The sequence below is a fragment of the Bos grunniens genome, chromosome 7, assembly GCF_055505025.1.
Source record: "Bos grunniens cultivar Pamir isolate PY7600 chromosome 7, Bosgru_T2T1.0, whole genome shotgun sequence".
NCBI lineage: Eukaryota > Metazoa > Chordata > Mammalia > Artiodactyla > Bovidae > Bos > Bos grunniens.
Genome location: NC_141171.1, coordinates 43,173,240 through 43,309,057, shown reverse-complemented (window position 1 = coordinate 43,309,057; position 135,818 = coordinate 43,173,240). Strand labels below are relative to the sequence as shown.

Here is a 135,818-nt window from a genome sequence, read left to right as displayed (position 1 = left end):
CACTGTAGAGACAGAGCTGGGAGCTTCCCAAGGCAGCTGAGCCCCCTTAGGGGCCCACCTACACTCTGGTCCCAGAGGTGGCCCCAGTGGATATGTCAGGTTGAGACCCCTGGACCAGAAAGGGAGGCAGAGGACACTGGGAGGGTTTGCCTCCGTTGGAATCTGCTCAGTCAGTGCTTTGCAGTACGAGTAGCTGAGTGAGTGGTGGTGTACAGCCTGCCCCGCTGCCCTCCTCGAGCACACTGTTGGTGACTCGGTCAGGTGCAGCTCAGCTTTCCCGAACCTCAACCTCCCACCTGTTCCTCATAACTGCTCTGAGCAAGAAAAAACGTCACGTGTGCCCTCTGCCTATCACCTGGGGGCACATGATCAGGTTGTGCAGAAGGACAGTTGTATGAATGAGCAACTCAAAAGAATTCATTTATAAATAAAAATTCATTTATTCAGGCCCAACACCCATGTTCCTGGGGCTTAGTGTGAAGCTGGCATGTAGGGGTATGGGGTGCAGAGGAGAAATAGCAGCAGAAGAGATGAACAGGCTGGAGCCAGGAAGGGTGTCTCCAAGGAGGGCAGGACCCCAGAGGCAGGTCTAAGTGCATCCATCCATCCATCCCTGAGAGAAGAGGCCAAGAGGCAGGAACCTGTCTGCCCTTCCCAGATTGTTCAAGGCAGCAAAGGTGCCTTGGAGAGAAATGAATGAAGTGATTAGTGGGTGGATGGATGGATGGAAGGATGGGTGAGTGGGTAAGTGGATGGGTAGAAGGAATGAAAAAAGAAGCAAGCAAATGTGAGTGGATGGATGGAAGGTAGATTGATCGGTGAATGATGGAGAATGGTTGCTTGGATGGATGGGAAAAAGGGAGGATGGATGGTGGACTGGATGGATGACACTTGACTGGGGGGAATAAATGAGTTGATGGATGGGTGGGTGGGTGGGTGCATGATGGGTGAGTGGGTCAATGGATGGGTAGATAGATGGGTGAGCAAGTAGGTGTATATATGGGTGGATGAAAGGAAACAGCCAAACAGGCATAAGTGGATGGATGAATGAATGGTGGATTGATGGATGGAGTTGAGAGATGGATAGATGGATGATAGGTGGGTGGAATAGTCAGGGCATGGATAGATGGGTGGTACATGGGAGCATGGGTGGTCAGATGGATGGATAATGAATAAATGGATGGAAAATTGTTGTAAGTTTATGGATGATGTTTTTGAATAAATGAATGATAGATGGATGGGTTAATGGAGGGACGGGTCAATGGGTGAGTGGATGGGTGGGTAAGTTGATGGGTGGAAGGAAGGATGGAGGATGATGGATGGCAGGGTAATGTGGCTGGCTGGGTGGGCTGATGGATGGGAAATGAATAAATGGATAGAAAGAATTGGAAGTTGATGGATAGAGGGATGGGTGTTTGGACAAATTGATGATTCAATGTGTGGGTTGATGGATAGATGGTAAGTGGATGGATAGTTGGTTCATGGATGGATGTGCGGATGGGTGGATGGAAGGAAGGAAGGGTGGGTGGGTAGATGAGTGGTGGGCAGAAGGATGAATGGAAGCATGGGCAGGTGAGTAGGTGGGTGGATGGAAGGATGGATGAGTGAGTGGAGGGAAGGAAGGAATGAATCATGGGTGAATGGATAGGTAGGTGGATAGATAGATGGAGGTAGATGGCTGATGGAAATTTATGGAAGGATGGATGGGAGAATGGGTAGATGGACGAACAGATGGGTGGATGGGTGAGTGGTTTGATGGTTAGAAAATGGATAAATGAATAGATGGGGGTTAATGGATGGAGGGATGATTGAATGGATGGGTAATGGATGTATGGTGGATTTATTTTGGGAGGGGGGATGGCAGGTGGGTAGATGGATGGATGGGAGAGTGAGTGGATGGATGGATGGGTGGCCAGATGGAAGGGAGCAGGTGTGGGTGGATGAAAGGATGGTGGATGGATGGGTGAATACATGAAGGAAGGAAGGAGGGGTGGATGGACGGTAGATTGCATGGATGATGGAAGGACAGCAGAAGGGATGTGTATATGGATGGATGGATAGAAGGGAGGGTGGGTGGATGGATGGATGTTGGAATTTGGGGGTGGAGGATAGGTGTTTAGATGAAAGGATAATTGGATGAGTGGATGAATGGAATGATGGATGGATGATAGGTGGATGGATGGGAGGATAGGTGGGTAGATAGGATGAATGTAAGGAAGAAAGGAAGGAAAAGATGAGTGGATGGATGGATGGATGATAGATGGGAGGAAGGATGAGTTAGTAGGTGAGTGTCAGATAATGAATAAATGGATGGACAGATGTTGCAAGTTGATGGACAGAGGGGTGGGTGTTTGGATGAAAGGATAAATGGTTTAATTGGTGGTGGCTGGATGGATGGGCTGATGGAGGAAGGAAGCAAGCATGAGTAAATGGATGAATGGATTGTGGATTGATGGATGGATGATGGAAGACAATGGCTAGATGGGTGGGTGGGTGGATGGATAGAAGGAATGAAAGATGAGGGGATAGATGGATAGAGGTGGGTGAGTGGATGATGGAAGGATGGATGAATTGATGGTGATGATGGTGAATGCATAATGGAAGATGATGGATGAATGCTGGATGGGGCAGTGGGTGGATTGATGGATGGATGGACAGAAGGAAGGGAAGATCAGCAGATAGATGGGTGAGGGTCAGATGGATGGAAAATGACTAAATGAATAGATGGATGTTGGAAGTTGATAGGGTGATTAGTGGATTGACGAATTAATCTTGGGTGCACGAATGGCTCTGTTAGATGCACAGATGGGTGGTGGGTGACTCAGTTGATGAATGAGCTGATCAGTGGGTGAACAGCACGGATGGGTGGACAAGTCAGTGACGGGACTGAATTTGTGGGCGGATGACTCACTCAGTGAATGAGTGTGGTGTGACCCTGGCCAGCGTTCTTCCTGCAGCTGCCCATAGTGGCATCCTCCATCGTGTCCCTCTACTTCCTGGAGCTGACCGACCTCTTCAAGCCAGCTAAGGTGGGCTTCCAGTGCTACGACCGCACGCTGTCCATGCCCTACGTGGAAACAAGTGAAGAGCTCATCCCACTGCTCATGCTCCTCAGCTTGGCCTTTGCTGCACCTGCAGCCTCGGTGAGTCCCAGGGCAGGGCGGGGCTGGCTGTGGGCCCCCGGCTGGAGCCTTGCTGAGCACCTCCATGTCCACAGATCATGGTGGGTGAGGGCATGCTGTACTGTCTACAGTCCCGGCTGTGGGGCCGCAGCGGGGGCCCAGGTGGGCCCGAGGGCAGCATCCATGCCGGCGGCTGCAACTTCAACTCCTTCCTTCGGCGGACGGTGCGCTTTGTAGGTGAGTCCCCCATGGCATCTGCACACTGAGGGTGGTGGGTCTGGCCCCAGCTCCCGTGTCTGGCCCTTGCACTCCCACCCCACAGGTGTCCACGTATTTGGCCTGTGTGCCACGGCCCTGGTGACTGACGTGATCCAGCTGGCCACGGGCTACCACGCACCCTTCTTCCTGACTGTCTGCAAACCCAACTACACCCTGTTGGGCACATCGTGTGAGGCCAATCCCTACATCACACAGGATATATGCTCTGGCCACGACACCCATGCCATCCTGTCTGCCCGGTGAGCATGCCTGGCCCTGTCCCAACAAGCATGTAGGGAAACTAAGGCAGGTCCCAGAGCCTTAGGGCTCACATGGGTGTTTCTTACAGGAAGACGTTTCCGTCCCAGCATGCCACTCTGTCTGCCTTTGCTGCTGTCTACGTGTCGGTGAGTGCTGCCCCACACCCCAGATGCCCCACAGGGACCAACTGCCCTGACCACCCACCTGTCCCCCGGCAGATGTACTTCAACTCGGTCATCTCGGACACCACCAAGCTGCTGAAGCCCATCCTGGTGTTCTCCTTCGCCATTGCAGCGGGCGTCTGCGGCCTCACCCAGATCACGCAGTACCGCAGCCACCCGGTGGACGTCTACGCAGGCTTCCTCATTGGGGCTGGCATAGCGGCCTACCTGGTGAGGGGCCGAATAGGGAGGCCCAGGGGGAAGGCCAGCCACCCCTCCCCACCCCCGCCCAGGGGGATGCTGCCATCTTCTCCCTTGGGAGCTGGAGGCAGACTCTCATGAGCCCAGACTTGCCAAATGTGCAAAGTAACCAGAAGCCAGAATTTGTCCTGTGGGGAAAAAGGTGGACTTCCCCCTCTCTGACCCCCAAGGCATGTCTGTGGCCCGGTGGGGACCCTAGTCTCCAGCCACAGGCCTCACACCCAGTCCCCATCTCATCTCTAGGCCTGCCATGCAGTGGGCAACTTCCAGGCCCCACCAGCAGAGAGACCAGTGGCCGTGGTGCCAACTAAGGACGCGCTAAGGGCTCTGACCCAGCGGGGCCATGACTCGGTGTACCAGCAGAACAAGTCCGTGAGCACCGATGAGCTAGGTCCACCCAGCCGGTTGGAGGGTGTGCCCCGGCCCGTGGCCCGCGACAAGACCTCGCTGGGCAGCCTAAAGCGGGCCAGTGTGGATGTGGACCTGCTGGCCCCGCGCAGCCCCATGGGCAAGGAGAACATGGTGACCTTCAGCCACACACTGCCCCGTGTCAGCACGCCCTCGCTAGACGACCCCGCCCGCCGCCACATGACCATCCATGTTCCACTGGACGCCTCCCGCTCCAAGCAGCTCATTAGTGAATGGAAGCAGAAGTCACTGGAGGGCCGAGGCCTGGGGCTACCGGATGAGGGCAGCCCTGCACACCTGCGGGCACCCGCAGAGCCCATGGCTGAGGAGGAAGAGGAGGAGGAGGAGGAAGAAGAGGAGGAGGAGGAGGAGGGGGAGGAAGGGGGTCCAGCACCTCCCTCACTGTACCCCACAGTCCAGGCTCGGCCAGGGCTCGGGCCACGCGTTATCCTGCCGCCTCGGCCTGGACCGCAACCTCTGGTTCATATCCCTGAGGAGGGGGCCCAGGCAGCAGCTGGCCTGTCCCCCAACAGCAGCGCAGCTGTGCGGGCCAAGTGGCTCATGATGGCTGAGAAGAGTGGAGCAGCAGTGGCCATAGCCTCGGCCCAGCCCCGCATGGCCAACCCGCCCCGGCTGCTGCAGGTCATTGCCATGTCCAAAGCTCCAGGTGCACCCGGCCCCAAGGCAGCCGAGACGGCTTCCTCATCTAGTGCCAGCTCTGACTCCTCCCAGTACAGGTCACCGTCTGACCGCGATTCTGCCAGCATTGTCACCATTGATGCACACGCACCCCACCACCCTGTGGTCCACCTGTCTGCGGGTAATGGGCCCTGGGAGTGGAAGGCAGCGGGAGTCGGGGCCAAGGTCGTGGAGGGAGAGGGTGGCTATGAGCTCGGGGACCTGGCCCGCAGCTTCCGCGGTGGGGCCAAGCCCCCAGGCATCTCCCCAGGCTCATCAGTCAGTGACGTGGACCAGGAGGAGCCACGGTTTGGGGCCGTGGCCACTGTCAACCTGGCCACGGGTGAGGGGCTGCCCCCACTGGGCGCAGTCGATGGTGTGCTGGGACCAGGCAGCCGGGAGTCGACGCTGCGTCGAAAAGCAGGCCCAGCGCTTGGTGATCGGGAAGCAGCGGAAGCCGAGGCCGAGAGCTACTACCGGAAGATGCAGGCTGCGCGCAGGTTCAAGGACTGAGGGTGGGGGTGGGGGTGGGGCAGGGGGGTCTTGGTAGACAATAAAAGGTGATCCTGGAGAAGAGCTCACAGTCTGAGTCTTTCTGGAGTACTGGGTGTAGGGGTGGGGCCGAAACCCCCACACATGAAGGGTAACATGGCTGAGTTTACAGAAAGGAAACAGCAGTGAAATCAACAGGCCCAATAAAGAGGGGAATCAAGTGCAGGATACAGAGAGTTTATTCAGAGTCCAGTACAGACTGGCCAGACCGCCTTCTACATGTGGACAGGAAAAAAGAGCCTACAGAAAAGGTAGGAGTTGTTATAAAATCGCTTTAATTCAGTTCTCTCTGCATTACAAGCCGGCAGTGGGCGGGGCCTGCCGTGCTCCTTACAATACTGAGCCTGTAATTGCTGTTATCAAAATATACATCTGTGTCACCATAAAAAACCGCATTTGCTGCCCCTCACGTCTTACAACAGGTATAAAAAATTATAAATATTTACACCCTTGTTCCACCCCGACATGGAAACTTGAGGCCCAGGCCCCGAAGTGAGGGCCGGCCAGCAGAGGCCTGCGTGCAGGGCACCCCTTGGACCCGTGAGTGCAGGACGAGGCGTCAAGACCGGAGGGGAGGGCTGTTGCCCCACCTCCTGGGGTCCCAGCATTAGAGGCAGGAGAAAAACAGAAACAAAACTTTGGTCCAAAATTTGCAGGAAAAAAAGAAACCCTGAAAGTTGAAGAGCACTTGTCCTCAGAGAAAGGACAGTCAGGTGTGAGTAAGGCATCGGGCGGCAGATGCCGGCCCCGCTGTGTCTGCCCTGGAAACTAGATCCTGCCCTGCGACTCAACGACAAGGAATAAAATAAAAGTACAGTATACAAGGTCATACCACAAGGAGAAAGTTTAGGTTACACTCATACCATTTTTATCATCTTGCTATATAAAAAGTTACTTAAAACTATTTCTTTTGCATATAAATGAAAAAGATTAGAATATTTGGTCAACTGGAAATATTGCTAGGCACAGGTGTCTGCAGCTGCATCGAAGCATAATACAGAGATTACAGTGAAAACAAAGCTGAAGAAGCAACAGGGAAGGGTCCGGGGAGGCCCCAAGGCTGGGGGAGAATCACACACTTGATTAAAGGATTGGGTGGCGGCCACAGCCCCCCACCACACCAGGCACATGATCCCAGGGGAGGCTGACCCCGCAAGCCCTGCCAGGGCAGCGGGTTTAAGGCACAAGAAAGCCAAGTGGGGGTTTAGGAGCGCCCGCCCTGCAGGCGGCAAAGGCACAGGCAGGGGCCGGGCGGGTGGTGCCATCCACCGTCACCAAGAGCTTGAGGCTGGCACCCCACCTCCCCAAGGTGAGCAAGTGAATTAGATTTAATTTCTTTTAAAAACAGGTAAACTGATTTCTCTTTTAAAAAAATAAAATCTCTGGTCTTTTAAGGTCACTTCAGCTGCTTTTTAAAGTGGCTTTTTATCTGGAATGATGGAAGTTGTTGCCGGGTGCCCGGCAGGCTGGTCCTGGGTGGCGGCCTAGATGGTGGACTTGGAGAAGGACACCCGCAGGTGGTGGTTCTCACCCAGGTCATGGTTGTGCAGGTCGATGAGTGCCTGGATGGCCTCCTCCACTGAGCCCATCTGGATCAGCGCCATCTTGCGGTCCTTCCTGCAAGGAGTGGGAGAACACAAGCATGAGGAGCCGCAAGGGGCCAGGGAGCCTAGGGGCAGTGGGGGAGGGGACTCTGCTTACTGGAAGAACTTGAACCCTTTGACGATCCCGCCGTTACTGGAGAAAAGAATCTTGAGGTCATCCTCAGAGATGGAGGGCCTGTAAGTGGAGAGAGATGTAAGCCTGTCTGTGCAAGGTCAAGGTCATTCCCTCAGGACAGGAATGTCCAGGGATTCGGGGGTGGGGGGGTGCCCAGAAATGAGGGATAAGATGATGGAAGCATCTGAGAGGCAGAGGCACTCACGGGATGTTGGAGAGGTGCAGAGTGGCCGAGGGTGGGAAGATGTTCTGGAAGTTCTTGGAGCCAGGCTTCTTGAAGCGGTGCAGGGGCGAGTTTCCATAGTCCTTGGTCAGGCCCTGGTCCTCCTGGCCCTCGCGGGGCAGCTGCACACTCTGGTGCTTAGAGAGTGTGATGCGCACTGGCTTTCCGTGCAGCTTGTGCCCATTGAGGTGACTCATGGCTGGGGGCGGGGCAGAGGGAGAGACAGCATACGTGACCTGAGGGCCCTGGGTACCACCAACAGCCCTGCCCTCCCTGGCCACCCCTTACCCAGCTGTGCCTGGCTCCCATCGGCCATCTGCACCAGGGCGTTCTCCTTCTTGTTGAACAGGACCTTCACACGCTGCACATCTCCATACACGCCTTCAAAAGCACAGGGACAGGGGGCTGAGCCCCAGGCCCCAGCCACCCACCCACCGTCCCCACGACCCACACTCCCACACAGGGCTGGCTCTCCCCAGTTTGCTTATTCTGCCTCTGAGAACCTGTCTAGACACAGGGAGCATGACTGGGAGGGCTGCCTTCCGCAAAGAAGCCATAAAATCCAGGAAAGGTCAATTGCCAAGGAACCATCCTGTAGCATGCTACCGACACATTTACGCTGCCAACAGCATGCGGGTAGGGAACCATGCTCTATAGAATCCAAATAAATACGCAAACCGCAGCCCAGACCGCACGCATCGGAATCTCAGGGCGTAACAACCACCTCAATTACATGAAAACAAGGTAATAAAAGTGTGAACGATAACATACCGAAAAGAATAAAGAGGCTTTGGGGTGTGACTCTCTTTAGAGGACAGCAGAGCAAGGCAGCGAGGGACAGGGAAAGGGAGAGGTCAGGGGGCGAGTTGCCAATCGTCCACCACGAGGAGGCAGCCCCGCAGGCGTGCAGGTTGATGGATGATGAAGTTGTCAGGATGTTAATATTCAAGGGCAGGTTGGTTTCCGGAGAGCAGGGTTTGAGGGGGAATTTTGTTTTTTTTTTTTATTTATTTATGGTTTTGTTTTGTTTCAAGCAACAACAGGAAGCAGAAGTACCGTGCAGTCAGTTGGCAAAGAAATTCCGGATCAGGGCAAGAAAAAAAATTGGGAAAGGGGAAGGGGAGAAAAGAAAAAAAGTAGCAAAAACACAGGTCAGTAAATACATAAGAAAACACGCGGTGCCCCATCAGTCAAGACCACACACATTACAGGCCACACGCCGGGCAGACAGCCGGAGCACCCTCCGCGGGGAGGAGGCGGCGCCTGCTGGCCCCCCACTCGCTCCCCCAACCAGGCCCTCCAGGAACCGTCTCCTCAGCCCGCACCGGAGCCTCCAGTCAGGCTCGCCGGGCGCTGCGAGCGGACAGCTTGGCCAGAGGAACTGGGACAGGACTGGGGAGACTGAGAGTCACACGAGGTCAGACAGGCAGGAGAGCAGCTCATTAAACAAGAACCCCGTCTCTCGAGAAGCAAATACTGAGCCTCGCTCACTGGACCCCAGCTCCCTGAGCTAATCCAGCCCCAAGACAAGCCAGGCCTGGCTGCCACCTCAGGGACTGCCGGGTGGCCTCAGCTTGCACCCTCCCCTCAAGGCGCCCCTCTGCAGGCCAAGGTTCGCTGGGCTGGAAATTTCAAGTTTGTTCTCATGTACCAAATACTTCAACTCTCAACATCGTGAAATTAGGAACGTAAATTAAGATGTTAAGGAAACAAGAGAACTCCAAGCACTGCGGGAAAGGAGGCAGCAGTGAGTGACATCAGCGCAGAGAGGAGGATGGGGACGCCCACGGGCACTGGCTGGGCCTGGCCCAGCTCCAGAGCCCAGTGCCCGGTCAGAGGCTCCATCTGCACTAGGACTAGGGGCACTCCCAATTCCTAATTCCCGGAGGCGCCACGTACCTCAGGGTTGAGATTGCTGACCAGCAGGACAGAGTTGCCTGCCCCCGCCAGGCCTGGGATGGCGATCCGGCCCGCTGCCGCTGCTGCTGCCGCTGCCGACGGAATAGCCAGAGGGGCCAAAGCCCCATGCACATTAGGAACAGAGAGACCTGCAGGGTGAATGGGGTTAGCTGAGTGTGGTGCCCACAGTCTCCACAAGGAAATCGGTCTTGCCCATCCTCATGCAAACAGAGATGCAGGGGGTGGGTGGGGGCATCAGCCTGGCCCCCAGCCCTGCAACCCTCCATGCTCCTCAGAGCACACCACCGTACTGGCCTGACCACCTATATGTGCCAACAACACAGAAGACTCAGGCTTCTCAGACACAAGATCGAGCCCGGTGGCCTCGGCTGTGCGTGCACGCAGGTGCCCGTCACCATGCAAACAGCATGCCGGGCATAACAGGCTCAAGACTATTCCGCGTGTGGGCGCCTGGCCCCCGGGAGGGATGCTCAGGTGTGCTCACCCAGCGCATGCCGCTCCGCTTACCAGGCCGCTCAAAATGCACTACTAGGGGCGCATCCCTCCAACCACAGGCGCTGGTCCTCAGCGGCTCAGCAGCCCGGCCACGCCTGCCCTGTCCAGACTCCGCGCCCAGAAGGCTAGACCCCCGTACTGCGCCACGTTGGCCGCCGGGGAAGCAGAGCTACTGGCGAGATGTGGACATGCAGAGGCGGCGCTGGGGCGAGTATGTGAGTACCTGCGGCTTGAGGAATTGCAAAGGTGGGAGGGAAACCAGCTCCTGCATACGGAGAGGCTGACATTATACCAGGCGCACCTAGAAACAAACGAGACACTAATCATCGCACCCACGGGTGCGAGCCGGCTGCCAGGGCCCCACCCGCAAGTGCGGGGTGGGCTGTGCGGGCGCCTAGCCTGAACTACGAGTCCTGCCTGGGTGGCCTGCCCCCCGGCGTCTCACCAAAGGCAGCAGCCATGGTCTGGTCCAGCGAGGGCTGGCTGTCACCGGACGGCAGGTCAGGGCGCGTGTAGTCGCGGCTCTTGTCGTTGTTATACTTGACGTTTAGGCTGGTGAGCTTGGAGAAGTCGATGCGCAGTGTGCAGCATGCGTTGTAGATGTTCTGGCCGTCCAATGACTGTGAGGACAGTGAGGAGGCTGTCAGCAGGTGCCTGGCGGCCAGGGGCACGGCTGCCCTGGGGACCACTCACCAGCTTGGCGTGCTGGGCGCTCACGGGGTCCGCGTATTGCAGCAATGCCTGGAACTGGTTGTTCTTGGTGAAAGTGATGATCTTAAGAACAGTGCCAAACTTGGAGAAGATCTGTGGGAGAAGCTGGTGGGTCAGCCTGGGCCCAGGCACCAGCCCCACTGCCCACAGCTGAAGCCCAGTGCCCTTACCTGGTGCAGCACGTCCAGGGTCACTGGGTAGAAGAGGTTCTCCACGATGATCCTAAGCACTGGGCTCTGGCCAGCCATGGCCATGCCCGCATCCACCGCCGCGGCCGAGGCTGCCAGGGCCAGGTTTCCTGACTGGACTGAGTTCACAGCCTGCAAGGCCGCCTGGGCCCGCTGTGAGGACAGTACTGTGAGTCCCCCAGCCCCAACCCCGCCTGCCCCACCCTGCCCCCACCCACCCACACCTGAGGGTGCCGCACCGCCTGGTTAGGGGAGCTGTCTGTCTTGAGCTCCTTGTGGTTGGAGAACTGGATGTAGATGGGCTGGCCGCGCAGCACAGGCGTCACCGACGTGTAGTAGTTCACCATGGTGTTGGCAGCCTCTTCTGTGTGCATCTCGATGAAGGCCTGGGCATGGGAACAAGGTGAGCTGACTCATACCAGGGATGCCTCTGGGACCCACCCCAACTGGCCCAGGCCTCGTACCTGATTCTTCCCTTTCAGCATCAGGAGATTGGTGACCTTTCCGAAGGGCAGCCCCAGGGAAATGACCTCCCCCTCGGTGACATCGCCGGGCAGCTTGCGGATGTGGATCACCCTGGAGGGCACACCCGCACTCCTGCTGTCCCCCTTGAACTTCTTGCTGTCGTTTCCATTTGCTGCAAAAAAGCACTGAGTCACATAGGGCACCCCAGGCTCCCTCAGAGCGGGGCGCTCCCTGGCACCGGGAGGTTTCCGGGCTGAAGTAGTCCCCACACTTGGCTCCCAGAACTGTGCAGTAGGCAGGTGCAGGGACCAGGCAGGGCAGTGGGCGGGTGGGGTTACCTGTGGACGCCGAGGTGCCGCTCATGATAAAGGGTCCGTTAGTGACGCAGGCAGAGAAGAGTTCGTCAGATCCCCGCTGCAAGAGAAGCAAGGTGAACCCAGTGTCCTCGCTGAGGCCCCTGATCCTCCCTACCAGGGCCCACATAGTTCCTTTCCCGCCGGTGGAGCCCTTGGGGCTCTCCCCAGGCAGGGACAGAGGCTGTCCCCTCCTAGGCCTCTGCGTGTCATGGCCACCTCCACCTTCCATCTCCCCACCCCCCTCACCAGTGTCTGGGGTCTGCATGGCTCAGGCTCACAGACCGTGAGGACAAAGCCCCCTTGTCCCCCTGTGGCCACCCGCAGGAGTATGTCCTACTTTCCAGTCTGAGGAAACCGGAGCCCAGCGACCAGAAACACCACCTCTTCAGGCGGCAGGTACCTTGGTGACCAACAGGCTTCCCAACTGCCCCTGTGGGTGGGCTCCCAGCCCATGTTATGTCCAGAAATTCCCTCGTTAGTCTCAATCTAATAGAATCAACTTCCAGAACCCCTTGAGAAGCAGCTTAAACAAGGAGAAAGGCAAACAGCCTCCTGCCGGCTGGGCGATGAGACCCCAGAGGGCCATCCACCTGTGATTTCCTCGATACATGAAACCAGCGCCTGGCAGCAACAGGAGACCAGCCTCCCAGCCTTGACCCTTCTCCCTCAACCCGCCTTTCCGCCAGCTCGCCCTCCTCACATCAAGGACACCTTATCTCTGCCCTTCCCCTAAACTGCCAGCCAGTTCAGCCACTTACAAACAAGTAGGCTCCACATACAGGACACCTCCCCACCTTCCGTGGTCCAGCATTGAAGTGCCCCAGAGCCCCTTCAGGTGCTGACCCCCTCCCCAGCCCTCAGGACAGAAAAGTGGGCACAGCCAGGCCAAGGCTATGAGGCTAAGAGAATGTTCTGGGCCTCCTCACTGCCAGACCGCCAGCTATAGGCACGCCGACGAACCCAGATCCCAAACTCCCCAGCACCAGAGGCTCTCAGAGCACTGCTTGGTTTTAATGCGTACAGGTTGAAGTTGGATGTAAATGAAGCAAAGTGTTAGCCCCACCAGCAGGCAGACCTGCCCCATCATGCCTTTCCTCACTGCCCTGGCGTGGGGCGGGGGGGACCTGGACTCATCCAGGCTAAACAAACCAGAAACCAGGTGGAACACACCTGAGCCCCATTCCCACCTAAGCTGCAGGGAAGTCGACTTGGAGGCCTACCAACCCCTCCCCTCAGGTCACAAAAGCCCCCTGGCCAGAGCTAGACAAGAATAGACAGGGCACCCAAGTGGCTCCCACACAGACGCCAGCTGCACAACCTTAAAAAGGGCATCTCAGCTCCTGTCAACAGGTGATGGACGGGGGAAGAACTCCCTCCAGAGGGGGTCGTTCTTAGCTCCAACTCCCTTTTCACAGCAGATTGCCTGGCATGAATACCTATGTGGTCTGCCCACTTGGCAACCCCCCTCCCCCCAGCATAAGGAAGTGCAGGTAGTGACCTGAGGCTCACCAGGGACTGCCCACTGGGGGCGCAGAGAGCGCACACAGACAGAACCCTGGGGGGACAAAGGGCAGGCCAAGCTGCACTAGAGCCCCTGCTCTAAAATCAACTCAGCACCACCAGGAAGCCCCCGAAGCGTGCCCGGAGCCAGGGACAGCAGCAGCTAAGCACCACTACATCCCAACACCTGTCACTCGGGGCACAGCTCGTGCTTATCCTGAGAGGGGGGACCCAGGATGCCCTCCCGGAGGCACCCACGCTGGTGCACCCTCAGCCTCTGGAAGCGGCCTGGCTGGATGGGCCCCCACGGAAACAGGGGGGTGGGGGGTGTCACCGTGCCAGTTACAAGCACACCTGGATGAGATCCCCTCCCTCCCTCCTCTCGCCACCAAACAGGTTTTATCTGCAGGAAGATCAGGAAGGCTTGCGTGTGAAGAGTCCACCTGGGAAAACCGAAACCAGCCCAGGCCCCACAGCCAGAAACTAGCTGCTGCCTGCTCCCAGGGATAATGGGCTACCCCCAGGGCTGAGGTGGACACCCGGTCTCTGCCAGCGAGGCCCCCTTCTCGGAGCAAAAGTGAGCTCGACGAGAACATCCTCAGAAGCACCTCCATCCGCCCCAGAATCCCCAGGGATCCTCCCAACCCATGCCCACCCCTTAAACGGCCTGGGGAAGAAACTTCCACTTTTTCCACTTGAAACTGTCAAGAGTCCCATCAGCCCGCGGGCATCCCAGCTCCAACCAGATGCAGTTCTGGACTTCAGGGGAAAGGTCCTGAAGTCAGGGCGGGTGCCCCTCACCTCAGAGGAGCCACCCACCCCGTACTCCTACTACAGAGCAGGCTGTGGCATACCACCCCCCACCCCCAGCCCGGCAATGGGAGCACACAGGCCGCAGAGTGAACGGGCGGAAGGAGAAAGCGACGTCCCCAGTGCCTACCTTTGTACCAACTGCTATGTCTGGGACGATGCTGCAGAGAGAGAGAGAAAAAGGAGACATCAGCAAGGAGCACCCACCACATGCCAGCAGCATGGGCTCCAGGGGCGGCAGGAGCCCCTGCTCCAGGACTTCAGCAATGAGGCGGCTTGGGGAAGGGAAGGGAGGTGTCCTCTCTCTAATCGCCACTTGAAAAGGAGCCATCATTGTCCTCGGGCTCCTTTCCCCTCCCTCCCTCCCGGCAAGACCCCGGCCCCGCCTCCGATGCATCCAAAGACAAAGACACCCCCTCTGCAGGCCCTCAGAAAGACACTAGATGCTAATTAGGATTGAAATGCCGTTGCTTGCTTTCTAGAAACACGCAGTGCTTGGGAGAGGTTTCCAGCAGAAGGCAGGCTGTGAAAAGGCAACTCAGGGGCCCAAGGTTAGAGCTGCCGCCCCAGGGGACTGAAAAGGGGTCGACCCAGTGAAAAGGATCAGATAAAAGGGGACACCAGTTACTCATCAACTAGGGTCCATGTGACCTGCTAGGGAAGGCAGGGTGTGTGACTGCCCCAGGCTCCAGGGTCCTGCAGGCCAAGCCCTCGGGACAGTAGAGCCCTTGAAGGGTGCCACCTAAAGACTCAGGAAGGGTCTGCTCAGGAGAACTTGGCCAGCTACACCCCACCAGGTCACCTGGCCACCAGCCTGCCATCACAGGAGACCAGAGCCTCCGGTGATGTCACATGTCCCCTGGCCAAGCCCCTGGCTGACAGAGGCCCTGGGGCCACTGCCTGCAGCATCGGGCTCAGGGTTCACCACAACCTGGGATCCGACCCTCCCACAGCCTCACCAGCCTATGCCGTGGGACTGCCACTTCTTCCCCACAAAAACCTTAAGGGTTAATGTCAACGATTTTTAAAAATCTTACTGAGCCAAGAAACAACTTCCCAGAAAAACAAAGAATGAAAAGCACGCAGTTTCCCAACTGCTAACCCAGGACGGCTGGCGGCTTCCTACTCAGGGAGGACCGCAGACGCAGGAAGTGTTTCAAAAAAGATGGCCTTTCTGCAAAAGGTCCCCCGACTTTCAAAAAGGCAGGCCAAACTGCAGCTGCACCAGCAGGCCAGGCCAGGCCCGGCTGCCTAGACAACCACACAACCGACCAGAGGCCGCAGACGCGCCCCAAACTACGTTTCCGTGACGAGGAAGGGAAACTCCGAAATTTGACCAGGGGGCCAGGAGAGCTCTTCCCACCGGGCTTGACCGGCGGGCTTCCCGGCTCCCAGCTCAGGAAGGGGCTTCTCTGGGAAGGTACGTCCCAGCCTAAGCGGACGACAGACCACGAGATCAAGTTCCTCTTGTTGCAGCAATTTTTCTAAAAGGCTAACCTTAATTCAGCCTGCAACCTATCATTTCAAACCCGAGGCACCGAAGGCACGTGACCCTCCAGGCACTGGTAACTGCCCGCCCCACCGGGTAGGGCCGACAGAGGAAACAGGGCTGGCTTGAAGCTCCCCATCACAAGACATCCGCAACTGCCCCCAGACGCTTCCAGCGGGGCCCAGACTCGAGAACGCAGCTCCACCGGGTTCTACTAGCTTCCCAAGGCTGAGCCCCGCCGCCGCGGTGCCTACACCGACACCTCCGCACGCGGGGAGCGGGCTCAGGTCCGGAGCCGCCCCGCCCCCAAGGCGCCCGGGGCACCACCCCGGGACGCCGGGCGGGAACAAAGGGGGCGGCGGAGGGCCCGCGCCCTTCCGGGCGGGAGGGCGGCGTCTCCAGCCGCGCCCCGGCCCGCGGCGGGCGGGGGAAGCCGGAGTAGAGTCCGCGCGGCGGGAAAGGCCGCGCACGCGCGACAGAGCTGCCGAGAGCGCGCGGAGCCGCGCACGCGCGCGGGGGCCTCAGGGGGCGCGCGGAAACTGTACGGGGCGCCGCAAGGGCCACACGGCGGGCCGAAGGCGGCGCGTGCGTTTGGGGCCCAGACGGGAAGCGGGAAGGGCGGCGCAGCCGCCGCGTGCTCTCGGGACGGGCCGCGTGGGCACCGGAAGCGGACAAGGCTCGGCCCGGCCGCCCCCAGCCCCCGATCCCTACAGCCTCTCGTCCGGCTACTCATCCCGGGCCGCAACCGCGCCAGAACTTGGGGGAAGGGAGAGAAACCCCGGCGGCGCCCGAGGGCCTGGAGTGGAGGCGGAGCGGCGCCCCGAATGTACCGCCCCGAAGAGGCCGGGGCGGCGGCGAGGCAAAGGCTGGATCGCGATATAGGCGCCGGGAAGCGCGAACCAGCACTACTCACCCGTCCATTGCACACACAGGAGACCCGCGGGGGACGGAGTGGAGGCGCCGGAATAGCAGGAACCGACCCAACGGCTCCGAGTTATAGACTCACAAAATGGCGGAGACGCCCGGACACGTCCCCCGCGCGCTCTGCCCATTGGCTCCCGCCGCGCAGATGGGCGGGGCGAGCCCCCTTGGACCCCGCCAGCGCCTCCCAATGGCTAGGAGGTCGCTCGAGGGGTGGGCCCAAGAACAGTGGCAAGCGGGCATTGGATAAGGCGGCCGTCCGTCAGACCTCGAGGCGGAAATGGCCCGTTGAGTCGGAGGAGGTGCGAAGAGGTGAGACCATGTGATGGCGCCAGAGCCAGTTAGCGGAGCTGACCTCGTTTGTGGGGCTTTGCGGGAGAAGCCATCTTGGGAGTGGGTACGTGGCGGATCAGGCGGTGGGAAGCGTGCTTTCCCCAGCCTCCCGCCATCTTGCAAACGGGCAGAGACCACCTCGACCTCGGGCGTGATGTCAAAGGGAGGCTCACTGCCATCTTGAAGTCGGGCAGAAACCTACAGGGCTCCATGTTGTTTGTGGGCACCTGGCCGAAGTCCCTTTCGAATTCAGACGTTACTCAGGTTAGCGAGCGGAGCAATGGCAGCGGCTTAAGGCTTTCTGGAGACGCCGGGGTTCTTTCCACTGCTGGCCACAACGCCTGCGGCACGACGAGGCCACGAGTGGCCTCTGACTGTCTTTTGTCCGCCCCAGAGCAGCGAACCCTGACCACGATCCCCTCGCGTGACTGCAAGGGTGGGGAAACTGAGGTCCGGGGCGCACGGCGAACCCCTCCCTGCCTGTCTGTAATGGAGGGAAACGAGGCCCGGGGTTCAGGGTGGACCCGGCCTGCCTGCTGCAATGGGGAGAAACTGAAGCCCTGGGGTGCAGGGTGGACGCTACCCACCCGTCCAGCACGCAGGGGACTTGAGACCCGGGGCGCGTAGAGCCGACTTCGCCGTCCCAGGATGTTCGGGACGGGACGGGTCTCCATCTCGGGAGAGGAACACTGCAAACTTATCCCGGAGAACGCCGATACCAAGAGTGGAACAGGGCTGTGGGTGATAAGGGAGCCTTCAGGATAGGAGACGGAAACCAGGCGGCTGCGGGGGACGAGGGGGAGAGGCGCAGACGGAGTCAGGGAGGGCCCGCGGCGGTCCGGTCCGGTCCTCCAGACTTCTGGAAGCATCTGGGAGATGACGGGCATCCAGGGCTGGCGCAGTTGCAGCGTGGCTTAGACGTTCAATAAATAGAGGACATTGGCCTCAATACCGTTTGCTGTAAGTCGTGCTAAAAAAGGGAAATTTAACTGGTACCAGCCTAGAGAGAGAGAAAAAATGATCCTTCTGGCTTCCCTAAGACCAGTTGCTTAGGGGCCCTTGCTCCCGCCTCTCAGGTCGGTTTAGCTTGGGCGAAGTCATGGCAACAGTTCCCATCTCAGGGCCGCGCGGGCCTGGACGGGGCCCAGGAGCGTTGAAACCCGGCTCGAAGCCAAAGGGCTTTCTCGCATTGGGGGCGGCTGCCGATTTCCACGGAGACCTCCGCCCTGCGGTCCTTGGCCGGCTGTGTCGCCGAAGGCCAACTGAAGCCCAGGAATGGCTAATCAGGAATGTCCCGGTGGATTTGGGCGAATCCCCGGCGCATTCCTGCGGATTGGCTGTCCCCAGGCCTCCCATTGCCCTCCGCTCTGGGCACCACCAAGGGCAGCTGCTTATCTTTGTTGCCATAGTGACTGGTGCCAGGGATGCGCCCCCCCCCCCCCCACGCCGTGACAGCAGGGAGGATGGTTGGAGACGCGGGAGTGTCCGTGGACCAGAAGGAAAGGAGGGGGCAGCCACGTTCATGGACCCTCCACCAGATTCCCAGCATGGATCTAAGCGGTTGGAATCTATTCAAAACCACTTGTGATCACCACCGTCCAGGCTCAAGAAAGCGCAAGCCGACGTTGTGGCCCCACAGAACCCCACACTGCCAGCACCTTTTGGTTTCTGGCCTCATTTACATAGGTCTTCTGTGCAAGGCTTTCCCCTTAAGGAAGGTTCCTTCACTCCTTCCTTCACTGCCTGCTGTAAGGCAGGCCCTCTCATCAGAATAGCCTCCCAGCCTTTCAAAACGGTTGAGGATTTCTGTCTTGCCTGCCACCAGAACATAATAGGGAGAAGACAGCCCCTGCTCAAATGGGAAAAGTGCCACAAACTAGGTGACATAAAACAACACAGGTTTATTCTCACTCTGGAACTGAAGTGTCCACAAGGCCAAGCTCCCTCCAGAGACTCCAGCGGAGGATCCTTCCTGCTTCATGAAGCTCTGAGGGCTCAGGTGTCCTTGGCTTGTGACATCCCTCCAGTCCCTGCCTCTGTTGTCACATGGTCCTGTTTTCCCTCTCTGTCCTTCCTCTGTGTGTCTCTAAAAAGGACCCTTGTCCTTGGATTTAGAGACTGCGGGATGATCTCACGTCACTCACCACCCTTCATCTCACCTGCAAACCATCCTGAAGGGGGGGTTATGTTGGGGGATGGAGAATGTGGACACACCATTTTGGGAGCCACCCATTAGCCCAGGACCCCCTATGGAACCTGGATCAGACATGAAAGTTTGCTGGCAGGCCTTCCACATTTGCACTGAGCAGAGGTGTCCGGGGAGCCCCTGGGCCCCACGTTTCAGCTGGATCAGTGCCCTGGTTCATGGGAGCTGGCTGGCCTCCCTGTCTGCCTGCTCCCTGCTCAGCTCGCCTGCCAGCTGCCTGCCTCATCAATGATTTAGGCTGAATGTGGATGTGTGATCACCTTGCAATTGTCTGAGAATTCTGAAAATGATACTTTCCAGGGCCGGAGCAAGGGAGGTGGGCGGGAGCCAGATGGGGGTCAGTGTCCCATGCGCTGGCAGGGACCGCTGGGTCTTATCAAAATTTCTCTTTTCAGATCTGCTGGGGCTGCCTCAGTTTACTCCTTTGTCAACACAAGCGGCAGGCCTGGGCCACTGCCCCCTTCCTCCCCATGGGCTTTCCCCAGTGTTTCAAATGGAAATGGCTGGGTAGTTCGGGAGTATTTGGTCCTGTGTTTATTCACTGCCTTGATCACAGCAGCGATAGCCACCCCTACCAACCCCCTCGCCGCCAGCGCCCCCCCAGCCCCGTGGTCTCCTCAGTTCAGTTCAGTTTAGTCACTCAGTCGTGTCCGACTTTGCAACCCCATGAATCAAAGCACACCAGGCCTCCCTGTCCATCACCAACTCCCGGAGTTCACTCAGACTCAACGTCCATCGAGTCAGTGATGCCATCCAGCCATCTCATCCTCTGTCGTCCCCTTCTCCTCCTGCCCCCAATCCCTCCCAGCATCAGAGTCTTTTCCAATGAGTCAACTCTTCTCATGAGGGGGCCAAAGTACTGGAGTTTCAGCTTTAGCATCATTCCTTCCAAAGAAATCCCAGGGTTGATCTCCTTCAGAATGGACTGGTTGGATCTCCTTGCAGTCCAAGGGACTCTCAAGAGTCTTTTCCAGCACCACAGTTCAAAGGCATCAATTCTTTGGTGCTCAGCTTTCTTCACAGTGCAACTCTCAGATCCATACATGACCACAGGAAAAACCATAGCCTTGACTAGACGGACCTTTGTTGGCAAAGTAATGTCTCTGCTTTTCAATATGCTATTTAGGTTGGTCATAACTTTTCTTCCAAGGAGTAAGCGAGGTCTCCTAGCCTCTTGCTAAGTTGCTTCAGCCCTGTCTGACCTGTGACCCTATGGCTGGTAGCCCACCAGGCTCCTCTGTCCATGGGATTCTACAGGCAAGAATACTGGAGTGAGTTGCCGTGCCCTCCTCCAGGGGATCTTCCCGACCCAGGAATCAAACCCACATCTCATTATGTCTCCATTAGCAGGTTGGGTTCTTTACCTGGGAAGACCAGCCTCTCTGACTCATTTTCAGATTTCTGTGGGACGGAGCCTTGAGTGTGCTGACCTGAGAGGCTATCTTCAGCCCCTCCAGGCTGGAGCCCCACCCCTACCCCAGCCTCCAAAACTCAGGGGTAGAACAGACACTTAATGTTCACTCAGGCCTGAGTAAAATCTGCCTCCTGCCCCCTGACAGGGTTCCTCAGGAACAGCAGGTTCCCCGGCCCCAGGTTCTGAGATCAACGTGCAAACCTTATCTGCCCAAACCAGCAGGCCAGCCGCTCCCTCCAGGAAGGACCCACAGTGTCCCCAGACCCTGCCTAGGACAGGAGCAACGCCGCCTCCTGACCCCCGCCTGCCCATCCACACCCTTGGGAGCTCAACCTGTGCTGGCGCCTCCCTACAGGCTCTGTTTTAACTCTAATCCTCTGAGTCAGAAACAGTCTCCTTTTCCCAAGCCCAGAGCGGCTGAGTGAGCTGCCTGGGGCCTGTCAGCCTGGAACCCCCACTCCCATCCCTGCCTGAGCTTTACCCAGGCTGCTCTGCCTTTATGGGAGCACCAAGGAGGGAGGGCAACAGTCTAGCCAGTCCTCAGATGGTCAAAGTAGAGTTATCACCTGACCCAAAAGTTATGGTATGTGCCCAAAAGAAACAAAAACAGATGTCCACACAAACCCTGAACACGCATGTCCACAGCAGCGTGATTCACAACAGTCCCAAAGTGAAAACAACCCAGGTGACCACTGACAGATAAACACAACGTGGTCCCTCCACACACAGGAACATCTCTCAGCCATGAAAAGGAGAGATGCCCTATGGACGGACCCTGAGAACACGATGCTTAGTGAAAAAAGCAGACACAGGAGGACACACAGGGTGTGATTCCGCTGATGGGAAACGTCCAGAACAGACAGATTCATAGACGGTGGGTTCCTGGCTGTCAGCGGCTGGGAAGTGGCTGTCAGGGTCTGGCATTTCTTCCCCAGTGATGAATTGTTCTAAAATTGATCACTGCATAGCTATGTGAATAGACTGAAAACAATTCAAGTGGCTAGGCAGTATGGTATGTGAATTGTATCTAATAAACCTGTTTTTAAGAAATTATTAGGATGAAGACCAGAAATGACAGCACTGGCGAGGATGGGGCAGGTGAACGCTAAATGCTGCTGGGGAGCGGGCAGTGCAGCCACTTTGCAAAACAGCTTGGCAGTTTCTTAAAAAGTTGCCTGTATGCCTTCCCTAAGGTCAGGCACTTGTGCTCCTTCGTGCTTACACAACAGTCAACAAAAACCTGGGCAAGAAACTCTGTAGCAGCTTTGACAAAAGGACATAACAGACAAACACTGGAAAGAAAGGAGGTGAGCAACTGCCCAAAGGATGCAGATAGGCCATGTGGTGCCTCCACTCAGGAGCCCACGTGGCAGCGGAGAAGCACAGAGACCAGCCAGGTAAACCTTCATTCCAAGTGTACAAATGGAAGGTCAGCATCAGGCAAAACGCACCCACGGTGCCAGAAATCGGGATTGGACGCTCTTGGGGAGTCAGTGGCTAAGCATGGCAGCTTGAAGGGGTGTTTTGCTGCATGTAAGTTGCAGCTCAGTAAAAATTCTGCTTAGAAAATCCAGGTGATGGGACTTCCCTGGTAGTCAGGAATCCACTGTGCAGTGCAAGGGATGCAATCAATCAATCCCTGGTTGGAGAACAAAGATGGCACATGCCACAGGGCAGCTAAGCCCACTCACAACTAATAGGGCCAAACACAGCCAAATAAATATTTTAAAAAAGAAAATCCTAGTGATTGTCATCTTTCTCACATCCAGGGTCTGTAAAGTTGCAGCAAGTCCTGGCTTGGGGAACACAGATCCCCAGTCCTGGGGGCAATGCAGGGTGAGTGAGGGTCCTTTGAGCCTCTCTGCTCAAAACACCATCACCAACTAGTCAACACACATCTTGTTTCGTGCAAGTTTCTGTTTGAAGACCCCTTATTCAACATATATTGATTCAGTGGCTAGCAGGGCCATAGAAAAACTTAGGTCAAATACTTTTATTCAAAACCACCCACAAAAAGCCCTAATGTGAAAAACCAGGCACTAAACAAGCAAGGAAAAGACCCTGGCTTCCATCCTGGATTAGACCCAGAGGCAGAGTCCTGGTTCCACATCTCCTGGGCTTGGATGCCATAGTGTGTTCAAGAGTGACCACAGGAGCACCGGGCACATTGACAATAAAACAATACATTTTACAGATAAATACAAATCAACTTCAGCGAGAAGCTGAATTCACAGATACAGAATTTGTGAAAAACCAGAACTTACTATTGTTTGAATCTGTGCCACCTGGTGAGGTGGCCACTGGTCCCATGTGGATTTTTTGTTTTAAATTTGTATTTATTTGGCCACCCACTGTGGCTTGTGGGATCTTATTTTCCAGACCAGGGATCAAATCCAGGCCTTCTAATGGGGGAGCACTTGGAGTTTGGGCTCGTGTGCAGGAGGGACCCACAGAGACCCCACCAGGGGTTGGTTGGGTCCTCAAGGGATGCCCACGTCCTGACCACCGGCACCAGAACACAACCTTGTTTGGAACCAGGGTCTTCAGGGATGTCAGGAGCTGAGTCACCCCAAGTGGGTGGCCCTCATGCCAAGGGTGGTGTCCTTCTGAGAAGAGAAGACACAGAGACATGGGGAGGGGCCATGTGATGTGGGCTCCCCTTCCCAGAGCGGTGATGTGGCCCCAAGGTGGCCAGCTGCCCCAGGAAGCTGGCTCTGCAGGGCCTGCAGGAGGGGCCAGTCCCTCAAGACCTTGACCTCAGGCTTCCGGCCCTCACTGCAAGAGGAGAGCCCTGTGCCCTTTTAGGTGCCCACCCCAACCCCGCCCCTGGGGCTCTCAGCAGCCAGGGCCACAGGAAACCACTCTGCCCCCCAGGAAAAGGGGAGGAGGGGCCAGCCAGGCGGGGAGGGCAGCTGCTTCCACGAGCTTGCAAAATTCATGACAAGGACAACATCTCGATAAGGAACATGAGCCCAGCTGTAAGCGATCTGAGGCCACCTGCTCACCTGCCCCCCAACCCCCACTGCCTGTCTGCAGGGTCATGGGGCAACACATGGCTGCCTTCGGGATCCAGGCTGGACATGGGCCCGGGTGAGGGGAGTGGAGACCCCAGACTTTCCCTGGCCACCCCCTGGGCTGCCTCGTCTGGAACTTGCTCTGGGAAAGTCGGTCAATGCCTTGTCCAAATCTTGGCTTGTGACCCCGGATGTGTGTGAGACCGGCTTGAAAAGGCCAGACCAAATCCAAGACCAAAATTAACCACAGTAAAGCAGCGGTTCTCACCTGGGGAGATTCTGCCCCCGGGCACACCGGGGTGCATGTGGGGACATCTGTGCTTCTCTTGGGGCAGAGGGAGGCTCCTGACATTGAGTGGGTGGGGACAGGGAGGCCTCCCCACACCCCACAGCTCCTAGGACAGCCCCACAGAGGATGCTGTGAGCCAAAGAGATTCAGCCCAGACACTCTGGTATTTCTGAATGTTTTCTGGGGCCATAGGGGCCTGCAGGGAGATAGCCCAGTTCAACGAAACCCTCCTGGGCCTCTGCAGTCCTGCTTCCTGGAGGTCAGGACTCCTTGGGAGTGGGAGCCTTCCTGGTAAGAAGCTAATTCTGGAACGATCCAGGAAGGGGAAGAACTGTGCCTCCCAGGTGGGCTGTGGGACTCCAGGACAGAGCAGCAGCAGCCCTCCGGTTTCTCCGCCAGTAACACCTGAGACTCACAGACCTCGAGCGGCTGACATCACTGGCATCAATAGTTTATAGCAGGGAATGGACACCTGATCCCACATCGCGGGCTGCTGGCTAGGGCGCCTCAGGGCCACCTGTGCAGGAGGCTCCTGATGACTGCCCCCCAGGGAACAGGATGGGCCCCTCTCAGTCTGAACACACCAGCAGGCATGCGTGTGGTGCCATGGTTTTCACAGAAGTGTCTCCTTCCTGGGGTGGAGATGGTCTGTCACCAATTCACTCTCATTTCGATGGGCCAAGGGGTGGCGGCTACTTGACATTCACCCAGAGGGGTGGGGGCAAAGGCAAAGACTCCAAATTCCTCTCCATTTCTGCAAAAATAGATGATCAGCCAACCAACATGCCCATGAAAAGATGCTCAGCATCACAAAGGGAACGAAAGTCAGACCACAGCAACACTGCACATCCCGACTGCAAGGGTGGATGGTGTCCATACAGCAGTCACCAAGTGTGGACCAGGGTGTGGGGAGGCTAGAATCCTTGTCCACGGACGGTGGGAGATGAAACTGTGCAGCTGCCATAGACGACAGTGGCTATTCCTCCAAAGGGTAAAAGTAGAGTTACTGTATGGCCAGCAATTCCATCCTGTGAATTCCACCCTAGGAAAATGAAAACATGTCAGATAAGTACTTTTACATGAAAGTTCACGGTAAAGGGATGAACAGCAGATAGAATGTGGACACAACCTGAGTGTCCATCAGCAGACAGACACATGGGTCTGCTCCCTCCACACACAGGAGCATCCCTCAGCCAGGAAAAGAGGAGAAGCCCTGACACTTGGTACCATGTGGACAGACCCTGAGAACACGATGCTCAGTGAGAGGAGCAGACACAGAAGGACACGAAGGGTGTGATTCCACTGATGGGAAACGTCCAGAACAGGCTGATCCACAGATACAGAGAGTGGGTTCCTGGTCAGGGGAGGAGCAAGTGACTGCTCAAGGGGTGAGGCTTCTCTTTGCTCCTGAGCCTTTTAGATGTGTTTTTTCTTACCAACTTTAACATTTATATATATTAAATACACATTCTGCACAATTAGACAATGAAATAGAAGAAAACTAAAAATCATCTGTAACACCTGGCCCCCCCCCCAAGTCAGCAGTAACTACCTTTAACATCAGAGGTTTTGCCTTCAGTATACTTCCTGAATCTATGTAGGTTGTATGGGAAGCGTGTATATATGTAAACATAGATGTGCACATGTGAACATATGTATACACATGTATGCATATATATAATACTTACACACCATAGATTGTTGTTGCTGTTTAGTCACTAAGTCGTGTCTGATTCTTTGCGACCCCATGGACTGCAGCACCCCAGGCTTCCCTGTCCTTTACCATCTCCCAGAGTTTGCTCAAACTCATGTCCATTGAGTCAGTGATGCCATCCAACCATCTCATCTTCTGCTGCCCCCTTCTCTTTGTGCCTTCAATCTTTCCCAGCATCAGGGTCTTTTCCATGAGTCGGCTCTTAGCATTAGGTGGCCAAAGTATTGGAGCTTCAGCTTCAGTTTCAGTCCTTCCAATGAATAGTCAGGGTTGATTTCCTTTAGGACTGACTGGTTTGATCTCCTTGCAGTCCAAGGGACTCTCAAGAGTCTTCTCCAGCACTATCGTTCGAGGCATCAATTCTTCAGCACTCAGCCTTCTTTATGGTCCAACTCTAACATCTGTACTTGACTACAGGAAAAACCATAGCTTTGACCATATAGACATCTGTCAGCAAGGTAATGTCTCTGCTTTTTAATACACTGTCTAGGTTTGTCATAGTTTTCTTCCAAGGAGCAAGCATTTATTGATTTCATGGCTGTAGTCATTGTCTGCAGTGATTCTGGAGCCCAAGAAAATAAAATTTTTCACTGCTGCCATCAATTGATACATACACAAAATTGGGATCACACTGATATCTTCCAAACCTTGCCTAAAAATTACTGTCATTGTAGCAAGTTTGCACAACTATGAAAAAATATAAAATAAGCGTGCAAAGCTCTTCTCTCCTGGTCCTGTCACATTCCTGTTGCTCCAAGCTCACGCTCTTTACTTGCAGGCATTTTCCACACCCCAGCATCTGTGGGGATCTGGGATTGTAAAGGTGGCACCTCACTCCCAGGTGTTACACAGGTTCCCTCCTGTGGTTTGTAAACAGTCCTCAAGCCTTTTGTATCCATTTTTCCTTGATACAGTTAACAACCAGCTCTGGCATCTCCAAAGCTTAGGCAGGAAAAACATTTTTTAAAAGTCCATGCAGAAAGGGAAACAAACATTCCAGGAATCCAAAGGTAAAACATGCAGCAGGTCTTTAAGTCTTGAATTTGTTACATGGTTGCTTCTGTTGTGTTTTAAATCCTAAAGTTTATATTGAAGGATTTGGAAACTGATTTCAGATGGAAGCTCCACAACGATTGGAAGAATGAGGATCCAAGAAGGGAATGCATGTGTAGATAGACAAAACTGCTCATGATCTATATTAAAGTGAATGATGTTTCCTTGTGAAGTTAGAATGATGGTGATGGAATTAATATACAAAGTCTCAGTCCCACAGACTGAAGTAGGATTTACTGGTTAATGTTCCAAGTGCCTTACATAGAAAGCAAAAAGAAAAAGTATTTATAATTCTGTGTTCTGCTGCTTTTAATAAGTGCTTATAAATCTGTGTGCATACTAAGTTGCTGCAATCACGTCAAACTCTTTGTGACCCCATGGACTGTACTCCACCAGTCTCCTCCGTCCATGGGATTCTTCGGGCAAGAATACTGGAGTGAGTTGCCATGCCCTCCTCCAGGGGATCTTCCTGATCCAGAAATCAAACCTGTGTCTCTTAAGTCTCCTGCATTGGCAGGCGGGTTTTTAACACTCGTGCCACCTGGGAAGCCCTTCATAAATCTTAGCTTATGTTCTATTTTTGGCAGCAAGGGATCTTAGCCCCGTGACCAGGGACAGAACCTACACCCCCCAAATTGAAAGAGGAAGTTTTAACCCCTGGGCCTCTGGGAAGCTCCCTGGAACAGGTTTTTAAATTCTTACTTTGTAGTTTTATTCTGTTAACCAAGGGGAGAGATCTGTCTCCTTGTTAAGATGGTTTCCTCGTTTTCCTTTCCACTTATTTGATATTTTGAAACTTTCTGGATGATACTAATATTTCTTCTGAATCATCCTTTTTCTTGTTTTAATGGTGGTAAAGAGACAGAACATACAATTCACCATCTTCTCCATTTCTAGCACAAAACACATTCACACTGTCATGCAGCCGTCCCCACCATCCATCCACAGGACTTTCCAGAAACATCGATTCTTTTTTTTCCCCACTCCCAAGACTTCCAGGGCTTCCCTGATAGCTCAATTGGTAAAGAATCTGCCTGTAATGCAGGAAACCGTGGTTTGATTCCTGGGTCAGGAAGATCCGCTAGAGAAGGCATAGGCTGCTGCTGCTGCTGCTGCATCGCTTCAGTCGTGTCTGACTCTGTGCGACCCCATGGACTGCAGCCCACCAGGCTTCTCCGTCCATGGGATTGTCCAGGCAAGAACACTGGAGTGGGTTGCCATTTCCTTCTCCAATGCATGAAAAAGTGGAAAGTGAAAGTGAAGTCGCTCAGTCGTGTCCGACTCTTAGCGACCCCATGGACTGCAGCCTACCAGGCTCCTCCGTCCATGGGATTTTCCAGGCAAGAGTACTGGAGTGGGGTGCCATTCACTCCAGTATTCTTGGGCTTCTTCCCTTGTGGCTCAACTGGTAAAGAATCTGCGTGCAATGCAGCAGATCTGAGTTTGATCCCTGGGTTGGGAAGATCCCCTGGAGAAGGGAAGGCTACCCACTCCAGTATTCTGGCCTGGCAGATTCTATGCACTGTATAGTCCATGCGGTTGCAGATAGTCAGACAGGACTGAGTGACTTTCACTTTCAGGACTTGCAGGATCTCAGTTCTCTGACCAGGGACCGAACCCTAACCCCTGGAAACAATCACCTTTAACTCTAACTGGATCAAGGTTGAAACACTGCACGTCCTTGGCTAGCTGTCCAAGTGGGAGCCCCTGGCTGAGGCCACGGCCCTCACACCGCTCCCTGGGCCCTCATGCGGGCCACTGCCCTGCCAACTCTGAACTCAGGATTCACCCTGGGCCCAGGTGCATGCACACTGGCCCCTAGTCCCATGTCTGGGAGCCCCCTCCCCAGCCCCGCTGACCTAGAACCTGTGGTCTCCCCAGGGCGTCCAACACCAGAACCCTGCCCCTGGGCCTTCCTATCAGAGCATCAGAGCTGGACAAACAACCAGAAAAAAACCTGAAAGCCTGGGGCGATCACCTTTCCTTCCCTGTGATCCAACTTTTTTTTTAAGAAATTCACATTTTACACCCCCTGCCCCCACCCCAAGCTTCTCTGTGGAGCCAACAGGGTTTTAAATTCCCACCCATCACCCTGAAGGAACATTCTAGAAGCAGCTGGGCAAAGGAAGGCCCCACCAGCTTCCATTAGCCTGTTTTCTTGGCGACTTCCTTTCTGCTTAAGATAAAATAGGTCCCATAATAAAAAAAAAAACAAACGTACTGAGAGTCTTGTATTTATCTCCAGAGAGCGGCCTCTGGACTCCGGAATGTTCTGTGTCATTTCCAGATATTGTCTGGGGTTCCGGCAAAGCCACGGGGACATACAGGGACAGACCAGGCCAAGGTTTTAGAAACACAGTTTTAAATTCCGGTGGGCCACTGACACCCTGAAGAGTTCATGGTTATTCCTGCCTATGAAACCCTTGTCTCTGGAACCTTCCACGGGGTTTCTCTTCCATCCCAGAGCTTGAAGAATTCAAACTACCAGGGACTCCCCGGCCAGACCCCTAGGTCCCCTTACTTGAGGGCCGGCAGGGCAGCCGAGATCACGACCCCAGACAAGGAAGGAAAATTCCTTTGGTTCCTAGGCACCGCTTTTGATATTAATAATTTTTCCCTTTTACTTCCGCCTGAGGGATGACGAGCAAAACCAAAAAGTGAAAGAAAACCAGAGAGAGGGTTTGAAGCAATTTTAATGGCTCTGCTTCTTCCAAGCTTGTTAATAATTGTCTTTGTCGCTTGGTGGAGCACAGAGGCTGGGGGTGGTCTGGGTGGGCCTCTGGGTGGGACTGGAGGCTATCGGCCAGGGCCCCACCCGCGTGGGGAACTGGCCGCATTCCTGGCATTCCTCCGCTCCTTCCCACTTTTGTTTGTTTGTTTGTTTTAAGTCAGAGGCCGCCAGGAACTGCTTTTTCCTTTCTGATTCTGCTGAGTTCCGCCTGGCCAAGCCTTAGGCACCCTCCCAGAGGCCCCCTCCTGCCCCGCCCCCCACTACCACACTGTGGGCTATTTTGCATCTCAGCGGGCCCAGCATCTACTGGACCCCAGGCCCACGACGCAGGCTGCTTCTCCCCCATCCCCCGACTCCCGCCCTCCAGCCGGTGCCGCTGGGCCGCCCCCACGTGGCCGCTGTAGGGAGGAGGGTGGGCAGGAGATTCTGCCACTGGCAGGCCAGGCTGGATCAGGGAGGGAACAGAATTTTAGACGCCAAGTGGACAGCTGACATCCAGCTTGCCGACGACGAAACTGAGGCAGAGGCTACCACCCCGAGGCTTGCAGGCTGGGCAGCTCCTCGACTGTTGTGATCCAGTTCGGGTTTCTGTACACAGCACAGAGTTAGTGAGGCTGACCACCCTGGAGCCGTCCCTGTGCCCTGTGCGTAAAAGGGCTCACTTCTAAAACAAGGGCAAGATTTGCCCCTTGCAGAGCCTGGTCAATGCAGTGAGAAGCCCTTTGTGTGGTCTTGACCTCCACACAGAAAGACAGGTAAGACCAAACTGGAGAATATCCGTCAGGCTTCAGGGGGCTTCGGCACTCAAGTGGGACACCAACAGAGTCAGCGATACTGCTGTTGTTGAAATGGAATATTTTTTTCCGGGAAATTGGAGGCTGGAGGCCAGGTTCAGACGTTCGACGCATACTCAAGATGGTGGCCTTTATGATTAACCTGGGCCCGTAATCTCTGCCCAGCATAGGGCAGGCACCCAGCCAGTAGAATTCTGACACTGAACAAAGGAAACCTCACTTAAAATGGAGTCAAAAGGAACTTCTGGAGTGATCCAGTGGTTAGGACTCCACACTTCCACTGCAGGGGGCATGGGTTCCATTCTGCATGTCCCCCACCCCCAGTAGCAAGGCCAAAAAATGAAAAAAAATACATCACTTGAATTAAATAAATAAATAAAGTGGAGCTGGAGGTGGAAGGGGACACCCTCACCCCCACTACTGCAGAGCCCAAATAGGAAGACTTACTTTTTCATCCCACCAGGAAGGTTACTACTTCTCACCCGCTGAGAAGGAAGCGTTTCTCCTTGCCCAGCAACAGACCAGCCAATGAGGGACCACCACAGCCCACCCAATGAAGGATCATCTCAGCCGAGCCAATGAGGGGGATCACAGCTGCCCAGCCAATGAGAGACCACCCCAGCCCATCAATGAGAGACCATCACAACCCAGCCAATGAGAGACCACCACAGCCCAGCCAATGAAAAACTGTCACACTCCTAGCTCCCAGTTTCCTCCAATGGGCTCTTTGCTTACAACAACCCTCCTGACTTTTATTCTCTATAAAAGATTCCTGGCTTTGTCTTCCATACTGGCCTATGGCTCCCAGGAGTGTGTGTTCCAGATTGTAACTCTTCTGCTGTTCCACACTAAACCCATTTTGCTGGTAAGATGACCGGCTCTTTTAGATTTACAGTCAATTTCATGATCAATGAAGTCTCATAGGGAGTAACATTGTTTTGAACATGATCCTAATCCCCCAACCAAGGATCTAACCTGGGTCTGGGCAGTGAAAGTGCTGAGTCCTAACCACTGGACCAGCAGGGAATTCCCAGAGTTGACCATTTTCAAGTGAACAATTCAGTAGCAGTACATTTGCAATGCTGTGGAACCATCACCTCTATTTAATTTCAGAACATTCCATCACCCTAGAAGGAATGTGGTCCCTGTTAGCAGTCACCCCCACCCCCTCGGCAGCCTCTGACAACCACTAATCCAGTCTCTGTCTCTACACTGACCTCTTCTGATAGTTTCCCATTAATGGAATCACACAGTGTGTCCTTCTGTGTCTGTCTCTCCCACTGAGCATCACACCCTCAGGGTCCATCCGCATGGTAGCTCGTGTCCGGGCTTCTCTCCTTTTCATGATGAGTGGTGTTTCCGTGTGTGGAGGGACCATATTTGTGTATACAGTCACCCATCAATGGACACTTGGGTTGTCTCCACTTTGGGGCTGCTATGAACAGTTGTGAGCACATCTTTGTATGAATACCTATTTTCAGTTATTCCAGTTTCCAGGCTTCCCTGGTGATTCAGTCAATAAAGAGTCTGCCTGCAATGTGGGAGACCCAGGTTCAATTCCTGGGTCAGGAAGATTCCCTGAAGAAGGGAATGGCAACCCACTCAATTATTCTTGCCTGGAGAATTGCCATGGACAGAAGAGCCTGGTGGGCTACAGTCCATGGGGTCACAAAGAGTCAGACACACCTGAGTGACTTAACACTTTTCAGTTACTGGGGGTGGGGGGGGTACAGTCCTAGGACTGGCATTACTGGGATGGATGGTACCTAGGTCTGACTTTTGGAGGAACTGCTGTTTTCACAGCAGCTGCCCCGTTTTACTTCATTCCACCTGTGAGCAGGATTCTTTGTCTGGTGAACAGAACATGAGTCCCCAGGTTCAAACCAGCGGACTCCGGCTTTTCCCAGCGGCCCTTGAGGCTGTGGTGGGGTGGGGTCAGGACATGGGAAGTACCTGTCAGACCACATGGGAGTTTCCCTCATTTGAGATCTGTGTGCACAGGAGGGAAATTGGGAAACTTGGACAAGTTCAGGCAGCCCAACGGTGAGTTACCACCTCGGACTCCGTGGGCCAGAAAAACCTGCTGAGGACATTTTCTGCCCCACTTTTCCGTGTCTGGAGGCTCTTGTCCCTGACAAGCAAGGATTCAAGGGTGATGGCTGTCCACCTGTGGCTGCCCCACTGGCTGCTCACGAACATCGTCCACCTGAAGCAGGGGAAAATGAAGGGGAGAAGGGAGAAGATGGAAGATGGGGAGGCCTGTGCCAGCAGCCCTCTTCCCACTGCTCCTCTGGGCCTCATGAAGCTGCGCACACTGAGGTTCAGCTCACAGCTCTAAGTGGCACTTGGAGCAGGGTCTGTCCAACCCAGCCTCTAGCTGCCCCCAGGCTCAGCTCCATAGGTCCCACCCTCACGCTGTCACTGGTGGTGGTGGACATTGGCCCAGGGCTCCAGGATTCAGCAAGACCTTTGCGGCGAGTGGCCTGAGCTCTGAAGAAGTAAGAGCAGGTGACACATCCACACAGAAACCTGCACCTGGGCATTTACAGCAGCTTCTAACTCTTAACTGCCCTAACTGCCTTGCCAGGAAGCAACCAAGGTGCCTTCCAGCAGGTGGATGGATAGACACACGCTGGACCTGCAGACAGTAGAATGTGATTCAGGGCTAGGAAGAAATGAGCTACGGCAGACTTCCCTGGTGGCCCAGTGGCTAAGACTCCAGTGCTCCCCATGCTGGGGGTCCGAGTTTCAGCCTTGATCAGGGAATTAGATCCCACGTGCCACAGCTAAGAGTTCAAATGCTATGACTAAAGATCCCACACGCCACAAGATCAAAGATCCTGCGTGCTGCAACTAAGACCTGGCACAGCCAAATAAATAAAAATAAATATTAAAAAGTTACTAAAAAAAAAAAAAAGTTACTAAAGAAGCATAACCTGTGTCACTACCACCTTTGTGAATAGTAGAGTATCACAGTTGATCGTGGGCTGTAACTCTGTAGCACAGCAACGCCAGACATTCATGACCAAGGAAGAAACAGCAGGGAAATGAGTGTGAGGGTGTCTAAGTGGGAACTCTGCCATTTCTGCTCAATTTTTCTGCCTAAAACTGCTCAAAAATGGAAAGCTATTTTTAAAGGAGGGAGCACACTGATAAGAGCAGGGCAAGGGAGGTCCATATGTGACAACAAAATAACAAACAGCTAGATTTTGTGAAGAAAAAGAAAAGCAGAGGGGACTTCCCTAGTGGTCTAGTGGCTAAAACTCTGAGCACCCAATGCAGGGGCCTGGGTTGGATCCCTTGTCAGGGAACTAGATCCCACATGCCACAACTAAGACTCAGTGCACACAAATAAATATATACTTTTCACTTGGGCAGAGGATCTGAATAAATACTTTTCCAACAGGTACGTGAAAAGATGCTCAACATCACTAGTCATCAGTTCAGTTCAGTTCAGTCACTCAGTCATGTCCAACTCTTTGCGATGCCATTGACTGCAGTATGCCAGGCTTCCCTGACCAACTTCCAGAGCTTGCTCAAACTCATCCAGGCAGTTGGTGATGCCATCTAACCATCTCATCCTCTGTCAGCCCCTTCTCCTCCTGACTTCAATCTTTCCCATCATCAGGGTCTTTTCCAGTGAGTGGGTTCTTTGCATCAGGTGGCCGAAGTATTAGAGCTTCGCTTCAGTCTTTCCAATGAGGATTCAGGACTGATTTTTTTTACCATTGACTGGTAAAGTCTAAGGGACTCTTAAGAGTCTTTTCCAACACCACAACACAACACCACAACTCTTCAGCGCTCAGCTTACTTTATGGTCCAAATCTCACATCCATACATGACTACCAGAAAAACCATAGCTTTGCTTTCATCAGGGAAATGCAAATCAAAACCACAATTCGATACCACCTAACACCACTCAGAATGGAAGTAAGGAAGTAATAGTGCTCAGTCGTGTCTGACTCTGTGACTCCATGGACTGTAGCTCGCCCGGCTCCTCTGCCCATGGAATTTTCTAGGCAAGAATACTGGAGTGGGTTGCCATTTCCTTCTCCAGTGGATCATCCTGACTCAGGGATCAAACCCTTGTCTCCTGCGTCTCCTGCATCGGCAGGCGGATTCTTTACCACTGCACTACCTGGGAAGCCCGCTTAGAATGCCGATCATCAAAAAGAACACAAACAATAACTGTTGGTGAGGATTCAGAAAAAGAGGGAACCCATGTGCCCTGTCAGTGGGAATGTAAACTGATGCAGCTACTGTGGAAAACAGCATGGAGGTTCCTCAAAAAATTAAAAATAGAATTACCATATCATCGTGCAATTCCACTGCTGGGTATTTCTCTGAAGAAAATCAAAAAACACTAAGCAGAAAAGATATCTGCACCCCCATGTTCACTGCATCACTATTTACAATGGCCAAGATATGGAAACAACCTGTGTCCATTGATGGATGAATATATTTTTTAAATGTGATATATATATATATGATGAAATGTTATTCTATCTTAAAAAAGAAGGCAGTCCTGCCATTTGTTACAACATAGATGGACACAGAGGACATTATATATCAGATGGAGAAATGCAGGAACTTCCCTGGTGGTCCTGTGCTTAGGACTCTGCACTTCCACTTCAGAGGGCACAGGTTCAATCCCTGGTAGGAGAACTAAGATACTGCATGCCGGGTCTGCATGCTGTGCAACCAAAAAAAAAAAAAAAATCAAGCTCAAAGAAGCAGAATGGTGGTTACCAGGGACTGGAGGGTATTGAGTTATGAGATGAATAAGTCCTGGGGATCTAATCACAGTGATTACAGTTAATAATATTGCTCAGCGTCTTTGACAGTCGCTTAGAAAGTAGATTGTAAATGTTTTCATCACAAGAGCAGAGGTAACTACATCAGGTGATGTCTGTATTAATTAGCTTGATTGGGTCATCACTTCACAATGTAAACATGTGTCAAACCATCACATTCTGCACACTAAATATATACAATTTTTATTTGCCAATCATACTCAATAAAGCTGGGAAATAAAAGTGTTTGCTCCTATAGAGACAGCTTGATGGAATTATGGGAAATGATGAATTGGGACAGGCTTTTAAGAAGAAATTATACCCTGCTGTATTGTATACCTTAATTTGTGCAAAAAACTAGTAAACATTTTTTAAATTATACAAAAAAAATTTAATTATACAATTTAGTGGTTTCTTATATATTCAGTTATGTGACCATCAGCTCTATCCTATACCTAAACATTCCATCACCTCAAAAGGAAACCCCACCCCATGAGCAGTCACCCCCCTCCCCTGACAACCAGGAACCCACTCCTGTGTCTGTGGACCAGCCTGTTCTGGACATTTCCCATCAGTGGAATCACAACCTGTGTGTCCTTCTGTGTCTGCTTCTATCACTGAACATCTTGTTCTTGGGGTCCACTCATTTTGGAGGGAATGTCAGGGCTTCTCTTCGTGGCCTAGTGATGCTCTTGTGTGGGAAGGGACCACACTGCGATCACCCGCCCTCCACAGATGTGTGTCTGGGCATGTCCACCTCTTGCTGCTGTGGACGTGGATGAACAGATTTGTGTGGACTCCTGTTTTCACCTTATTTCCACCCAGGAGGGAGACTGCCAGGTCACACAGAAACTCTACGTTTGACCTTCCGAGTAACAGCCCTACTGGCCGTTTTAATATCCTGCCAAGGCAGGCTTGCAGAAGGTAATGCAGCGCCTCCTGGCTGCCCCTGGGGTGGAATATTCATCCTGCCAATGACTTATTGATGAGAGCAGCTTGGTGCAGCCAGGAGAACTTTCCATGGGTTCCTGGTATAAATAGGGCTGGTGTGCCTGCGGCCACCCTCTTGGCAGTGGCATCCTGCTCAGACCAGCCGCTGGGGTGTGATCAGGCTCACCTTGGTCCTCAGGCCCAGCATCTCCAGCACCAAGTCTGTGGGCCACAACTACTTTGGAAATGGTGAGCCACCGAAGTGATAAGCCTGCACACCCACAACTAGAGAAAGCCCACGCAGAGCAACCCAAGACCCCAGCACAGCCGAGAATAAATAAATAGTAAATTTTTAAAAATCCCAATTCTAAGTACAAAGACCTACATTTGATACTTTGTAATAACCTATAACAAAATCATCTGAAAAGGTATATATATATATATATATATAAAAAACTGAATCACTTTACTGAACACTTGAAACTAACAGATATTGTCAATCTGCTAAATTTCAAAAACAATTTAAAAAATCCCATGTCTGCTCTGTCCCTGTGGCCACGATGTGACGGGCAGGCCCACCACCACTAATCACCAGGATACTTCCAACATGGGGTCCATCCACGTGGTAGCAAGTGTCAGGGCTTTCTTCTTTTCCACTGCTGAGGGATGCTCCATGAGTGGAGGGACCACATGATGTTTCACCATCATCTGTGGGTGGATATTTGGGTAATCTCCACTTTTGGTTGCTGTGAATGTGTATGTACAAGTTTTTCTTTGAATACCTATTTTCAGTTATTTTGGGTATATATACATCCAGGATCAGACTTTCCAAACACCAAATAGTCTGCTTAGTGCTTGCTCTTGGATGAACTGTGTGGCATGTGGGATCTTACTTCCACAACCAGGGACTGAACCCACAACCCCTGTATTGGAAGCACAGAGTTTTAACCACTGGACTGCCAGGGAAGTCCCGACCACCAAATATCTAATGCCCAGAAAGGCGGGGCATGCATCACTCAAGTGGCTCCTGGTTGCCCACTCTGGCTCCTCCCAACACCCACTGCCCCCAGGGGAAGAGCAAAGAGGACACAGAGGTGGACCTGGGGGCCCCCATGTGGGGGATGGGCCCCAGCAGCAGTGTCCAGCTCAAGCCAGCTGACCCCGGTCTTCCGGAGCCCCTAAGGGTTGCTGTGTCCTCACCCCACATCATTCGGTTACATGACTGACTATGCCAGTGGCCGGCCAGAGTGGACAAGACATAAACAGTGGTCTCCCTGTCCCCAGCCTTTTCCATTTGTCTTGACGGGAAATGAGGTTTTATAACTTGAAATGAAGGGTTTCATGCCAAACCTCCAGATCTGCTCAGAAACTCCTTTCTGTGGGCCAGGATGTGTGTCTTCTGGAAACATCCCTCCCAAAGCAGGGGCAGGAGAGCAGAGCTCGGGGCTGCTGCTCCAGGTGACCCAGGACAAGTCAGGGTGCTTCTGGGAACCTTGGTCTCTTTATCTGTGAATGAAACCAGTCTTATCCCTTCTGCCCTCTGCATGGAAAAGCTGATGCTACTGTTGGCAAACCTTCTCCCTGGTGACTCACATGCTGAGCCTCTTTGCTTATAAAATTTATTTATAATTAAAACATTTAGTCTTTTATTTTAAACAAGTGAGTTTGTCCAAATACACCATTAGGAGAGTCAAAAGGCAAAGGGCAGAGTAGGGGAAGATACTTACAGCATATAATCTGGCAAAGGACTGGGGTCTACGATATATAAAGAACTCTCACAAATCAATGACAAAAAAAAAAACAACTAAATATCCCAATTGAAGAAAATGGGCCAAAGACCTGAATGGGAAGGTCCTAAAGAAGGACACCCCAAATGGCCAAAGAGCTTGAACCCCGTGTGGCCCCTGTGCAGAGTAAGACCCCAGTGAGGGGCCAGCCATTGAAACCAAATATATCGACAACGCCAAGTGTCAGCCAGGGCCCGTAGCAATGGGAACTTCCTCATGTCACTGATAGGAAGGTGACAGGAGGGGCAGCTGCTTTTGAAAAAGCTCTAGAAGCATCTTCTTTTAACTGAGATGTAACCACCGACCACAAAATCCATTATTTTAAAATGAACCATCCAGGGGTTGGTAGTACATTCAGAGTTGTGCAAATGCCACCACGGTCTGACTCCAGAGCACTTTCACCACCTCAGTAGGAAGCCCTGCCCCCACTAGCAAGCCTTCCCATACCCGCTCCAGCAGCTCCTGGTGACCACTATTGACTGTCTTCCTCTGTGAACCCACCTGTTTCAGGGTTTTCAAATAAATGAATGGCTTCCCAGGTGGCAGAGTGGTAAAGAATCCGCCTGCCAATGTAGGAGACGCAAGAGATGCAGGTTCGATCCCTGGGTCAGGAAGATCCCCTGGAGTAGGAAATGGCAACCCACTCCAGTACTCTTGCCTGGGAGAATCCCATGGACAGGAGCCTAGTGGGCTACAGTTCATGGGGTCACAGAGTCAGACATGACTGAACAACTGAGCGCACGCATGCACACACACACACACACACACACACACACAAGCAGACTCGTAATATTTGTCCTTCTGTGTCTGGTTTCCTTCAATCAACATTATGTTTTCAGGGTTCATCCACATTGTAGCAAGAATCAGTGTTTCACTTTTTAATGGCTGAATGATATTCCATGGTGCAGCAGGATCACATGGTGTGTAACACGCATCCACTGACGGACCTCTGTGTTGTGTGCATTCTGGATACCGTGAACGTACATGTACAAGGAGTTGCCTGAGTATCTGTCCCAGTTCTCTGGGGCACATACCCACACGTGGAAGTGCTGAGTCACATGATAATTCGTTTAAGCTATTTTTTTATATTATTTATTTTTTGCTGTGCTGGGTCTTCATTGCTGTGCTCAGGCTTTCTCTAGTTGTTGGGAGCAGGGGCTATTCTCTAGCTGTGGTGCTCAGGCTTCTTCTGTTGTAGCTTGCAGGCTGTAGGCGCATGGGCTTAGTTGCCCCTTGGCATGTGGGATCCTAGTTCTCAGATCAGAGATTGAACCCATATCCCCTGCGGATTCTTCTTTTTTTTTTTTAATATATTTTATTAATTAATTATTTATTTATTTGACTGAACTGGGTCTTAGTTGTGGCATGTGGGATCTAGTTCCCTGACCAGGAATCGAACCCCAGGTCCTCTGCATTGGGAGCTCAGAGTCTTGGCCACTGGACCACCAGGTAAGTCCCACACATGATAACGTATACATTTCACAGATGAGGAAACTGCAGCTCAGAATAGCTGTAAACCACACAGCTAGGGCAACCCCAGACCCCCAGGCCTCTCCCTCTCCATGGCTGTGTTAATTCCTGCCTCGTCCACTAGACCCTGGATACAGGGCTGGAGGGATGGTGTGGCCCGTATGAGGAGCCTGCGGGTGAGAGAAGAGACCAGGCCGGGGGACCCACAGTCAGTCAGGGGCAGGAAGAGTCTTCACCAGCTCAAAGCCACCTCCTGAGCCATTTGCCTCCCTTGGTGGGCGCTTTGTTTTATAAGAAGCTCCCAGTGGAGAAATCAAACACTTGTCCATGGCAGGTGGGATGTAAAACAGTGTAGCTGCAGTGGAAGATAGTCCATAGTTCCTCAAAAAGTTAAAAAAAAAATTACTTTATGATTTAGCAATTCCACTCCTAGGTATATGTCTAAAGGAAACGAAACACACACACATACACACTCACAACTACTTACGTGTTCACAGCAGCATGATTCATAACAACCAGAGTAGAAACAACCCAGATGACCATCAACAGATGATGGATATACAAATGTGGTCCCTCCACACCCAGGAGCATCTCTTAGCCATGAAAAGGGGTGAAGGAACCTTTCTACCACGTGGATGGACCCTGAGAACACGATGCTCAGTGAGAGAAGTAGACACAGAAGGACACACAGGGTGTGATTCCACTGACGGAAAACGTCCAGAACAGGCCGATCCATACACAGAGAGTGATTCCTGATTGTCAGGGGCTGGGGAGGAGGTGGGGTGACTGCTGATGGGGACAGGGCTTTCTTTTGGAGTGAGGGAATGTTCTGGAATTGAAGGTGGTGGTTACACAACTTTATAAATGCACTAAAAAACATTGAATTGTATCCTTTAGGATGGTCAGTGGTTAGCTTCATGTTATGTGATTTTTTACCTCAATTTTTAAACAACGGAGACAATGACAGCACTTTGCTGGTGGTTGTCTGGACCCCAAGAGCTGGGCCTTGTATCCCACAAAGCCATGCCCAGATCCCCTGAAGTCCTTCGCAAGGGCTGACTGGCATCTGCCAACATCCTGGGTGTTAACTTCAGCAGTAAAGCCCCTGGAGCCTTGGTCACACTGTTACACCAGGACCACCCACCCGCTCTCCAAAGGAGGAAACAGGCTCAGAGTGGGTGAGCTGCTGCTGCTGCTAAGTCGCTTCAGTCGTGTCCAACTCTGTGCGACCCCATAGACGGCAGCCCACTAGGCTCCCTCATCCCTGGGATTCTCCAGGCAAGAATACTGGAGTGGGTTGCCATTTCCTTCTCCAATGCATGAAAGTGAAAAGGGAAAGTGAAGTTGCTCAGTAGTGTCTGACTCTTAGCCACCCCATGGACTGCAGCCTACCAGGCTCCTCCATCCATGGGATTTTCCAGGCAAGAGTACTGGAGTGGGGTGCCACTGCCTTCTCCAGTGGGTGAGCAATGGGCCTAAAGAGACCAGCTTAGCTGGAGGGAGTCTAGGCTGAAGCTCACGCCTGGGGGTCAGGGGTCAGAGGTCAGAGTTCCTCTCTTTCCCCCCAGCTTCCACGGCCACCCGAGTCTGTGCCTGGAACTAGCACTGGTCAACTGGACTCCGTCAGGACTGGCCCCAGGGGGCTCATGCCACTGGTCCTCCCACCGTCCAGCCTCCACCTCCCCGGCGGCCCCCGCCCCGCCCCCCCCAAACAGACGCTGGGGGAGACCAAGCTAGGTGGCACCTCAGGAAGCCCTCTCCTCCAGGGTTTCAGCCCGTGGGACACTTATTCAGCACCTACTTTGTGCCGGGCCCCCGGGATGGACTCTCCACCAGGTGGCTTCGTCTCGCCCCGTGAGGTCGGCGCAGGGGGCCTGCGCCCTGAGAGGGGCTCAACCCTCCCCCACCTTCGGCCAGTGACCGTCGGACACGCCCCCAGGGGCCGCGCAGGCTGACACCTAGGCTGCACGCCGGGTCCTGCCGGCTTCCCTCTGGGCCTGGGCATTCTAGCCTGTTCTCGCCTCACAGGTTGTTCAGTCAGTTCAGTCACTCAGTACTTACAGAGCAAATACCACGTGGCGGGGAGGGGCATTTGAGGACGCGCATACCTCTTGGAGGTCCCAGGGTAGGTGTGTTGGAAGAGGAGCAAGGAGATCCACGTGGGTAGAGGGTGGAGCAGGCTGTGCAGGGCCCCAGGGCGCGGAAGGCTGGACTCCCACCCCCAGGGACGCGGGAGTCCCCAGGTGGCGGGGCAGAGCAGGGACGCCCCGGCCGGCTGCTCAAGCGCCCTCTGCGGGCTACAGGGAGAACAGACCGCGGAGAGGACAGCGGGGGTCCCAGAGGGGTGGGATGGGGTGGGGTGAAGAATGATGGAGGGATGATGCGGGGTGGTGGGAGGGGTCCTGGGATCCAGCCTGGGTGGGGGTCGTAGGGGGCGAGCAAGGGTGCGTTCTGTTTCCAAGGACTATAAAGACCACGATGATTTAGAAGGGTTTCCCTAAGCACACACAAAGGTGAGCTGTTATGATTTCTTGTTGCTGGTCTGACAGCACTTGGAGGCTTGAGTGAATGAAGGAAGGAAGGACTTGGAGACTGTGCTGTCAGTGGCCTTTGGCCTCTGGCCACTGGCCACCGGGAGCCCCAGAAGGTTGTGGAGCAAGAGCAGAGTGCACGAGGTCTCCCTCCAAAGCTCCCGGCCACGCCCTACCCTGCCTCCCTCCGAATCCCACGTGACAAAGTGCCCACAGTGGGCACCTGTCCAGCGAGCCCCCCCAATATTACCTCAAGGTATCTAGAATTCTCTGGAGACACCAGAGGCTCTTTGCCAAATGGACTTTCTATCCAGACACTGCAGGTCCCCAGCAGGAAACCAAGGAAGGAAACGCAGTTTGCAGGGGCAAGACTGTGGACAAAAGCATAAATTCTGTTTAGAGTAGAAATGAAATGTATGTATTTAAGCCTAAAATAATGCCATTTTAATATACCTACCTTTCTTTCTTTCTTTCTTTTTTTTTTTTTTTGGCTTTTTTCCAACTACTTTGTTCTGGGAAAAAATTAATAGATTTTTAAAATACATAAAAACACTTCTAGAAGGCAAATAGTTTCCTCTAACATCGCTCAGTGCTGCTGCCTCCACACTACCCTACTCCTTACCTTCACCAGCCTAGGGGTTTCTCTGGATTGGTGGGGGAAGAGGGACAGGGTGGGCGTGGGGGGGGGCGGATGCTGCACTTTCTCCAGTCTGGGCCCTCAAGGTGTTCTGGGAAAATGCCAGCCAATTTGAGGAGTAGGGAGGCAGCTTTCTCATGCTGGATGAGAACTGGTGCTGCTTGTTCAGTCGCTCAGTTGTGTCTGACCTCAATGACAGGAAGCACACCAGGCTTCCCTGTCCATCACCAACTCCCAGAGCCTGCTCAAACTCATGTCCATTGGCTCGGTGATGCCATCCAACCATCTAATTCTCTGTCACCCCCTTCTCTTCCTGCCTTCAATCTTTCCCAGCATCAGGGTCTTTTCCAATGAGTCATGGCCAAAATATTGGAACTTCTACTTGAGCATAATCAGTCCTTCCAGTGAATATTCAGGGTTCATGGCCTTTAAATGCTACTTAGTTAATGTTTTGCTGCCCTCTGGTGGCAGCATGCATTTGCTCCCTTCAGCCTCGATCCAGGAAGTTGCATCTGAGTCCCTGATTGGTGAGGATTCCTTTGTTTACTTGGTCAGTAGCAACAAGAGCCAACATTTATTTATGCAGCCCTGATTGTGTGTCAGCTGCCTGGTAACCTTCATAACCACCCACCTATGGAGGGGTCAGCGAGACTACTTCTTGAAAGCATTAGTTGCTCAGTTGTGTCCGACTCTTTGTGACCTACCAGGCTCCTTTGTCCATGGGATTCTCCAGGCAAGAATACTGGAGTGGGTTGCTATTCCCTTCTCCAGGGGATCTTCCCAACCCAGGGATCAAACCCAGGTCTCCCACATTGGCAGGCAGATTCTTTACTATCTGAGCCACCAGAGTCTCCTTACAGATGAGGAAACTGAGGCTGGCAGAGCTGGGTCTTGAATCTGGGGCTCTCAGAGGTGAAGAATACCCTGTTTGGGGGCTGGAACCAGCTGAGCCTGCAGCTGTCCTACTTTGACTATTCATTTATGTGAACCAGTAAAGCCCAGTATTACCAAAGCCCATTTGAGTAGAGTTTACTTCAACCTTTTTTTCTTGCAATCCAAAGACCCCTGACCAGTCGGACCAGTCCCCAGGTGAGGTCACATTCTGAGCTTTCATTAGACATGAATCTAGGGAAGGGGGCTTACCTAACCCACAGCAGCAACCACCTGTGAAAACCGGGGCACAGGGCCCTGCAAATAACCTCAGAGCTCTGACCCTGTTTTTATCCCCAAATTCAGTCCCACTAGAGGGCACTCCTAAAGAAAATCAATGCTGAATACCCACTGGGAGGGCTGATGCTGAAGCTGAAGCTCCAATACTTCAGCCACTTGATGTGAACAGCCAACTCATTGGAAAACACTCTGATGCTGGGAAAGGTTGAAAGCATAAAGAGAAGGGGGAGACAGAGGATGAGATGGTTGGATTGCTCAGTGGACCTGAGTTTGAGCAAACCCCAGGAAATAGTGAAGGACAGGAAGCCTGGTGTGCCGCAGTCCTTGGGGTCGCAAAGAGTCCAAAACGATTGAGCGACTGAACAACAGAAGGCGCTGCCTGGAAATTTGCTGTTGGGTCCAGGCATCAGCCTGTCTGAGAGGCAGATGGAGGTGGGGGAGCATGGCAGGCATGGAAAGTTAAAAAAGATGCAAAGGAGGATTTATTTTTAAAGAAACTGCTCTCAGCACTGCCCTCGCTAATTTTTATCCAATTATAGTTTCCTCACTTCTCTTGCAGAAGGGAAATGTGGTGAAACCCGAGGGATGGTTCTCCCCACAGGATCTGCTGGGAGCTGCCCAGCCACAGCCATGCTCGGCTTCCTCAAGAAAAGTGAGAAATCCAGATTTTTATAAAAATTTCCTGATTTTTAAATATTAGCAAATCGTTTAAAAAAGAGAGAAAAAAAGATTTAAACATTGACGACCAAGAGAGGCCTCTGTTCTAAATCTGCCCCTCTGCCATCAGTTTGAGACTTGAAGGGTTAAGAACTGCCAAACCCCTCGTTCATGGGTCCCCTAGTCTGTGGGTGAATGGGTTACCTCACCTTTACTGGAAGAGACTAGTTTTTACTGGAAGAGGCCAGTTTACTCATGGTAACTTGATGAGGGTGAGGTTCAAACTGGGGATGAAGTTCAGACCCAACCTTTCCCACTAGATCCCATGCCCTCAACCCTACGCTAGGTCCCCCCAAAATGGCCAGAACTCTGAGTTGTCCCCATGATTCTGGCCCCTGTGTGCACACCCTGAGTAATCCCCTTGAGTGTGGTGCAACTTTTTTGGTAAAGGTGATGAACTTCTTCAAGTATGATTAAGGTCCCCAAATCAGCTGACCTCAAGTTGATTGAAAGAGCGATCACCCTGGGTGGGCCTGGCCTAATCAGGTGAGGCTTTTGTGAAGGCCTGGGAGCGGCAAATATCCACATAATGACCTGCTGGTGGAGGGACCATGTGGCAAAGACTCGTGGGTGGCCAGCAATAAAACCGAGACCTTAGTCCTACAAATGTAAAACATTTCTGCCAGTACCCAAAAAAGAGGCCTGGAAAAAATGCCTTCAGATGAGAATGCAGCCAACACATCGACTGCAGCCTGGTGGGACCCTGAGCTGAGGACCCAGCCCCACTGAGCTGGCCTTCCAACGCTCAGAAACTGTGTAGAGATAATGGGTGTTTTTACTTTTTTAATTTCGTTTTTTAGATTTTTTTTTAATGTGGACCATTTTTTTTTCTTGGCTGCACTAGGTCTCTGTTGCACAGGCTTTCTCTAGCTGTGGTGAGTGTGGGCTACTCTTTGTTGCGGTGTGTGGGCTTCTCACTGTGGTGGCTTCTCTTGTTGTGGAGGACAGGCTCTAGAGCACACAGGCTTCAGAAGTTGCGGCACGTGGGCTCCCCAAGCCTCACAGCTGGACCTTAAGCCACAGGGCTGGGGGTCCACACACTTTCCAGTCCAGTACATGCTGCCCATCACCTCCAAGGGGCAGGATGATGTAAGGCGCACCTGCCCTGCCAGGTGGATGAAGTGCTGGTCACCACCCAGCCTGGCAGTCCCCGTCTGTCCTGACTCAGGGCTGGTCACACCCCTAGCACCACTGGAGGGACAGCGCCCAGACTGACACGAGCACCCAAGCACCTGTGCCTTGGAACCTCTCCTGTTGTGCCCAGGACTCCTGTGAGCAAACTCCTTGGGGATGAGCCAGATGAGACCTGGCTGTGGCACCCTGTCCAGGGCCACAGATTCCACAAATACAAAGCCAGGCCATCCATACCTTCAGATAGACAGTGTGTGATTTTTTATTTAGCATATTGCTGTTGTTGTTCAGTCACTAAGTTGTGTCCGACTCTTTGCAACCTCATGATCTGCAGCACGCGGGGCTTCCCTGTCCTTCACCATATCCTGGAGTTTGCTCAAACTCATGTCCATTGAGTTGTTGATCCTATCTAATGCTTATGCTACTTAGCATAAGAATGTCCCAAATATTGTATGGGATATACTTATACTGGAAATGTCATTTACGGTTGGCTTGATTTTCAGTGGAACTGGGCATCTGAATGTTCTCTCTCCCCTCGCCACCCAGCCCAACAGATATGTGGCTGGGGGTCCCCCAGACCCGGCAGCAATCCTGCAGCTGACCACAGAATCCTGAGCTCATAGCAGCTGCTATCGGAGCACCGAGGGATGGTTGTCACACAGCACAAGCTGACGGATGTGCATAGGGAGTGATAGTGACAGAGGCACACCAGAACCCAGAGCCACAGCCCCAGCCCAGCTCCTGGTTCCTGATCCCGACGTGGTCCTGCAGGAGTTAATGGAATAAGAGCAACACCGCGAAAGGAGAAGGTGAAAAATGCTGAGAGCAAGGAAAGGTTCTGGCTTTTCAGCTGGAAACCAGGCTTATGTTTCAGCCTTTCTAATGGCCTCGGAGAAAACTCCCTTCCTCCCCAGATCACATACCTCGACCTGGGAGGAAACCAGGAAAGAGAGAGTAGAGACGTCCGGACACAGCCTTTGTCTCCACTTTGTCTTCCATCCAGACAGACCCTCCCTCCTTTGGGAATTGCACTAAGACTTCACTGAAACCTCTCACCAGAAAAAAAAAAAAACACAAAAAACCTCTTGCCGAGCCCCTGTGGGACTAGGCAGCCTGGCAGGTGGAATAGAATTTCCCCTCCCTTCCCCGAGGGCACAGCCCAGTGAGAAGAATTAAGCAAAAGTGAATCATCAAAACGAGACCTTCCCACCCGCCTCCTGAAATGTGCCCGTGAGGGTGAATTGAGAATTTCAAGGACAGTGCACTTTTCAGCACACTCCTCAGGTTTTAAGCCAGTAAATGCATCATTCCTGGATCTTTCCCAAGGTCCTTCTGAGGCCTTCGAGAGAGACACCTATTTTTTCCTTTCTCTTTTTAAAATAACTATGGTAAAATACACATAACATAAAAGCACAGCTCAGTGGCATTAAGCACATTCACCCTGTTGTGTAACCAGCCCCACCGTCATCTCCAGTATTTTCCGGTCCTCCTAAACTGAAACTCTGTCCCCATGAAACAATGACTCCCCATCCCCTCCCCCACCCCCTGGCCCCACCATCTACTTCCTGTCTCTGCGGATTTGACTCCTCCAGGGACCTCCTGTGAGTGGAATCAGACAGTGTGTGTCCTTCTGTGTCTGGTCAGCAGAGTAACAGCCCCAAAGATGTCCCCATCCTGGTCCTGAGGCCTGTGGCCGTGTCACCTCATAGGGCAGAGGGGACTTTGCAGGAGGGATTAATTTAAGGCCCCTGAGATTCGGACGACCCTGGATTTGCAGACCCAGTGTCATCACACGGTCCTTATAAGAGGGAGGGGTAGGGTCAGAGGCAGAGAGACAGGACATGCTGAGCTGCTGGCTGCTGGCTGTAACGATAGAGGGAGGGGCCACGAGCCAGGGATGCGGCACCTCTAGAAGCTGAAAAAGTGGGGAGACGGTGCTCCCCGGGGGCCTCCAGAGGGACCAGCTCTGCCCATGCCTGGATTCAGCCCGGTGAGGCCTGAGCCAGATTCCTGACCTCAGGACTGTCAGAAAACCTAGCTGTACTGGTCTAAGCCCTCTGTTCCTGCTAGTTCCAATCACCCCCAGAGACTGGCATCCTCAGAGAAGGGGGACCAGGGGGAGCAGCCAGTGGGCACCGGGGTGGAGGAGGAACAGATGTGGTAGGAGATGGGGGAGGAGCCAGTGAGGCCCAGGTAGTATTCAAGACCCCGGAACTGCCTTCCTAAAAGGCTAGCGGGGACGGCGGGGGGTGGGGGGGCACATTTGGTTCCTGGGGCTGGAACAGAACAGTGGGAACTACAGAGAAAAGCAGACCTTGGACCAGGCAGAAGGCATGCTGCCAGATCCAGTGCTCCCCCAGGACACAGGCCCCTCCTCCTTGAGGCTGGGGTCCCCTTGACACAGGCCCTGCCTCCTCCCTAGACTGGGGTCCCCCTGAGAACAGGTCCCCTCCTCCATTAGACTGGCGTCCCCCTGAATACAGACGCTGCCTCCTTCCTAGACTGGGGTCCCCTGGGGGACAGGGCCCCCTCCCTCTGCGGATCTGTTCTGCCCACTGTAGCCCCTCTCTAGCTCACCTACCCCCTGCCCCGGGGACGCCCTCGCCCTCAGCCTCAGCTATTTCGGGTGCACCGCCTCCCCGCCCCGCGTGGGCTGCTCTCAAGAATAGCTCTCAGAATAGCTGTGGCGGCTTCCCTGTGGCCGCCTGTCGGGGAGGCGCTGGAAGGGGGCGCGGGCCGTGGTGAGGGAGTTGGGGCAGCGGGTGGGGACAGACCCTGTGGGTGGGCGTCCCCAGCTGCTCCTAGTCTGGATCCTAGGGGTGGGTCCGGATCGGAGGGGGAGGAGCCGCCGTCGGGGTCCCTCTGGGGTCCATGCACAGGTGCTGGGGTTTCACCCCTGAGGTCTGGGTTGGGGGAGCAGAAGAGGTCCCATCACCACCCCCATGCATGGAGGAAATCGAGGCAGGGTGGGCAAAGGGGCCCCCAGCCACACAAGGGTCAGGACTACCAGGTCATTCCTGGGAATAATCTCATCCGCGGGAGTGGTGCCTGTGGTATATGTGTGGAGCCTAATAACGACCCTTTTCTAACCACTGCCCCTGGAGCCAGAGGGACTGGGGACCCAGCTGGAGCTGAATAAGCGCTCTGAGAGTGACTGACGAGGCCACGTGGGAAAGCTGAACAATCACTCATGAACAAGCACTACTTGAGCACCTTCTGTATGCCTCACCTGGGGAAGTGGAATGGTGGGGGCAGTGATGTCACCTGGAGAAGTGAAGGAGGCAGAGGCTCAGGGCACGCCCACTCCAGGCAGGGACCGCATCGGCTGCTTTATTTCAGGTAGGACAGAAGCCCCTAAATCGAGCACTTTTCAATGCCCGGGGCTAGGGAGCTGTCCCCATGGGATCCCATAACGTCAGAGCTGTGCTGGGTGTTCTGCGGAGGGGGCCACGAGACCCTCGGATTGGGGTGCTCAGGCCTCCTCCCTGAGACTGGAGGCTTTCGAGGGCTGGAGCCAGGCAGGTCTCCCCTGTCAGTTTGGGACTTCCCAGAAGGAGAAGGGTTAGGATGTCTCCCCTCTCAGACCAGCCGTAATAATTATATCAGGAGGTGAGAGGACTGGTCTCTTTCCTCCCAGAACTCAAGAGTGTTTGGCAAAGTCACAGGAGCAGAAGAAGTCATCTAAAAGCACAGCAATTTCTCCAGGAAAATGAAAACGGGAAAGAAACCCCACACCCCACAAATGCATCCACCCTTGGGACCGTCAGCACGAGACGTGCAGTTCTCGGGTGTGGATTTAAATGGGGATCTAGGTCCTAAGGCAGGGACTCAGCAGTTCCCCAGTGCCAGGGCAGCGCCTGCCCAGGCTCAGTCCTCATCCTCGCTGGCGTAGATCCCGGCTTCCCAGCGCTCTGCCATGGCATTCCTGTGTCGGGTCACCCGTGTGGCCTCTAGAATCTGCAAAAAGGAGGCATGGAGTTTCCTCAGGGCTCTAAGTCCCCAAACAGCTCCCTCGACCATTAACCCCTAGGAGAGGCCTGGAGAACAATTAGAGTAGGACCACCACTTCCTGTTTCAGACCCTCCACTCCCAGTAACAGTGCAAAGGAATGTGCTAACTCATGCTGAACCCCACAGGAGGGAAATGCCCGGGCCTGGCATTGTGGACTCAGATCAAAATGAAAGTGTAAGTCTTAGTTGCTCAGTTGTGTCAGACTCTTTGTGATTCCATGGTCTGTAGCCTGACAGACTCCTCTGTCTGTGGGATTTTTCAGGCAAGAACACTGGAGTGGGTTGCCATTCCCTTCTCCAGAGGATGTTCCCAACCCAGGGATCATACTCAAGTTTCCTGCATTGCATGCAGCTGCTGCTAAGTCACTTCAGTCATGTCCAACTCTGTGCGACCCCATAGACGGCAGCCCACTAGGCTCCTCTGTCCCTGGGATTCTCCAGGCAAGAATACTGGAGTGGGTTGCCATTTCCTTCTCCAATGCATGAAAGTGAAAAGTGAAAGTGAAGTCGCTCAGTCGTGTCCGACTCTTAGCGACCCCATGGACTGCAGCCTACCAGGCTTCTCTGTCCATGGGATTTTCCAGGCAAGAGTGCTGGAGTGGAGTGTCATTGCCTTCTCTGGCATTGCATGCAGAGAGGGTCACAAATGTATTCCACAAAACCACTGAGGTAGGTGACCTTCTCTCAGGTGAGGTAGGTGACACTCTCAGGTGGACCCCTCCCTCAAAGAAAATACCCCTGTCTTGGGCCAAACCTGCCCCAAAACCATCTCCTAAAAAGGCGGCAGGTGGACCCTCTTTCCACAGTCTGTGCCTGTGGCAGGCATCAAAAGCAGATCACAGAAAAGTCCACCTCAGGCAGACACTACCAATCAAGAAGATACCAGGGCAAGTACCCACACCCAGAAGAAAGGCTTCCCACGACCCTGATGCCAGGGGACAGGGGGCACTGATTCAGGGGGAAGGGAGGAAGGCCCAGGTCCTCGCCCCAGAAGCACACTCACCTCCGAGTTGACATCATCCAAGGGATTGATGCCGGCATACTACAGGAAAGGAACACATGTTAGTCCCCAGGGCCTTCTAGCCTTCCCCACTGGACTCGATGCACAGTCACATTTGGGGAAGAAGGGAAGGCCTTCCTTGCCCACTCTGGTCCCCTAAGCGTTCCTCAATCACCCCAAACTCAAAACCACCCACCATGCTGTTCCCACATGTTGTCCCTCTCATTGAAGCATTGCCCATCATTTGCAACTGTTTTCTCTTGTAAACATCATCGTAACAAAGACAATTGACATTTACAGAGCTCTTGCTGTGGCCAGCCCTGCTCTAAGGTTCGAAGGGGGACGTTCTTATTATCACACTCATTTTACAGGGGAGGAGACTGAGGGTCAGAGAAGGGCAGGGTCTTGCCCCTCACATAGTCAGCAAGCAGCAGGACTGGGACTTGAACCCAGGTCCCCAGACTCCATTCTGCCCCAAACCACTAGGCAAGACTGTGAGCACCACATGGGCAAGGCTGGATGGACAGGGTGTTATTCTTTGTAGTGTAACAGTTCCTGACCAGAGAGGAGATGGCCTCATGGTTACAAATGTAGGGTTTGGAGTCAGGCCTAGGTTCAAGTACTGGCTTGGGAACTCAGACTATATGACATTGCATGAGTGCTTAGTCACTCAGTCATGTTCAACTCTTGGTGATGCTATGGACTGTAGCCCACTAGGCTCCTCTGTCTGGGATTTTCCAGGCAAAAATATTGGAGTGGTGGAAAAGGAAATGGCAACACATCCAGTATTCTTGCCTGGAAAAGTCCATGGACAGAGGAGCCTGGCAGGCTGCAGTCCATGGGGTTACATGATTGAGCACACATGCATGAGGGTGGAGGCAGATGGGTTGATAGTAATAAACTGATAGAACTAAAAAAAAAAAGAAAATCGGAGTGGGTTGCCACGTCCTCCTCCAAGGGATCTTCCTAACACAGGGATCCAACCTGTATCTCTTACATCTCCTGCATTGGCAGGCGGGTTCTTTACCACTAGCGCCACCTGGGAAGCCCTGTATGACCCTGGGCACAGGCAAGTATGGCTTTCTCAACAAAAGGGAAACAAAAATCCCTCCAGATGTTAAAGGCATGGTGCTTGCAGAGCCCTGAGACATCCATCATATGATGTGGATAATAATCAGAAATGATGTTGATGGTAATAAACACATGAAAATAATAAGGCTCATTTTGATACACTGCCACTGCTCTCCTCCAAGCAGAGCTCATCCTCAGCCTTTGGCTCAGGGGGAACAACCTCATGGTGGGGACTCTGCTTATACAGCCCAGACATGAAGAGAAACTCGGTTTATCCATTGTGCACCTTGCCTGAACTTTTCCGCCCCTAATGGGGAGTCAGACCTCAGCTAGGCCTCCAGGGGGATGGCAGAACTCAAGACTCACCCACTGTTCCTTCTTCTTTTTCTGCTGGAGAGCATCCTTGGCCGGGGCCTCCACCGTCCACACCAGGTCCGAGTGCAGGTGGATGGGGGTGAAATAGTGTGACTCAGACACTGAGTAGCTGCCTGTGATGCCTGGTGGGGGTCGGGGAGGGGAGAGGAAGGAAAGGGCATCAGGGAGGGTCCCATAGTCTCCTGAGGGCATAACGTCTGTGAGAACTCAGCCCAAGAGACACAGATTCTGGTTGAGAGGCTGGACCAGTTAAGGAGATGAGTGAATGGACAGACAGACAGAGCAGACAGCTGGTTGGGAAAACTGATAGACAGAGTGATCAGAATAGCCAGTCAGGAGAAACTGGATCAACAGATGGGCTGACCATGCAAGGAGAAAAACACTAGAAAGTGACATGGGGTGGAGGCAGTTCACATTGACAAAAAGGAGCAATTGATTGAGAGGCTAGAACATCTGTAAACCTCTATGCACCTAACAACAAAGTCTCCAAATCCATAAAGCAAAAAACTCAAGGCAAAGTTAACATCTTTCTCCAAAATCTACTGCTTCAGCAGACAGACAAATGGACAGACCAGCCAACCCAGGTGGTGGATGAAGTTCCCCAGATGTTCCCCTACCCTCACCCTCTCCTGGCATCCTCATACTCCTCCTGCCACCCTCCTCTGAGACTCTGCACAAAGCAGCCTTTCCCAGGACCCGTCCTCACTAGATTTGCAGGAGGAGCTCCGAGAGTCGTGGTCACAGCACTCATCCGAGAAGACCTCAGGGTACAGAGCACTCCGCCGCTCCTCAGCCATCTCCCGCTCCCGTCGCAGGACATTCTCCACTTCTCTCTCCAGTAGCTCAGATGACTGGGACTTCTGTAGCCTCAGTGCTGGGGCCCCCGCCACCTCCCAGCCCCAAACTCGGGGGGCCTCAGCTCTCTCAGGTTCATCTGGGACTCTGAACCGCAGGGGCCGCAGATGGAAGTACTCCTGTCTCAGGACACCCCTGCTGGCATGCAGGGGTCCCCGGGGGGGCTCCTGCTTCAGGCCTGAGGGCTTTGCAGAGGATTCTGAGGGATGCCTCTGAGACCCTGCAGCCTTGGGAGAGCCCACTGGCCTGGCTTCATCTGCTGAGAGGTTGCTGGGCCTGCGGTAGGCGTGGGAGGCAGGAGACTCTCCTGGGGGCATCCCAGGGCTCAAGTATGGTTGGTAGGCATCAGGTGGGATACGGCTCACCTTCCTCACCTCTGGGGCCAGGCTGGCCGCATGGGCATCTGGGGTTGGGCTGAGGATGGAGTCTGAGCTGTAGACTCTTCGAAGTCTGGGCTGAGGTCCTTCGGAGGACCAGTCAGGTGTGGATGCCCGGCCCACCTGCAGCCCCTCCCGCCGGTGATCCTCCTCACGCTGTGACTCCTGAGCAATGTCCCGCTGTACATAGAGTGATGGACGGCCCCTGTCCCGCCGTGGTGCTGCAGCCAGGCTCACCTTGCTTAGCAGGAGCCTGGCTGGGATCTCCACCAGCTCCTGGTGGCTCGTTGCCCGCTGAAGCCCCCTCTGCTCTCGGAGGTCTGCCTCCCGCTCCTGGGCCAGTCGGATCTCTCGCTCAATGGGCGTCTCCTTGAGGGGCTCTGGGGACTCTTCTCTGGACTGGGAACCGGGGTCCTCCAGGGCTTGGGCAACAGACCTGGTAGGCAAAGGGTGAACCCTCTTCTCTTCTGTGACCACCTCCTTCACCTGGGGTTTGACTGGGAGGACGTACCCATTGGCCAGAGGTGGCCTGCTAAGGGCCTTAGAGGCCTGACTGGCCCTGGGTGTGGAGTTCTGAGAGGCCACTGCATTTACATGGGTCACTTTGGGTTGGGGGCTCTGAGGAACCTCTGAATTCACATGGGCCACCCCAAGTGGGGCGTTTCGAGAGACCCCTGTTTTTGCATGGGCTACCTTGGATTGGGGGCTCTGGAGAACCCTTGCATTGGCGTGGGCTGCTCCAGGTGGGGGGTTCACCTGCTCCAGGTTCAGGAACTGCTGCCTGACTGCCAGGAAGTCGATCTGCTCCCTGTCTATCTCGTTCTCCTCCAGGGGCATGGACTGTGGTCGGCTGGGGCCCCTGGGCTCCCTGTGGTCAGGGGCACCATGGAGCGTGGCCACCGTGCCACTCTTCCTGACAGCCTGGCCCCGAATGACTGCCTGGCGCTCCCGCTCCAGGTTCTGTGGCTGCCAGGGTGGGGTGTCCCTGGCCTCCAGGTGGTAGGCCTTCACCTCCTCATCCTCGTTATCCTGGGGGCAGGGTGGCCATGGGGCCATCCGGCCAGGGAAGACACGCAGGCTGCGGGATGTCTCAGTCCGCGTCATTTCCAGGGAGGCCTCGTGGTCAGTGGGCCATGCTGGTGTCTCGTCCTGGCTCCAGAAACTGGCCGTGGGCCCCACGCCCACCAACTCAAAAGTGTAGCTGGTGTCACCATCAAAGGCCACACCGGCCATGCGGGATGAGTGAGGGATGCCGAAGATGGGATATCTGGTAACTCGGTCCATGTTCGGAAGGAGGTCTCTGCCCACCACAGGCTCCCAAGGTGGAGACGATTTGGGCTCACTGAAGGAGGAGAAGGATGTGTGGGTTACCAAGTCAGAGAACTTGGGGAGAGCTGTAGTCCCTCTCCCTCCAAGGACAAAGTCCTGGCCAAGTGGCCTCTGTGATTAGCTCAGGGATGGGTAAGTGACTCAGCCTTGCCAATCAGAGCATTCTATATTTGGACCTCTGTTATTTGTACAGGGATGGACATGTGACCCAACCTGGCCAGTGACATTAAACTCTGGGACTTTGCAATTAAAGTGGAAAATTGGACCCTCTTCCCCACTGGGCTTGTGAGGCTGATAGGATGAGACAGAACTGTTGGGGGGCCATATTTGCCCTTGAGGACACACCTTGCTTAAGAGCACCCCCAACTGCAACGCAGCACCCTAAAAACATTGTTTCAGCTCCTGGATCCAGCCACACCTGAATCCCTGAGGGCCCCTGTACTGATTAACAACTCGTCCCCTGTGTGTCTAACATTTGCAGGCACCCCTCCCACCTCCTCTCCCAGACACTGCACCTGTTGGGTGCCAGCTCGCTGGGTCCAGTCACAGGGGGGCTACCCCCTGACAAACTCTCTCTAAAGGCACACGCATCTTGAGGTTCTTTCTGTGATTCTTCATTTCATCTGACATTTACAGATGGCCCCACCTCTCACTGAGGGATGTCAAGTGGGGAAACTGAGGCCCAGAGAGGGGTGTGATTAGACAGAGAATCCCGTATCTGGCTCTCTCTTTGAACTTGCCCAGAGGGACACCTTGTCCCATCCAGATGATTGTGCCCTCAGCACCATAAAACTTGGCCCAGCTAAGGAGTACCTTGGGCCTTGTCCTTCAGGGCCAGGCAAAACCCTGACCCAGTGCCCCAGGGGGCCCAGCCCCACCAGGACTTGGGGCTCCCTCTGAGCACATCTCCAGGAGCCTCTGTGGAGGCCAGGCAGCTGCTCTTACACCTCCACGACTCCTGGCATCTCCAGGCTGCAGCCTTCACACCCTGCCCAGGGCACTCAAGGCCACTACCTCAACCCAAACCCACGAACTCTACAGGCACCAGACCCCAAATCTGACCCTTTCCTCCTCCCTCTGCTGGGAGGACCTTGGTTTCTGCTCTTCCACAGTCTCCTTAGCTGCAGTCCAGGGAGCTCCTCCAGGAAGCCCCTCCAGACTGTCTCCACCCTTGGAGCCTGTGGCCTGAGCATCCCATGTGTACCTGGCCCAGTACAGCTGAAGAAAGGAAGCTAAGCTGTTCTCAACTCCTCAAGCAGCCCTCGTCCCCGTCCTCAGCCCCCTGATGCCACCAAGGCTACTGGGTACATCGCTGCCTTTTTACACCAACTTGCTTGTGAAAGTGAAATGTGGTTTTAAAAGAAAACTGCAGACCCTCCCTGAGCTGGAAAAGTGACATCAAGCAACCTAAAATCAATCATGGGGATCCATGCTACAATCAACTCGTTCTTATCATGCAGTCTTTCAAATATTGAATTATAACTAGGAAAAAAATATTTAAAAAACAAGCAGGCTTAGGTGATAAGTCCTAGCCAAGAGGGCTGAGCCTCTATCCCAAAGACTTGAGAGTGGCCGGGTGTTTACACATCTTTGCAAGGAGAAGAAGATTGTTTAAGGCCTGTCACCTCCCACTGCAAGCCATCAGCTCCCTCCCAGGGGCCCAGGTGAGCATCTGTCCCCATAGCCCAGAGTCTGGTACACAGCAAGTGCTTAATAAAGGCTGGCTCACTCTCACTCCGCGTGTCCAGGGGCCAGGGTTAGAGTTCATTCAAGCAGAGAGCCGGCTGCCCCTCCAGGCTTCCCCCCTAACCCCAGCCCACCTTGGAGGGCAAGTCTGGTCCCCATGCCCTGGACCCCTGGGGAATGCAGGCGAGTGCAGGCGTGATGGGGCTGATGCAGAAATGTTTGCCTAGTGAGTGGGCAGAGGCTCACCCAGAAGGATTTATAAGCCACAGGGGACATTAACTCCAGGAAAAAGAACTGCACACCCAGAGGGTGTCGGGTCTCCTGGTGGGTGGGGCAGGGTGGGGGACACATCCCTCCTCAGCCCATTCCTTCTGGGTGATTCACTGAGGCCAGCAGGGTGGGGTCCCTCTTTGCCTGAGTCCTTGGGCAAGTCTCCCCCAGTTTCCCACTGACCCCAGTGTCCCTCTGGATGGTAGGTAGGTCCAGAGCACGCAGCTGCCACCAAGAGAGGCTGCCTCCACGCAGGTTCAGCCTGGTATGCAGTAGGCTCCAGAGAAATGCTTTTATAGCAGTGGCTGATGCTTTTAGTTTTTAAACCCTGGATCTACCACTGATCTCTTCCCTGGTGGCTCAGATGGTAAAGCGTCTGTCTGCAATGCGGGAGACCCCGATTCGATTCCTGGGTTGGGAATATCCCTTGGAGAAGGAAATGGCAATCCACTCCAGCACTCTTGCCTGGAAAATCCTATGGACGGAGGAGCCTGATAGGCTACAGTCCATGGGGTCGCAAAGAGTTGGACATGACTGAGCGACTTCACTTTCTACCACTGATCTCAGAGTGACCCTGGGGCAGGCACTCCCTCACCAAGCCTCAGTCTGTACGGTGGGACTGTGCCAACTCCACATCAGGGCCTGGGGAGGAACCAGGAGGCCCGAGCAGGTGCCTGGCACACAGAAACACTGGAGAAGAAACCGCCCTCCTGGAGGTCTCACAAACTGTACAAATGAGTTGTACTAGCAATCAGAGCCTTCCAACTCCTCGAGTGGCTCCTCCCAACTGGGCATCTCATGCCAGCACTTTGTTGGCCTCTCACAAGAGCCTGCGACCCAGGGGCCATTCTGTGCTCAACATGAAGCAGAAGAAACCAAGGCCCTGAGAGGGGTCACACAGGGCGTGACAGAGCAACAGGTTCTGAAACTGGGCAGTCACCTCCTCCTCCAGGAAGCTCCCTGGGATTGCTCCTCCCCAGTCCCAACTCTGTACCCTGTTGATACCAAAACTGAAACTGGGTTTATGGCCTCTGGGCCACATACCTGCTTCCTCATCACTGCAACTGGCCTCCTGCCCTTGGGCAAAGGCCTGCTGGAAGGGCCTGAGGCTCAGACAGGGCCAGTCACACAGCAGGGACAGGCTCTCAGGGTTCCTCTTCTGTCCCTCTGGGCTACAGTCCCCAAGACCCTGGTAGCAGGGCCCCTTAACACACCTGGATTCTGGGCCGAGTCTCTGCCCCACACCCACGGGATTCCAGCCGCCCTCCCAGAGGCTGGACACTCCCCCTCATACTGAGACCACCCCACCGCCTCCAGTGAGCCCCAATCAGACCCCAGCCCAATGGAAGGGGGTGTCATAGGCTGCTCAAGCCCTCCCCAAGCAAGCCTCTGGCTGGTGTTAAGCGTCTCCCCAGAAACCCCCGAATTCCCAGAATCAGCAGGGGTGAGCTGTGCCTCTGGCCCCAGGGGTGTGATCAGGCCCCTTCCTTAGAGGGTCAGGGTTCAAGGTCAATGGATTTGGGGTCCTGAAGCCCAGGGTAGAGACTGGGGCCCTGATAAAGCTCAGGGACCGGCCTCTGCTCCTCTTGTCAGGTGCAGCATAGGAAGGACATAGACCAGCCTCAGAGCCAGCCAGGGGGCTCAGAGCGAGGGGAGGTCCCCTACGTCTCTGGAAGCCCACTGAACACCCCAGAGGGGGCTGGGGTGGGGATGCGGACTTCCTCCCTGTACCCGGAGGGCCCCACTGGGGTCAGAAGGTGCTGCTGACACACAAACCCCCATGCCAAAAGCAGAGCTCCCCACCCAAGCAGGACCCCAACCCCCCACCCCCCACCCCCCACCTTAGTGTCCATCCCACCCTCCTTTGCCCCAGCCTCACCCGTGCTCTCAGCCCCACAGACTCCAAGCCTGGCTCTGGCTCCTTGGCTGGCACAGAGGCCTCCCAGCCCCGCCCTGGCCCCAGGTTGCTAGGGGACAGGGCCCCACCCCGGGAAGCAGGTGCAACCCCTCCTCCCAGGCCCCACCTGGGCTTGAGAAACAAAGTTCAGAGGAGGAAGAGAAAGACGACACCGCTGCAGAGGGAGGGCGGCTGCTGCGCCACGCTGCACTGCCCCCTGGCACCCAGGGCCCCAGCCCACAAAGCCTGAGCCAAACTCACCCCTAAACCCTCTGGGCCTCCCCACCGCCTCCCAGCATCACTCAGAGAGGGGCCATCTGTCTCCCGGGGTCACTGAGCTGGTCCACAAGCCAGCTGCTGTTCCTCAGAGGCGGGTCCAAGTCCAAAGCCCCACCCAGGCCACCTGGCTCAGCCCACACTCTGGGGCCATTTCCCCTGAGAGATCCTTACTGGGACCAGTCCAGCGTCCTAGTCTCTGGGGATTCAGCTGGGCTTAAATTCCAATCCCACTTAACCACTCTGGGCCCATTTCCTCCTCCAGGAAGCGGGGTACATCACAGGATGGGGGGACGCCCCCCAGCCCACTCCCAATAAAGGGCCAAATGAGGACATAAAGGTGCCAGAAAGCTTTGGGATGGTTGGGGCCCGGGCACACTGAGGCTCAAGGTGGAGGCAGGTGCTCCCAGCACAAGGCTGTGGTGTCTGATCCTTGGCCGAGGTGCAGAGGACCTGCTCGAACCACGGGGGCCCTGAGCCTGTGGGAGACTCAGCCCACTGGGTGCTGTGGTTGGTCCACAGGGAAGGGTACACAGTGCCTGGGCTTCCGTTCCTGGCTGGGGTGGCGGGCGGTGGGGGATGGGAATCTCTGTCCTGACCTGCCCCTTGGACAGCTGTGGGGCCCCTCTGAACCTGTCTCTTCTTCCATCTGATGTGCCTCCAGCTGCGAATCTGGCAGGGCTGCTCACAGTGCGGGGGAAGGGTGGAGACTGGATCACCCCACATGCCAGGGCTCTCCTGATCCCAGACTGGGGCGACCTCCCCCGCAGGGCTCACACAGCCACTGTACAGGTGGGCAAGCCAAGGCCCAGAATGGGTGGCCACTCCTACCCAGATTATGTAGTGAGAGAAGCAAGGCCAGCAGCTTCTGCCCCATGTCCCCATCCATTTGCCAGGAACCAGCTTCTCTGCCAAGCTTGAGGGTATCTGTCCCCCAGGGGACTGTGAGCCCAGCAAGGGGCAGCCTCACAACCAAGGTGGGGTGGGCAGGTATGGAACCTGAGGCCCCCCCAGAAAACAGAAGCCAAGTCGCACCATGGGAAGCAGCCCCCTTACCTCCAGGCCTTACCTGCCCAGGTGCCACACAGATGCAGGCAGGGACTCTACCAACACCCCTACCCACCACACTGGCGTGAGTCTGAGGGGTGCAGAGCCGCAGACAGGAGACACCAGTTCCCCTGGGCTCTACCAGGCTCCTTTTAAGGCTGGACCGTCTTGCTTGGGCAGGGCCCCAACCTCTGGCCTGGCCGCACCCTCCCCGCCCAGGTGAAACTCAAGAAGTCCAGCCCTGGGGCTGTTCACACTGTTTATTTGCTTCTCTGGGAAAGTCAAAAACATGGGGCCTCATCACACATCGAAAGCAGAGGGGGGCAGCAAGGGCACTTTAGCGGAGGCTCACGGCTCGAGGACTTGGGTGAACTCGAGGAGGAAGGGGGGTCCCACGGCCACTGCTCAGGTCACCTCAGAGAGGACCTCTCATCCCAGCCACCCAGGGGCGGAGCTGAGACGGGGACCCAGGCTGCCATCCAGAGCAGGCCCTGCACCCACCCTGCTGAGGTGGGGAGCGTCCTGGGCCCTGGGCACCAGGCTGCAGGCCCCTAGTGGAGGGGCCAAGATGGGGCCTGGTCATCCGCAGCCCATACAATTAGAGGGCCTGTGAGCATGTGCACGAATGTGCCTCTGGGGACAAGTGTGGCTGCAACCAAGGAGATGTGTCTGTACATCTTGGTGTCAGCTACCCCCAGGAGGGGAGCCCCCCCGCCTCTCACCCCTTCCAGTGAGGGGGAGGCAGGTGCACATCAGGCTGGGCAGCAAATGGAGGTCTCCAGCTGCAATCCAGGGGAAGCTCCCTGTCCCAGGCGAGTGGGGTGCCCTCCTCCACTGCCCGGAACGTGCCAAGCCCAGCAGAGCTGGCGGTGGGCCCAAACTCTGTGGTATGTTAGGGGAGACCCAGGACCCTGGTCCAAGCAGGCTGGAGAAGGGGCCAGGGGCAGTCCCCTAGGGTCCCCAAATTAGCACCAGGAGGATGGGGGGCCCAGTGGGAGTGGGAGCTCAGGATGGGGCTTGCATGGCCCTGCCTTGTGCCGGATGCATCTCGAAGACCCCTGGCCCAGCCCGGCCAGAAGACAGCACAGGGGTCACACCCTGCCTGAGTAGGGGGCGTGGCCCCAGGGTGCCCCCTTCCCATGTTCCATCGCCCACTGGCTGCGCCCAAAGAGAGCACTGAGGGGAGGGGCGCATTGGCTGGGGGTGTCCAGAGGGGCTCATGTTCATTCCAAGACCTTGAGCCAGGGCTCCCTGGAGAGGCACAGCCTCACCTCAGTTGCCCGAGATCCTGACCAGGTGCCTTGGCCTGGGAACCCTGCCACAGAGGCTGAGCGGGGACAGGGCAGGCTCCCAGGACCCCTGGCTCCCGGGGTCCCTCTCCTGGGGGGTTATCCCCTCAGGGACCTCATTGGAGGGGGCAGGAAGGCACAGGCAGGAGGCCCAGAGGGAGGGGGGCTGGCATGGGGCCGCGTTGAGGCCCTGGGTCACACCGGCCAGGAGCTGCCGCGACATGGGGGGCCCTCGTTTGGGGAGAAGCGGGTGTGTCCGTGTCTCTCCTACCAGGCGTCGGTGCACGGCTCAGTGGTTTAGGGTGTGTGGGGGGTGGTGATGGGATGGGGGACCCCTGTCCCTCTCTTTCCAGTGAAAGAAAACTCGGAAGGAACACGCGACAACACGGCAGGTCCTGGGCCTGTGACTGCGGGTGGAGGGTGGGCAGGCGCCGGGAGGGCCGGGCTGTGGGTGTCTGGTACAGAGGGCAGGGCCAGGGTCTGGGGGGGCCGGGCGGGTCACATGATGGAGCAGCATTTACAGCGCTGCTTCTTCATATCAAGGTCCTGGGGCTCGGCGGCGGGAGCCTCAGGCCCCACCTGGTTCTCTTCCCTGGAGCCCTCAGTGGCCGGGGGCTCAGCCGCACTGCCGTTGGGTGGGGCAGGCTCCTTGGGCTCGGCTGCATCCTCGATGACCACCAGCTCTGCCGTGATGGTGTCCTGCAAACCCAGCACCTTCTGGGTCTCGGCCTCATCCTCCACGTTCTGGTAGCCCATAAAGATCATGGTGACTGGGGGCTCCTGGCCGGGCTGGATGCCAGGCGGGCCCGAGGTGGCCTCCCCAGGCTGGGCCTGAACGCCAGTGATCTCCCGTCTGGAGGGCGTGGTCCGGACAGCCTCTTCTGATGGCCCCCGGGTTTCCACTGCCCCAACCACTGACCCCGCCTCGTTCAGCGTGACCTCGTCTGCCTTGTGGATGAGTTCGTCCACCTCTGAGGAACTCAGCGGGTGAATCCCATTCTCTGCCGTGCCGTCCATGGCGTGGACCACTGGCATGGGGGGAGAGAGAGAGTGTGAGCTGGTTCCCAGACCAGAGGGAGGGCTTGGTAAGGCTGAGAGCCACCTCTAGGCTAAAGGGGAATCATAAACTAAATTACACCTTTAGAATCGACTGACAAGTAAAGCCCTGATTGGGATCAGTGCGCACGGCCAAGTTGGCACACAGAGGAAAATGTGTAGACACAAGAGCATGTGTTAGAAAACAAGAATAAATGAACTCGGATTTTATTGCCCTGCAGTGTGAAGCATTTCCATACTCCCCAGCCAACTTGCTCGCAGGCCATTACTTTTCAAAGTAGGTCTATTATTTTTTCCATTGCAAAGATGGTGAAAATGGAGTTCAAAGAAGGTAAGTAACAAGTAACTGGTCCAAGGTCACACAGCTGGCTGGGGCTGACCCTGCTCTTTCTCCCAGTCTGGGTCTATTTCCCTTCATGAGGATTTGCAGGGAGTCTGATTTCATGTGGATGATCTTAAACAAAAATTTAGTCCATTCACCCATCTTTTTTGTTTTCTCATCAGTGCCCTCGAAGGCTATACATTTTCCTCTGAGTTACGTTTTGGCTGCAGCTCACGGATTACGTTAGGTCATTCTGTTTGAAGTGTAAATGTCTTATTATTTCCATTTTGACTGACTGTCTCTATAAGCCAAGATTTATTTAGAAGAGTGTTTTTAAACCTGGGAAAGAGGAGAACTGTGGTCCAGGAACACAGCATGTAAGATATAACATTGTGACAAGACATAGTCACTTTCTAAAATGCTCTACCTGTGTTTGACAAGAATGTGCATCCTCCATTGGGCAGAGTTTTACAAGGACAATCAAGCTTGTTAAGCATATTTTCCAGATCTCTCCAGCTTTCATCATTCGTGTCTTTCTGATGTGTCATTTTCTAACCTGTGTTACAGTCTCTAAGACCGGATATCAGCACCTGGGAGGAGTCCCCACTGTGGTCTGATGCCAGCCCTGGATCACAGCCCTTCTAGAAGCACAGCTACCCAGCTGCTTAGGGTGGAGGGAGGGACACACTGAGTGCCCTAGGAACTCTCCTCCTCTGGGGCCAAGGGTCAGGGTTGGCAGTATCTGGGCTCCAGCCAGAAGGAAAGTGCTTTCCACTCTCGGTTTCCAAACTCCTGGGGAGGGGCATCCATGATTCAAGGCCTTGCAGTGACTCTGGGCTGGAGGCCCAGAGGGTGGGGTGTGTCCAGGCCATGCAGAACCAAGCTAGGTATTTCCCACTGGCCACTGCTCCAAGGTAGGAACCCAAGCCCTTGGCTGCCATGGAAATGGATCACCTTCCCATTGCTAAGCAACCAGAGTCCAGTCTGGCGGGTCTTGAGTCCCCAGGGGCTGGGCCAGGCTGGGCTCAGTGGCCAAGGTAAGGACCTTCCATGAGCACAGACATCTCTGCCCCTTGGCCCTTTGTGGCCATCCTGGGTCCAGGAAATAGAGCAGCTGGGACATGCCCAGAACCACACAGCTGGTGAGAACTGGAGCCAGGATTCCACCTGGGTCAAAGATCCCCAAGTACAGCAGAGCTGGGTTGTGACAGGACTCCTTTAATAACATCCTGGATGTTCCAGAGGCCTGAACCTCTAAGAACACAAGGCTCTGGGAATCAAAACCACAGTGAGATACCACTTCACACCCACTTAGGATGGCAATTATAATTTAAAACAGTCGATAATAAGGGTTGTTGAGGATGTGGAGAAACTGGAACCCTAATGCACTGCTGGTGGAAAAATAAAATGGTAATGCCACTGTGGAAAACACCCCAGCAGTTCTTCAAATAGTTAGACAGAATTCCCACATGATCCAGCAATTCCACGCCTAGGTATTACCTGAAATGAAAACATACACCCACACAAAACCTTGTATAGCATAAAACCAAAGGGTGGAAACATCCTAAACGTCCATGAACTGATGCCTAGATAAACAAAATGTGGTCCATCCACACACTGAACTATTACTCAGCCATAAAACATAATCATGGATGAACCTTGAAAACATGATGCTCAGTCAGAGAAGCCAGACACAAAAGGTCACATAGTGTATCATTCCATTGATGGGAAACAGGCCAGAACAGGCCAGTCCACTGACAGAGTGGGTTCGTGGTTGCCATGGTAGGGATGGGGAGGGATGGGCTTTCTATTTGAGGAACAAGATGTTCTAGAATCAGGTACTGAGGGCATACAACATGGAGAGTTCTCACTGGGTTGTGCGTGGAATTGTACGTGTGTCCTGCATCTCTGTCTCCAAATTCCATCTTCTCCTGAGGGCAGCATTTACCAGACTCGCTAATGGACCCTGGGGCTGAGCTGTGCTAATTTATACCTAACTGAAGGGATCAGCTCTGGGGACCTCAGGTCCTAAGAAAGCAAATGCTTACCTTGACTCCAAATGTACCGTTAATTTTTTTTCTTTTGCTGCCCACGGCTTGTGGGGAGCACCTGGATACCTGGGGATATCTGACCTGACTCACCCCACCCTCAGTACCTGGGGATCTTAGTTCCCCAACCAGGGATTGAATGCAGGCCCTCCGCAGTAAAAGCACAGAGTCCTAACCACTGAGCCACCAGGGAAGTCCCTTAAAGGTTTCTTAAAATGCTGTCTTTAGGAAAGTATGTTTTCTTCTTTTTCTGGTATCACAGCAAATGTTGCCCCAAACTTCCTCTCCCCAGGCAGGACATGCCAAAAATGAACAAAAGTTTAAATGCCATGACCATTATGAGACGGTTGTCTAAATACTGATGGATCTCACAGTTTAAAAGAAAGTTTTCCTTAGATTTTTAAAAAAGAAAGTGAATTTTACATTCTGTGAATTATATGGGGGTGGGAAAAGGGACTTTGGAGCTTTCGCCCAAGGCTGCCTTCCCCTCCTATTTCCAGCTGCCAGAGAGAACCCTAAAAAACCCAAACCAGGTCTCAGCTCTACAGCCCTTCCAACACCACCCCCCTCCCGGCTCCTGCCACCCCTGCCAAGGCTCCCCATCCCCCACGCCCTCACTCTGCATCGGCTCCACGGGCTGCTCCACAGCCCCAGCCTGTGAACCAAATCCCACCCCAGGGCCTTTGCACCCACACCGGGTGCCCCCTGTGCAGCTGCTTCCCTTCTCTGTCCCTCCCCACCTTGCAGGACCTTCCCTTGGCCCCCTCTGAATCTCTAAGGGGGGCGTCTGTAGCCTTTACCACAACAGTAATTATTTAAATGAATTATCCTGCGAGGGTATTTAAGCAGAATTTGAGCAAACTCCAGGAGATGGTGAAGGACAGGGAAGCCTGGCGTGCTGCAGTCCATGGGTTCGCAAAGAGTCCGACACAACTGAGCGACTGAACAACATCTGTGAGGTGGGGGTTGGAGGGCTCAGACCCCTGGCGCGGGAGCACACAAGATGGAGCGCACCTCACCCAGAGTTCGGCTCCCCAGCCCATCCTGGCGCTGGCCACGCCTCCAGACAGGTTCCGGGATGGAGGAAGGACCTGCCAGGGGCGCTGGCGGGGCGGGGGAGGGGCGCGTACCTTTGGTCTCGTCCTCGTAGACCTTGATGCCCTGAGGGAGGAGCTCCCGGGGGAGCACGGTGGTGCTGGACAGCACCCGGGTCTCCCCCGTCACCTTGTCCTTCTCCACCGTGATCTCCACCGAGTACATAGCTGGCACGAGAGGCACGGGTCAAGCCGCTGCCCACCTGCCCACGTGCCCCCCGCCGGGCTGCAGCCAAGCCAGGGAGGGGAGCCGGCAGCACAGAGCCAAGCAGCGGGTACCCTCGTGTGCCCTCGACGCGGCCCTCCTCCCAGCTCAGTATCCCTCCCTGGCTCCCCAGCGCCCACGGGCGTTGGGTCTGAATTCCTGGGCCACTCCGGCCGCCCTGCCCTGACTGCAAAGCCTCGATCAGTTCCAGGGAGGTGGGGGCGTGCCTGGCCCAATCCAGAAAGGATTCAAACGCAAGTGAGCAAGCCTGTGCCCCCCAGGGTCCTGGACACTAGCCCTCCGCACTGCTCTTGTAAGGCCACTACTGACGTGTCAACATTCTCATCCCTTCAACGTGGAGAGGGGACGGTCCCCTGGAAGTGTATGGAGCTACAACCCCTGAAGATTACATCCAACGGCCAGCAGCTGCCCCTGTTCTGCAGACAGGTCGCCACAACCACACGGAGACGGAGACGCCTCCTGGCAGTGAGGTCCCCAGGCCCCCTCCCTCCAGGGAGAGCCCCACATCACCACGCCCCAAACCCCTCCCCGACCTGCCCCTCCTGGGTCTTCCCATTTCTCACACGGACACCTTTGTTTTCCCTCCTCCCTCTCTTACCGACCCTACTACCTCCCCCATGCCCCAACCTGTCCATCTGCAAACTCCAGGGTGCTGCTTTCAAGACTCCCAGAACCCACCCACTGCTCGTCCTCTACGGCCCCTGCTTGGAAGAAGTTGCATCCACCCCCACTATCCCTCAACCCCCTTCACCGCATCCCCACACCATCCCTCAGCCCGACACGCATCTCCTGAGACCCCCACAGCATCCCCTACCATGCCCCACCATATCCCCCTTCATCCCTTTCCTTCATCTCTCACCATCCCATTCATCACCCCCGCCCACACAATACCCCTATCCTCCACCGTTTCCTCTCACCTTCCCCCCACCCACTATACCCATCATCAACCCTCCGGGACCCGCCCCCCCCCCCGCCCCCCGCAATCCGCTCCGCCCACAACCTGTTCTCCGTACAGCCGCCAGTGGGCGCCTGTGAGCTGCGAGCAGGCACGCCCCTGCTCTACCCACCCCCAGCTCTCTGCACCCCGACAGGGGCATGGGCCGCCCCCGTCCCTTCCTCGCCCTCACCTCCTGCCCCTCCCCCTCGCTCATTCCACTCCGACCAGCACGCGGCCCCTGCCACCCACCGGTGCCCACAGTCCAGACTTGACCTTTGCACTGGCAGTGCCCCTCTGTCTGCATGCCTTGCTACCTCACTTCCTTTATCCTTGCTCAGATGTCACCTCCTAAGTTAGACCTCCTCTGAGCCCTGTGATTCAAATTGTGCTCCCCTCCAGCTCCCTATGTTCCGCCTTGACCCGCATCAGAACACCTGCTGTAAGCCTGCAACCCTCTTGCCAGGCTCACAGCAGATGCTCAGCAAGCACTTGGAGACTGACTGACTGAATGAAGAATGCTAGGTATCACCACGTCCCTATGCAGCCTAACACCCCGCCATCAGACATAGTTGGGAAGGTTGTGCATTGCTCAAGGTCACCAGCTGGGGGCATGTAGCTTGGTAATTTCTGCCCACTTGTCTGACACTGAGGCCTTGAGGGTGTCCCCTCCTTCTCTACGCTTCCCCTGCCACCCTCTCCTTCCCTGAGTGTCATTACATCCTGGTCTTCAATCCCCTCTGTGGTTTTGTGCCTCCAAATTTACTCTAATATCAGCAGCTACAAGGTTCTGCTATTTGTCATGACTTTAGTCACTCTCAGGATTAGATTTGTGCCAGACTCTGGGCACAAGGTCACTACAATCCCCACCACCACCAGGTTCCAGCCATCAAGTGATCAAGCAGGGATTTGAACCCAACCTTATTGAGCACTGAGCACTAATCCCAATTCTGCCCTGCTTGGTTACCTCCAGGAATGGGGTGCTCACCCCCTCTCCTGAGGCAGCCCAAAGACAGTGAAAGAGGGAAAGTATGCAGCGAGCATGTGAGCCTGTGCCCACCCCCGCCAGGACCCAGAGCAAGAGGCAATGTTAGGGAGATAGAAGCCAGGAGGGGGCATCAGGTTAGAGCCGCCATGCGAGGGGGCCCATCTTCTCGGGGAAGCTGGGCCAGCTTGTGACGGGCGTGCCAAAGCAGAGGGGGCACCCGGCCCCACCCAGGCTCAGATCTGCGGCCTTGGTCCAGCCGCTCCCCACTAAAACCACAGACCCCACCCGGTGATGCTGATGGTTGCATCTGCACCAGGCCTGGCCCCTCAACCCGGCCCCCACAGGGCCAACACTCAGCCCAGGACAGCAGCTGGACATGGACCCCAACATGGGGACAACCCACCTGCCTTCATCATGGTGGAGCCGTCGACTGTCCTCAGAGGGGTGTTGGAGATTTGCTTCTCTGCTCACAATGGTGGTGGTGGGGGGAAAAGAGTGAAGAGAGATAGATTCAGAGGGGAGATCACATAGGCCCCTCCCCCAAGATGTGGGACTTCACCCAGACACATGGACATCCTCCAGGCACCTGGACGCCCCTCACACACTTGGACTACCCTCCCACACACTCACCCAGATACCTGGACCCTCTCCCTAATGCATGCATGCACCTGGACCCATCCACACACGTGTGCATGCCCTGAATACCCAGACACACATGGAATCACTCTCCGCAAAAAGAAAACACGCCTCAGTCCCATAGTCCATGACCCATCTCTTGGTCCAAATGATTTTCACAAAATCCCTGAGTGGCCTTCATGGATTTTTTTTTTAATTATTAATTTTTAATTCCACAGAAGATGAGGAGACAGACTCTCCTCATGAATAATTGACTCCTGAAAAATCAGGCCAGAGACACTTCTGACCATACCTCCAGTCCTGGCTGGTGGCGCTCCTTCCAGGCTCTACACACAAAAATAGACATGCTGAATATATATTTTAAAATATAACTTAGTGTTAAGGAAATTTTAATATAGCTAATAAACCATTATAGTTAACTGTACATATTGAAGTGTCATGAGTACACGTGAAGTATTTGTAAATGTGTACATCACATACCTGTAATAAATTTGTAGGTGGGGGCTAAAATCTCTCCCAGAATTCAAACTCTGGGCTTTTTTCTTTGTTTCCTGGATGTCAGTCTTCCACATCTCTGTGTGTGGGGGACCTTTGTCCTTTTTTTTTTTTTTATGGCCGTGCCACGCGGTTTGCAGGATCTTAGTTCCCTGACCATGGACTGAACCCGGGCTCCAGCAGCAGAAGCACCAAGTTCTAACCACTGGACCACCAGGGGAACTCCTCTTTGCCTTTTAAGTGGTGCACAATCTCCAGGACAGCCAGGATCTTGATTTCTCATCCTCATTGACCCCATTTCACAGATGGGAAAACTGAGGTGCCCACTTGCCCTGGAGCCCAGAGCAAGTGGGCATGGAACCAGGGCTGGGCCGACCAAGGCCAAGCACTCCAGGTGGACAGCATGAACCCACAGTGGGGCTAAGACTTCAGGCAGATGTGCCCTTGCAAAGCCTGCTTCCTCATCTGTAATGCAGGTGCTACATCAGTCCACCCAGGGAGCTTGTGAAAATTCGATGAAATGATGTTGAGGGGCTCTGGGCCCAGCTCAGAGTCTGGGTTTGCTGAGCGCAATGACAGTGTGAGCCATTAAGCTATTTCATTATCACTTTTTAGCAACAATAACACCTTAAAGGGGCTTCCCTGGAAAGAACCCGTCTGCCAATGCAGGAGACGTGGATTCGATCCCTGGATCGGGAAGATGCCCTGGAGAAGGAAATGGCAACTCATTCCAGTATTCTTGCCTGGAAAATCCCATGGACTGAGGAGCCTAGCAGGCTCCAGTGCATGAGGCCGCAAGAGTCGCACACGACTTAAAGGCACCCTTCCCCTATCTGCCATCTCCTATCTGGCCACCAGAGGGCGCCAGGGCCCTGCCCGCCCCTTCCCTAAGACGTACCTTTGGGCGTGCCCACCGGGGTCTGCAAGAAAGAAAGGGGAGGAGTCAGGGGTGTTGGCGCCCCCTTCCGCCGTCCAAGGTCCCACCGGCCGAGGCCCAAGCCTGAGGGGGGCGTGGTTCAGCGGTGACCCCATTGGAGGGGCCGTCTCCTTCTGGACCCATCCCCCACCCCGCCCTAGCCTGTGACAGCCAGAAACGCTCCTGCCTGCTCAGAAGCTTCCAGGGGCTCGCAATGCTCCCAGAACAAAGTCCAACCCTTCCTGATGACCCCCGGGGCCTCTTCCGCCTCTTCCCACCCCTGGCCGGCCTCCCTGGCCTCCTGGCTCTTCCGTGAGCCATGTCCCTCCACTTGGAAGGCCCTTCCCGGATTTCCGCTTGGCTGGCTGCTTGCTCAGCCCCCATGACCACCCGACCTAAAGGTGTCTCCCCACCCCCATCCCGGGTTGTCCCTCAGGTTACCATGTCATTTACCGGCCAAGAGATGGGCCAGGAGGCAGTTATACTGAGGGGAGAGGCCATGCCAGCACTCAGTCTGCGCTCAATCAACCTCACTGAAAGCCCCCTCTCAACTTGAGTCTGTTCCTAGAGAACTCTTACTCAGTCTTCAAAACCCATCTCCTCCAGGAAGCCTGCCCAGCTCTCCCATGAAACAGACACCTCACTGGGGACTCCACAGTGCCCTAAGCTTCCCCAGGATAGGTCCTTACACCTTCCTGTGTTTGCAGCTGATTGATACATGCACATCTGCCCACTTAAAAACAGTTCAAGAAGGCCAAGGTCTGGGACTACATCCTCCGGTTCTGCCCCAACCAAGCCTTGGCAAATAGTGAGGGTGGGTGTGTCAGCTCCAGACTGAAACTATCATAGGAGCAGCAGGGCACACAGCAGGGATGTTCCCTGGGCTGCAGCTCACCGGGGAGGGGGAAACAAGGATAGGTTGGGAGAGAGGAGGCGTGCCCCATTGGCCCCTTGAGTCCTAAAGACAACAAGGGTGGTCGGGAGACTCCTGAATTTGCCTTAACATGCTGCGGTAACCACGAGCTCAGGGTCTGGTTTCACCTGAGCCTGGCATACACGTCACAGCCTAGAATTAACAGCTAAGCCTAGTAAAGACTACTCCACTGTGTGCCCTGAGCCAGTCTTTCAACCTCTCTGGGCCACAGTCTTTTTCATCAACTGGGGATGCGGCTCCACCTAAAAGGGCTGCATGCAGATAGACAGGTGATACCCAGTGTGTTGGTGAACCTAGGGAGGATGACAAGCAGGTGGTCTTCGGGGAAGACCCTCTACCCATGAAACGCTCGTTTTTCACTGATTTTCTAAACACCAGTGACCCCCCTGTCTGGTGGGGAAACCGAGGCCCCGGGAGGCCAAGCAAGGCGTGCAGGCGACACAGCTGGGATGTGGCCAGGCTGGGATGTGGATGTGCACGCATTTGGGATGTAGGGCGCCCCCAGCCACAGCCCCAGAGGCGGTGGGTGCTTCTGGACCTCGGCCAGCAGGGTGGCGCCCTGGAACCTCTTACCTGCTGAGAGTTGGGCACAGCCTCGGCTCTCTGGTCTTCCGGGGCGGGGCGCAGGGCGGGGCCGGGGGCGGGGCTCGGGGCAGCCACGCTCCCCCTGGCGGTGGCAGTGGGCAGCGCATCCGTGTTCTCCAGCTCCTCGATCTCCTGCTCCAGCCTGGGGAGTGTGCACGAGGTAACCACCCTGCCGGACACTTCTGGAGCCCGGCACCACCAGGCACGTCCAGGAGGGCTTTCTTGACTCGTGTGTTTCCTAACGACCCTGCGAGGTGGTCTCCTTCGCACTCTCAGCGGGGAAATGGAGGTAAGTAAGCTGCAGACCTGAGACCCAAACCCAGGCCGGCCGGTCCCTAGACCCCTGGGCCGCCCGAGTCACTGTTTACTCCTCTGTTCACTTCCAACACACTCCTCTTTTTCCACTCAAATACATTTATGTTTACAGGAAGCTTTATCTCTCCAGGGAAACTGGAAAAACCATGTCACTTTCCAGGTTTTAGGAGATAATGGTGCTCATAAATGCAGTAAAAACAAAGCTGGCATATTCAATCCTGCCCCAGGCATCACCTGCCTACGCCTTTGGGGTGCAGGCACTCAGGACCCGGGAGATAGGAGATGTTTTCCTTGAAGACTCAGTACAGACTGGGGAGGTGGGTAGTCTGCAGCCCCCTAATAAACTGAGCCCAGCTCAGCAGACTGGACACAGCTGGGGTCAGCCTGGAGGGCTTCCCGGAGGAGGTGTCCAGATGAAGACACTGATCAGGGAAAATGCAGGTGATGGAACCACCCAAGGAACGTGCAGCCCTGAGGGGAAGAAAGCCAAGGCCCCCCGAAAGCCAGCCACACAGTTGGGCTCAAGAGATGCCCTCCTCACCACCCCCTACCCAGGGTTGCACCCAGCAGGATGGATTGAGCAGAAGCCCACCTCATCCAACCCCCAGGGACTGGTAATTCCCACTGACCATCCTTCCCACCTGCAAGTGCCCCTCAGCCCGCTCAGTCCTGAGTGGCCCTCCAGGCCACGTCTCAGCCCAGCCTCCTCTGGGCACATGCTCCCAGGTTGGGGAACTGAGGCCTGGGGAGGGGACCCCAGCCAAGCTGCCCCCACTTTCTTCCAAACTAAATGCACCCAGACAGGATCCTGAGGTCCCCACGGGCCAGCAGGCCAGGGTGCCACAGCCAGCACATGCCTTTCAGGCCTCCCCTGGCCAGTGGACATTGGAATTTTGGCTGTCACTTCCCTCTGCCTGACCCCGCTGCCCCGGGAACTGAGCCCGGGCCTCCCGCCCGGCTGCCCGCCTGCTCGGAAACTCCTCGGTGCTTTTGTCCCAGGCCAGGGGGATGGTCACTTTCCCCGGCCTGCCCCCTCCCCCAGCTTCCTGCAGGCCAGCTGTGGTGCCTCCTGCCTCCATGGCTGCAGGAGCGCTGGGAAGACCAGCTGGGCTGGCGCCAGGAAGCCTCGGGGGAGACTGCATCTCCATCCTCAGAGACCTGTCTTCAGAGACCTCCATGGCCCAGACCACTCACCCCTCACCCCTGTGTGGCTGCGGGGTTGGGGTGAGGAGGGGTCAGGCAGGCAGCACCCACCCCCAGTCACTCCCCAGCCCTGAGGCTCGCAGCTCCCCACCTGGAGATGGACTCCTCCAGGTGCCGCGCCTTCTGCTCGTCCTCCTGCATCTGTCTCCTCATGTCCTCATCCCCCTCCGAGGCTGAAGAAGGCGTCCCCTCCAGCAGCCAGCGTTCCCGCAGCGCCTTGGACTGGGGCAGTGGGCACCAAGGTCAAAGTCAGGGTCAGGGTCAGGTGAGGGTCTGAGTTGGGACTGGAATCAGGATGGGGGTCATCTCAACCCTCCTGCTCCCAGCCCCTAAGTCCTGGATCCGGCTGAGGCAGGGGTCCCTGGATGCTGCCCCCCTTCCGCCCCCCCACCCCAGCCTGCCCACCCCCAGCCGAGGCTCCGCCCGGACCTTCAGGTGCTGCAGCTGTCTCCGGTCGTCCTCCAGCTGCCGGCGCCTGTTCTCAATCTCTGCCTGCCTCCGCCGCTTCTCCTGCAGACCCCGCACACGGTAAGGGCAGGCTGGGGCCGCGGAGACCCCATAGCTACCGGGACTTCACCCACGCGGGTCCCGCTTGTTCTGTGAACAGCACCCACTTGGCCCACCACACCCCCACCTGCACCCAGCCTGTTCCCCCACCCTCCCCCACCTTGTCCCTTCACCAGGAAGGACTACCAGCCTCCCCCAACTTCCCCAAGCCTTGCCACAAGTGCAAGTTCCTTGCCCCGCCCCCCCCACCCCACCACTGCAGGGGAGCTGCCCAGGGGCTCTGAGAAGCTTCTCAGCTGGAGTCCACATGCTGAAGACTAAGGGATGCTCAACGTTTTAATTTTGTGGGGAGATGCTAGCAGGCACTGAAGTGTCCCATACTACACCTGGGATCTGAGTCCCCGAGCCCCAAGCTGGGTGTGGGGAGCACCTGAGGCCCTGGGTCCCCCCCAATCTCCTCCCCATGCCCATCCCATCCTTGGGACCTGGAACAACTCACTGCAATGGCCTGCAGCCGCTCCTGCTGGGATGGGGTCTCTGCCACCAGGACCCTGGGAGGACAGAAAAGATCAAGTGGGGGGGTTGACCCCCAACATTGCTTTCAAAAGATCCAGTTCGAATTCCCACTCTATGCCTTCCTGCCGGGTGAGCCCGAGTTCCCTTCTGCCAAATGAGATCGTTCCACAGCCCCCTCGTCCCCATGCAAGCTTATTCCTGCATTATTCTCCCACAAACCCTCCTGCCACTCCTCAGGGCAGGGACAAGGGACAGGACAGCTGAGGCCCAGTCCAGACACCTAGGGAGGGCTTGGGAAGGGGAGGGCATTGAAGCTAGGCTCTGAAGGATGCATAGGAGTTCCCTGAGAATAGAAGCCTGGAGTAGAGGGTCTCTTCCAGACTGAGAGACTGACCAAGACAGCCCCTTCCTCATCCTTCTCCAGCTCTGGGAGGAACACTTGGAGGAAGAGGGACCCTCCAGCTCCATCCCCCACCCCTTGACTGCCAAGTCCTCGATGCTGTTTTGGTATTTCTGGTGTCTCCCTCACTGGCTGCCTCTGGAGTCTTCCAGAACCCCAACAGCTCAGAGAGAGCTGTGAGCCTCCCAAGAACACACAGCAAAAAAGTAGCAAAGCTTAAATCCAACCCCAGATTCTTTCCTCATCTCACCCATGTTTTGCTTGTTTCTTTCATTTTTTATTTTTGCTGCACCATGAGGTTTACAGGATCTTAGTTCCCCAGCCAAGGTGAGGGTCTGGAAGGATTGAAGCCAGCCCTGGCAGTGACAGCACAGAGTCCTAACCACTGAGCTGCCAGGGAAGTCCCCCATCCATGTTTTCTGAGAGCCCACCCAGTGCAGTATTAGCCTTAAGCTGGTATGCAATAGGAGTTAGATAAATGCCAGTGTTGCCAGATGCTCTTAAAGGGACAGGACTTCATGCTGTTGAGGATCTGGGGACTTCAGAGAGGGCACGGGACCTGGAAGATAGGTCCTCCTCCTACCCCTCCCCTTGATCCCCTGCATCCCCCTCCCTACCTGGGGTGGAGGGGGGAGGAGCTTTCAGAACCTGCCCCCTCCCTTCCAGGTCTCCTGTCTCTGGAAGCTGCACACAGTAGATGCAGAGTGAAATGGTCAGACGAATGATGCCCTGAACATCTCCTCCTCCTCAGGGTAACCTCGAGCTTCCAGGGGGTGGAGGGTCCTCAGCCTGAGTGGGGGGCTTCCAGACCATCTGCCTCAAACCCCTGATAAACCACAGGGCCACTCTGGGAGGGACTGACTGATGGGAGGCCTCATCTCATATGGGAGGGCCTGGCAGTGGGAGCCAGACCCCCCCAACCTGTTCCACTCCCCACCTCCCCACCGCCCCCTCCGTCTGCCCCGACCCTCTTATCTTCACAGGCACTGAAATTACAGACCGTGCTTTGGACCCCACCCACCCCCAGCCTTGACTCAGGGCCCAGAGCCACCCCAAGGCCTCCACACTCTCTGCCCCTCTGGCCTTCATTTCCCCATTTGCACATCCCAGCTCTGGGCCCTCCTGCTATGTCACCCCCTAAACTGTGGTTTAGAAGGGAAACACTGTGCAAGGTCTACCCCAGCCCCAGCCCCTGTGTGCGTGCACACACACACACACACACACCCTGTAGCTTCTCGGTGGACACCCATCCCGGGGCAGCAGTGACCCGGTCAACCGCCTTACTCGGGTCTAGTTTCCTGGCCATGCTGAGACCTGTGAAGTCATCTGGCTCCCATGCTCCGGCCAGGTGACCCCACCCAGCTCCTCCCTTCCTGTGAGGCAGCACCTGCCCCCCTCTGCCTCCCAGGGGCCCAGCACACCAGCCGCACCCCTGCAGCTTCCCCTTCTCCTTCCTCAGGGAGGCTGCATTCAGCTGGGTGGAGTTCAAGAAAGGTTTGGTCCAGCTGTCCAGCTCAGATGCCCTTTCTGAAGGGCCAGACCAGCAGGATTTCTGGGTCTGCCCCATCACCTTGTGTCATACAGACAGGGTAACATGCTGTGCTCCCCAACATGGGCCCATCCCCTCAGTTTTTGCAAACCCCACACTCTCCAGCCCAGCCCAAGCCTCTACCATCACCTGCCACCTCCCTGAACCCTGACAGCCCACAACTAGAAGCTGCTGCTCAAAATGAGAATCCAAACCCATCATTCTCCTGCTCTCAAGTCTCCTGGCTCCCATCACCCCTTGAAAGCCCACCCCCTGGCATAGCCCAGCCCCCATCCTCTCCCCTGCCCTGGTGCCTGACCTCTGCTCTCCCTCCCGCTTGTGCTCACTCTGTTCCAGCCACCAGGACCTCCTGTGGTACCTGCCCTGAACCAAGTTCATTCTTAGCTCAGGGCCTTTATTCTTGATGTTCCCTCTGCCTGCTATGTTCTTCCCATAGCTGGAAACTGAGGCCCAGAGAGTGTGAGTCACCTGTCCAAAGTCACATAGCTACAAAGTGGCAGAGCTGGGATTCGAACCACAGCTGCTCAGCCCCAGGCTGTACCACAGGCCTTCCCTTTTCGCACAGCTCTAGTTCAGCCTCCAGGAGCCCACCCAGGCAGGAGGCAGAGTTGCAAGAGGGAGGCATAGCAGCTGATACCCCAGTGCAAGCAGGGCCACAGAGGGCAGGGGGACCAAGCTGCCTAACACTGGGTCACCACCCTGGAGGGGTGGATAGGTGGCCATTGAGGCTGGATACGAGGACATAGAGATGGCTGTGAGGCCAGCTCGCCAAGCTGGAGACAAGGCGGGCAGTGTCCTTACTGGGGCGGCCAATCCCTGCAGGGCCAAGCCAGGGCAGGGGAAGTTTAGACACAGTGAGGAGAGGCGCTGGCCCAGGGAGAGAATTTCCATCTCTCTCCACCCGTCTCCAGTCTCAGCCCCAGGGGTGCAGTCTGTGTGCCCCCCCTCAGGTGCCCCTCCCCAGGCCTGGGGTCGCCTGAGCCGCCCCACCCTACCCAGCCCCTGGGCTCAGCCACCGCGGGTGATGGATGGCTGAGCCCACGGGAGGCGGTCGCCCTGGCAACCGCGCCATCCCCATGGCAACGCAGAGGCCCGCTGGCGCTCAAGGGTGGGGCCGGCGCCGAGCATCTCCCACCCCGCAGCCCGGCGCTAAGGGGCTGAGGGGCTGCCTGCCCGGGGCTTCAGGGATTGCCTGCACCGGGTGGGACCCAAATGGCGAACTGGGTCTCTCCCACCCCCGCGGCAGGAGGAGGGCTTCCAGGTCTGGTGATAGGGGCGTCCACCCAGGGAAGGGCTTCTATCCGGGAAGGGTCTGAACCCGCCCTTGGCACGAGGCAGCCAAGGTCAAGCCAAGATAAGGCTCGCATCATAAATCCGAAAAACAAAACAGGAGGCTGGAACTCCCTAGCAAATCAGGAATAGAATAGGAACCATGTTCCGCGGGCGGGACTCAGCCGCACTTTACCGAGAGGAAACTGAGTCTGGAGGGAGCTAAGCGTCGATCTCCCGAAGATCCTGTGAGGCACGTGGATAATTATGGCCGTTTTATCAATGAAGGATCTAAATGGTGAAGTGAGATCTGCACCCAGACAGGCGGGCAGGCTCCCGGGCGCAGGGAGCGCAGGGTCTCCCTGGCCTGGCTGCGGTGGGGGTGGTCAGTGGGTTGGTCAGTGGGACCCCTGAGAAGCTCACTTGGGCTCAGTGAGTAAAGCAGAGGCCAGATCACAAACTGTTTGATTTACACACTGGGCGGAGAAGCTGAGTTTGGGCGGAGGCTTTAGGGCAGCTGCCCCCCTCTGGCTGTGTGACCCGGAACAAGTTACTTGTGTCTCTGAGCCTCCACTGGCTGCGCTGGGCTACGGGCCACAGCTTAAAGCTGCTGAGAAGGGACAAGCCCTAGGCCAGGACGCCCACCGTCAGCGCGCGCAGGCGTCTGGTCCCCGCGCGATTATATTTACGGAGCTTGGAGCAGATTCTGGGCTCCAGCGGCCTTGTGGGCGGCTCAGGACTCGGGGAGGGCGTCGGCTGCAAGCGCGTGAGATAATCGTGGTCCAGGAGATGAGCTAATGAGACCCGAACCCAGCAAGCCCGGCAGACGCCTCAGCTTTGCAGGCGCTTATTTTTCAAAGGTCCAGAGAGGTTACGCAACCGGCCCAAGGTCACCCAGGGGCCAGGAGGGTCCAGTGTGGGAGGTGGGAGGTGGGTGTGGGGGTTAGGGGTCACACTTGTCCTTCCAGAGCCCACGCCCAGCAGCTACAGCCAGAATGAGGGGGTCCCTGTCCAGGCAGGCGTGGAGCCCAGTGCTGGAACATTCCTGTGCTAACTGAAAGAAAACAGCTGACAACGACCTCGGCCATGGGTGGTGGTGGGGGGAGGCAGAGTCACGCGGGGCAAGGGGTGGAGAGGTGAGGGGAGCCCAGTGGCCTCTCCCCACATTGAGTGGGGGATGGAGTTGGGGAGGCTGGTTCCCAGCCCCATCCCTGGCCCCTCCTAAGCACCAACACCTTCCTCGCTACAGATCCGCCACAGTTCCATCACCCTGAATGAACCTCAGCCTCTCAGCAGCCACTCAAGCCCCTGTGTTTGCCCCTCACCTTTCCCCTTTCTCTCCTTCACCTCCAATCTCAACTCAGACATAGCTGCCTCTTTCAGGGAGCCTTCTTGGGTCTCTTGCCCTCATCAGGAAGGAATTCTTCTCGAAGCCCCTCAGCTTTCAGCACAGGTGAGCCCCTAGGACCACTGATGTCACTGGTGAGGTAGACAGCCCTTGAGGCATGGGCTTTCCAAAAGTTTCCAGGCAGAGAGACATCACCACCAAGGTGGAGACAGCAGTTGCAGCAGGCCACAGACTCAGCAAAGAAAAACTGTTGCGTATTAACCTAGGATAGGGGGCAGGGGAGCTGGACCCTGCCCGGGCCCTCACAACAGAACAGGGCAGCAGGGCATGAATGCCCGCCCACCCGCAGGGCCGCGCCTCCTCTGGCTTCCAGTAAATGCCTCTGCAGCGACCAGCCCCACAGACCTGCATCCCTCCACTTCCAGCGCCTCAAAACATTCCAGGTGCGATCCCACCTCAGGGCCTTTGCATGGACTGTGTCCAGACCTGGGCCACCCCTGCCAGGTCTTCAAGGGGCTCCTGGGGCCTGTCTTCAGATGTCACATCCTTACTCCAGCCTCCTCTGACTCTAATTAACCCCAGCACCTCCAACCCCCACCCCCCAGCCCTTATCCAGAAAATCTAGTGACTTTATTTTGTTGATTTCTCCACAAGGACAATAACTGTCTCTTTTTGTCCCTGCCATGTCCCCAGTATACAGCAGGCACTCAATAAATGTCCACTGGGTGAGCATGTGTGCTAGGGTCCTTCCATTTCCAAAGGAGGCCCCCACCTAAGGGCTCCCCACCTTTGTCTCACTCCCTCCATGCCCCCCCACCCCAGACCATCTGTCCTGTGATCATTTTTTTTTTTTTAAAGAAATTCACTGTCACATCTTGCTGCTGCTGCTGCTAAGTTGCTTCAGTCATGTCCGACTCTGTGCGACCCCATAGACGGCAGCCCACCAGGCTCCCCCATCCCTGGAATTCTCTAGGCAAGAATACTGGAGTGGGTTGCCATTTCCTTCTCCAATGCATGAAAGTGGAAAGTGAAAGTGAAGTCGCTCAGTTGTGTCCGACTCTTACCGACCCCATGGACTGCAGCCTACCAGGCTTCTCTGTCCATGGGATTTTCCAGGCAAGAGTACTGGAGTGGGGTGCCATTGCCTTCTCCTGTCACATCTTAAATTCATCCAAAATAGTACCTGGGCTCCCCACATTCAAGAGAGGACAAAGAACAAGCCCCAGCTGCCTCAGAAGTGACTTACAAATTAATACAGGAACAACCTAAGTGCCCACCAACGGACGATGGATAAATACAAGGTGGTCCTTCCATACACAGGCGCTCACTCAGCCCTGAAAAGGGGTGGAGCTCTGATGCTCACTGCCAGGTGGACGGACCCTGAGAACACGGTGCTCAGTGAGAGAAGCAGACACAGAAGGACACACAGGGTGTGATTCCACTGATGGTAAACATCCAGAACAGGCCGATCCACAGACAGGGGATTAGTGGTTGTTCAGGTTTGGGGGCGGAGAAAGCAATGGCACCCCACTCCAGTACTCTTGCCTGGAAAATCCCATGGAGGAGCTTGGAAGGCTGCAGTCCATGGGGTCGTGAAGAGTCGGACACAACTGAGCGACTTCACTTTCACTTTCATGCATTGGAGCAGGGAATGGCAACCCACTCCAGTGTTCTTGCCTGGAGAATCCCAGGGACGGGGGAGCCTGGTGGGCTGCCGTCTATGGGGTCGCACAGAGTCAGACACGACTGAAGCGACTTAGCAGCAGTGGCAGCAGGTTTGGGGGATGGGGTGGGGAGTGAGTCCTGGTGGGAATGGGGTTTTGGGGGGTTGATGGAATGTTCTGGAATTAGAGGTGATGGCTGTACAACTCTACATGTACTGAAAACCACTGAGCCACTTTAAACAGGTGCATTGTGTGGTGTGTGAATGATCTCAAACAAGCTGGTAAGAATAAATATACACACAGATACAGCAGAGATGCTGATTGTTTCACCAAGGGCCATACTAGGGGGTGAGGCAGCCACCCCAGGGACATCATAAGGTCCTACCAACCCTGCTCTGAGGCTCTAAAGGATTAGCAGGATCTGAACACAACCTGACCTGGTCATCGCCTGCCCACTCCCTGACAGCTGTTACTAGAAGCCCCTGCCAAGCCTTGCTGACCCCCCACCCGTGCCCCCACTCACCCAGACTGGGTTCCCAGGCAGGCCTGCACTCACTCTTGTCCTTACCTGTCTTCCCACCTCGGGGCCTGGGTCAGGCTTCTCCTCCCAATACCTGGCCCCATCCAGGCTGTCCCAGGGATGGTTCTGACTTGCCCTGAGTTCCTAGTTGAAACCCACAGGCAGGAGACAGAAACCGCATCCCATATCTCCACTCCTCAACACCACAACCTCCGCTCAGCCATCTCACGCTCTACAGAAACCCTCTGAAGCATGGTCTTAATGCCCCCTAGCCTCCCAGCACGCCCAGGGACTGGGCTGTCTCACCCTGACCAAGCCCCCATCTCTGTAGGCAGCTCTGACTATCACAGAGTTCTAAAGTCGGGTCCACGCCCACCCAGACATGGGGTCCTGCCACTTCTCCTCCAGATACGGCATTTCTCTGCCGGCTGTCCCCAGTGGCCTGTCGAGGCTGAGTCCTGAGCTGCTTCTCCCTGCTCTGGTCCCTTAGCCACTGGAGCCTCTTTCTGGTGCCTGGGTCAGCACCTCTCTCTTCTGCTCAGACACCACCCATGGCTCCCCAGATGAGCAGTGTAGGCCCAGGAGGACCTGGCCCCAAGAGCACAAACCAAAGAACGCTCTCTTCTCCCTACACTTTCCCACCTCTGGTCCTTTGCACAGACCAGTCTTTCCACCTGCTGCACCCTTCTGCCTGCCTGGGAAAACTTTTAAGTATCTTTTACAAAAAAGGTCCATAATAGAACGGAGCAGGAAACCTTTCCCAGACCTCAAAGAAGGCCCTCCACAGGCTCCCCCAGACCCCTCTGATCCTGCACAGGGCTACGGTAGTCAGCAGGAAGTGTTTCTTAAATGACCAGATGAGAGACTTCCCTGGAGGTTTGGTGGTTAGAACCTGGTGCTTTCACTGCTAGGGCCCAGGTTCTATCCTTGGTAGGGAAACTATCCTGCAAGCCACATGGTGTGGCCAAAAACAAACCAACAAACAACCCCAAAAAAAGCAGATGCCAGGCTTCCTGGGTAGAGAAAGGATGGAGGCAGTAGGGTCTCAGACTAGGGGAAAGGTGAGGAGACATTTTTTCAAAAAAGTCAACTCGTTTTCCTTCATCAAAACCTGAAGTCTCTGAAGATGGGCCTCCCCATGGGGCTGAGACCTCCCAGGATGCTCCATTCACCAGATGAGAAAAGTGAGGTTCAGAGAAGGGGGCGGCCTGACCAAGACCCCATGGTGGGTGAGGAAACCCTCTCCATGCCCGCAGCCACAGAGGGTTCCCTGGCAGTGGGTCAAGAGTAGATGGCCCCTAGAAGACCAGACCACAACAAAGGCCACCTCTGTGCGACCCAATCGGCCAACCAGGCTGAAAAACTGATGTCGGATACCTAGAACCACCAGTCCACAGCCCCTGGACAAGAAGGTGCAAAGGCCCTTCCTCAGCCCCCCTCCCCAGCACCAGAATGCCTAAGAGCAAATGCCAGCATCACCCTCTTCTGGCTGTGTGGCCTCGGGCGTGTCCAGTCACCTCTCCGTGCCTCAGTTTCCCCACCTCACAGGACCAAGTGTGTCCACGGGAACAAAGCATTCAGAAAGGGGCCCAGTACACAGCAAGCACTCAATAATCGTCAAGTAAATGTCACATCTGGACCTCTTAGGCCACTTTCCTGTCTTCCTGCTACCACCTCTAGGATTATCGTTATGTTCTTCCCTTCAAATCCACACACTGTTTAAATCAAACCCCTTTGTTTTCAAAGGAAATGTTACCAAGGCTGAGAAAACCAGAAGCCAGTGCCAAAACCATCAGAGTAAAAACACTTTAAAAAAAGATACCATGAAAATAAAAACTTGTTATTAAGTTCTATTATCACTAGATACTGGTTCTGCTTCTCATTAGAGAGGGAGACCAGCACATGCAGAAGGAGCATTAAGGATGCAGTTAGCACCCAGTTGAGCTGATGATCTCTCTGAAACTGTTCAGGCCTCAGGATGAGAAGGGACCTGATGAGTCCTGACCCAACTGCTTTCCTGCCCACTACGGGGCCCGAACCTCATGCTCACCAGACAAGATGTGGACATCTGAGACGGCTGCTTCCAGCTAAGGGGCCAGAGGAGCAGCCCCTCCCCTGGGGCCACCAGCAGACCCTCCCCATGGCAGGATGCACCCAGCTCCCTGTCCCCCAGTTCCCGGCCCCACCCTTGTTCCACCTTTAGAGCACCACCTATCGCCCCCACTGGCTGGTAAGAATTCTTACGTTCTCAAATTAGTGGAAATTTGTTTAATCCTTAAAATGATGAAAATCTGTCAAATGCTAAACGTCTTTTTAAAAGAAAGTTTCCAGCATCACCATCTCCTGTGATGGCAGAATCCATGGAAACGGAGGGAGGTAAATGACTGTGCCCTGGTGGGGGCTGTGATCCCATGAAGAAGGACAGAGGGCCCGGCAGGTGTTCATGTGGGGAGCAGATGGAGCCCCTCCCCACACATCGTCAACTCCAGCGCTGGGGACTGGCTTCCTTGCACGGCTACTCAGGCAGTTAATGCCAAGTCCCGTCCCACACCTGCACCCAGAAAAACCAGGGATCCGCCTAATGGGGAGACCCCAGCACCACATCTGACTGTGACCAAGAAGGCCTAGGGTCAGGGCGGCAAGCACCCAGGAGCCCTCTGTGTGCTCTGTGGCCCTGGGGTTAGCGGTTGCCCGTCTCTGGGCCTCCGTAAACCCGTGGAAAATGAACGGGTGGCGGGAAAGGAAACAATGGGGTCCATCCTGAATATCTCATCTCATTCCTCTGCTCTGGGTGGGCGTTTCCTCTGTCTACACACCTCCTCCCCCAGGCAGCCCCCTCCTCAAGGCCACACCCTGCCCAGGCCAGCTGTCTGGAGGCCCAGAGGCTCCCTTGGGCCCCTGGGAGCACAGCAGATAAACAAGTGAGGGGAACATAGAAGACAGGTCTGGGCCCCTGCTCCCCTGAGCCCCTGGCTGGGCTCCCGGGCCTGGCAGGGCCTTTGTCTGGGTTTTCAAAAGCAGAGGACATAGGGTGTCGCCTTGCCGGGAGGTGGGGGCAGGAGGCAGTGGCTCCCACCCAGCTGAGGGTGTGGTGGGTCACGGGTGAATCCCCGGAGGAAAGTTGCAGGCTTGGAAAATACACCCTGTGGGAAGGGCCCAGGAGCCAGCCGGGTGGGCTGGTGGACCTCCATGTCTGGGCCCGGGGCAGGGTGGGGATATGGCCCAGAGTGGGGCAGTCGCTGGCCCCCGCATAGGGCAGGGGGGGCTGCAGGACGCCAGACATCGCCTTCCCAGCCCCTGCCCATGTAAACACACCCCACAGCCTCCCTGCGCCCACCTGTGGGAGTAGGGGCGTGGGGGATGCCCTGACGCCAGGAACAGAGGACCCGCCCCGTAAATGACCAGGCAAACACACTGGGCACCCGCTAGTGCAGGGACCGCCGCTGCCCCGCAGTCCTTCATCCAAGCCGCGGCACACAGCCCACTCATCCACTCCTACCCCAGCCCCGGGCTAGCAGACACTTGGCTACATCATTAGGTGCCCCACCTCAGAGACACTTTCCCCAGGAAGGGAGGGGACCCCAGCTCCGCTGTTGGAAAGCACAGGGACCCCTGGGCTCACACACATGCCAGACCCGGAAGCCTGGAGCAAAGCCCACTAGAAGCCGGGCAATCGGGCGGCTGGACCCCCGCCTTAGCAAGGGCTCCAGACAGCACTTGAGGTCCTTGGGGAGGGCAGCCAGGCTACGGAGGACCGGCCGGTGCGCGTCCAGGGCACAGGGCGCAGCGAACGCAGGCCGGGGCTGGGAAGCGAGCTCCAGGCCCGGCGGTGCAGTGAGGAGGGGTCGCTCCGCCGCCCCAGAAGCAGGAGGGCCGCAGCCCGCCCGGGGCACGAGGGCGGAGGCACAGTGCGTCCCCTCCCCACACTCTCACGCGTCCCGGGCCGCCCCCAGCCGCCGCCGCCCGAGTCCTCGTGAGCCCGTGGGCCGCCGGGGCCGGGTCGAGGGGGAGGCCTGGGGCGGGCACCGCCCAGCCCGAGTCCCTCCCTGGCTGAGCGGGGGTCCCGGGAGTCCCTCGCTACCTCCCCGCCAGCGCTGTGGGGGCGAGAATCTGGGCCTCAGCCTCCGAGGCGCCCCTGGCGCGAGCGCGCTACTCACTCCATCTCCCCGCCGAGATCAGTGGGTCCGCGAGGCCGGCGGCGGGGGCGCGCGGGGGAGGGCCGGCGGGCTAAGGCCAGGCGGCCGGGGCTGCGCGGCGCGGGGGCGGCGGCACCGGCGCGGGCATCGCCCCGCGCGCGGCTGTTTATTGTCCGCGCGGTGGCGGGCGCTGGGGGTGGGCTGGGCGCGCGCGCCGCCGCCGCCGCGTTTCACTCGCGCCCCCTCCCGCCGGCTCCTCGCCTCCAGCCGCCGCCCGCCTGCGCCTCCTGCCGGCCGCCGCCGCGCCCCGACCACCGCGCGCCCTCCCGCCCTGTCTGCCCGAAGCTCTGGCCGCCCTGACCCATTCATTCCATCTCGGCGCGGGTCTGATTCTCGTGCCGAGCCGGTCCAGGCGCCGGCCGGGGATCCAGCCTGGCCGCCATCCACGCCGCCCCTCCCCGGCTCCCCGGCCAGAGAGGCGCGAATGGGGACAAATCGCTCGGGGAGGCCCGGCAGGCGGCTCCAAGAGTTCACGGTCCCGCTGCGGACGGAAGGTCCTGCCGACCGGCCGCGGAGTGTCTGGAGAAGAGCGTCCGGGTGGCGGGCGCGGCGAGCGCGCAAGGCCGGCGATAGGACCAAGCCGGGCCCGTTCGAGGAGGAAGCGATTGCTGGTCTTCTGAGCACTGGCGAGGCTTTGGGCCTGGCCCTACTTTTGGACGAGGGTTAAGGAACTTAATCTGCCCCATAGCTCTCTCGGGGCAAACAGGCCTGTGTGGTCAGAGTGAGTGAGGGGTCCGTGGAGGGAGCAGGGAGAATTCAGACTGTTTTGAGGGCACTGGGGAGCCACAACAGAGTTTAGAGGAAGAGAGGGTCACCCCGGTTTATGTTTGCAAAAGCCACTTGGCCTGCAAGGTGGGGAGCAGATAAAGGGGCGCTAAGGGGAGGGGTCTTGGAGTCCAGAAGCGGCTGAACAGGGAGGGACCTGGTGGAGGCTGGGCCAGGCTGAGAACCAAGTAGATTCTGGATGGATCTTGAAAGGTGGTGCTGCAGATGGCCACGGGATGGGATGTGGGATGACAGGCATCATTGGTCCCCTCTCCGGCCTGAGCTACTGGAAGGACATGTGACATGAACAGGGCCTGGGGAACAAGAAGGAAACACTGGCCAGACAGCTGGATCCCCAAGGGGGAGGCCTGGCCTGCACTGGAGGGGGGCACCCCAGGGGGAGCAGGTGCGGGCAGCTGAAAGAGCCAACTCTGTCCCCTGCCCTTCCCTCTGTTCCCTGTGGTCTATCTTGGGTCCTCCATTCATGTGGACCCCACGGATCAGGAGGGAGGCAGACTTGTCTTAGGACACTAGCCCTCAGGCTCTGAACACATTTACTCCGTAGGGCAGTTGCGGGGGAGCAGAGAGGGAGGTTCTTTTGAAGTACTTAGGGCTTTTGTAAAACGATTCTGCTCAGTGGTGCTCAGTAAATGGCTGTGTAAAGGAACTGTGGTGCTGGAGAAGACTCTTAAGAGTCCCTTGGACAGCAAGAAGATCAACCCAGTCAATCCTAAAGGAAATCAACCCTGAATATTCATTTGAAGTCTGATGCTGAAGCTCCAATACTTTAGCCACCTGATGCAAACAGCTGACTCATTGGAAAAGACTGAGAGCAGGAGGAGAAGGGGGTAACAGAGGTTGAGATGGTTGGATGACATCGCCAACTCAATGGATGTGAGCTGGAGCAAGCTCCGGGAGATGGTGAAGGACAGCCTGGTGTGCTGCAATCCATGGGGTCACAAAAAATCAGACACAACTGAGCAACTGAATGACAAGAACAAATGAAACAGGCTTGGATGAGGTCTGGAGAAAGATGGGGCAGGATGTGCCCCAGATGGGGGCCTGTCCACCTTTACCCCCAAAGGCCTTTGCACCCCCTTTTTACAGTGAACATGCACCCATTTAGCAGGGAAAGAATGAAATAAACTACCAAACAGAACAAAGGAAAAGACTCAGAAACAGCAGGGGGCCTGGGTTCCAGTCCCAGCTCAGCTCCTCAGGTGCTGTGTGATGCCAGGTCTGCTCCTTAACCTCTCTGAGCCTCACTTCCCTACCTCCTAGGGCTGCTGAAGGACTTGGAATAGGGCCCAGCTCACACTCGTGCAGGGGTTGGCACTGTTTCTGTAAAGGGCCAGATAGTAAATATTCCCAGCATTGCGGGCTGGCCGATCTGTTGCAAGGACTGAGCTCTGCCATTGCAGCCAGAGGCGGTAGATTGCGGCATCAAGTGGCCCTGTGCCAATAAAACTTTATTTATGAAACAGGCATGCCCACCTCACAGCTCTCGCCATTACTGGACATCCTCTGGGCATCTGGATCTCAGTGCGTCTGACACTGGGCTCTGCATGGGCCCCAGTCACCACCCCTTTCCTGTTCCCGAGTCAGAGACGCTGCCCCATGTCTCCCAGCCCTGACTCTAGCTCAGGCCCTGTGCCTGCTACTCCTGCCTCCTTTCACTGCCCTCTCCCTGTCTCCCTGCCTCCTCTCTCCTCTCCACTCTCACCAGACGGTCTTCCCCAACCTGCCCCACTCAAGCACCTTCTATAGCTTCCCAGTGCCCTGCAGCCTGGCTCTGAAGGCCCAGCTGAGCCCTGGAAGCGCCCTTCCTTCCCCTGCCCCTGCCGCTCGCCCCACCGCTCACCCACTGGGCCCTCCTCCAGGTGCCCCCTCCCCACCTTCCCCGTGTTCCTGGGTCTTCTTCTTGCCCTAAAATCCTACTCTCCTCCCTCTGCTTCCTGCCAACTTCAGTCACTTTCCCCCCTGAGTTCCGCCTCTGATGATGTCACTCACTGTGGTGTCTTGCGCCCAGCTCTCTGCCAGAGCGGGGGTCTGTGTCCCCTTCCTCCCATATCCAGTGCCTGCTCACAATGGGCGCTCAGTAAACACTCATGGAGCGAAGGACTGCATGCCTCCTGCTGTCTCCTTTGATCTTCTCAGCAGGAGTGGTGGCAGTAGCATGCGGTTTACAGATGAGGGGTGCACAGGACACCCAGCCCCCTGCTGAGTTCTCACCAACACCCTTAGAGATCCTCTCAGGTCACCTGCTCCTCAGAGGAGGAGACTGAGGCCCAGACAGCTGTGGGGGCAGCTCTAGGGACCCCAACAGTGACCCATCTTCCCCCTGCAGAAATCCTGGAGGCTGAAAAGGCAGACAAGGTGGAGAGAAGTGGTGAGTCTCTGCCTGCTGCTTCAGAGACCCATTCATTGAATGGGTTTGCTCAGGGCCCCCATGTGCCGCACACTGAGACCCACACATCCCTTTCTCTGCCAGGTCCTTGGATGCAGGTCCAGGAGAAAGTCTGGGAAGTGCAATTGTGTCTGGCACAACCCCTCACTGGCTGGGCTGGCACCCACAGGGGAGTGACTGCCATACAAGATGCTGGTGGATTGGGCTGTTTATTCTTTAAAAAAAAAAAAATGTTTATTTGGCTGCACTGGGGTCTTAGTTGCGGCATGGGGGATCTAGTTCCCTGACGAGGGATTGAACCCAGGCACCCCTGCATTGGGAGCACAGAGCCTTAGCCACTGGACCACCAGTGATGTCCCTGGGCTGTTTATTCTTAAGGCAGCATCACCCATTTCAAGTAATAAGAAGCAATCTCCTTGGAGTGTGAGTTAAAGGGGTTAAAAAAGTAAAGGGTAAGCGTCACCAGTTGACACCTGCATGGCCTGTACCCCAGGCCAAGCACCAACCCCATCCACAGATGAAGAAACTGAGACACATGGAGGCCAAGTCGGGGTGGGTGGGGTCCTTGGGCTTCAACACTGTGTCTGGGGGCTCACTGGGAAGATTTTGAGTTTTTCTCAAGTTCTCAGGGGCTCCTGACCAAGCTCCATTCCTCTTCTAACTGCTTGAACCTCTGCTGCTAATTTGGGCTAAGGAAGGGCCTGTTCACTTATTGAGTGCTGACTGCATGACCCGCTCAGGGCAAGGTGATAGACACCGACTGCATGTGTGCCCTACTCAGGTGCTCAGCAGCTGACTTTGAGCTAACCTCCTCAATATATAAAAAGCTCCAACAAATCAACAACAAAAGTAAGTGTTCAGGGGAGTAAAGGGAGTTTTCTCATCATTATCATCATCATCACCATCATTGCTGTGACTTAGAAAGCCACCGAATCCTCCATGCAAAGACCCTTCAAGTCTCAGAGTTCTGGTTTCAAGACCCTCTGCTGTGCAGCCCCAGACCAGCCAGGCTCCTCTCTATGGGGCTTGGTTTAGGAAATGGAAACACTGAGCCCCACACAGGAGGTTCCTTAGAATTTCAGCAAGCTTGGTTATTCGGATCCTTGAAGGACGGTTGCTGGTTTCACAACTCTCACCAGAAAAGAAGGAAATGTTCCAGGCTGTGGGCAGAGTTGGCCCCTGGCAGAGACAGCACGAGCTAGTCTGAGGCTGCAACTCTGGCGCATCGCTCCCTCGCTGTGCAAACTTGGTGAAAGCACTTGACCTTTCTGTGCCTCTGTTTACCCCATCAGTAACATGGGGACAGCAACAATTCCAACAGCCTTGGGTTTCTCTAGGACTGCATGAGTCCCACACACCCTGGGGCGTGTGGCTGGGGGAAGTGACCGACACGGGAGCACAGCTGTGACAGGCCAATCCCAGGGCCCCACAGTGGACAGGAGCCACTGAAGTCACCTAAGGAATAATCCCCTACCAGCTGCTTTGACCTCCGGGGAAGCACAGGGTCCAGCCTGGCCTAGACCCCGGAAACAACTTCCACGTGGACCCTGTTTCCCACTTTGCTCTGTGTTCAAGGCCTGATGGTTCCTGCAGCTGCTATCATATCACCACAAACTTAGTGGCCTAGAATCATGTGCCCAGGCTTCCCCAGTGTTCACTGGTTAAGAATTCACCTTGCAATGCATGAGACACTGGCTTGATCCCTGCTCTGGGAAGAGCCCACAAGCCATGGAGCAACTAAGCCCATGCACAACTACTGAGCTTGTGCTCTAGAGCCTGCTCAGCAACAAGAGAAGCCACCGCGATAAGAAGCCCCCACACTGCAATTGAAGAGTAGCCCCCACTTACCACAACAGGAGAAAGCCCACGCAGCAATGAAGACCCAGCACAGCCAAAAATTAATTAATTAAAAAAATTCACATCTGCTTGCCTGGTTGGTGAGCCTCTCTGTGATGAGATCCAGGTGCCTGAATGCCATGTTTCTTTCCAAACCAGCTGGTTCTACCCTCACCCTGCCACTTTCAAGGCTGTGCCTCAGTTTCCTTGTCAGTACCACGGGTGATAACAATCAGTCAGTTAGTTAGTTCAGTCGCTCAGTCGTGTCTGACTCTTTGCGACCCCATGAATTGCAGCACACCAGGCCTCCCTGTCTATCACCAACTCCCGGAGTTCACTCAGACTCACGTCCATCGAGTCTGTGATGCCATCCAGCCATCTCATCCTCTGTCGTCCCTTTCTTCTCCTGCTCCCAATCCCTCCCAGCATCAGGGTCTTTTCCAATGAGTCAATTCTTCGCATGAGGTGGCCAAAATACTGGAGTTTCAGCTTTAGCATCATTCCTTCCAAAGAAATCCCAGGGCTGATCTCCTTCAGAATGGACTGGTTGGATCTCCTTGCAGTCCAAGGGACTCTCAAGAGTCTTCTCCAACACCACAGTTCAAAAACATCAATTCTTCAGCACTCAGCCTTCTTCACAGTCCAACTCTCACATCCATACATGACCACAGGAAAAACCATAGCTTTGACTAGACGGACCTTTGTTGGCAAAGTAATGTCTCTGCTTTTGAATATGCTATCTAGGTTGGTCATAACTTTCCTTCCAAGGAGTAAGCGTCTTTTAATTTCATGGCTGCAGTCACCATCTGCAGTGATTTTGGAGCCCCCCCAAAAAAAGTCTGACACTGTTTCCACTGTTTCCCCATCTATTTCCCATGAGGTGATGGGACCAGATGCCATGATCTTCGTTTTCTGAATGTTGAGCTTTAAGCCAACTTTTTCACTCTCCTCTTTCACTTTCATCAAGAGGCTTTTGAGTTCCTCTTCACTTTCTGCCATAAGGGTGGTGTCATCTGCATATCTGAGGTTATTGATATTTCTCCCGGCAATCTTGATTCTAGCTTGTGCAGCATAGTAATTAACACAGGGGACTGAGGCTGGCTAAATATAGCCCCACAACAACCCTGTCCTCATTTTGGGGCCTGTGGACATGTCACCTCATGGGGCAGAGGAGACTTTGCAGGTGAGATTAAGTTAAGGCCCCTGAGATGGGAAAAAGCCATGACAAACCTAGACAGCGTATTAAAAAGCAGAGACATCACTTTGCTGACAAAGGTCTGTCTAGTCAAAGCTATGGTTTTTCCAGTAGTCATGTATGGAAGTGAGAGTTGAACCATAAAGAAAGCTGAGTGCCAAAGAATTGATGCTTTCAAACTGTGGAGTTGGAGAAGACTCTTGAGAGTCCCTTGGAGAGCAAGGAGATCAAACCAGTCAATCCTAAAGGAAATCAACCCTGAATATCCATTAGAAGGGCTGATACTGAAGCTGAAGCTCCAATACTTTGGCCACATGATTCGAATAGCTGACTCATTGGAAAAGTCCCTGATGCTGGGAAAGATTGAGGGCAGGAGAAGAAGGGGACGACAGAGGATGAGATGGTTAGATAGCATCACTGACTCAATGGACATGAATCTGTGCAAACTCCAGGAGATAGTGAAGGACAGAGGACGCTGGCCTGCTGCTGCAGTCTATGGGGTCACAGTCAGACATGACTGAGCCACTGAACAGCAACAACCTGAGATGGGAACGACCCTGGATTCCCCAGGGGGCCCAGTGTCATCACAGGGTCCTTATAAAAGGCAGAGGGGAGGATCAGAGGCAGAGAGACAGGAGATGCTGCGCTGCTGGCTGTGCGGATGGAGGGAGGAGCTGCAAGTCAGGGATGTGGCTCCTCTAGAAGCTGGAAAAGGGGGGAGCCAGTGCTCCCCAGGAGCCTCCAAAGGGACCAACCCTGCCCACCCCTGGATTCAGCTCCATGAGCCCATGTTGGAATTCTAACCTGCCTCCCAGACCTCTCATTGCGTCTCCACATTAGCGGGGCCTCAGCAAAGCCTCCCCAGGGCAGCACAGGGTCTCTGACCTATATGTCCATAGGCTCACCAAGGCCCTGCCACCCCCTCCCTGCTCTGAGGCCTCCTTGGCTCCCCAGTGCCCACAGGAGGAGCCCCTGCCCCTTGGCCCCACCTTTGAGGGCCTGAACTAACCCGATTAGCTTGGTGTTATCTGACCGCCAGGCCCTGTGCTTCCGTTGTGAGCCCAGATCAGCGGATCTACACCGTCAACCGGGAGAAACGTTAGCACCAAGGGTGTGGGGGCCTTTGTCACATTACGCTCCACCTCTAGCACCTAGTAGAGGCTGGTATACAGTAGGTGCTCAAAAATGCAGCAAAGGCAGCAGGAATCACAGGGCTTTCTGGGGCTGGGATTGCACATGGGGAGACTGAGGCCGGAGACAGTGACCAGCAGGGCTGAGGCGGGACTGCCTCCATCTGGTGAGCTGGCCCCCAACCCGGAGGGGTGGCCAAGGCTGCAGTGCTGCCGGCTGCTTAGCATTTTCTGGTGAAGGTTACTGGTTACTTGGTTTCTGGGTGAACAACAGGGCCCTGGAGCCCTCACACCCCTCCACTGCTGGTCTCCTGGGCAATTATGATTGTCATCAACAACCCCAATGCAGGAGAATCATTGGGTTTTCTAAAGTGCTGGCTCAGAACCGGCCGTTGCTGGCGGGGCCTCCGACCACAGGCCACAGCCCCATTTCCCTTTTCCTGGACGTTGGGAGGGGTGCGGCCCACTGAGCTCTCCAGGGACACACCTGCCTGTGACAGCCATGGGGCCCGGGGTGGGGGACTGGGGCCGCCTGCTGCTGACTGTGACCGCTGTCCTGACACTGCCCATGAGGCCCCCAGGTGAGGACCCCCAAGTATTCCACCCAAGCCTGCCAGAGGCCCACAGGGACCCACCCAGGAAGCCCCAGCCCCCTGCATGGCTGCTTCTCTCGGGTTGCAGCTTGGGGGCGGGCAGGAGGCCCAGTCCCAGCCCCAGGTTTTAGGGAGTCTGGCCCCCCACTCTGCAAACTCCAGGGTCTTCTCTTTCCATCTCTGTCTCTCCTGCCTCCCCCCAGCCTGACCCCCTCCCCATCCTGCCCCACCCCTGACAGGCCACCCACCCTGCCTGCAGGCTCCTGGGGGGCACAGATCATTGGGGGCCACGAGGTGACCCCCCACTCCCGGCCCTATATGGCATCCGTGAAGTTCCAGGGCCAGCACCACTGCGGGGGCTTCCTGCTGAGGGCCCGCTGGGTTGTGTCGGCTGCCCACTGCTTCAGCGGCCGGTGAGCCTGGGATGAGGGCATGTACTGGTGTGGGCAGGGGGGTGGAGGGGGGCTTGTGCAGACGGGCCTCTCAGCTGGGCAGGGGGAGTTAACAGAGAAAAAGGGGCAGGAGAAGTAGGGAAGGACCGGCAGCCATGACCATAAGCAGAGGTTACAACCGTTGCATTCATCCTGAGTGTGTGCTTGCATGCATACTAAGTCGCTTCAGTCGTGTCTGACTCTTTGAGACTCCACGGATTGTAGCCCATCAGGCTCCTCTGTCCATGGGATTCTCCAGGCAGGAATACTGGAGCGGGTTGCCATGCCCTTCTCCAGGGGATCATCCCAACCCAGGGATCGAATCGCAGTCTTTCACGTCTCCTGCATTGGCAGGCGGGTTCTTTACCACTAGCGCCATCTGGGAAGCCCTCATTCTGAGTATATTGATACAATAATTACTAACATTAATATTGAAATTATTAGAGGCAATGCTATAATCCAGATGGGAATTAGAATAAATATAATGAGTGTTATATTCATTTGAAGTATAATGTTATAATAAGTATTCAAATTAATAGTGCAGCAGGACTCCCCTGGTGATCCGGTGGTTAGGACTCCACACTTTCACTGCAGGGGCCATGGGTTTGATCCCTGGTTGGGGAACTAAGATGCCACATCTAATATGGAGTGGTCAAAAAAAAAAAAATATATATATATATATATATTGCAGCAATTGGAGTTAATACCATAATTGAGACGGGAGGGTGATCAACTCAACATTTATCATCACAAGCTGGCAGGAGGATGGCATGGGCTTACTTCCCAGGAGGCGAGAGACTGAGCCTGTGTGAGACAGCCCTCACCTCAGCCTTGCTCACATTCCCCGCCCATTCCCCCCACAGAGACCCCGGGACAGGCCTGGTAGTGCTGGGGGCCCATGCCTTGCGCACCAAGGAGGCCACACAGCAGGTGTTCAGCATCTCCGCTGTCATCACGCACCCAGACTACCAGCCCACCACGCACACCAGTGACATCTGTCTGCTGCAGGTGACCCATTGCGTGGGGATCGGGCCCTCGGTGCAGGTCGGACCTGTCCCTACCCCTCCCCTTACCATGGCCTGACTTGTTTAAAAACAGCTGTTAGGCGCCTGTGAGCGTCTGTGAGCACCCATGAGTCAAGTCACTCCCTCCACTGCCCGCTGGAACACCCACACAGCCCGCTTGGCCTGCTGCTTGCTGAGCAGTCAGCACCCCAACAGGCTCTGACCCCCGGGCCTTTGCGCTGGCTGTGGCCCTGCCCAGCCCATGTTCCCCAGACTCCATGTGGCTTTCAGGTCTTTGCTCAGTTGTCCCCTTCTCAGGCAGCCTCCCTTAATGACCTCCAGTTCTCGGCTGCGCCTGGCTCCCCCCCTTCTCACCCCATCCCCTCTTCTGTGTCCAGCACCACCCACACCTTCTGGAAGCACCTGTACCACTGGTTCCACCTCTGCCCTTGAGGGCGGGGATTTTTATCTCGTCTGTGGTGAGTTGTGGTACACAGCAGATGCTCAACATTCACGTTGAAACAGTGAGACTGTAGGGCCATCAAAGACCCTGATCCCTGCCCCCTCAGGCCCTCCAGGGGGTTTCCTCCCTCCCCGCACATGTGCCTCTATTTGGACCTCACATGGCCCTTCCTGCTTGGGGGACCACCCTTCCCACAGCCCCCACCTGGGGGGCCCCAAATTCAACCCCAGGGACTACGGAGCTGCCATTTAAAGGGAGAATATCCCCAAACTGCCCTTGAAATGGGTGAAAATCAAACAGAGGGGACATTCAACACAACAAAAATGAAACCCTGGGAACAGGAGGGTCTAGGGTGTGGGGTTTTCTTGGCAAAATATAATGTGGGCAGCCAGTGTTGGCAGCCAAAGCTGGCATATGAATTCTGCTCCTCTGTGAAACCCCGTAGCCTGGAACCCCTGCTCTAATTCACCTAGCCCACTGTGCAGACGGGGAAACTGAGGCTAGGGGTGATCAGGGATGCACCCAAGATCAGGGAGTGAACACCCAAACCAGGGGTCCCAGTTGTTCATTCCATAACTGCTGATTGAGTGCCATCTGTGTGCCAGGAAACCATGAATACACAGCCATGAACATACAGCCCTGGCCTGGCTCCCTCTGAACTCCCAGTCTAACTAGGTGGCAGCTGAGTAAATCAGCCTTGACAGGAGCACATGGGAGCCCAGAGGAGGCACCTGTCCTAGACTGGCAGTCTGGGAGGACTTCCTGAAAGTGGTGTCTAAGCTGAGTCCTAAAAGCTGGATAGGAAAGGTGCCCCCAGCAGGGGGTACAGTGTTACAGTGTGAGCAAGTGTGCAGGTGGGAGGAGGGGAGGGCCAAACTAATGGGCCAAGAGGTTTTTTATCCCCGTGTCCTAAGGGCAATGGGCACGGAGGAGAGCTCAGAGCAGGGAAGAAGATGCTGGTTAGCAGGACCCCTGGGCAGCTGCGGGGGCGAGACTGGAAGCATGGAGGCTGGTGAGGTCTGATGAGCAGGGGCCCAAGGTGACAGAAGCAGCCGGGCCCTCTGACAGCCTAACAACAGCTGCAACTGACTTCTCTCCACAAGGACAGGAAGAGACGAGGAAAGGTAGACAGGAAGGGGTGGCAGGGGGCAGCTGCAGGCAGGCCTAACCTCCCTGCACCTCCCGCCCCTGCAGCTGAACAGCTCTGCCACCCTGGGTCCTGCAGTGGGACTACTGGGACTGCCGCGAAGGGGCGCCAGGCCTCCCCGGGCTGGGACACGCTGCAAGGTGGCTGGCTGGGGCTCCGTGTCCGACTTCGAGGAACTGCCGCCTGGGCTGATGGAAGCCGAGGTCCGCGTGCTGGAGCTGGACGCCTGCAACAGCTCCTGGAAGGGGCAGCTGAGCCCTGCCATGCTCTGCACCCACAGTGGGGACCGCCGGCGACGTGGCTTCTGCTCGGTGAGATGTTCACTCTCAGTCCTGCCTGCTTGCTGTGTAGGGAAACTGAGGCCCTCAGAGAGGTCAGAGCTGGTCAGAGAGCTTGGGCAACTAAGTCCCTGCTCACCTTTAACCAGTTGGTGAGGCCTGGGAAGGGGAGGGAGCCCCCAGGGTCACAGGGCTGCCATGTACGGCTGCACAGGTTGTGCACTGCACAAAGGACTACAGATTTGTGTCTTTAAAAGCAGTGTCCAGATCTCAAGGAAGGCGTTTCTGCTCCTAAGCCTTTGTATGGATTAATGGCAAACCTGGGCCTGATGCCCAGGGAGAAACACAGCCCAGACTGGGAGCAGGGGAGTGTCTTTTGTTCTAGCCAAAGTGCGTGGTTCAGATTCTAGAGCCCAACTGCCCGGGTCCACATCCAGATGAGCCACTTCTTACACATATGGTTTTGGAAAAGTCATCTCACTTCTCAGGAGCTCACTTTCTCCGTCTGTAAAATGGTCACACCAATAGGACATATTTCTTTGGGTCAGAGCTGATTCCAGGTGAAAATTAGGGTGATAGGTCTGGGGAGAGGAGGAAGCAGGGACTTTAGGGTGAGTATTCAGGAAGGCCTCTCTGAGGACAGTACTTTCGAGACTTGGAGGAGCCTTGAGAATGTCTGAGGGGAGACATGCCAGGCAGACAGACCAGTCACAGGGCTGCTGTGTAGTCGCGCAGGTTGTGCATTGCACAAGGAGCTATAGACTTGTGTGGTATACAAGGAGTGTCCAGCAGGGGGCAGTAATGGGTCTCAAGGATAGGCAAAAGCCTAGAGGTTGGAGCTTGGGCTTCCCAGGTGGCACTTGTGGTAAAGAACCCCCTTGCCAATGCAGGAGATATGAGACGTGGCTTCGATCCCTGAGTCAGGAAGATCCCCTGGAGGAGGGCACAGCAACCCACTTCAGTATTCTTGCCTGGAGAATCTCATGAACAGAGGAGCCTGGAGAGCTATAGTCCATAGGGTTGCAAAGAGTTGGACAAGGCTGAAGCAACTTAGCACACAGAGGTTGGAGCTCAGTTTGCTGCAGAAACAGCTGGCATGTCTGGCTGAAACCAAATGAGTTCGGGGAGAGGAGAGCAGATGAGTGATGGGGGCTGGCTTCTCTAGGCCCTAAAGGCTGAGATGATGTGTTTAGTCTTTGCTCTAAGAGCACTGGGGAGCCATGGTCCCAGCCCAAGCTCTGGGGACTGTCCATGGGACATAAAAGGGTTTTGAGGTAGAGAAGGTCCAGATCAGATCTACATATATTAGCTTCTTTAAGGAAAGTGAGGCCCAGCAAGGGACCCCTGACCTCACCTTTGCCTCCACCCTCAGGCGGACTCTGGAGGACCCCTGGTATGCAGAAATCGGGCCTATGGCCTCGTCTCCTTCTCTGGCCTCTGGTGTGGGGATCCCAAGACACCCGATGTGTACACACAGGTGTCCGCCTTCGTGACTTGGATCAGGGACGTGATTCGGCATGGCCAGCGTGGCCCCCAGCCCAGGACCACGGGGGGCCGGCAGGCGTTGTCTGAACCACAGCAGCACCGGGTACACCACCAAGATGGCAAACGATACAAATAGCTCTGGCCTGGAAAACTCCGAGGCTGGAGCAGAGGGTCCATGAGCCCTTAAACTCCAGGAAGCCTGGTGTCAGGGCAGGTAGGGGGCATCAGTTCCCAACTAAAGGGCAAAATAACAATAAAGTGTTAACTGACTCACAGATATGATGGTCTGCCCTCAAGGTCCACCCACATGCCCTTCAGCTTCTCCTTGGCCTCTGAATGGTCAAGGCTCCAGCTCTGCCACCCTCTCTCTGAGGGACCCTGAGCCACAGGACCTGGACTCCTCACCACCCTCCCTCCCGTTCCCCACACTGACCCCCCTGGAGTTTCCCATCTGCGCCTCACAGCCCAGGCTGGGGACAGCCTCCCGGCCTCCTTGGCCCCTGCTTAGAAAGCCACTCCTCTGCCCTCCGGCCAGACCCATTCACAGATGGGGAAACCAAGGCTGGGAGAGAGTGGGGTCTCAGGTTGGCCTACCTCCGTGTTAAGCCTGATCCTCGAAAAGAACTTCAGGCAAATGGTGCCTGGCTGGCAGCAAGGCTGGGTGAGCCCCAGCCCAGTGCTTTTACTAATCATGTCAGTGTCATTAGGGCACCTCCAACCCTTCCAGGCCAAACCGCCATTTCTGGACCCTAAACCAAGTGGCCTCTTGGGGCTTCCCTAAGCCACCAAGACCCCGTTCCTTTCCTCCCCTTCCCCATAAAGGCCAAGACTCTCCTACCCAACCCCATGCCACCTGCCTCAGTTCTATGCCTGCTACTGCCCACAGCTGAAGCTGGATGCTGAGGCCCAGAAGTAGGCAGCACCTGCCCCAAGAACATGCACTTGTGTCTCTTCTGGATGCTTTCAGAAACCCCCACAGCACCCCAGGCTGGTAACCCCCTCCCAAAGTGGGGGGACACAGAGGTTCAGAGAGAGGAGAGCAAAACAAGGTCTGAACACCCACAGTGGCTTTTTCAGTGTTTATTTCTTTGGCAGGTGAGGCAGGACCCCAGGGCGGGGGAGATTGCCCTGTTGGCGGGCTTGGGCGAACCCACTACTAAAGGGCACTTTTCTGGGTGTCACAGGTAAGGCACTTCCTGGAGGCAGGGAAGGACATGGATGAGCACCACCACCTTGGGGAGCTGTGCTCCTGCCCCACTGGACGCCCCTCCCCCTCTGGGTCTGCACCTCTGGCCTACAGATGGGCATGGGGAGGTGACAAAGAGCAACAGTCCAGGTGGCAGGAGGAAACCCAGCTGGCAGGCAAGGAGGGTTCAGCTGGGAACTGGGCCTAGAGGCCAGGGCAAGATACAGGGAACGCCACCTGTGGATAGGGTAGCAGGCACCGGTGTGCCCCTCAGACACACGGCTCCAGGATGCCAGGTATGCAGCGGGTCTTGGCATATACGCCCCACCCTGGGCCAGTGGGTGAGCAGGGCCTCACAGGCCCCACCGGGTCCCTCCCACCTGACATGGTGCCTGCTTTGTTCTAGCAGATGCCTCTCCACGCCCAAGGCCTGTGTCAGGAGGCACAGATGGCACCCCCATCCCCCAGGGACATGCTGGGAAATGGGTGAGGAAGGCGGAAGGTAAGTCCCTTGGTCACCCTGGGACTGGTGGCGGACAGTGGTTGCTTCCTTGATCTGTCTGCGGTCTGGGCATGTTCTGAAGCTCATCTATTCACACCCAGGCTGTGAACCCCCTCTCACCCCCTGGTCCCTGTTCTAGAAGGCCAGGGTACCTCCTCATTAATTGCTGGCAGGAAATCCCTAGACCTCTTGGTGGCAGCGACAATTAACAGAGTGATCCCCAAGGGAGCATAAGTTTGAGGTCCTCCTGGGCAATAGGGTACCTGGGGTGGGGGCTGGGGGGGCTGGGCACCCACCCACCAGCCTGCTCCCAGGCTTCTTTTCCCCAGTCCTTCCAAGATATCGTCGAGGGGCACCAGGGCTCCCACAGTGGTCCCTGTCCAGGTTCTGGGGGTGTCCGTTGGACATAAATAGACTCTGCTGTGGCAATAAATAAAATGGGGAAGCCTTGAACGCCAGGCCCAGGCCGGTCCCGCAGGCTCACACAAAGTTCTCCTCCTCCTCCTCGGACTCAGGATCTAACGGCTCGGGGGCGCCTGCAGAGTGGGAGGGACCAAAAGAGAAATGCGGGCGCGGAGAGGGGCTGGGGGCTAGACCCCCCCGCTGCTCCCCTCTGCGTGCCGCACCTGCACAGCTGCCCGGGTGGCGCACGCCGATGGAGCGGCCCAGGAAGCAGGTGGCCTGGCGGAGATGGCAGGAGGACAGGTAGGTGACGTTGTTGTTGCCACAGAGTTCCTGGCCGGGGCTGGATGGTGCGGGGCAGGGCGCCGCGCGACACACCACGCAGTGCGCGCTGCCGGTCTGATCCACCACACACGACTGTGGCCGCAGGCAAACCACGTGGGCGCAAGATTCTGCAGGTGGGGCGTGGGGACAGGTAAAAAGCGCGACTCCGGACAGGGCGGGGTCTTCAGGCCCCAGCCCCTTGCTGCACCAGAAGCCACACCCCTTCCAATGTCCCGCCCACTCACTGGTCCCACCTTTAGACCCGCCCCTTGGTGTACCGAAGTCACACCCCTTCCACGAACCACGCCACGCCCCAGATCTACGGTCAATCTTTCCCCACTTTGCGCCAATAAGTTCCTCTGACTCTCATACTCGTATTTCTCACCCCATAGGGGCCCCAGAAGCCCCCTTTCCAAACTTGTACCCTACTCTTCCCCATTCCCGATCCCACAAGACCTGAGCTTGTGATACTCTCTTGGGACTATAGGTCCCGCCCACGAGCTCACACCTAGGCCCCGCCTACCATGGGCCGCACCCAAATCTACGAGACCTGTAATAAGCACCCTGGATTATAGACCCCGCCCCTTCCTGCCAGTGACCCACCCCCACGCGCTGCGGCAGCGGCCTCTAACAGGATGCTCAGGCCCGGTGGCCCCGCCCCTCCCCAAGGCTCCGCCCCAACGTACTGCGGCAGCGACCACGGTACATCACGCGCAGGTCCGGGTGGCCGCGACAGCGCGCGGCGCGCAACTCGCACTCGTCGCGGTAGGTGGCGCCGTCAGAGCCGCAGACCTGCAGGCGCGCCGGGAGCCCCGTGCAGTCGGGCGCGCACTCGCAGCGCGGACGGCCCCCCAGCATGCGGCAGGCCTTGCCGGGGCCGCACTCCACGCCCTCGCACGAATCTGTGGACAGAGGACACGCACGCGTGGGCTGCGGCGCGTGGCCGAGGCCGGAGGTCCTCCGAGGCCCAGCGCCGTCGCTCCCTGTTCCGACGGATAAAGGCCGGACCGGAGCGAGGGGCGGTCCGAAGAAGGGGCTCACGGGGGAGGAAACTGATTTGGGGTCTCGGGGAATTTCAGCCACTCCAGAGTGGACTAGGACTCGACGCTTTTCGCGGGACGGGCCTCTGTCGGGGTGCAGGGCTCAGTGTGGGCGGAAGCGAGGGGTCTCTGTCGGGAATCTGGGGGTCTGGGAGGAACAGGCTTCACCCCCAGTCCGGCTCTCGCTCCGCAGCTGGGCCACCCGCTCAGGCTGACGTCTGTTCCCTGATTTACGCGCGTTTCTGGGAAGGCCGGCGGGGGACCGGCTGCGTCAGCCCGGGGGGCTCCACCCCGTCCAGGCGCGGGGCTGGGGAGGATGGGCAGCGTCTGTTCCTCCCGCCTGCCAGGACCTCCCCTGAAGAAGCGTCGGGGAGGGCGGGGTGTTGGCCTGGTCTGAGGTTCATTTCCTGAGGAGGGGGCCTCGCACAGCTCGAGCCCTCGAAACAGGGTTACCGCCCCCCGCAACCCCATTTCTCAGGTAGGGAAATAAATCTCTCTCTGGCTCCTCGCCCCCACTCCGGCCCCACGAAAGCCTGATTTTCGCCTCCCAGGCCCAGTACAGCCTCCCACCTGCCCCCACAAGGTGGTGCTCTTTTGTCATCATTTTACCAAAGGGGCCTCCCAGGTGGCGCTAGTGGTAAAGAAACTGCCTGCCAACGCTGGAGACACAGGAAATGCAGGTTTGATCCCTGGGTCGGGAAGATCCCTTGGAGTAGGAAATGGTCATCCACTCCAATATTCTTGCCTGGAGAATCCCATGGACAGAGGAGCTTGGCGGGCTACAGACCACAGGGCCGCAGAGTCCGACATAATTGAGCAACTGAACAAATATATATAGATATACACACACACACACACACACACACCAAAGTGGGAAACTGAGGCCCCATCACAGCTGTGAATTGAGGAGAGCCAGGGCACCTAGGCGTGAGAACTCCAGGCCAGACCAGATGGACCCCCCAGCTCCATGATTTGTGGGTCTGGGTCTGTCTCTGAGCTCGAGTTGAAGTTTCAGCCTCAGTTGCCCTGAGTGTAACAGTGAGGCTAATCCGGAACTCCACCCTACAGGGTGAGCATACAGTGATGGAAGCTCCTTTAGAGGCCAGCCAGAGCCCCTCATGTCTCCCTGCCAGGGCATGTGGACTGCACCTGGGTGCCTCCTGTGCTGCCCGCCCACACGCACATCTGGAAACGCTCCCCCGGGTGGCTTCACGCACGCTAGAACAGAAGTGGCAGGGCTGAGTTCCTGTTGCCAGGGCCAGATGAGGTGGGGGGAGGGCATCCTGGACCATGTCAGGCCTGGGCCAGGCACTTTTTGAAGTCTGTCCTCCTCCTAAAACCCAGAGGGGCTTCTGGAGGGAGCCAGGGCACATGGCAGTTGAGTTCAGGACCACCCAGCCAGGCTGATCTGGTATTAATCACATCCCAGCCGGCCAGCCAGGCTCCTCGGCTTGGCCTGCAGGTCTGCAGCCCTCAGTTCCAGCTTCCATCCAGCACCTCTGTCCTGACTCCACCCACTCGGGTCTGATCCCAGGCCATGGTCTCCGTGCTCCCCCTTCCCCACCCGCCCCACCATGGTCTCTCCAGCTGGCAAACTCCTAATCATCCAACAACACCCTGGTTTCCAGAGCCCACCTCCTTCAAGTCATGTCCCCATGCGCCCTCTGGGTCCTTGCAGGTTCAGTCTTGCACAGGGGGCTGAGAGGGTCTCCAACGAGACTATGTCTTGACCTATTCATTCACTGTGCCTTAAAAGAGCTCCTAGTCTCTCATGGAGGAGGCAGCATTTCACAGAACACAGTCCAGAAGGCAAATGCTTGTTAAACATACAGCTGTGGCCCTAACCACAGACCCTGGAACCTGCGAGGTTAAGGGCAGATGAGTGTTTGGGAACACTGAGTGTGGGGTCACAAACCCTAATGGCCAGTCAGGGAGAATCCACCTTTCTAGGAGCTAGGTTTGTGCCTGTCTATCCACCATGTGGAGTGAAGGTGGGCAAGGCTACCAGGGCAGAGGGCTCCCCCTGAGTGAGACCCTAGAGGCTGGAAACCAAACTGGGGAATCCTTTCTGCAGGAGGCTGAGGGCCTGGGAGCCCGAAGGCCCCCAAACCCTCTCTGAGTCTGGGATCCCCTTGCCAGCAGCCTCAACCTCCCGCATGCCCCCAAGACAGGAAGCTGACTGTTGCCTGTGCCGCCTCTGACCAAGAGACCACGGCCTTCTGCTGACGCACAGGGTCTCACCTTTGCAGGGGAGGCAGTGGACGAGGCCTAGGAAGCCCAGGAGGCTGATCTTGTTCCCCGGGTGGGTGAAGTTGGACCAGGCGGTGTCGATGTTGCCAGAGGCACAGCATTCAGCCTGGCTCACATCCGTCTTCAGCACCAGGCTGCAGGTGGCCTCTCGGCCCTGCTGGAGCCAGCAGACACCACCTGCGGACAGAGGGGCAGTTCCTACAGGGCCAGAGGTGCCCCCAGGTGCTCCTTTCCACACCCAAGCCTTGGCCTGCCAGGCAGCTACTGGCCCATGGGGATGCATAAAGTTGGTGCTCAGTAACTGCAAAGGGGATGATCCACCTCCCACCTGGGACGGAGGGATAGAGAACCACACAGGTGTCCCGGCTCCGGCTGCAGATTTTTCTGGGATCCTTCCTCTGGGCTCCGGCCCCCATACGGCTCTACTGCCAACCCCCTCCCCTCCCGGCAAGCTCTCCCCATGGCTCCAGGCCCCCAGCCCAGGCCTGGCATCCTGCCCGACCAGTCAAACACCCGGAGCTGGACGTGTCAGGGTCAGTGGGCCCTAGAGCCGCCTCTCCCGCCTCTGCCCTCTGTCTAGACAGCGCCCGAGGGCATGCGGAGCCCCCTCGCCTGGCAGCCCCCCCTCGCCTGGCCCGCCTCTTACTCACTCCAACTTGGGAACATTCCCCTTGCATGAGCTCACTGTCTCCCCGGGGACGCGGCCTTCGGGGAGGGGGCTTGGCTCTCCCCTCAGTGCAGGGTTGGGGTGGGGCTGCAGGGTGGGGTGGGGGGGACAGATGGCCCTCAGTTTCTGCACCGTTAAGTGGGGGCAGGAGTGGCCGGGGCCCCCATCCCAGGAGCTCCCAGGCACTGCTGAGCTCCGAGGGACCAGCTCAGTTCGGGGAGCTCAGCATCTTTGCTCCCCTTATAAAAGGGGAAACTGAGGCCCAGAGTTGGGGTGTGACTTCCCTGGCGTCTCCACAACTGGCAGATACGAGATTCTAACAAGTCTGCCTGCGCCAGACCCAGCGAAGATCTGAGACCCGGGCTGGAGATCCTGAGTCCAACCACCCAGCCCTGCCTCTCTGGGGCACTGGGACCCGGAAAGTCCAGGTTCATATCCGCTTTGCCCCGTACAAGCTGTCTGACCCTTTGCCTCAGTTTTCCCATCTGGAAACCGGGCATAAGAGTGCTCACACTGTAGGGCTGCTGCGTGGATTCCAGGAGGGAGGCGGCAGACCCTGAGCACTCAGTAACTGTCAGCAGCCCTGGGGACTAGTTCTTGATAATAAATTGTGAGGAGTCACATCTGCTCGCCTGACCTCCTGGTGACCCTCCTTTAGGTCTTTTAGGGCTGGGGGAGGGGAGCCCCAAGCATTCCCACATTCAACCTGCAGTGGCCATGGGTCACCACGGGTCACTGCTCTCTGCCCCCAGCTGCCACCGCCGCCTCGCCCCCCGACCTATCCCCCGGCCCGCATTCCCGGCAGGCCCACGTGGGTGGCCCGCCCCGCCCGCCCCTTCCGGCCGCCCCACTCACCCGGCGCGGGGTCCCCCGAACCCAGGGAGCCCACGAAGCCCACGGCCCATGCCAGGGCCCCCCAGGGCAGCGGCCATAGTGGCCCCGGCGCCCGGGGACGCATGGCGAACGCAGACACGGCGGCGACCCCCGCGTCGGACGCGCGGGCAGCTGGCGGGCGGGCGGCAGGGAGGGCGGCGGCGGCACCACTTCCAGCGCGCGGCCGGCGCGCCCTATAAAGGTCCCGCGGGCTGCGGGCGGGGCGGGGCGGGCCAGCCGGGGCGGGGCGCGGGGACGGCGGGGCTCGGGGCAGTGTCGCTCGCGATGTGGGCGGCAGCTGATGAGGGGCGGGGGCCCCACCCGGGAGCCGGGCCCGTGGCTTCGAGTTCGAGGTGTCGCCGTGCGTTTGGGGGACGAGTTGGCCAGTGACCCACGAAGAGTGCGTCTGCTGAGCCTTGCGCATCGTGGTCTGCATGTGATGGCTGGCGTGGCCCCAGTGTGCTCTGGGCTCGTAGCCTGACCTCCCCGTCCCCTCCCACACACCCGGGGACCTCAGCCCCAGCCACTCCCTAATCCAACCCTCCAGGCCACCCGCCTGGCCACCTGGCCCCTGGAGCCGGTGGGCACAGCTGGGTGTGAGCACGTGGGGGGGGGGGAGGGGCTGTGGAGAGGAGATAGATACAGACACACCAGTGGTCCCAACAACATGCCAACAGCAATAATCATACTGCAAATCTTCCAGAGTGCCTACTGTGTGCCTGGCCTTTGCCCCTCCTCCTACCCTGAGCCTGCAACAACCCCTTAGGTGGCCTGAATAATCTGCCTGCTCCTCCCCTCCAAGGGTCAGTGCTCTCTGTCCTTTGCCACCTGGAATCCTGGTTTCCCAAAATGCACGATGGGCTGGGAAGCACGCAGCCCCCTGGGGCCTCAGTGCAGAAGGATGCTTTTCCTACTCTGGGCTGATCCTTTCAGTCCTTGGGGCCCCAGAAAATTGTCAGGGCACTTCCACATCTCATGGACCCTGTGCAGCCCCTCTACACAGTTTGTGTTTGTGTTTCTGGGGAATAATTAGTGACAGTCTCCTGGAGGCAAAGATGTTTGAGGGTACTGGGGCAACAGGTTAACTAAGGCAGACCTACTCCCATCCTCAGTGAGCTCGTGTGGTCTGTCCAGGTCATAGACAACAAAACACATAGACAGACAAATTAATGTGTAACTTTAAGGAGTGGAAAATGCTTTTAGGAAAAACAAACGATTGAGAGCTGTTGGTTATCTCCCAGGGCCACCTATGCCTCATCGCCCCCCATTCCTGCATCTGCCCCCTCCCCAGGTGTAGAAGCAGGACCCCCTAAAGCCACACCCCTCTTCTGCATGCACGAGATCTGTGGCCAACACCACACCCAGACCCTGTCCTCCACCTTAGCTGCCTGGCCTGACCCATGTCTCCCAGCCAATGCCAGGGGAGACATTACTTCAGAGCAGCACTGAGGGAGGGCACCAGCCGTCTTGACCTGGCCTTGGCCTCTGACCATCCAAGGGGGTTCTCTCCTGGTTGGGAAATGGGGCACGAATGAGACCCTGTGTTCTTAACAAGGGTGTGCGGGGGCTGCACAGGGTGACCTTGGCCGAGACCTGACCCTACCATGGCTCAGCCACCCAGTCCTGAGCTGTATAAATAAAAGGGCCATTGTTGGCCTGGCGTGGGTTCGAAACCGAGGCCAGCAGCCCGTGGCCTTCTGCTTCCCAGTCTGGCGTGTCTCCCGAACCCAGAAGCTCTGTACTGCATGACCTTAAGGAGGTCATGGCCTTCTTCACGGAGCCCCTCTTTCCAGTATCTCCCGTTGTGCCCTCTTCTCTACCCTGACCCAGCCTGCAGCAGCTTCCTACCCTAGCCGCCTGCCCTAAGGTTTCCTGGCCCACACCCATCCTAACTCCCCATGGTCCCAACTTACTACCCCCAGCGAAACTGACAGAAACAATCCGCTAATCAAATCTGTGATGTAAGATGCCAACCTGACCCAGCCCAGGGAGACAGGGCAGACTTCTCAGAAGGAGAGAATGTTTATGTTGAATTAGATTGAACTGTATGAGGGAAGGGGGGATGGAAACTGAAGTCATGGGATGTTTGTGCTACAAGTAAAGAAAGCCTGAATACAGCCCTCTGAGACATGTGGGTTTGCAGACCCTGTGAATATGTCACCTTCCATGGCAAAAGGACTTTGCACATAGGAGTAAGTTGAGGCCTTTCAGATGGGAGATGATGATCCTGGGTTAACCAAGTGGGCCCAGTGTAATGACAGCATCCTTTAAAGTGGAGACCCTCCCCACTGTGGTCGGAGAGATGCAACATGAGGAGGACTAGACCTGCCATTTTCAGCTTTGAAGATGGAGGAAGGGGCCTCCAGCCAAGGAATGTGGGCAGCCTCCAGAAGCTGGAAAGGGCAAGGAACAGATTCTCCCCTGGAGCCTCTGGAAAGGAACATGGCTCTGCCAATACCTTGATTTCAGCTCAGAGACCTGTGTTGGACTTCTGAGCTCTGGAAATGGAAGAGAAAAAAAAATCTGTGTTGTTTTAAGCCACCAAGTTTGCGTCAATTTGTGACAGCCGCTAATACAAAGCGGTTCAGTGTTGCAATGATACGATCCCTACCTGGCTGGAGAAAAACAGGGGGGTGAACACACACATGTGAAGACAGTGGAGGACAGAGACCCCGGGAGCAGGGAGGTTGTGGGGTCTCCGAGGAGGTGACTCTAAGGCCTGGACGGAGGAGGAGGCATCTCGTGGAAGTGCAGTCCAGTCTGTGCCACCCTGGCCAGGCCACATGTGACCACTCTGTGCCTCTATGCTCTCAACTGTAAAATGGGCACAGATCCCAGTACCACAGATTCTAGTCAGGACGCCAGGCACAGTGCTTGGTGCACGGGAGAGGCATGACATGGGTGCAGAGATTATTACTTAAGGAATAGGTAAGTATTTTACCATTCAGAACGAGGAAGGCATCCACTTTACAGAGGGGTCAACTGAGGTTGGAGAAAGGAAAGTGAATTTCTGGGGGTCTCCATTCCCACAGGGTCGGGAATGGAGTCAGTACCAGGCAAACAAGATTCCAGGACCCGAACAATCAGGGTGCATCCCCAGGTTGTGGGACTCCTCAGGTCCCAGAGCCGGGTTTTCCTTTGGGGAATCACCTGCACTCCCAACTCAAAAGCCCCCAAGAGTGGCCCCAACCCAGGCCTGACCACTTAGAATCATCTGACATTTAGCAACAGGAAGAGTCAGCTCTGAGACATTAGCTTGAAAAGGACCACCCACTTCTTGCCTGAGCTGGAGGGGTGTGAGCCTGGGGCTGCAGATGGCTTCTGCCAATGTCCAGGGAGATGCCAGCTCAGTGGGACACTGAACCAAGAGAGGCAGTAGTAATGCCCTGTGGTGTTATTGGAGGTCCTTGATCCAGCTGTGCCTGAACTCCTCTTCACCATAAGATAAAGCTGATCTAAGCAGCATTTCTGTCCCTTGCAGGGAACAAAACCAGCTTACAATAATCCTGCTTATATCTTATTTAGGCAAAGGCTTTCGAATCCAGAGCAGCAGGTTCTGTAGGGGCTGTGGGAATCACACCACGCTGCTGTACCAACCACTGCCTCCAGGATGGCCTGGTAAAGAATGCTCAGGGTCATTGGATCCCATATTACTCAAGCCAGAAGAATGCTTGTGATAGACCCCACATCATCTTAGCCTGTGCAACCCTTGGACTAGACCTGAAACTCTGCAGGCTGTGGGAAGCAAGGTCTTGCTGGTTCCCTAGTGGGACATATGATGATAACCAAGGGGTTTCCTGGTGACTCAGACAGTAAAGAATCTGCCTGCAATGCAGGAGTGGCATTGATCCCTGGGTAGGAAAGATCCCCTGAAGAAGGAAATGGCAACCCACTCCAGTATTCTTGCCTGGAGAACCCCATGGGCAGAGGAGCCTGGCACGTTATAGTCCATGGGGTCACAAAGAGTTGGACACAACTGAGTGACTAATACTTCACACAAGACAACACTGAAGACTCGGCCATGGCAGATAGCATAGGAGAACTCTGAATAGAGCTGGGTATTGTAACGTCCAAACCATTTGTGTGGTCCCTGCTCCAAATGCCACCCAGGGCTCCCCATAGCCCCTGGATGGAGTCTAGGCTTGTCGGCCTAGGTTTGAAGCCCTTCCTTCAGAGACAACTCAATTCTTGCCCCTTCCCTTAGCTACTTTCCCACGTTGCCCCCTTAATGTCCCCACGCCATCCTCTTCCCTATGAAAGAACAACAGGATTTTACGCAGGAATCTGGCGGCCACGTTTGACCCAGAAGGCCGGACCTGCCCTCAGCTTGGAGGCGAATCCTGATTGGCTGAACAGGGTTGAAGTGATGTCAGGCACAACCACGTGATCCAGCACTTGCCAATGGCAGGAGGGATAGCCTACTGGGGCGAGACTTCAGGGAAATACGGAAATGCTCAGGCGGCCTGTGTCTGGAGGTGACCATGTAATAGCTTGACGTATGAGTTTCCTGTTTGCTGCTTTAACAAAGTGTCGTAAATTTAACTGCTTAAAATAGCACAGACTTATTATTTACTGTTCTGGAAATTAGCAGTCTGACAGGAGTCTTAATGAGCTAAAATGTCAGACGTATATGGGGGCCTTTATTCTGCACATCACAGTGCTCAATATTGTTGAGTGTCTGACTTTGCAGACATTTGTTGCCGTATCCCGGCTGTGTTCTTGCGCCTGGCACACGGTCGATACCAGCATCTGTGATTGAAGGATTGCGTGGTGATCTCCATCCCTGCCAGGCTGAGAGGTGGTGCAACCCCACCTCCTTTGAGGGAGGCAGAGCAGCCTTGATAAAGCTATGAAAGCTTAATTACCCAATTTGGTAAACGTGCTGCTTCTTCAGATGAGAGAGTGGCCTAGCTTTAGAAGTACACCTGGTCGTGCTTGGGATAAAGGGGCTGGGGGCAGCAAGTTTGCCCAAAATTCCACACAGACACATAGAGCAAAAAAAGTTCGCCACTGGTGTACCCGAGTCAAGGACGCGTGGGACCCTTTGTACTATTCTTGAAACACTTCTGGAAGTTAGAAATTGTTTAAAATAACAACTTTTGAGCAGCATTCAAGAGAGGTTGCTCAAGAGAGAGAGGATGGAGGTATCCATCTCCCCCACTGGCTTCACAGGTCCTGGTCCTGACGACTTAGTCCTGATAGATTCCTTGAGCAGGTGGAAATGAAGGAAGTTTGACCTAAGAGGATGGTGGCTTGACCCCAGGAGAATAGATTGAAGGGCATCTGAGGTTCTGGGGCTGCCAGGTCCTGGGTATGGGTGACTCAGGGGTCTAAAATTAAAAATATAACACACAAACCAACAAATACAAATAATAAAAAGGACATAAGTCAAAATATGTAAATAAAAGGTTGAAAAGCAAGCAAAAAAATGCTTAAGCAGATAGCAGTGTATTCATGCCTGTTGAAATAATGCCCCGTGGGGCGGTGGCCTCCCTGGGAAGTGGGTGACAGAACTGCTTTCTCCAGCTCTAGCGTTCCCAAAGCTCCCTCCCAGAGGCTGGATTTGAACCCAAGTCAGTGACTAGGGGGTGAAATAGTCCTGTGCTGAGGGGTTACTTCCTAATGCACTTTCAAAGACTATTCAAGAAAATGCTGAGAACCCATCAGGAGGCACTCCACAATCAGAGAGCCCTGGGGTGGCCAGGCCTCCCATCACACATCTGTCCCATCAGTGGCAGCAGCAAGGTGCCCACTGGTCATAAATGGATGCATGAGGCCCCAGAACATCAGCACCTCTGGATCACATGCAGATACCGGCCTGATTACCTGAATTTGGATGTCCCAGTCCCAGGGTAACCAGCAGGGCAAGGAGCCCAGACCCAGAGGTCCAATGGTTGTGTCTGCTGTGTGACCGTGTTTGAGCCTCAGTCTACTGCAATGCAGGAGACTTGGGTTCGATCCTGGGTTGGGAAGATCCCCTGGAGAAGGGAAAGGCTAACCACTCCAGTATTCTGGCTTGGAGAATTCCATGGACCATATAGTTAATGGGCTTGCCAAAAGTCAAACAAGACTGAGTGACTTTCACTTTCACTTTCACATCTGTAAAACAAGAGTCTTCATTGCTCCCACATCCTGATGCTTGTGTGAGGATTAAACATCTGGCTGGTACATCCTAAGCGCTTAGTTTTATAAGATACAAAACTCCATATTCTTGTTCCCATTGCATTCCCAGCACCCTACTCTGGCCTGGAACACAGCAGGCACTCACTAATTGTTCTTTTATTCAAGAATCTATTGAGCACCTACTATATTCTGGGTATTGGCTTCACATATTAGGAGATACCACTGATAACTCCTGGATCTGGGGGTGGCTGAGCTGGGGAGAGAAGGAAGAGGGCACTGGGCTCCCCCAGGACAGGATCAGAGCACCCTTCTGAGAAGCAGCAAAAGACAAAGGATGGTGGGAATGGGACTCCCAGCAGAGGGCATGACCAGGCAAAGGTCCTGAGGGGGGTTGCAGTTCGGCCCACTCATGGGGGCCAATAAGACTGCACTGGGCTGGGGATAGGTGCCAGAAGGGTAGATGAACTCAGGAAGGCCGTATGGCCCACAGGAACCTCAAGCATAATCCAATCTCAAACCCTCAAGAGGAAGTTTCTGCCACCTGCCCAGAGAGGTTAAGTGAGTTGCCCAGGGCCACATAGCCAGTGTGAGTTGGTCGGATTTGAATGCTGTGAGCCCACTGACTCCAAGGCCTCTTGGGTGGTACTTCATAAATTTTTGCAGGATGGGGAATTCCCTGGCAGTTCAGTAGTTAGAACTAGGTGGTCTCACTGCTCTGGGCCCAGGTTCAATCCCTGGTTGGGGAACTAAGATCCCATAAGTCAAAAGGAAAAGAAAAAAACAAACCAAACAAAAAAAAACAAAATGAAACTTCTGTAGGATGAATGAATCAATGAATGTATGTCTGGTGTGAAACAAGTCAGGAGCTAGGCAGTAAAGGTCTGAAGCAAAGGGCCCCTCCCTATACCCCTCAGGGGAGGGTTGGGTGGAGGCAAATTGGGGAGGGGGGTGTCTTTTACCCCAGCAACAGGGCTTGTTTCCCAGCAACAGGGCTGGGGCGCTCTCTGGTGGTCAGAGCAGGAATGCCTCGGAATCACCTCTGAGCTTTGAGGGGTGCAAGATGGTGGCTGGCAGACAAGTCCCTATTCCCTGCCTCTTGACATTTAAGACCCTTTATGCACAGGTTCCAATTTGTAATTCTTTGACACTCTGGCTCCAATACTCCCAACTCTCAGCAGGAATCCCACCTCCATCTAACTCCTATTCATTACTCAAAGTCCTGGCTCTAAGGTCCTGTCCCGTGGGAAGTTCTGTCTCTCCAGGCAGAGCCAAGGGTACCCTAGGGGCTCATCCCCTGGCTCAGTCCCGTGGGGCTGGGGCGTCTGCAGCCTGCTCTGTGTCCTCCAGTCATGGAGTATTTCAGAAAACCACTTTCATTTCCTGTCTGTGGTTTCCTCTGCTATGTCCTTGCACCCCAGCAGAGTCTGGCATGCAACAGGAGTTTCATGAATGTTTGTCTAGTGGGTAAGGAAATAAGCATATAATTGTCCTGAAACTAACTTCAGAAATGATCCTGGCCTGATTAATTTTGAGAGGAGGGGTAGGTTTTTTGCCCTCTCCTCACCCTGAGGCATCATGGAAACAAGGCCACACCTCGCTCAGAGTCTCTTATGCCAAGTGTCACACTGAGGCATGGGAGAGCAGGCCTCCTTGATCCAGGAATGGGTCTTCTGTCTGCATGCATTCAAAGAATGTTTATGTAAAGCTTGTGTGCCAGGCCCTGTTCTGAGTCCAGCTGGGAACAAGATACAAAAATCCATTTTGTTGTGGAACTGACCCTACAGTTTATCATATGGACCTAAGCGCTGTTGCAGAACATGCCTCAATAGGTGGACATTTGAACAGACTTGAAAGGTGTGGGGGAAGAAAGCCATGTGGGTATCTAGGCAACGGTGCACCAGGGCAAGGTTACAGCCCGTGCAAACGCCTGGAGGTGAGAGCGCACCGGAGCATCCCAGGAGCAGTGAGGACAGAGAAGTGAGAAACAGGTAAGTCATCACTCGGTTCAGTCGCTCAATCGTCGCTCAGTCGTGTCCGACTTTTTGCGACCCCATGGACTGCAGCACACCAGGCTTCCCTATCCATCACCAGCTCCCGAAGCCTGCTCAAACTCATATCCATTGCGTCGTTGATGCCATTCAACCATCTCATCCTCTGTCATCCCCTTCTCCCGCCTTCAATCTTGCGTCGTTGATGCCATCCAACCATCTCATCCTCTGTCATCCCCTTCTCCTCCCGCCTTCAATCTTTCATCAGGGTCTTTTCCAACGAGTCGGTTCTTTGCATCAGGTGGCCAAAGTATTAAGAGTTTCAGCTTCAGCATCAATCCTTCCAATGAATATTCAGGACTGATTTCCAAACAGGTGGGTCTTGGCAATAGAAGAAATAATGAAGGAACTAGGGGGGTCGGGGTGGGAGCTGGTAGCAGATTTGTAGAAGAGGAGGGGCTTGGCCCCACCCCGCCCCAACTCCGCCCTCGGCCTTCCCCTTAGCCTTCGAGCCGGGCCCGCCTCCAAACCCACCTCAGGCCCTGATCCAGGTTGCTACGGCAGGCAACCGCCCAGCAAGGCCCCGCCCATGGCCCCACCCCCGCCCAGCTCCGCTCCTAGTTTGCTCCTCGGCGGCCACCGTCACCCGAGCCACCGCCCGCCTCGCGCGGTGCCCGTCCCGTTTCCGCTGCCCTTCGCCTCCTCACGCCGTGCGTGCTGTGCGTGCCGTGCGTGAGCGTGCGCGGGCTCGTCGGCCGGCGAGGGAGCAGCAAACGGCCGGCGGCGGGCGCCGCGCGGGGGGCGGGCGGCGCGGAGGAGGCGGCGGTGGCCATGGCCGAGGCGTCGCCGCAGCCCGGACGGTACTTCTGCCACTGCTGCTCAGTCGAGATCGTGCCGCGCCTGCCGGTGAGGCCCAGGCCGGGCGGGCGGGGGCCACTGCCTTGGCCCGAGGCGAGTTGGCACGGACGGGGAAACTGAGGTCCCTGCGGAGGGTCCGGAAGCGGCGGCCCTGGTGGCGCAGCGAGGCCGATTACCGGGAGGGAGCGGAGTCGGCCCCGAGCGCGGTCAGCGCTGCGGGCGCCTCGTGGGAGAGAGCCGTAGCTCTCCCGGGCCCGACGGCGGCCCGAGCCGGCGTTCTTGCGCCTTCCGGGGCCCGGGGTCTGGACCCAGGTGGGCCCTGTGCTCTCGTCCGGGTGGAGGCCACGGGACAGCTGCTCGTGAAAGGCTCGGTTTCCAGGCCCCTCAGCCCGGAAGTTCCGAGTGGGTAGGTCTGGGATGGGGTCGGTGTCCCCCGCTTGGCCGACCCTCCCCCGCCGACTGGGAGGAAGGCTAGAAGGGACGGCACCCCTGGCCGGCTCCGCTCGTGGCATTTGCCGCTCGGCCAGCTCAGGAGGAGCAGGAAGAGGGCGATGTGGGGGGCCAGGGAAAGGGGCTGTGGGTGGCGACGATTGATTGAGCACCAGCTCTCCTTGGTCTTTTGGCTGTTTTAAGAACCAGATTCCCATCCCTGCCTTTCTTGCTGTGGACTTCCCTGGGGGAGTTAGTAGGAGTCGTGGGCATTATCCCGGGCATTATCCCAGCCACAGAGGAGAGTGAGCTGGAATGGAGACGGGTGCCTGGACCCAGGAGGAGAGTGTAAGATAAGGGAAGGGTGGTGTGGCTTCCAGAGGCAAGGGGATGAGGGCCGGCAGATAAATGGAAACCTCGGTGAGCGAGCAGACTCGGGGGGCCGAGACTTGTCCGACTCCCCCACTCCAGCCTCCCGGAAGACGTACTGCTTCTGCCTCTTCCGGCTTCCTGTGCGCCCCAGCTCTGGGTCTGGTTTTCTCCACTGGCAGGAACGGTCGGGTTGGTGGGACAGCCCTCTAGCCTAGGTGAGCTGCAGGGAGCCCCTTGCAGCTGGTGTGAGCCCCGGACAGGCCCTGGGCCTTGGGCTTACCCCAGAGTGACCTGTCCACAGCCATCGGCAGCCCGGGGCCAAGTAGTCTGTGTAGTTAGCTGTTCTGGCCTCCCTTCCCAGGGCCAGCACGCGGCCGGATCCTGGCCATGTAGTCTCGGACCAGAAGGATCCTGATCTCTGTGGACAGTCTGTGGACACTGAGCTGGCGAGGGCCTTTCTAGTCACAGGATCCAGTGGTGACAAGGTAGCCATGACCTTTGCTCTCAGAGTTTACAGGGAGCCAATGCTGAGCAAATGATTGGCAAATATTTGATTTGTTGGAATGTTGGTAAATTCTCTTAGGAGCAAATATTGGAGGCAAGGGGACTGATTTGTGGGTTTGGGAGGGGTTTGACGGGGTCCTGTAGACAGGTGTCTGTTTATGAGTAGGGGTGCACTTGGTGTTCATGAGGGTAGGGAGGTGGGCTCTTAACCTGGTGACAGTGGGAGGCTCCCGCCAGCAGCACCCCTCCCACCTCCCCCTGCCCCAGTGGGGCAGTGAGACTCGGGTGGCTGCAGGCCCTCTGCTCCCGGGGTTTCTCGCTGCAGCCACGAGACTCTGCCTCATTCTCCTCGCCCATCAGATGGGTTGGCGAGGGCACCCCTGTGCTCAAGAGTGCCTGCACAAGGGGGCCAGGATGCCCCGGAAGGGCGGGTGCCTGCCTGGAATGGGCGTGTGGGAGCAGGAACCAGGCAGGCCGGCCAGCTCAGAGGCCTCTGCTCGGGCGCACAGGCCCAGACTCGATCCCCCAGGAAACAGGAGTACCGGGGATGAGGTGGATCTGGGACATCCACGGGCCAGGCTCCTGGTGGCCTGACTGGTGGCGGTCATGGTTCTGTCTGCTGTCCTATGGACACCCCTGATTCCTCTCAGAAGTGTCCCTGAGCAGGGTTGGGGGGATGGGAACAAGCTCTGTTCCGTCGAACAGGCCACCTCGGAGAGCCGTCAGGGTGAAGAGAGAAGGTCCTTCCTCTGCACGGAGCCCCTGGGGCACAGGCTGGTCCCCCTGCCAGCTCAGTGTTAAGGCCAGCATCTCTCCAGCTCCCACCTCAATGTCCCCCATTCCCCGACACTCACCTGGCCAGGAACCTGGGGTCTGCATGTGGCATGAAAGGTGAGGTCTGTCTCCAAGGGCCTACTGCAGGGAGCAAGTGCTGAGTGAATGGAGTGCATGGTCTGTCCTGTGGGCCACTGTTGCCATGGTAATAATGAGGGAGTGTTCACCCTGGTCTCCTCAGGAGAGAAGCTGTCAGCTGGGGATAGGTGCACACGAGCTAGGGCCCTGCCAAGGTATATAGACTCTGTCCTGTTGGGGGTGATCATTCCATCCCAGGGTGTCCCCATTTCTGTTACGGTGAGGTAATTAAATTTCTGGGATGTGTGGCCTCTGGAGGAGGGAGCATTGAAGACCCAGGTCTGGACCTTCTGCATGTGCAGCAGAGTCTGGGGCCTCCCTGAAACCAGGTCACTGTGGCTCAGGGGCCAATTCCAGAGCCTGGGGTTGAGGCTACCCTCCATTTGCAGAGGAGATGGAGGCTTGCAGCCGGGACCCAGCTTCCGAGAGGGGGCAAGCCAGGTAGATACCAGCTCAGGCTGTGGGGACCCAGGACAGGGAGAGGCCTAGGCCCTGAGATGGCCGGTCTGGGCTGTGCTGGGGCTCGGGGAACACAGGGACCCCTGAGGATGGCATGGTGATTGGCTCTCTCAGGCCCCAGGAGCAGCAGTGAGCCTCAGGGGTGGAGGACAGACACCCTATCTCCAGTGGGCGTGTTGCTCACCCCGCCCTGGCTCTCCCAGGCTTGCCCAGGGCAGGGTGCAGGCCTGGGAAGGGTGCCCGGGAGAGAGAGTTTTCTCACGGGGGTTCCGCCAGGCTTCAGGGAGGTTCTGGGCCTTCCTGTTGACCCAGGCCAGAAGGTTCCCAGCTTCCTCACCTCAGTCAGCTCAGACTCAACTGCAGCCACGTTTGCCCCTATCCATTGCCCTCCCCCTGCGGGCTCCTGGAGAGGGCAAGAACCTTGGCTACCAAGCACAGAGCCTCCAGTGACTGCGTTTCTTGGCCTATGAAATGTTGAAGTAAACAACAGGCTGAGTGACAGCCCTGGAAACCCCATGCCAGTGACAGCTATGGTGGGCACTCCCTGGGGGAGCCTCCCCTGGGCCCCACGCCCCTGCTCAGGAGGGCAGAGGGCTGCTGTCCTGCTGTTCCTGGTTCACAGTTTCAGTGCCACATGTCCCACCCACTTAAAGCTCAGGTCTTGCAGCCGGCCATCACCAGTGTCCTCGTCCAGGACATTTGGTCACTCAACAAGAAGCCCCGTCCCCATCAGCAGTCACCTTCTTGGTCCTTGACAACCAGGATCCCACTCTGTCTGTGGATCTGCCTGTTCTGGATGTTTCCCATCAGTGGAATCACGCTCTGTGTGTTCTGTGTCTACTTCTCTCAATGAGCACCGTGTTCTCAGGGTCCGTCCACATGGTAGCAAGTGTCAGGGCTTTCCTTTCCTTGTCTGAGTGATGCTCCCGGGTGTGGAGGGACATGTGGTTATGTTTGGCTGCTGTGCATGTGGGTTTCTGTGTGGACCTGTCTCTGTCACCCTGGTGGGTGCCTGGTGGGGCAATTGCAGGGTCATGGGGTGACCATGACTGTTTTCTGAGGACACTGCCCCATTTCATAGTCCACCTGCGTGTGGGGGTTCCAATTTCTGCACCGCCTCCCACAGTGGTCCCTGTCAGCTCTGTGGGTCCAGCCATCTGGGTGGATGTGGAGTGTGTCCCGCTGGTTTTGGTTTGCGTTTCCCTGTTGGCAGACTACGTGTACATCCCTTCTTGGCTCATTGCCACCTGTCTGTCTGTGAAGAAATGCTGTTCTGAACTTCTGGCCATTTTCTAACTTGGATGTTTGTCTTTTGTTGTTGAATCGTAAGAGTTCATTACACATCTGGACACAGGTCCCCGGGACATGTGCAGCTCTGGCCTACCCTCCCGCCTGGCTCAGGAGGTGTCCTTTGATTCCCTAGCCCCTTTGCTCTCTGCAGTGGAGCAGGTGGGGGTCCCGCCTTCCTGACAGGTGCCTGGCCCCCAGCATCTTCAGGGCAGGCCACACCCCACACACCTCCATATTGTTCCCTACAGAGGGTGGCCCAGCCATCGGTGCCCCAGGCTCCTGGGAACTGGGACCGTGGGCGGCCTCAGTGGAAGCACCTCACGCTTGCAGCCTTAGAACACATGTGGACCTGAGCCAGTTCCAGGCCCAACTAGTGGATTTGGTGCTCAGGCTCCCTGTCCCTGAGGGGCAGAGCCACCTCTCTGCTGACTGGAGACATCACAGTCTGCCTGCTGGCTGTCCAGCCTGGGGTCACAGGCCACACCTCAGGCAGTCCAGAATGTTCTGCAGGCCGGTTCCTCTGCCTGGGTATGCCTCCCACCCTCGGTGGCTGCCTTCCTGGGAGTTGGTCTCTGAGGCCCAGGTGGTCCTGGAGCCCCACTAGTCACTCTCCTAGTCACTCTCCTCCTTTATACTTGTATGGGTGTGGAGGTGTTAGGGAACATTCTCAGGTCCCCCAAGTTGGGAAACTTCCCTGGACCCGTGTCAGCTGGCCCTTTGCTGCAGGCTTTGTCAGAGCCTTCATCAGGCCACGTGGCTGAGTGGAGGCCCTGAAACTGTGACTTCTGTCACTGTGGGGAGCACAGGCTGATGGACTCAGGGACGTGGGAGGTTGGTGATGTAACTTCCAAGGTCACGGCCCACCATGTGGGCAAGGAAGTCAGTGTACCAGCCCTGCCTGGGGCCACACGGCTGGAACTAGCAGGTTCCCACCTGGGCCCTTGAGATGAGTCACACACACACACGCACCGCCTTGCCCTGAGATCATGCTTGCCTGCCCTGTCCTCCCCAGGATTACATCTGCCCAAGATGCGAGTCTGGGTTTATCGAGGAGCTTCCGGAAGAGACCAGGTAAGGCTACCCCCCTCATGGACCCTCAGCCCAAGGGTGCACTGGCTGGACCTGGGTCAGGGGTGGAGGGGGTCCGCCTTCATCTGACCCTCTGGCCATCGGTCTGGGGTGGGGTGCACCTGCTGCTAATGGTGACTGTCCTCAGGAGTGCAGAGAATGGTTCAGCCCCCTCCACAGCCTCTGCGGACCAGAGCCGGCAGCAACCGTTCGAGGTGAGAGGCAGCCTCCCCGCTCCCTGTGAGGGCTGCCCACCTCCCGCCCAGCCCTGGCCCCTCTCCCATGATGATGGCCCTCCTCTCTGCAGAATGTGGACCAGCCCCTGTTCACGCTGCCGCAGGGCTATGGGCACTTTGCTTTCGGCATCTTTGACGACAGCTTCGAGATCCCCACGTTCCCCCCTGGGGCACAGGCTGATGATAGCAGGGACCCCGAGAGCCGGCGGGAGCGAGAGCAGCACTCCCGGCACCGGTACGGCGCCCGGCAGCCCCGCGCCCGCCTCACTGCGCGGCGGGCCACCGGCCGGCACGAAGGCGTCCCCACGCTGGAAGGGTGAGGGGGCCCGGGGGTGGCTGCGGGCGGGGGGCTGGGGGCGTCCAGCCCACCCCACCCGCTTGGGCAGAGCAACCAGCTGTCCTTTCAGGAGGTGCTGTGGGCACAAGGCGTGGGTGCTGGCTCAGGGGCCGTCCTCCAGGCAGGGTGGGTCCCCTGTGGGTCCAGTTTGGCTGAGAGGCCGTGTGCCCACTGTGTGCCCCTCAGCGTCCTTCAGAGAGGCCTCCGCCCCAGGGCACAGGCAAACGGCAGTATCCAGTGTCCTTACCCCTTCTGCGTGCAGGGTCCTGAGGACAGGATGGGAAGACCTAGAAGGCCCGTCCTAGCTCCACGGGACACAGGGCTGAGCGTCCTGTGGATCTTTGTAGATGGAGCTTGATTGCAGGCAGGCCGAGGCTAGTCCAGCTCAGGACATGGCCTGACTCACTGTGACCTCGGCTGGCATGTTTCAGGGCCGCTGTGAGGAACAGGGCTGACTCCAGAGCTCCTGGTCCCCCCTTAGGCCCCCCCATGGCACTCCTTCTTGGTTGCAAAATGGGGGTGGATGCAACTGTGTATCAACCAGCACTGTCCAGGCCTCAAGGAGACCTCTACCCCAGCACCCTTGTGTTTGGGCTTTTTCTCACCAGTTGAGAGTCGAGGCCCCCTACACTGGCCCCTCCTCATAAGGGCGCTAACCATGGGTCTGGCCACTCTGTTCCAGGATCATCCAGCAGCTGGTCAACGGCATCATCACCCCGGCCACCATCCCCAACCTGGGCCTGGGCCCCTGGTGAGTAGGGGAGGGGCCCCCTGTGCCCGGCCCACCCCTCTGCCACTTGAACCCCAGCCTTCTCTGCCCAGGGGCGTCCTGCATTCAAACCCGATGGACTACGCCTGGGGGGCCAACGGCCTGGACGCCATCATCACGCAGGTACAAGGGCCTTGCTCAGCTGGTGTGGGGACCACAACCCTACAGGCTGGGCCCAGGAGGACAGAGTGTCTCCCGTGTCTGTGTCTTGGGTGGCACTCATGAGGCGGGGCTGTAGCCACCTTGGGGCCTTCTGCTGCATATTCTGTCACCGGTGACTGCCCCCTGGTTGTAGCCACGTGAGGACTTGGAAGCCACCCTGGCCCTAGGAAGGGGCTGTGGTGTCCCTGGGGTGGCTACCAGCCCTGGCTACAAGGTGGTGATGAGCAGAAGAGTGGGCAGAAGCCCAGGGCTGGGCCTCCTGGGGCAGCTGACCTCTGACCCCTCAGGGTCAGGCCAGGACAAACTGGGCCTCGGTGCTTTTGCAGGTAACCCCGCCTTGCATTTCATAGCCCCGTGGGGCGAGGGGCCCCACCAGCCCACCTGCTCTCTGGCCTCTTGTCTTTCAGCTCCTCAATCAGTTTGAAAACACGGGTCCCCCACCCGCAGACAAAGAGAAAATCCAGGCCCTCCCCACTGTGCCCGTGACTGAGGAGCACGTTGGTACGAGCCCCAGGGGTCAGCGGTGGGGTGGGGGGTTGGGCTTGGGCTTGGGCCAGTGACCCCTCCTCCCTGGGACACCTTGGGCAGGGCTGCAGGGGAGCTGCCCTGAGAGACGCACTCCTGCCTTGCAGGCTCGGGGCTGGAGTGCCCCGTGTGCAAGGATGACTATGGGCTGGGTGAGCATGTGCGGCAGCTGCCCTGCAACCACCTCTTCCACGATGGCTGCATCGTGCCCTGGCTGGAGCAGGTGAGTGGTGGGCCGGCGGGGACAATCCCCCTCACCCCTCACCCCCGCTGCCTCTGAACTGTTCCCTCTCCTCTCTGTCTTGCGAAGCACGACAGCTGCCCCGTCTGCCGAAAAAGCCTCACAGGACAGAACACGGCCACTGACCCCCCGGGCCTGGCTGGGGTGAGCTTCTCCTCCTCCTCCTCCTCGTCCTCCAGCTCACCTGGCAATGAGAACCCGGCCAGCAGCTCCTGAGCAAACCGGCTAACCAGCCCCCAGGGCAACAGCAGACAGCCCACGCGCCCACGGACTGCAGCGCCACCGGGCCCGCCGCGGAGGAGGCTCGGAGGACCCACCCTTCCAGGCTGCGGAGGGAGCTCGGCCTCCCCAGGGACAACCCGGCTGGGCCGGGCGCCCGCACACACTGCCCGGGCGTCCCACCTTCCCTCCCCTTTGTCTCTGACCTCACCCTCTACATGTTCAACAGCGGAAAGGTTTTTATAATTTTAAATTATTACTGCTTTGAAATAAATGGACGTTTGAGCTCACTCGCGGCCCTGCATGATCTGTGGAGAGACGGGGTGGAGCCACTCGGCTGGGGTCCTGGCTGCGTGGACAGGCCCTGCTCCCCACCCTGAACACTGGGGCCTGGGACACCAGGATAACCAGCGAAACAAGAACAAGACTGCTCTGACAGACATTTTTTAAAGGAGAAAATATGTGTATCTTGAAAGCTATTTAAAAATACACCTACTTAGAAAGAAGCCAGTGGTCGGCGTATTCCTTGTGTGCGTCGGTGCAGCCTGGGGCCCAGTCTGTCCACAGCAGGATCACTCTGCTCCCTCTGTGGGTGAGTGTCCAGCCTGTACCCCATGGGAGTGCCCCCCAAATTGGTCTTTTAAGTGGAAATAGCCACTGGGAGGGGTGGGAGCCTCCCCCCACCTCCTGGCTCCACCTCTGTCCCCCCTGGGGGAGCTCAGCCCCCAGGAAGCTGACCTGGGACCCCCCTTGGCCTGCACACCCCAAGGGGCTGCACACCTTATAAGGGGCTCTGAGGCCAGTGTGTGTGGGTCTGCAAGGATGGCTGTGACAAATCACCAAACTTGATGGCTTAAAACAACACGTTTATCAACTTCAGTCTTGGGGTCACAATTTGGGTCTTAGAAGGCTAAATCCAGGTGTGGGCAGGGCTAGTCCCTCCCAAGGCTCCAGGGGAGTACCGACTCCCCACTTTTCCAGTTTCTAGAGGTGCCACGTCCCTGGCTCACAGCCCCTCCCTCCATCCTCACAGCCAGCAGCGCAGCATCTCCTCTGCCTCTGACCCTCCCACCTCCCTCTTATAAGGACCCTGTGATGACACTGGGCCTCCCGGAGGATCCAGGGTTGTCCCCATCTCAGGGACCTTAATCCCACCTGCAAAGTCCCCTATGCCCCATGAGGTGACATGTCCATGGGCCCTGGGACCAGGCCCTGCCAGTCCATGGCATCAGTGTACCCCAGCCCCCAGCCTCCCCACCTCCTTGCTGCTTCAAACACCCCAGTAGGTTCCCACCCTGGCATGTTTGCCTCCCCATCTCCAGCCTGACCGGTGCCTTTGTTGAAGCCTCCCTGGCCCCCAGCTTGTGGCTGGATTTCTTACGCCCCTGCTCAGCTCACTGTCCACCTCCCCTCCAACTCAGTCTCTCCGAGCGCGAGGCCACATCTGTGGAGTCTGGTGGTGTTCCCAGTGCCCAGTAGAGCAGGTGCTCAATGCAGGTGAAACCAGTGAGTAACTGGACACGGGCTCGCCCCAAACCCCGCCTTCCCCAGCCTCACGCGTCTCCCGAAATCTCGGACCAGGCGTCACTGACTCTGGGACTCAGGAGACCAGGACGGGCAGGAAGAGCGTGGACGGGTGGTGTCGCTGTGTGCGGCCCCCGAGCCTCGGGGCGCCCCGACCGTCCAGAGCCAGGAACATAGGCCGGCCTTGGTGGCGCCAGCGGACTGACGCGTAGGTGTTGTAGCCGTTCTCCTCGATTCGCTCCCGGAACCTGCAGTGCGCAGCGCAGAACCGCTGCGGGGTGGGCGGTGAGCGGCCCTGGACACGCCCCCGAACACGCCCCCGCACACTTCTGCGCGCACCCCCGACCGCCCTGTGCACTTCCACTCACCGACCCATAGAGTCTGCCAAGGCGGTTCATGGCCACGTAGAAGCCACTGTGCACCGCCTTGAGCACCACGACGCCCACACGGATGGATCGGATCTCCAGGACGCCTGCAGGGAGGGGCTCTGTCAGGGCCCGCCCCACTCCCCACTTCCCTACTCCCCCCTCACCCGCTCTCTCTGTTCATTCATTCACGTGGGAAACATTCCCCATTGGAAACATTTCCCAAGTACCTCCTGTGTGCCTGGCCCTGTGCTGGGCGTGGGGACGCACCAGGGGCCATGCAGGTCCTGAAGCTGTGGGACTGACGGGTCGGGGAAAGAGTACTCCAAGCCCGGGGGCGGGGCAGGGGAGGTGGTAGGGGTGGGAATCAGTGGGGAAGGAGTAAGGCCTTTCTCTGGAGGCCAGTGGAGATCATCCCCAAGCTTTGCAGTAGCGGGGAACGTGTTAGTCAGGGGTGAGAAAACCAAGCCAGAGGAGGTGAGTGCCTCTGTGACAGATATAGACCCCTGGCAGTGAGCACAGGCCCCGTGGGCCTTGCCCACAGTCCCCACAGTGCTGTTACCATATCTGATGGTGACAGCTTGGCTAGCCAGGCCCATGTCTTTACAGGGGAGACACCGCCCAGCCAACGGCCTGGGGGTGGGGCACAAGGTGTTCAGATCAACACTACCTCTAACACTGCTTGAGTGTTAACAGTATGCCAGGCATTGTATCCCACCAAGCCCACACACAGCTCCAGGAGAAAGGTGCTAACTATGCCCACTTCCCAGGTGGGGAAACTGAGGCCTGAGAAGTGGCAGAGCCAGTTTCTCAGGCCCTGTTGCTGGATGGGTGACCCTAGGGCAGCCCTGCCCCATCTGAGCTGATGTTTCCTGTCCAGTGGAGCAGGGTTGGGGGACAAGCCCCAGCTCACACTCTGAGCCCCACCCAGGCACGGGGGCCTAATCTGGAGTCAAAGCCCTGCCCTCTGGTGTTCAGCCTGGACTTGGATGCCTTTGGTGATGGGGCACTCACCCCATGTCCCACAGGACATTTGCACCAGCTGTTTTTTGGGTGAGACACCCAGTTCCAGGTGGGGAAACCAAGGCTCAGAGAGAAGCAGTGACTGTCCTAAGCCATCCAGCAGAGCCAGACTTCACCCCCAGCCCAGGGCCACCATGCCTGGCCATGCCCACCACTGAGCGACCGGCCCAGCCAGTGCCCCTGTCCTTGCCCTCGTCTGGTGAGACTAATGAGGGCCTTGAGAGCCCCAGATGAAAGCAACTGGGAAGGGCAAGGTGATTATCTGCCCTAATGGAGGTGATTCAGGCAGTGGCCAGCACTGCCTCAGCTCCCCCACTCCCACTCTGCCCAGTCTCAGAGCTGCAGGGAGACTGAGACAGGCCTGGGGTCATTGACCGCCCTAGCCTCCCTTTTATTGCCAATCTCCTCCTTCTCTTTCTTTGCCCCTTCATCTCCTCTTACCTCATACATTCCACAAACACTTATTGAGTGTTTCCTGGTCAGGGCAGCAGGGATGTGACACCAACTCAGTGAGGTTCTGGGCACTGTAGAGCCCCAGCTCCATACCCCCACCTCCCACCCCAGGCCCTCTCTGTGCCTTAGTTCCTCATCTGCCAAGTGGGTGTCCAGGAAGACATAGAGGGGACCCCAACTCAGAAGGGCCCTGAGTTTGGTTTTGCAGCATGGGGAGTTCAGAGTTCAGACTCAACTCTACCCTCACCTCATTATGTGCTGGGCCCATGGAGGCTCTTCCCGGAGTCCCAGCTTCCCCTCCCCTTCCTCTTTGGAGCCCCCGTGGTCCCAACCTCAACTATCTCTCTGAGACCCTTCTGCTGATGAGCCAGGCCTGGAGGTGGGAGCTTCCCCCATGACCTTGACCTCAACTGTTCAACCCTCCTTCCAAGTGGGTTGGGCCCATTTTATAGTTGAGGAAACTGAGGCCCCAGACGGGAAATGACTTGGCCGCCACCACGCAGCCGAAGGAGCCTCCAGAACCTCCCTCAAGTGAGAGAAGGAACGAGAACTGTGCATAGAACCTGAGCTGGTGTCACATCCCTGCTGCCCTGCCCTGCCTTTGCTATTTGCCTTTGTCCGCCTATCTGCCCTGTCCCCCGCCCCCGGGCAGCGGCCCCGGCTACTCACTGTCAGGGTTGTCGCGCCAGCGGGTGCCTTGCACGCGGCCGCTGGGGTCCACGAGCAGGAAGAAGTGGGTGGAAGAGAAGAGACGCCGCCAACGCACGTCGCCCTCCAGGTGCGGGTAGCTGCGCGGTCTCCGCGGAGTGTTTAGTGTCCCCGCGGTGCCGGGCGCCCGTGCCAGCAATAGCCACACCAGGCCCAGCCATAGGCGGCCGCGCATGGCCACGCGCCCAACTCGCTGCCCGTTCTCGCCTCCCCGCGAGCATCCGCGGCTCTGCCATTGTGAGATCAGCGAGCCGAGCAACCGACCCGGCCGCCCCACGCAGGCCAATTGGAAGCCTTGGGGGCGGGGCCAGCTCCAGAGGGGGCGGGTCAGTATGCGGGGCGGGGCTGTGGTCCGGGGGCCGACCATCGCGGCTCCTCAGGGGCGGGGCCAGAGCCGCAGACGGCGGAACAACTACGCCTCTGGAGTTGGGAGGGTGGGCGGCCCCGGCAGATTGAGGAAAACCCTGCGGTCACTGCGCGTGTTTGTCTTGCGGGGCGGGGAGAGCGGTGCTTCTCCTTGAGTCACCAGATTGGTCTGAACGGACTGCGGGCGTGTGAGTGTTAAAGAGGTAGAGTGCAGAGACCCACAGGGAGTCAGAGACAGAGAGACATAAAGACAGAGCCAACGGTGTAGGGAACTACGTTCATTATCTTGTACTAATAAATATCCTGGAATGTGAAGTTAAGTGGGCCTTAGAAAGCATCACTACGAACAAAGCTAGTGGAGGTGATGGAATTCCAGTTGAGCTGTTCCAAATCCTGAAAGATGATGCTGTGAAAGTTCTGCACTCAATATGCCAGCAAATTTGGAAAACTCAGCAGTGGCCACAGGACTGGAAAAGGTCGGTTTTCATTCCAATCCCAAAGAAAGGCAATGCCAAAGAATGCTCAAACTACCGCAGAATTGCACTCATCTCACATGCTAGTAAAGTAATGCTCAAAATTTTCCAAGCCAGGCTTCAGCAATATGTGAACCGTGAACTTCCTGACGTTCAAGCTGGTTTTAGAAAAGGCAGAGGAACAGAGATCAAATTACCAACATCCGCTGGATCATGGAAAAAGCAAGAGAGTTCCAGAAAAACATCTGTTTCTGCTTTATTGACTATGCCAAAGCCTTTGACTGTGTGGATCACAATAAACTGTGAAAAATTCTGAAAGAGATGGAAATACCAGAACACCTGATCTGCCTCTTGAGAAATTTGTATGCAGGTCAGGAAGCAACAGTTAGAACTGGACATGGAACAATAGACTGGTTCCAAACAGGAAAAGGAGTTCGTCAAGGCTGTATATTGTCACCCTGTTTATTTAACTTATATGCAGAGTACATCATGAGAAACGCTGGACTGGAAGAAACACAAGCTGGAATCAAGATTGCGGGGAGAAATATCAATAACCTCAGATATGCACATGACACCACCCTTATGGCAGAAAGTGAAGAGGAACTCAAAAGCCTCTTGATGAAGGTGAAAGTGGAAAAGTTGGCTTAAAGCTCAACATTCAGAAAACAAAGATCATGGCATCCAGTCCCACCACTTCATGGGAAATAGATGGGGAAACAGTGGAAACAGTGTCAGACTTTATTTTTCTGGGCTCCAAAATCACTGCAGATGGTGACTGCAGCCATGAAATTAAAAGACGCTTACTCCTTGGAAGGAAAGTTATGACCAACCTAGATAGCATTTTCAAAAGCAGAGACATTACTTTGCCGACAAAGGTTCGTCTAGTCAAGGCTATGGTTTTTCCTGTGGTCATGTATGGATCTGAGAGTTGGACTGTGAAGAAGGCTGAGCGCTGAAGAATTGATGCCTTTGAACTGTGGTGTTGGAGAAGACTCTTGAGAGTCCCTTGGACTGCAAGGAGATCCAACCAGTCCATTCTGAAGGAGATCAGCCCTGGGATTTCTTTGGAAGGAATGATGCTAAAGCTGAAACTCCAGTATTTTGGCCACCTCATGCGAAGAGTTGACTCATTGGAAAAGACTCTGATGCTGGGAGGGATTGGGGGCAGGAGGAGAAGGGGACGACAGAGGATGAGATGGCTGGATGGCATCACTGACTCGATGGACGTGAGTCTGAGTGAACTCCGGGAGTTGGTGATGGACAGGGAGGCCTGGCGTGCTGCGATTCATGGGGTTGCAAAGAGTCGGACACGACTGAGCGACTGATCTGATCTGAATAATAACCTACCCACTCCAGTATTCTTGGACTTCCCTGGTGGCTCAGACGGTGAAGAATCCACCTGCAATGCGGGAAACCTGGGTTCGTAAGATGCCCTGGAGGAGGGCATGGCAACCCATCCAGTATTCTTGCCTGGAGAATCCCTATGAATAGAGGAGCCTGGAGGGCGCCATGCGTCCATGGGGTCACAAAGAGTCGAACACAGACAGAGCGACTAAGAAGGAGCAGCATAAAGGAAAATAATCTGAAAAGGAATATGTATGTATAACCAAATCACTTTGCTATACATGTGAAACTAACACAACGTTGTAAAAAAGTTCATATATTTCTTTTTGGCTGTGCTGGGTCTTTGTTGCTGCACACAGACTTTCTCTAGTTGCAGCGAGTGAGGGGTACTCTGGAGTTGCGGTGAGGTGCATGGGCTTAGTTGCCCCATGGCATGTGGATTCTTCCCCTACCAGGGATTGAACTGGTGTCCTCTCTTGACTAGGGAAATCCACAACATTGTAAATTAACTACACTTCAATTTGTCAAAAAAAAGGTTAGAAAAGAGAGAGAGAGCCAGAAACAGAGAGAGACAGACAGAGAGACAGTCAGAGACATGAGACTGAGAGGGAGAGACAGAGAGACAAGAGATAAAGCTACAAGGAGAGACAGAGTCAGTTGGGATAGAAATGGGTTAGACAGAGACAGTATGAGAGAGACAGAGAGATGGAAAAATTGGGCAGAAAAACAGGAGACAGAGAGCTGCCCAGGGGCCGAAGGTTGGGATGGAAGTTCTGGCCCAAATGTCTGTCCATGTTACCCAGACCCCTGGACTGGGTGGCCATGCCCAGAAGTACAGGAGCGGGGGTCAGTCTACCCTTCCAACTGGAGCTTCCTGAGAGCCAGGCTGGTGGCTGGAATTCCACTGAGAGATTGGCCCTGGGAAATGTGAGGAGCAGGTGAACTATTTGAAGGATACTGTGAGCAGAGGTATTTGGGCAGGAAGGTGGCTGACAGGAGGATGGAGAGGTAGGCGTGTCCAAGGCCAGCCAATGGGAACAGGGATGCTGACCAAGGCCAGCGCCCATCCCTAACATCTGGCTTTGCCCGTCCAAGGGGGTAGGAATGGGGCTACCTCAATTACACCCACACCTGCTTGTCATGTACAGACACACCTGGAGCCTTGGGCCCCATGAGGTGAGTGCAGTAAAGCTTCACAGACTCAGCCAAACAGCAACATTGCCAAGCAGGGAAACTGAGGCCCAAGCAGGGCAGGGCCTTCCCCCAAGCCCCACACAGGACACATGCCTGGGCTCAGAGCCCTGCCTTTCAGCTTCCGGTGCCTCATTCCTATGGCCACAGCTACAGAAGGCACATTTAAGTAGCACAAGCCTGCCCTAATGGACTTCTGGGGGGCAACCAGTCCAGCCAGATGCATGGCCAACATGCCTCCCTGGTGGCTCTGGGGCTCCCCCACTTCTCATCCTGCCTAGTAGGATCATGCGGGGGTGTGACAGACACCCAGGACTGAGATGGGGGTCCCGCTCAGCCCGTATCCTCATACTCAGAGGGATTTGCCCACGGGCATCACCCTCCCAAGTCTTGGCTCCTCCTCTGGAAGATAGGGCAGGAGAGGCAGGCCAGAAGGATGGATGAGATAGTCCATGACCTTGCTGGTCCTCCGAATGACACCTTCAGTCCCGGCCCACCAGGAGCTTGGTCTTCCCTTCCTAGACTGTCCCAACCCCAACCTGCCAGGAGGACAAGATCCAGGACTCTGTGTGACCAGGGTTGGGGGGAACATGCCTGGAAAGACAGCTGTGCTCCAGGTGCTTCTAACAACAGCATCATTGAGATAGAGTTCACACATCACCCAGGAAACTGCAATTAGTGCTTTTAGCATAGAGTTGTCAATGCTTAGCTCTAATTCCAGAACATTCCATCTCCCAAAGAGAAGCCCTGTCCTCATCAGCAGCACTCCCACCCCCTCTCGCAGCCCCTGACAACCCAATTTCTCTGTCTGTGGATCTACCTGTTCCGGACATTTCCCATGAGTGGAATCACACCCTGTGTGTCCTTCTATGTCTGCTTCTCTCACTGAGCATCATGTTCTCAAAGTCCATCCATGTGGTAGTGAGTGTCAGGGCATCTCTTCTTTTCATGACCAAGTGATGCTCCCTGTGTGAAGGGACCATATTCTGTCGATCATCTATAGATGGATTTGAGGTTGTTTCCACATTTTGGCTGTTGTGAATTGTGCTGCTGTGGACATTCATTTACAAGTTTATGTGTGAACACAAGTCTCCATTTCTCTCATGCAGGTACCCAGGAGTGGAGCTGCTGGGTCATATGGTGATTCTGTGGTTGGCTTCTTTTTTAAAAATTAAATAATTAATTTATTTGCCTACCTAGGGTCTTAGTTGTGGCAGGCAGGCTTCTCTAGTGGTGGCACACAGGCCTTGTTGCCCTGCAGCATGTGAGGTCTTAGTTCCCTAAGCAGGGATCAAACCCATATCCCCTGCATTGGAAGGCAGATTCTCAACCACTGGACCACCAACAAAGTCCCTGGTTGGCTTTTTGAGGGCCTTATTTCACAGCAGCTGCCCCATCTTACATTCTCACCAGCTGTGCACAAGGGCTCCAGTGTCCCCACCTCTTCACTGGCAGCTGTTATGGGCCATGGTTTTGACTGTAGCCATCCCAGCAGGGTACAGTGGTGTGTTGCTGTGCTTTTCTGGAAGACGTCAAGCCTATGGACAAGTTACGAGAGCAGCACAATGAACGCCCTGTTTTGGGAGTTCTCAATTCTTTCATATTATTTATTTCCATCAGCTGGAGGATGGGTATATACACTGCAGCAAAATCACACTATGCAGCCATGAAAAAAGAGTAACGCCCTGAACACACAACAACGTGGATGACTTTCAGAACAAGAAGCAGTTGGACACAGCAGAGGTCTGTCTGTGGGACAGTCTGGAAAACCAACCCACCCACCGTGAGAACTGTCCAAAGGGTGTCATCCTTGAGGGCAGTGATGGGGGGTGTGAGAGGATTTCAGGGGTTGGGTCTTCTCTGGAACACCCTGTGTTCTGGAAAATTAATTGAACTGTATTTTTGATGTGTGCAGTGTTCCATGCTTTACCAGGAAAAATATACACCTGTGGTCTGTTTATGTACATGGCTGTTCAAGAGGCAGCCTCCGACATTTGGCTGCTTCACCCTTAAGTCTATTGGTTCAATTGTTTTGCTTTTTTTTTTTTCCTTTTGGTCAGGCTGCACAGCTTGTGAGATTTTAGTTCCCTGACCAGGGATTGAACCTGGGCCCTCTGCAGTGAAAGAGCCAAGTCCTAACCACTGGACCACCAGGGAATTCCCAAATGAGCCTTGAATCCTGAGGTCCTCCACAGAAGCCAGGCTGCAACGTCATCCCTCATCTATGCTCCAGTGTCCCCTCTTGTCACTGTGACATCCTCCAGCACCTTTTTTTCTCATCCCAAATCCAGGTGGGGCACATGCAGGGCCCTCCCTTCCCCTTTGTCTCTGTGACTGAATGAATAAAGATCCACAAAGACGCGTCTACATTCTAACCCCCGGAACCTGTGGATTTGACCTTATTTGGAAAGAGTCTTGGCAGCTGCCATTAAATTAAGGTTTTCAGACAAGGAGATCGTCCTCAGGGGCCCTAAATGCAGCTGCAAGTATCCTTATGAGAGACACAGACTCAGAGCAGAGGCCAGTGACAAAAAAGGCAGAGGCTGGAGGGAGGCGGCCACCAGCTCAGGATGCCTGGGGCCCCAGAAGCTGGAAGAAGCAGGAAGGACCTTCCCCGGGCACCTCCGAACAAGTCACGGCTTTGCCCACACCCTCATTTCATCCCAGTGATGCTAGTTCTGAATGTCTTGTCTTCAGAAATATGAGAAAAGACATATCTGTTGTTTGAAATACCAAGTTTGTGGTCATTTGTTACAGTGGCCCAGAGAATGTGATGCCATACCCTTCCATCTAGAGAGTTGCCCTTGCCTTTCTCAACACGTCTTCATTTTTTAATTAATTGTTTATTGAAGTGTAGTTGATTTACAATATTGTGTTAGTTTCTACTGTACAGCAAAGTGAATTGGTTATATGTATACACACATCCACTCTTTTTTACATTCTTTTCCCATATAGGTCATTACAGAGTATTGAGTAGAGTTCCCTGAGCTATGCAGTAGGTCCTTATTAGTTATCTATTTTAGTTATTCATTATTTATTTTAAAACTATTTTTACCTTTTTGGCCATGCTGTGCAGCATGTGGATCTTATTCCCCTATTGGGGATCAAACACATGCCTCCTGCAGTGGAAACTTGAAACGTTAACCTCTAAACCTCCAGAGAAGTCCCATTAGTTATCCCCCCTTTTTTTTTTCTTTTTTAACTCTGCTGGCTCTTTGTTGCTGGAAGTGGAGCTACTCTGTGGTGGCGTGCGGGCTTCTCATCATGGTAGCTTTCTTGTTGCAGAGCACAGGCTACAGAGCAGAGGCTCAATAGCCCAAAGTGGCAGATGGGCTTAGTTGCTCAAGGGATCTTCCCCAACCAGGAATCAAATCCATGTCCCCTACACTGGCAGGAAGATTTCTGGGACCACCAGGGACCTCTCAGTTATCTATTTTATATATAGCAGTGTGTATATGTCAATTCTAATCTCCCAAGTTATCCCTCTCCTTCCTTTCAACACTTCTGAAGTCTCATAGAGAGTGCCACAGCCTAAACTCATCTGAGCATCTCTTTGTTTGATCTGGGTGAGATGTTTTGGCATCTCTTTAGTATGTTCGCTGGCATACATGAACAGCTTCTGAAATGTAGTCTTGCCTAAGCCACAACATCTGGACACCACGTCCCTCTCTTAAGGGCATCTGTCTCCACCTGTCTCATGGGTTATTCATATTTTCTTGCTTCAGTTTTACAAGGAAACGTGATATCCCCATCAGGAGTGGAAAACCAGAGCCACACACTGACTCACTGACAGCTGAAGAAGAAATACAAAGAGAAGAGACCACGTGACAAGGTCTCAGAGCAGCAGGACCCCAGCCTGCGAGCCATGATATGATGACACACAGGTGGCACCAAGAGAGACCACCCCACTCAGAACCTGAGTGCAACTGAGAGGCAGAAACTGAGAGAAGAGCTGGCTTGTGAGGAGACACTGCTTTAGGGCATGTGATGTCCCAGTGAACAGAAGAGAAAACTGAGGCAAAAGAATTCAGAAGTCTTGGCTTCCAGCCCAGGCTCCTTGTACTGCCAGCCTGTGGGGATGTAAGCGGCTGTCTTTAGGTCTCAGGGAGTGGGGGGGTCCAGCTGACTCAGCATACCCCGCTCAAGACCAGGAAGGCAACCCCAGGTGTGAGTCACTTCTGAGGTCACGGCCCCCCAGGGCATATTGGGGTGGAATGGGTGGGTTCCAGAGGACGCTGCCATCTGTTGAAAACATTCCCAGCCGGTGGCATCACGTCGCACAGGCCCGCGTGGGCAGCTGCGTCTGGAATGTGCTGTTGAGAGCTCCCAGACCTGGGAGTAAGGCCCCTTTAAAGTTCAGGTTCAGCCTCCACTCTCGACACTGACACTGGGGAGACTGAGGTCTGAGCATCTGGGGATAGGTGTCGGCTTGAGCTGAGGCCCCAAGGCCAGCTGTAGTGTGACCCCTGAACACCCTTCCAGCTTTGTCTCTCTCTCCCACTGATTCACAGATCACAGCCTTGTCATGGCAAAGGGGCTTGCACAACTCAGTGAAGCTGTGAGCCGTGCTGTGCCGTGCCACTCAAGATGGATGGGTCAGGATGGAGAGTTCTGACAAAATGCAGTCCACTGGAGGAGGAAATGGCAGCTCACTTCAGTATTCTTGAGAACCCCATCAACAAAAAAGGCAAAAAGATGTGATACCAGAAGATGAGTCCCAACACCCCAGGTTGGAAGGTGTCCAATATGCTACTGGGGAAGAGGGGAGGGCAATTACTAAGCTCCAGAAAGAATGAAGCAGCTGGGCCAAACTGGAAATGATGCTTAACTGTGGATGTGTATGGTGATGAAAGTAAAGTCCAATGCTGTAAGGAACAATATTGCACAGGAACCTGGAATGTTAGTTCCCTGAATCAAGGTAAATTGGAAGTGGTCAAGCCAGAGATGGCAAGAGTGAACATCGATGTTTCAGCAATCAGTGAACTAAAATGGACGGGAATGGGTGCATTTAACTTGGATGACCATTAATCTACGACTGTGGGCAAGAATCCCTTAGAAGAAATGGATTAGCCCTCATAGTCAACAAAATAGTTCGAAATGCAGTACTTGGGTGCAATCTCAAAAATGACAGAATGATTTCAGTTTGTTTCCAAGGCAAACCATTCAACATCATGGTAACCCAAGTCTATGACCCAACTACTTATGCCACAGAGAACTATACAAAAAAGGTCTTAATGGTCTGGATAGCCACGATGGTGTGGTCACTTACCTAGAGCCAGACATCCTGGAGTGTGAAGTCAAGTGGACCTTAGGAAGCATTACTATGAACCAGCTAGTGGAGGTGATGGAATTCAGCTAAGCTATTTAAAATCCTAAAAGATGATGCCGTTAAAGTGCTGCACTCAATACATCAGCACATTTGGAAAACTCAGCAGTGGCCACAGGACTGGAAAAGGTCAGTTTTCATTCTAATCCCAAAGAAGAGCAATGCCGAAGAATGTTCAAAGTGCTGTACAATTGCACACATTTCACATGCTAGTAAGGTAATGCTTAAAATCCTTCAAGCTAGGCTTCAGCAGTATGTGAACCAAGAACTTCCAGATATACAAGTTGCTGTACAAGCTAGGTTTAGAAAAGGCAGAGAAACCAGAAATCAAATCATCAACATTCATGGCTCATAGAGAAAGCAAGGAAATTCCAGAAAAACATCTACTTCTGCTTCATTGACTACACTAAAGCCTTTGACTGTGTGTGTGCTTAGTCGCTCAATCGTGTCCAACTCTTGTGACTCCATAGACTATAGCCTGCCAGGCTCCTCTGTCCGTGGGATTCTCCAAGCAAGAATACTGGAGTGAGTTGCCATTTCCTTCTCCAGGGGAATCTTCCCGACCCAGGGATCGAACTGGGTCTCCTGCATTGCAGGCAGACTCTTTACTGAGCTACAAGGGAAGCTTTGTGTGGATTACGAAAACTGTGGAAAATTCTTAAAGAGACAGGAATACCAGACCATCTTACTTGTCTCCTGAGAAACCTATAGGTGGATCAAGAAGCAACAGTTAGAACCAGACATGGAACAACGGACTGGGAAAGTAGTATGTCAAGGCTACATATTGTCACCCTACTTATTTAACTTCTATGTAGAGTACATCATGCAAAATGCCAGGCTGGATGAATCACAAGCTGGAATCAAGATTGTCAGGAGAAATATAAATAACCTCAGATATGCAGATGATACCCCTCTAATGGCAGAAAGCGAAGAGGAACTAAAGAGCCTCTTGATGAGGGTGAAAGAGCAGAGTGAAAAAGCTGGCTTAAAATTCAACATTAAAAAAACTAAGATCATGACATCTGGTCGCATCTCTTCATGACAAATAGGGGAAAAAGTAGAAGCAGTGACACATTTTCTTTTCTTGGGCTCCCAAATCACTGTGGACAGTGACTGCAGCCATGAAATTAAAAGACACTTGCTCCTTGGAAGGAAAGCTATGACAAGCCTAGATTATTAAAAAAGCAGAGAAATCACTTTGCCAACAAAGGTCTGTCTAGTCAAACCTTTGGTTTTTCCAGTAGTCACGTATGGATGCGAGAGTGGGACCATAAAGAAGGCTGAGTGCTGAAGAACTGATGCTTTTGCACTGTGGTGCTGAAGGAGACACCACTGAGTCTCTTGGACTGCAAGGAGATCAAACCAGTCAATTCCAAAGGGAATCAACCCTGAGTATTTATTGGAAGCACTGATGCTGAAGCTGAAGCTCCGACACCTCAGACGCCTGATGCAAAGAGGTGACATTGGAAAAGACCCTGATGCTGGGAAAGATTGGAGACAGGAGGGAGTGACAGAGAATGAGTTGGTTAGATAGCATCACAGGGGAGGCTGGTGTGATGCAGTCCATGTCAGAAAGAGTGGGACACAACACAGCAACTGAACAACCACCTCTCTCCCAAACACTGCTCCAATTCCAACAGTTTATCCACAATTGTTCTCACCTCAAGGCTTTTGCATTAGATAGGATTGCAGCTTGAAGGGAAGTTACACCACTTATTTCTATTATCATCCTTCACATACCAGCTGATCCCAGAACAGACACTCCCTCCCCTGACCTCAGTTTCTCCACCCGAATGATAAGGTGGGGCATACCTTTCAGGTCTGATTCTAAAGCTCTGGCTTGCTCACCCCTGAGTGGGATCTGTCTGGAGACTAGGGCGGAGACGTTTCAGGCTCCAGGGAGTATTTTATTCCAATTATCATTGCTCTCCCCACCCCACTCCACTTCCGGCCTTGGAAACTTGGAAACTAGTGGGTAAACAGAGGCCAGAAAGAGTGTGTAAGGGTAAAGTTTAGGAAACACCTTGATGCAGCTCACCCTTGGCTTTGGGACTTGGAGTCAGATGGGCCTGGGCCTTCATTCCAGTGTCTCTGATATTCGTGATGTGTCTTTGGGCAATAGTAATAGTTACCTCCCCAAAGCTATCATTGGATCAATGA

The 135,818-nt window shown here is 55.6% G+C and overlaps 8 protein-coding genes and 1 non-coding gene across 31 annotated transcripts in view; 3 read left to right on the top strand and 6 right to left on the bottom strand.

Moving 5' to 3' along the window:
* The window catches only part of PLPPR3 (phospholipid phosphatase related 3), a 9,959-nt gene extending 3,651 nt beyond the window's left edge, over nt 1–6,308 (top strand). The window contains exons 3-8 of one of the 3 annotated variants that reach the window (XM_086411256.1): nt 2,958–3,143; nt 3,254–3,359; nt 3,445–3,640; nt 3,730–3,787; nt 3,860–4,033; nt 4,307–6,308. In XM_086411256.1, coding sequence (XP_086267382.1) covers nt 2,958–3,143; nt 3,254–3,359; nt 3,445–3,640; nt 3,730–3,787; nt 3,860–4,033; nt 4,307–5,662 — 2,076 coding nt within the window. In that variant the 3' untranslated portion in view covers nt 5,663–6,308. Of the gene's footprint in view, nt 1–2,957; nt 3,144–3,217; nt 3,360–3,444; nt 3,641–3,729; nt 4,034–4,306 lie in introns of all 3 variants that reach the window. The other 2 variants (XM_086411255.1, XM_086411254.1) reach the window with 2 other exon arrangements.
* Nucleotides 5,960–16,597, bottom strand: PTBP1 (polypyrimidine tract binding protein 1). 11 transcript variants are annotated; one of them, XM_086411257.1, is made up of 15 exons: nt 16,491–16,597; nt 14,219–14,249; nt 11,761–11,836; nt 11,422–11,594; nt 11,197–11,343; nt 10,940–11,110; nt 10,752–10,862; nt 10,504–10,678; nt 10,282–10,359; nt 9,543–9,691; nt 8,415–8,448; nt 7,932–8,024; nt 7,626–7,842; nt 7,403–7,480; nt 5,960–7,318 (listed from the first exon to the last, which is right to left on the bottom strand). In XM_086411257.1, the coding sequence occupies exons 1-15, from the start codon at nt 16,496–16,498 to the stop codon at nt 7,186–7,188; spliced, it is 1,674 nt and encodes a 557-aa protein (XP_086267383.1). In that variant the 5' UTR covers nt 16,499–16,597; the 3' UTR covers nt 5,960–7,185. The 11 variants fall into 11 exon arrangements, 6 of the variants coding, with proteins under 6 accessions (XP_086267383.1, XP_086267385.1, XP_086267384.1 ...); XM_086411259.1 differs by lacking the exon at nt 16,491–16,597 and adding an exon at nt 15,586–16,099; XR_015167320.1 differs by lacking the exon at nt 8,415–8,448.
* Nucleotides 16,598–48,516: 31,919 nt separating this feature from the next.
* MISP (mitotic spindle positioning) lies at nt 48,517–59,564 on the bottom strand. Of its 3 annotated transcripts, none has more exons than XM_086411249.1 (5): nt 59,428–59,564; nt 52,375–54,242; nt 51,660–51,790; nt 50,226–50,264; nt 48,517–49,169 (listed from the first exon to the last, which is right to left on the bottom strand). In XM_086411249.1, exons 2-5 carry the CDS (start codon nt 54,182–54,184, stop codon nt 49,080–49,082), a joined length of 2,070 nt encoding a protein of 689 aa, XP_086267375.1. In that variant the 5' UTR covers nt 54,185–54,242; nt 59,428–59,564; the 3' UTR covers nt 48,517–49,079. The 3 variants fall into 3 exon arrangements, with proteins under 3 accessions (XP_086267375.1, XP_086267376.1, XP_086267374.1); XM_086411250.1 differs by having other exon boundaries at nt 59,415–59,541; XM_086411248.1 differs by lacking the exon at nt 59,428–59,564 and adding an exon at nt 58,065–58,191.
* Nucleotides 59,565–59,650: 86 nt separating this feature from the next.
* Nucleotides 59,651–84,519, bottom strand: PALM (paralemmin). Of its 3 annotated transcripts, none has more exons than XM_086411251.1 (9): nt 84,377–84,519; nt 73,453–73,504; nt 72,876–72,956; nt 72,538–72,668; nt 70,917–71,070; nt 69,392–69,413; nt 67,766–67,825; nt 65,251–65,382; nt 59,651–61,722 (listed from the first exon to the last, which is right to left on the bottom strand). In XM_086411251.1, exons 1-9 carry the CDS (start codon nt 84,379–84,381, stop codon nt 61,193–61,195), a joined length of 1,167 nt encoding a protein of 388 aa, XP_086267377.1. In that variant the 5' UTR covers nt 84,382–84,519; the 3' UTR covers nt 59,651–61,192. The 3 variants fall into 3 exon arrangements, with proteins under 3 accessions (XP_086267377.1, XP_086267378.1, XP_086267379.1); XM_086411253.1 differs by lacking the exon at nt 84,377–84,519 and adding an exon at nt 75,717–75,897 and having other exon boundaries at nt 59,652–61,722; XM_086411252.1 differs by lacking the exon at nt 65,251–65,382.
* Nucleotides 84,520–92,250: 7,731 nt separating this feature from the next.
* On the top strand, nt 92,251–97,419 carry PRSS57 (serine protease 57). Its single transcript, XM_086411247.1, has 5 exons — nt 92,251–92,329; nt 92,601–92,754; nt 93,636–93,780; nt 95,434–95,697; nt 97,037–97,419. Exons 1-5 carry the CDS (start codon nt 92,251–92,253, stop codon nt 97,283–97,285), a joined length of 891 nt encoding a protein of 296 aa, XP_086267373.1. The 3' UTR covers nt 97,286–97,419.
* A 795-nt stretch (nt 97,420–98,214) lies between these two features.
* Nucleotides 98,215–104,565, bottom strand: FSTL3 (follistatin like 3). Of its 2 annotated transcripts, XM_086411246.1 has the most exons (5): nt 104,376–104,565; nt 102,845–103,030; nt 100,250–100,465; nt 99,464–99,691; nt 98,215–99,373 (listed from the first exon to the last, which is right to left on the bottom strand). In XM_086411246.1, the coding sequence occupies exons 1-5, from the start codon at nt 104,476–104,478 to the stop codon at nt 99,318–99,320; spliced, it is 789 nt and encodes a 262-aa protein (XP_086267372.1). In that variant the 5' UTR covers nt 104,479–104,565; the 3' UTR covers nt 98,215–99,317. The 2 variants fall into 2 exon arrangements, with proteins under 2 accessions (XP_086267372.1, XP_086267371.1); XM_086411245.1 differs by having other exon boundaries at nt 98,215–99,691.
* An 8,677-nt stretch (nt 104,566–113,242) lies between these two features.
* On the top strand, nt 113,243–121,391 carry RNF126 (ring finger protein 126). 5 transcript variants are annotated; one of them, XM_086411240.1, is made up of 10 exons: nt 114,296–114,378; nt 114,525–114,648; nt 118,341–118,399; nt 118,545–118,611; nt 118,704–118,948; nt 119,652–119,724; nt 119,792–119,861; nt 120,308–120,401; nt 120,533–120,648; nt 120,736–121,391. In XM_086411240.1, the coding sequence occupies exons 4-10, from the start codon at nt 118,556–118,558 to the stop codon at nt 120,880–120,882; spliced, it is 801 nt and encodes a 266-aa protein (XP_086267366.1). In that variant the 5' UTR covers nt 114,296–114,378; nt 114,525–114,648; nt 118,341–118,399; nt 118,545–118,555; the 3' UTR covers nt 120,883–121,391. The 5 variants fall into 5 exon arrangements, with proteins under 5 accessions (XP_086267365.1, XP_086267364.1, XP_086267366.1 ...); XM_086411239.1 differs by lacking the exons at nt 114,296–114,378; nt 114,525–114,648 and adding an exon at nt 113,243–113,410 and having other exon boundaries at nt 118,737–118,948; nt 119,652–119,720; XM_086411238.1 differs by lacking the exons at nt 114,296–114,378; nt 114,525–114,648 and adding an exon at nt 113,243–113,410 and having other exon boundaries at nt 119,652–119,720.
* A 343-nt stretch (nt 121,392–121,734) lies between these two features.
* Nucleotides 121,735–127,669, bottom strand: FGF22 (fibroblast growth factor 22). 2 transcript variants are annotated; one of them, XM_086411243.1, is made up of 3 exons: nt 124,920–127,669; nt 122,778–122,881; nt 121,735–122,680 (listed from the first exon to the last, which is right to left on the bottom strand). In XM_086411243.1, the coding sequence occupies exons 1-3, from the start codon at nt 125,323–125,325 to the stop codon at nt 122,486–122,488; spliced, it is 705 nt and encodes a 234-aa protein (XP_086267369.1). In that variant the 5' UTR covers nt 125,326–127,669; the 3' UTR covers nt 121,735–122,485. The 2 variants fall into 2 exon arrangements, with proteins under 2 accessions (XP_086267369.1, XP_086267370.1); XM_086411244.1 differs by having other exon boundaries at nt 121,735–122,657; nt 124,920–125,227.
* A 2,747-nt stretch (nt 127,670–130,416) lies between these two features.
* On the bottom strand, nt 130,417–130,489 carry TRNAE-UUC (transfer RNA glutamic acid (anticodon UUC)). Its single transcript has one exon. It is a non-coding gene; the product is annotated as a tRNA-Glu (tRNA).
* Nucleotides 130,490–135,818: the final 5,329 nt, after the last annotated feature.

Coding starts and splice junctions, on each gene's coding strand:
- PTBP1 (XM_086411257.1), bottom strand. Junction 11,344..11,421: donor TGCTGAAAGGGAAGAATCAG/GTACGAGGCCTG, acceptor TCCCATGCCCAG/GCCTTCATCGAGATGCACAC. Junction 8,449..9,542: donor TCAGCAATCTCAACCCTGAG/GTACGTGGCGCC, acceptor TGTCCTCTAAAG/AGAGTCACACCCCAAAGCCT.
- MISP (XM_086411249.1), bottom strand. CDS start 54,184: ATGGACCGAGTTACCAGATATCCCATCTTCGGCATCCCTCACTCATCC. Junction 50,265..51,659: donor AAAAGAAGAAGGAACAGTGG/GTGAGTCTTGAG, acceptor CCTTTCCTGTAG/TATGCCGGCATCAATCCCTT. Junction 49,170..50,225: donor TGGATGATGTCAACTCGGAG/GTGAGTGTGCTT, acceptor TCCTTTTTGCAG/ATTCTAGAGGCCACACGGGT.
- PALM (XM_086411253.1), bottom strand. CDS start 75,796: ATGAACTTGGTTCAGGGCAGGTACCACAGGAGGTCCTGGTGGCTGGAA. Junction 73,505..75,716: donor AAGCGGGAGGGAGAGCAGAG/GTCAGGCACCAG, acceptor CTGTCCTCCCAG/GGTCCTGGTGGCAGAGACCC. Junction 67,826..69,391: donor CCCGGTGGGCACGCCCAAAG/GTACGTCTTAGG, acceptor CATTGTGAGCAG/AGAAGCAAATCTCCAACACC.
- PRSS57 (XM_086411247.1), top strand. CDS start 92,251: ATGGGGCCCGGGGTGGGGGACTGGGGCCGCCTGCTGCTGACTGTGACC. Junction 93,781..95,433: donor GTGACATCTGTCTGCTGCAG/GTGACCCATTGC, acceptor CCGCCCCTGCAG/CTGAACAGCTCTGCCACCCT. Junction 95,698..97,036: donor GGCGACGTGGCTTCTGCTCG/GTGAGATGTTCA, acceptor CTCCACCCTCAG/GCGGACTCTGGAGGACCCCT.
- FSTL3 (XM_086411245.1), bottom strand. CDS start 104,478: ATGCGTCCCCGGGCGCCGGGGCCACTATGGCCGCTGCCCTGGGGGGCC. Junction 103,031..104,375: donor TTCGGGGGACCCCGCGCCGG/GTGAGTGGGGCG, acceptor CTCTGTCCGCAG/GTGGTGTCTGCTGGCTCCAG. Junction 100,466..102,844: donor CCACTGCCTCCCCTGCAAAG/GTGAGACCCTGT, acceptor CTCTGTCCACAG/ATTCGTGCGAGGGCGTGGAG.
- RNF126 (XM_086411242.1), top strand. CDS start 115,344: ATGGGAACAAGCTCTGTTCCGTCGAACAGGCCACCTCGGAGAGCCGTC. Junction 115,559..118,340: donor GTCTGCATGTGGCATGAAAG/GTGAGGTCTGTC, acceptor TGTCCTCCCCAG/GATTACATCTGCCCAAGATG. Junction 120,649..120,735: donor TCGTGCCCTGGCTGGAGCAG/GTGAGTGGTGGG, acceptor TGTCTTGCGAAG/CACGACAGCTGCCCCGTCTG.
- FGF22 (XM_086411243.1), bottom strand. CDS start 125,325: ATGGTCGGCCCCCGGACCACAGCCCCGCCCCGCATACTGACCCGCCCC. Junction 122,882..124,919: donor CTGGCGCGACAACCCTGACA/GTGAGTAGCCGG, acceptor CCCTCCCTGCAG/GCGTCCTGGAGATCCGATCC. Junction 122,681..122,777: donor TTGGCAGACTCTATGGGTCG/GTGAGTGGAAGT, acceptor CCCACCCCGCAG/CGGTTCTGCGCTGCGCACTG.